General features: G+C 32.9%; 5 protein-coding genes, 2 long non-coding RNA genes, 1 other non-coding gene and 1 pseudogene across 12 annotated transcripts; 1 reads left to right on the top strand and 8 right to left on the bottom strand.

Moving 5' to 3' along the window:
- The first annotated feature begins 32,874 nt into the window (after window positions 1-32,874).
- LOC112020840 (uncharacterized) lies at window positions 32,875-35,431 on the top strand. Its single transcript, XR_002883810.2, has 3 exons — window positions 32,875-33,117; window positions 34,372-34,538; window positions 34,965-35,431. It is a non-coding gene; the product is annotated as an uncharacterized LOC112020840 (long non-coding RNA).
- Window positions 35,432-44,579: 9,148 nt separating this feature from the next.
- Window positions 44,580-46,514, bottom strand: LOC112020692 (probable jasmonic acid carboxyl methyltransferase 1; annotated as a pseudogene).
- LOC112003645 (putative disease resistance protein RGA3) lies at window positions 45,710-52,206 on the bottom strand. 3 transcript variants are annotated; one of them, XR_010624094.1, is made up of 3 exons: window positions 48,501-52,202; window positions 46,392-46,521; window positions 45,733-45,821 (listed from the first exon to the last, which is right to left on the bottom strand). XR_010624094.1 is itself a non-coding variant. In XM_065761192.1 (2 exons), exons 1-2 carry the CDS (start codon window positions 52,025-52,027, stop codon window positions 49,296-49,298), a joined length of 2,598 nt encoding a protein of 865 aa, XP_065617264.1. In that variant the 5' UTR covers window positions 52,028-52,206; the 3' UTR covers window positions 49,181-49,295. The 3 variants fall into 3 exon arrangements, 1 of the variants encoding a protein (XP_065617264.1); XR_010624093.1 differs by lacking the exon at window positions 46,392-46,521 and having other exon boundaries at window positions 45,710-45,821; XM_065761192.1 differs by lacking the exons at window positions 45,733-45,821; window positions 46,392-46,521 and having other exon boundaries at window positions 49,181-49,326; window positions 49,461-52,206.
- A 1,691-nt stretch (window positions 52,207-53,897) lies between these two features.
- LOC112003646 (HVA22-like protein k) lies at window positions 53,898-58,900 on the bottom strand. Its single transcript, XM_024035853.2, has 8 exons — window positions 58,651-58,900; window positions 57,893-57,951; window positions 57,346-57,443; window positions 56,797-56,848; window positions 55,133-55,196; window positions 54,912-55,007; window positions 54,626-54,698; window positions 53,898-54,320 (listed from the first exon to the last, which is right to left on the bottom strand). The coding sequence occupies exons 1-8, from the start codon at window positions 58,666-58,668 to the stop codon at window positions 54,205-54,207; spliced, it is 576 nt and encodes a 191-aa protein (XP_023891621.1). The 5' UTR covers window positions 58,669-58,900; the 3' UTR covers window positions 53,898-54,204.
- Window positions 58,901-63,876: 4,976 nt separating this feature from the next.
- Window positions 63,877-68,868, bottom strand: LOC112020713 (HVA22-like protein k). Its single transcript, XM_065761179.1, has 8 exons — window positions 68,633-68,868; window positions 67,905-67,963; window positions 67,357-67,454; window positions 66,781-66,832; window positions 65,207-65,270; window positions 64,986-65,081; window positions 64,700-64,772; window positions 63,877-64,393 (listed from the first exon to the last, which is right to left on the bottom strand). Exons 1-8 carry the CDS (start codon window positions 68,648-68,650, stop codon window positions 64,278-64,280), a joined length of 576 nt encoding a protein of 191 aa, XP_065617251.1. The 5' UTR covers window positions 68,651-68,868; the 3' UTR covers window positions 63,877-64,277.
- On the bottom strand, window positions 66,253-66,774 carry LOC136062301 (uncharacterized). The gene is made up of 2 exons (XR_010624083.1): window positions 66,501-66,774; window positions 66,253-66,401 (listed from the first exon to the last, which is right to left on the bottom strand). It is a non-coding gene; the product is annotated as an uncharacterized LOC136062301 (long non-coding RNA).
- Window positions 68,869-70,787: 1,919 nt separating the features above from the next.
- On the bottom strand, window positions 70,788-74,062 carry LOC112020780 (uncharacterized). 2 transcript variants are annotated; one of them, XR_010624081.1, is made up of 5 exons: window positions 73,822-74,062; window positions 72,981-73,194; window positions 71,847-71,891; window positions 71,417-71,628; window positions 70,788-71,289 (listed from the first exon to the last, which is right to left on the bottom strand). It is a non-coding gene; the product is annotated as an uncharacterized LOC112020780 (transcript). The 2 variants fall into 2 exon arrangements; XR_010624082.1 differs by lacking the exon at window positions 71,847-71,891.
- Window positions 74,063-74,074: 12 nt separating this feature from the next.
- On the bottom strand, window positions 74,075-76,176 carry LOC136061033 (putative pentatricopeptide repeat-containing protein At3g18840). The gene has a single exon (XM_065761177.1). The coding sequence runs from the start codon at window positions 76,136-76,138 to the stop codon at window positions 74,105-74,107; it is 2,034 nt and encodes a 677-aa protein (XP_065617249.1). The 5' UTR covers window positions 76,139-76,176; the 3' UTR covers window positions 74,075-74,104.
- A 4,572-nt stretch (window positions 76,177-80,748) lies between these two features.
- On the bottom strand, window positions 80,749-85,471 carry LOC112020797 (pseudouridine kinase). Of its 2 annotated transcripts, none has more exons than XM_024053356.2 (9): window positions 85,307-85,471; window positions 85,034-85,159; window positions 84,442-84,544; window positions 83,623-83,670; window positions 82,753-82,850; window positions 82,538-82,652; window positions 82,336-82,418; window positions 81,398-81,950; window positions 80,749-80,970 (listed from the first exon to the last, which is right to left on the bottom strand). In XM_024053356.2, the coding sequence occupies exons 1-9, from the start codon at window positions 85,391-85,393 to the stop codon at window positions 80,912-80,914; spliced, it is 1,272 nt and encodes a 423-aa protein (XP_023909124.2). In that variant the 5' UTR covers window positions 85,394-85,471; the 3' UTR covers window positions 80,749-80,911. The 2 variants fall into 2 exon arrangements, with proteins under 2 accessions (XP_023909124.2, XP_065617250.1); XM_065761178.1 differs by having other exon boundaries at window positions 85,039-85,159; window positions 85,307-85,412.
- Between the last annotated feature and the right edge of the window lie 26,974 nt (window positions 85,472-112,445).

Raw genomic sequence — 112,445 nt, 5'->3', positions numbered from 1 at the left:
ATACCAATCCTGGAGTTGCTCATCATTTTCATATGAATAATAACTCCAATGCTAGAATTGCATCTAAAAAGTTTTGGATGCAAAAGGCTTAATCTAATTGAGTCTTTCTGACATAGTCCTCGTGCTTCATCTCTCTACTTTTTGTGACCATTTTTCTTTGCAGTTTTTTTTTTTTTTTTTTTTTGGTGTTTTTAGGATTTGTNTTTATTAGCTAATCATGAATACCTTAGTGTATATCATATGATTTTGTGCTTGAGAAAGTGTAGCACATGCATAAAAAGAACATAAGATGTTGCCTCGGATTAATGCTAAAATTGGTGTGTACATTATTGAGCTATAATCAATTCACAATGAAATAAAATTGGTATGTACATTATGAGGCAAAACAAGAAACTTACATGATTGCAAGCTTGTTTTCTAGGAGATGTGAGAGTTATATGATGCAACTCTTTAGGTGATAGTCTCTTTCAAACTTATGTGATGAATTTTGTAGAAATTATGATTGATCACTATTTACTTATCACCTCACATGTATTTCATGCTATTGCTAGTTGCACATACTACACAAGTCATTCCTTGTTAAACTTAGTATATGATATTGTGTGTGATCTTGTTGTAGCCATCCAAGATTAAGAATTCCTTGATTTTAATGCAAAATGTGTTTAATATTTGAGTTTTTGAGACAAATTGGTTGAAAAACTGTTTTTTGGGAGATCTAGGTTGAGTACAAGTGTTTTTGAAAAACTTTTCATTTCATACTCATGCATTTCATTCATAAAACTATGTGCTTTAAGGAGTTTCTACATTAAAATATTCTATTTTTCAAAAATTTGGTTTTTCTAGATTTTTGATCGATCAAATCTGATTCTCGACCGATCGAAAATGCGATAAAAATTTAGGTTTGAATCTGCCTAGCTAAATTGATGCTGGATCGATCGATTCAATCTGAGCCTATTTTGTCGTTTTCTTCCTAAATTTTCTCAAGTGTTTTTTGTCTTCAAGTGCAAGTAAGACCTTTTTACCCGTTCTTTTTCATTTTATTCACAATTTTCATGCATTTTAGTTGAAATTTTTGAACTCATAATTTTTGGGGTTTTTGAATTTTGGGTTGTTTTCTTTCACATTTGATCATTGGGTTTTTGTCTCTAGATGATATTAACATGATTCCCATGCATTAATTTGATTGATTTTGTGATTTGGAAAAAATTTGAAATTATAGGGCTTGAAACTTGGTGAAATAGGGGATTTTGTTCAATTCGACTTTAATTGGTAAAATTGACTTGTGAACTTGATTGATTAATTCATTATATGATGTTTTCTAATTAGTATGATGATTAATTGCTCAATTTGGTTTAATTTTTGAAATTAAATTTTTCAAAATTTGGGGTTTTTGTTCTAAAACTCTATGTTCAAGTCAATTGTTGGTTTATAAAGTATAATTGAACAAATTTCAATGCATTAGAGCATGCATCATATGTGAATTCATTACATGCATCATATATATTGTTATTTATTGAGATTTTTGTGCTCTAACCCTTTCTATGTAGTCTGCCTTGGTTTTTTTTTTTTTTTTTTTTTTGTGTTTTCTTTCTTTGGTTTTTGTTTTTGTCTTTCCTTTCCAACCCTTAACATCATGGTTAGGAAGACTAGAGCTAACAAGAAAACATCCACACCCTCTACCCTGGCTTTTAAGAGTGATAGGTTTAGGTTTGAGAAAAATCAAGAGACCTATGAGAAGCTTAACATATTTAGGTCTGTTTGGGCTGAGTGTAAGGTCATTCTAGATGAGCTTAATGGGGAGATTAGGAGGAATTTTGAATGTAGGGGTTGGTTATCTCTTATGGACATTGAGCACCCTCCTCCGGCTGCATTGATAAAAGAGTTCTATTTAAACCTCTCTGTCCACTCTGATGATTCCAACACTCACTATGTGATGAGTTGGATAAGGGGTGAAGAGTATGTCATTACTCCCTTTATAGTGGCCTCTGCTCTTGGTGTACCTTTGGTATGATAGCCTGTGTATCCTTATTCTGATGCCCCACCTCTCGATGACATTATGTCTTATCTCACTGGTACTTCCATTAGTTAGGGTACTAATCCTCGTATCTCCTCCCATGAGCTTACTAAGCTCAATTACTTGTTTTTCCAAATTTCTTGTCATTCAATTTGGCTTATCTCTTACTTACACACCATTCCTATTGAGAGATGTGCATTTTTGTATGCCCTTGTGACTGATGCTCCTAGGTGTTTTCCTTCTCTTTTCATTCGTTCTTTAGTTGAGGTTCATAGGAGTAGTTCTAAGTCACATGGTCTTTTCTTTCCGGTGTTTATTGATAGGATTTTGTTACATTTAGGATTAGAGAATTTTCCTGCATCTGAGTCTGTCCATATCATCGCTCCCATAGGTGCCACCTTCCTTAGGCAAAAAGCAGCTCAGATGAAAGCTAGCTCTAAACACCCTAGAGTAGTCTTCCACAGGTGTTGCATCTCAGCCTCCTTCTTCAAGCGACCCCACTGCTAAGGAGTTTGTTGATCCTTTACCTTCTTCTTCGAGTGATTCATCCATTCGGAGTATGTTGAATATTGTCATGACCGTTCAGGTGGCGCATGGACAGCTTTTGGTGGATGTGCTCACGGAGCTTTAGGCTTTGCGTACTGATTTGGCGAGTGCTCAACGGTCTTCTCTACCACCTCCTTTTGATGATGAGTCCTGATTGCCCTTTGGCAATTCGTCACAAAAGGGGGGAGTATATATTGATGGAGATAGGGGGAGTTTTGTTAGATTGTATCTAGGAGTTTCATGATGTATATTTTTTGGCTCATGATGTATTTGTTTCTTGTTTCACATGTGATACATTGGTTATTGATTTATATTATGAGGTTATTCATGGTATATGTCTTTTATTTTATGTTTTGTGAAATTAAGAATTTTCTTTTGTTTTACTTGTATTTTTCACACATGCGTTTATGTGTTTGTTGAGTGTTTTAGGAATATACAGATTTATTCAGTCGTGCTACTGTTTATACTGGCAATTGATAGATAGTAGTTAGATTGAATTGTTTTGGGGTATTTTAATTTTTAATGGGTTGTTTTGTAACTTTGAGCATTTCAGTTTTGTAATGTGTTTTGTCACGAATTGCCAAAGGGGGAGTTTGTTAAGTTCTAAGACTTTAGGAACTAAATGTATTAGAACTTCAAATTGTAATGTGTTGGCAAACCATTATCAAAACTTAGAGTCTAGATTTAGGCTGCTTAAAGTGTGTTTATGTGTAAAGTTGGCATCGAGTGATTGCAGAATTTACTGGACTAAAACTGCAAGACTCGATTGATTGAAAATTAGACTCGATCAATCGAACCTAGTGCAGATTGTTTTTTTCTTTTTTGCAAAATTTCCAACTCAGCCCAAGCCTGTATGACATGTAAGGTTTTATGTTTTGCTTCAAGTATAAAAGGAAAAACCCTAGCCACATTTCAGAGGTTGTTGATATGCTATGTGTGTGAATCTTTTATGAGATCTAGAGATGTTTACCTTCATATACACTTAGGGTTATCGAGATCAAGATTGATGTCAAGAACTTGGTGATCTTTTCGGTTGTTGTTTCAAGAGTTTAAAGAAAAACACAAGTAGGAGAACTTGCAGTTGTTGTGGATCAAAGAAAGAAGTAGTCCATGGACTCGGAGCTGTCACATAGTCGTTGTAGTAAGTTTTCTACTCGAGGTAGCAATAGGATGTTAGTGGTTTAAGTTTTATTGTACAAACTTCAATTCTTTCATAGTGGATCTGTTTTACCTTAAGGATAGCTAGGTTAAATCATTCTCTGATTTTTCACCGGTTTGGTTTTCCTAGGTTATCATATTGTGTGTTCTTTCTATTTTCGCACTATTTACATAATACAATTTAAATGTGTTTAACCTAGATCTTATTAATGAACTTGTTAATTAACTTGGCTTAATATTAGGTTAAACAACTTATGTTGAAGGGGCCTAAAAACGTACAAAAATAACTACCATTTAAAGACCAAACTTGGAGACGTTGGAAGACTTAACTTTTTTTAGGTGTCGTTATTAGCAATTGGATTAAATTAATGTAATAATTTGAAAATAAAAAAATTTTAGTTAGAGCAGTTGCTCTTTTTTTTTTTTTTTCTTTTAATTGTTACTTTTGTTGCGCGTTTTGGTAGAAATGCGTACAATGAATGACGTGACTACTGCCATATTCTTAAAAAGACCAAAGAAATAGTTGAAAGTTGAACCTTAAAGAGAAAGTACTCAACGAATTTCGCAAGAAGTTTCAAATCTGTGTGGGGTTCTGTAATTGCTGTGTTATAAAGTGAAAGCGAAGGTAACAAAACTACCCATTTTCTAGCTCAATATGCTAGAAACCTGTCAAAGTTTAGTTCTTGGATTGAGAAAACTTCATGTATCATTGGCCCTGTTTGGTAGAGAATCTTAAATATATATTTTCAGTTTTTAAACAACATTACATGCATTTTTACACACTTTTTCACCTACACGTATTTTAAATTACTACAAATAATCCCTACCAAACAGGCCCTTACTCCTCTACCAAACAGGCCCTTACTAGTCTCAAGATATAATGTTTTTATTCTCATATGAATAAAATGAACTACTTTTCATAATAATAAAAAAGAATACAATGGGCATGTAAAAGAGAGTAAAAGAATGATCCCAATGCATGTGTGGATAGTAATTGTCCACACTGCAAGCTGTAGCACCGCCAGGATTACAAAACAAAAAGGCATATATGCAAGAGAGAAATGTCCGGAATTGGAGAGAAATTTCTAGAAAGAGAGAGGGGCAATGCTTGATTTTTAACAAAACCCACTGACCCAACACTGGTATTTATGAATCTGTATAAATGGTTTTTTTGTTTTTATTTTTGAAAGGCTAAAAACTTTGCTTCTTGTGAAATGTTTTTGGACTATTGTTTGTTGTTTTGAACTTTGAATTAATCAAATATCCCAAAATCAAAGTTCGTTCAAGTTGGCTTTGTTGATGGCATTCTTGGCTTTTGCCATGGTCTCTAATATACTCTCTCTCTCTCTTATACAGTTTAAAATTATTGTTTTTGCAAATGTACAAACAAGAAATGATGAGCTTGTTATGTTTGGCAAAACAAGCTTTGAGTGATGTGCTTGCAAGTTTGTTATTTACAGTTAGAAAACGTGTAAATGGGTCCGAGACTGAAGACTCCATGATGCATATATAGGCAACTATTTGTGTCTTTTGTAATCATTGCTTTATTCATTTCTATGTTGGTTCTCTTCACTCTTCACTTTTTACTTCGAAATGAATTTTACTTCATTCTCCTACTCTTTGACGACAATATTCATTTCCTTTGAGAACATTTTTACTTTTTAGAAGACTTGTTGTGAGTCCAAGACATCAAGAACTTAATTAATGTTTTAGTTTAAACTTTGGCCCTCTTCAATAAGTAGCCCATCTTGCATTTGCTCTCTCTATAAAACCGGACAAGCCTCATACACTCCTCACTCTGCACATGACATAAGAAAGGGGTCTTAACCCTTCAAAGTAGTTGCCTTTATAACCCATTAACCCTTTCCTATTTAAGCCAAGCTTAGCCAAGCCACTTGCTATATAGTGTTTTCCATCAAATTGAGCCAACTTGTAAGTTTTCATGCATTATCTTTCTTTCAAGTTTGTTTGATCTTGAGTATTGTATTGGTTTGGATTTCTGAAATTGTGAAGTGTGTGTTTTGTTCATGTATGATTTAACCTTAAAAAAAAAAGATCATTTATCTAGTTTCTGTGAGTTGGAATATGAGTGTATCTTAACATATATTTTGTTTAGGGAAGTGTTTGTTACACACACTATGTGGAACAAGTATTGGCCTTTAATTTATATTTTTGTGACCCTCGTTTCCTTAAAACGTTTCAGCAATATGCTAGCTTCAAAGAGTATTCAAAGAGCAAGACAGCGAGCCAAAAGGAAGAGATGGAGAAAATATACTAGTTCTGCCTTTCTTTTGAGAATGGGAGATTTTGGGAAAATAAAACATCAGAGATAGGTGATCGGATTAGGATTCACCCAAAGATATCCCTAGACCTTGCGGTTTGTGAAGCAGAGATATATATATATATATATATATATATATATTTTTTTAATAATAGATTAAATATTTTTACTCTAAATTATTGAGTCTTAAAACTTTGAGTTGTTTCGTGTTAATTAATCTCTCAAATTTGAGATTTTCATTTTTAGTTCATCAAATTTGATTTCCTCATTAAAATGATCATTTTGTTTAGCCTTTGTGAAGAGAAAGTGACCCTTATCAGCCAGATGACTTACAAAGATAGATGAAGGGCAATCATGAAATACAACTTAATTGGCTCAACTTAAAAGAATCTATGACATAGCCAAAAAAAATGTCAAGTTAGCAGAGTAACATAAAAATTGTATTCAATTTAAAACCTCCAGTTATATCTGTGGGGGCATTTTTTGCTTCAAGGCCAAGGGCTAGACCGGTTGGAGCCTTAGGCATTTTTTGCTTGTCCCACACTGGAAAGATTACCTCCCTCTTTCTACCTTATAAGGGATGAGCCAATGGAGTAAGAGTACCACTAGTTGGCCGGTCCAGCCCTTGGCCTTGAAGCAAAAAATGCCCTCACAATATCAAAATGCAATTATATAAAGAATCAAATTCGACAGTGTACCAAAAATCTCTAGACAACTAGATCAACCTTTGAAAAAGTACTTTGAGCTTTAGATCTCCGCTATTATCCACTTTAAACTTGAAGAGACGCAAGAGGAATATTTTTGTATCAAACATTTTGATTAATGCATTGCATCCACATCTTTCAGTCTTCTTCACTACCATAATAACTATAGATGGTTCATTAACAAAGTATCATGCTCGTACATTAACTTATGTGATAGTAACTATGCAAATTCTATCATCTATGAGTTGTAGCATGAAAGAGAGCAAAGAAGGAAAAAAAAAAAACTTAGATCATTATTTCTTAAACTAGGAAATAGCACTAAAAGTCTAAAACATTTTAATGGACTCCACATGGGACTCATTCGATGGCACAGGTGATATGACACACCAAATAAAAGAGACGGCCTTAAACTTTGCATAGTGCATGTGAAAGCCGAATTAGAAAAAAAAAATTTACATTTTGATTCTTAAAATTTAGAGTTTTCATTTTAGTTTACAAAGTTTGATTCTCTTTTGAAAATTGTCATTAATTTTATGTCCTTGACTAATCTCGCCTTTAAAAGAAAGAAGAAAAAAGAAGAAAAAAAATGATGTCATTTTGTTGGCACCTATGATCTAACAACTAGATCAATCACTATAAATCAATGACAAATGAAATTACCATCTTAAAATACAACTTAATTGCTTCCCCCTTAAAGAATCTATGAAATGTTAAAATTTTCAGTTTTGCCAAGTGGCATAAGAATTGTATTCAATATAAAATTTTCAAATTAGATAAAAATGCAATTAAAGACATCAAATTCGACAGTGTTACCTAAAATTTCTACTCTATTAGATCAACCTTTGAAGCTTTGGATCTCTACTACTAACCCATTGAAAGAGACCCAAGAGGAAAATTTCTGTATTAAACATCTTCATGCATGCATTATATCAACATCTTTTGTCTTCACTCACACACATTTTCCATAGGTGGTAGCAACTTTTGACGGTACATGAACAAAGTAATCATGCTCGTCCTTTTTTGAGGTTGAGGACACGGGGATTAGGGGTGGCATTTCGTGTTTGCATGTCGGGTTCGTATCGTGTCAAGTCATGAGTATTCGACTACATAGGTCAACACTAACCCGACATGTTTATTAAACGGGTCAAGATTCCTCAACCCTAACACGACCCATTTATTGAACGGGTCAGTTATGTCGACCTGTTTATCAGATTTTATCAAAATGAAAAGAAAAAAAATTATGAAAAAACAAACAAATGAATATTTTTAATATAAAATTCAGAATTAACGAGTAGTTACATTACAAATAATCATTCAAAACTAAAGCATATCTCAATATCACAAATAATCAATCACAATATATCAAAGAAAATAAATCATAATAACTAATAAGTTTATATACCTAGAGTTTGAAGGGCATATTAGTAAAATGTCATTTAATTAAACGGGTTAGACGGGTCAAATGGGTTCTATGTGTTCAACCTTAACCTAACCTGATTATTAAACGGGTCAACCATGTCAACCCGAATATGACAAGAACCCATTAAGTCTCAACCCATAACATGCTAATTTCGTGTCGTGTCGTGTTAGGTTCACAGGTCATGTCAAATTTTGTCACCTCTAACGAGGATGCTGTGTATCTTATGATCGTACATGAATAATTGTACTTCTTTTTATATGGAGTGCTAGTACATGAATAATTGTACTTCTTTTTATTTATATATTCGTATTTTATGATTGTCTTTATAGTATTTTCACTATTCTTGACACAAATATTTATATCTATATCAACTTTTTGAAATGCTGTTTTAGAATTTTTTGAAATTGGGAATCAAACATTTTCTGAAATTGGGATATTGACAAGTTTTGGAATTCAGATATTGAACACAATTAAATTTTTGAAAGTACAAAATGTATCTAAAACACCCTTGAACGTTTAGACCCCAAAATATAAAATATCAATTCAAGTTTATAATCAAACAATTAATGTGTGGAACATGAACATAAGCCAAACATAGAATTGATAACTAATCTATGCCAAATATAAATACATCCACAGAAGTAAATATAAGGCAAAGATAAAGGGAAGGAAGATGCAAATACACGGATAACACACGATGTGTTATCGAAGAGGAAACCGAAGTCCTCGGCGTAAAACCTCTCCGCCGCCCTCCAAGCGGTCAAATAATCCACTAAAGAATGTAGTTGAGATACATGAACAGCAGAAGACCTTCCAAGTCTAATCTACCTAAGTACCTAAGCCTTCCAAGCTTCTTGCTCCAACGAGGTTACGCCGAACCTATTTCTTCTTTAACTTCCCGGATTCCGCTACTAGACCATAGCATCAACCAATGTATATTGGTTCCTTCCAAACTGCTTTCCTTAGTACTAAATGAACCTTCTCACAGACGTAGGTGTGGTGAGATAAGGATTTGGTCAATGACCTCTCAAGGGTATGACAATAGAGAGGAAGAGAGTAGAGGAATTTGTAGAGTCTCTACTCTCTTCCTCTCCATTGTCATACCCTTGAGAGGTCATTGACCAAATCCTTATCTCACCACACCTACGTCTGTGAGAAGGTTCATTTAGTACTAAGGAAAGCAGTTTGGAAGGAACCAATATACATTGGTTGATGCTATGGTTAAGGTAAAGATTGGGGATGAGACAATCTTGTTTTTCTCTATGGTTTCTCTCACAAAAATTCTCTCTGGAAGCTCTCTCCAATTAGTAGGTATAAGGGTTTATATATAGTGGTATGTGTTTGGAATACGAAGAGTCAGTTTTTACCAAACAGGGCTGATTGGCGGCTTGACCTCGCGACTTGTCCAAGTTGCGAGTTCAAGTCGCGACGTAACGGCCTGGTCAGCTTGGGACTTTTGTCCTGTAATGCGACAGCTGGCATGACCCTTCAGCTTCCCTGTATGCTTCTCATGTGCCTGCATTTGGCAGCTTGCCAATCGCGAGTTAGCTGTGAGTCCCAGCTGCGAACCCCTACTTTCTTGCACATACTTGAGCTTTTTTTCACCTCTTCTCACACATTACCCTTACATTAATCCCACCTAAATACAGGGTTACTAAGTGCTAAATTACAAGCAAATTAGCACGGAATAAAGCCAACAAGATGGTTGATAAATTTCAACCTTACAATCTCCCCCTTTGGCTATTCCATGACAAAACCCTAAAACAAACTCTAGACTTAACGCATGAGTTGGGAACAGTTGGAAAACTCACTCACACCTAACTCTAGAATCTGTGGAGCTTTAGAACCATAAGAACAAGTAACTCCTGAAACATAACAACACAATAAGTTCATTGTATGCAGAAAACTTGTAAAGCAAATGGAACAAGCACAATACGATCAAGCACAATGGAATAAAGCAATAAACCATGGCAAGACCAAAATATGCAATCACTATAACCAAGTGATCACAATGCTCATTCACACTTGGAATGAACATCTAGACATTCAAGATGATAAACACAAGGCAAATCACTTGAATGACCAACACTTAACCAATGCACACTACATGAAGTATTTGCATCTAGGAAAAATCTTACACGGGTACAAGAGTGACGGTAATTAAAAAGGAATGCATAGCATTAGGTTAGAAGTACTGATTTAACAAAGCACAAAGGCTGCATATAGCATGTCACAAACCACAAAGGCCTACAAGTGTGCATAAAACCAAACCCTTAAAGCTTACATAAGCAACATGGGTACACAACAGAACACAAAACAGAACATATGCTGAATAAACTGACTAACATTAACAATATCTAAATAAACCAAGTATAAAACACATTCAAGAGTTATGAGTTTAAACCAAAACAAGACTAAGACCTATAATAACAATAGTTAATCAACAAACTATCAAAACTACAGAAAAAAAAAAAAAAAACTTTTAAGAGATAAAGAAATCTCCCCCTCAAAACAAGCATTCCCCCTCAAGAGTTGCCCCAAAAATTCTCCCCCTTTTTTTGATCGGAATAGCCAAAGGATCACTGCTCTTGGTTAGTGTGAATGCTGTCAAACTTGGCTGAGAGTACATCCAGCTAATCCTACATTCCTGTCATCTTTTCAGTATGCTAATTTTGAACTTCTCTGAGTTCATCAAGCCTTTCCAAGATGATCTGAAATGCATCAGGAGGTGCAGCTGATGAAGTAGAGGCCCTGCTTCTCTTGACTCTTTTACTTGGTGTGGAAGATGGTCCTGTAGCCTCTGCTTCAGTCTCCATTGGATCACCTTCTTCTTGAACACCCTCCTCTTCTTCACCTGGAAGACAACTTTGTATCCTTGTGAGAGTAAATTTGTTAATTGCTGATAGAGGAGGCAAAGGACTGATATCTTGAGGAATTAGAACACCCTTTTCTCTGAAAATCCTGATGAGAAGACTAGGAAAAATCAGCTTGGGTCTTGAGGTAGATCTAGTCTCATCCACTATAGTATCAAAGATATGAGAGCTGATGTCAATAAAGGTTTTCTCCTTAAGTTTCATGAGAAAGATAGCTCTGGCATTTGTCAGTGTAGTCATCTTCCTTGTAGGGTACAGATTGTACATCATTATGGTGGTCAGGCACCTCATATCTTTAGGAAAATCGGAAGTGTTGAGACATCTCTTTTCTATAACCCCACAAATTCTTTTTTGGACAGTTTCTAGAGAAAGCATTCTGTCCTTGTAGTTAGTGAATTCATAATCTTCCAATCCTTCATGCCCTAGAACCTTATCAATATCATGAGCATCTAAGGTAAATTCCTTTCTTCTTACCCAACAACTCAGCTCCTCCTCCCTTATCACAGCATTTGCATAGAATTCTCTGATTAGAGGGTCACACACAAGTGGAAGGTCACTCAGCAGTTTTTCCTAACCTCTACCCTCAAAACACTCTGGAATGAAAGTGTCCTTCAACTCCTTGAAATCAACAAATATTTCCTGAATGATGGTTCCTTTTGAAAAAGAATCCCTATATCTTTCAAAGTGTTGAATGGACCTAAATAGGTTAGTGTCCATTTTCATTCTTTTGTCAGATTTCTTAGTAGTGGTCTTTTTCTTTATAGGTGATGCAGCCATCTGTAAACAAGCAAAAAATGCCACAACAAGACAAAACACAATGTGGAAATTCACACATATTAGCAACAAGGTAGTTACAAAGAGAGTAACAGAGTGACCATACAGAACACAGAATCAGCACAGTTGATAATCAAAGTATGGATATATCAAAACAAACGGTTTAAACAGCAAAAGAGCAATCAAGAGCAAAAAAAATGACATTGTAAATCTCATTCAGATAGATATGAGTCTATGTCAATGAGCCATGACATAATAGGTATGAAGAGTGCAAGAAAGAAACTAAAAACAGCATCACAAACAAGATTAGGTATTTTAAAATAAGGACAATGCCAACCTCAAACACTACACACTCAAATATCCTAAAAATTTTAATACCACATTCAGAGATAAATATAGAAACCCCAAAGCCATATGTCCAAAAGAAAATCTAACAAATATCAATGTTCAGACCAAATATTGGCAACTTGATGAACACACATAACACTGAAACACCTTTGCAACAAAAAGAAATACCCTCACATAATCAAACTTAACATTTCAGGCAAACCCATGTTTGAACAAAATATATCACAGAATCATAGATGTAGCATTCAAAACAAAAACCTAAAAGGCAAAACAGTAAGGATGAAGTAAGGGAAAGAAAACTCATACCTTTTTCTTGGTGTTTGATGAGGACATGATGCAAAGATGAGAGCTTTTTCAAAGAAACACGGAGTGTTTGAAAGAGTGATTTGAGAAAGACAATGAACAGTCACAAATTTTCGAGGGAAAAACTGAAAAACAATTTCAAAAACTGCCTTTAAAACGCAAAACACGCGTTTTTCACGACTAGGTCAAGTTGCCAGTAAGTCGCCGGGTTAAGTCGCAAAACACTATGAAACATGATTTTTGAAAAATCTTCTAAGTGTTTTTCGTGACTGGAAGGTCTACCTGTGAGATAGTTGCCAGGGGAGCCGCGAAAATCTCTGTGTACCCCTCACGACTGTACCTTCCACCCGCGAACAATTCGCCACACTGAGCCGCGAAAACCACAAAACTCAAATTTTTGAAAAATCTTCTAAGTCTTTTTCGCTACTGCAGCCTTGACTTGCCAGTGACCCGCGAAAACTCTCGGAGTGAGCTTCGCAATTGGAGCATGCAACTGGACCTACCCGCGACTGAGTCGCCAAAACAGGGCAACACTGTTTTTGAAAATTTTGACAGTTTTTGTAAAAACAAAATACTTTCCAAAAACAAACTAAAACACTCAAAAATATTTTTGTGTTTGATCAATAAAGATTGAGCTTGTGAAAACACATTTAATCAAATACAATCACACAAATGAATATAACATTCATTGAATATAGACTTGTGTGTTGTGTGTGGATATCAAAAATGAGATAGTCCTTAGTCTAATGTGAAGCTTCAATGATCAATTCAATCAAGGCATACACAATTAGTACTAGATAATGTGACCTATCTCAATTATAGAAATATGCATATATGATCTCCCACAAGAACTTGATAACAATTCTTTGAAACTTTTCATTTGACTCCATATTCAACATTACATTTGCACTTTTTGAGTAAAGAAAATCTCATTGTGAGATAGATGCCTGAAATTTTTGATATTTCAATTGATGAGTAAGCCTTTGGCTTTTTTTTTTTTTGGGCATCAAACATTTTATGTTGGTCGCTTTCCCTTTTTCCTAGTTGAATACTAGTATGTGCGACAGGCTTTTGCAGCTCTATATCTCTTTTCATTTGGAGATTTACATTTAGAGAGCTCTTATAAGCATAAAAATAAAAAGTGGGAAGATATATAGGCATGAGTCTATGCATGTCTCAAGATCAACAAAACCATTCACTAATCATTCATGACAAGGTTGAACATCTATTTACAACAATCACATAGATTTCAGAATTTCTTCCACAATGATATGAGTGCATGAGAGACAAGCTAAGCTCGTTAAATGCACAAAGCCATTAGTACAAAGGTACAAGACAAAATATGCTTTGAGACAAAATTCAACAAAGCCGATCAAACTATTTGAATTTTCTACTTTTTATGTGTTTTTGGATGTTTGACACAAAAGCAGTAAAAGATTGATCAAAAACATAACAAAAAAAAAAATGTAAAAACATTTGAATCAAAGACAAACACATGCACAAAATAACAACCTAAATACTAGCAAGAAGCACACAACCAAGCAAATTCGCAAACATGGGAAGAATTGATGCATGGACATGTTGTAATGCTTATGCATGAGTATCCTTTGTCACCCACATGTCACGTGCATTTGGGGTGATATCCTTGACGGATCGGGTACGAAAGTTGGGACTGTCAAACCTTCATATGAAGCTTTCCAGGCAATTGGTGAAGGCACCGATCATCTTCATTACGTCCATCATTCCTGGATCACAGTTTTGACTTCTTGGTTGCTTACCACCCCAAGACCTGTTGTCGTTTGTTCTTCCTCGTGACCGAAGAGCACTTGCATTGTTCACTACTCTCAGCTTGTGACAATTGGATCTTGTATGTCCTTGTACTCCACAATAGTGACAGAGATAGTTCATTCTAGGACCCTGCTGAGATCTTGGAAGTGATCTTCCTCTAACTCCATATCTGGAGTTTGAGCGACTGTGGGACTTATTGAACACCCGTTGATCATCCACATTGTTCATCTTCTCAGCTTTAATTTTCTCAGGTATAGACTTATTACAAGCTTCACTTCTTTGACAGCCATGACTGATGTAATACTCCCTCCGGTGTAACCCAACCTGGACTTATCTGAGGAAGGTTTTTGAGATGAAATAATATCTTCTAACTTCTAGGTGGAGACTTTCTCTATCTTGGCATAAGCTTGCACCACCTCTTACTCAAGATATCTTACTTTGGTATTAGCTTCCGACAGCTCACCATTTAGTGTCTCAATTTCACATTTCGCCTCCTTGTATCGTGCCAGAAGACTTTTGTAATCTTCCTTAGCCCTCTTCATCTTCTTAATGGCTGCATTAGCCACCTTAGCATATTCACCGGTCTTCTCAAGGAGTGAGTTGTAAGTCTCTTGCAATCCCACTGCTTTCTCAGCTTCCTCATCTTTAGACTCCTCACCTATTCCAATAGACTCCAAATCAAAATGTTCTCCAAGCTCCTTCACAAGTGAACCTAAATCATCCGAGGGTTCTACTTGTGCAATAGTCATGAACGTGGAGTAATTTCCTTCTCCGTCACAGCTATTTCAGAGTCAGAATTTGATGAATTAGTATCACTTAAGGTAGTGGTATAGACCTTTCCTTTTGCCTTCAAATAATTAGGACATTCCTTTTTGAAGTGTCCATGTCCATTACACTCGAAGCACACAATGTCCGCAAGGAATTGAGAATCCTTCCCTTCACTTTTCTTAAAGTCTTTCCTATTACCTCTTGAGGATGGAAACTTCCCTCTGTTGAATGGTTTCCCACTATTCTTCATCTTCAGAAATTTTCAGAAGTATTTCACAAGATATGATACTTCTTTCTCCACTCCATCTTCTTCAGAAGGATTATCCATTCTTTTGGTGATGGTTTTAAGAGCAAGTGATTTACTCGTCTTGTGGGAAGGCAGTCCAAGCTCATATGTTTGAAGTGACCCAATGAGCTCTTGGATCTTAATTTAATCCAGGTCCTTGCTTTCCTCTATAGCTGTAACTTTTGCTCGAAAGCTCTTCGGTAAGGATCTCAAAATTTTTCTCATCACCTTAGTATCTTCAATCTTTTCACCAAGATTAAGCTTCGCAATCACAATTTCATTGAGTTTCCCATAAAACGAATCAAAGGGCTCATCATCTCCCATCTTAAGCTCTTCAAATTTGGTGGAAAGCATTTGGAGCTTTATGTCCTTCACCTTCTTATTCCCCTCATAAGTTGTCTCCAAAATCTTCCAAGCTTCCTTGGCCATTATTATGTGAGATATCCTGTGGAATTCATCTGGAGACACACTACAGAAAATAGCATTTAAAGCTTTATTATTAGCATTGGCTGCCGCAAGAGCTGCCTTATCCCAGGTGGATTTTTCAACCTCCGGCCTGGTCCAACCTATTTCAATTGGATCCCACACGGTGTCATCAATAGAGCATAGGAATGCCCTCATTCTAACTTTCCAGAAGGCATAATTGTTACCATCAAAAAATGGTGGAACATTTAAAGATTGAGACCTATCCATCTCAAAATGGTCAAGGATCACACTCAGGTATTTAAACAATAACAAGTGTACCTGCTCTGATACCAATTGAAAGTTCAAAATGTGTCTAAAACACCCTTGAACGTTTAGATCCCAAAATATAAAATATCAATTCAAGCTTATAATCAAACAGTTAATGTGCGGAACATGAATATAAGCCAAACACAGAATTGATAACTAATCTATGCCAAATATAAACACATCTACAGCAGTAAATATAAGGCAAAGGTAAAGGGAAGGAAGATGCAAACACACGGACAACACACGATGTGTTATCGAAAAGGAAACCGAAGTCCTCGGCGTAAAATCTCTCCGCCGCCCTCCAAGCGGTCAAATAATCCACTAAAGAATGTAGTTGGGATACATGAACAGCAGAAGACTCTCCAAGCCTAATCTACACAAGTACCTAAGCCCTCCAAGCTTCTCGCTCCAACGAGGTTACGCCGAACCTATTTCTTCTTTAGCTTCCCGAATTTCGCTACTAGACCATAGCATCAACCAATGTATATTGGTTCCTTCCAAACTGCTTTCCTTAGTACCAAATGAACATTCTCACAGACGTAGGTGTGGTGAGATAAGGATTTGGTCAATGACCTCTCAAGAGTATGACAATGGAAAGGAAGAGACTAGAGGAATTTGTAGAGTCTCTAAGGTAAAGATTGGGGATGAGGCAATTTTGTTTTTCTCTAGGGTTTCTCTCACAAATTCTCTCTAGAAGCTTTCTTAAATTAGTGGGTATAAGGGTCTATATATAGTGGTGTGTGTTTAAAATACGAAGAGTCAATTTTCGCCAAACAGGACTGATTGGCGGCTTGACCTCGCGGCTTGTCCAAGTCACGAGTTCAAGTCGCGACGTAACGGCCTGGCCAGCCTGAGACTTTTGTCCTGTAGTGCGATAACTGGCACGACCCTTTAGCTTCCCTGTATACTTCTCACGTGCCTGCATTTGGCAGCTTGCCAGTCGCGAGTCAGCCGCGAGTCCTAGCCGCGAACCCCTGCTTTCTTGCACATACTTGAGCTTTTCTTCACCTCTTCTCACATACTACCCTTACATTAATCCCACTTAAATACAAGGTTACTAAGTGCTAAATTACAAGCAAATTAGCACGGAATAAAGCCAACAAGATGGTTGATAAATTTCAACCTTACAATTTTTAACTACATAATTAATTATTTTTGCGACATTATGCGATTATTTATTAACTATGAAATAGATTTTTTTTGTTCTTATTGTGCAATAATTTAGTTACACTTTTAGTTCATTATGTAATTTGTTTTTTTTTTTTTTTTTTGAGAAACAATTTCATTTTGTAATTAAATATTCAACTAAACTAAAAGATGAAACTCACCCATGTTCTAACTGAAGCCAAGGCTATGGAGGAAGGAATGCAGTTTGCTTGGGAGATGGGTATTAGAACTACAATTTTTGAAGGTCATTCATAGGTGCTTTTTTCCTGCTTGCTTGGTTCGACCAGTCCCCTATCAAGCATCTCTTACATTATCTCAAGGGCTTTGTTACATGCTCAGAGGTTTAGAGATTGCAAATTTTCTTTTGTTCCACGGGATAGTAACAAAGCTACACATGGTCTAGCTCAATATACTAGAAACTTGTCAGAGTTTAGTTCTTGGATAGAGGAAACTCCATGTATCATTGAGCACTTTAGTGTCTCAAGATGTAATGTTTTTATTCTTGTCTGAATAAAATAAACTTCTTTTCATAATAATAATAATAATAAAGAATACAATGGGCATGTAAAAGAGAGTAAAAGAACGATCCCAATACATGTGTAGATAGTAAATTGCCCACTCTGCAAGCTACAATACTGCCAAGATTACAAAACAAAAACAAAGATATTTGCACTTTGAAATACTTGCAAGCTACTAAACCCCTTTTAACATTATATCAAGGGTAAATTTGTAAATTACACCTTAAAATTTGAGTATGTTTAAATTTTACAAGCTGAAGTTACAGATTTAGAGTTTTTACACCTTGAAGTTTGGGGTTGATAGGCTAAGAATATATTGATCCCTTATGATGAATTAACCAATTAATTAGCTAAGTTAATTAATTAATTCAATTTGCATGCAATAAGCGTGGTAGCACAAACAAATTACCAACTAAGTTAATATGCAGCGGAAAATAAATTAACACAGTGATTTGTTTACGAATGGGAAAAACCTACACGACAAAAACTCCACCGGGTGATTTTAAGGTCACCATTCCCGAGAATTCACTATTATCACAATAAGCGATTACAAGTAAAGGAATCCCAGTATCTTATATCAACCTATAGTTGAACATTTACCCCAATAACTAATTGGACTTATTCTGTAGTGACAATCTCTCATTTCAATGCACGGCTCCCAGTACATGACTAACTAATTCAATGCGCGGATCCCAGTACTCAGCTTACACACCAACTTAAGAAGGATGTTGGCTACAAAGTTCTTCAGTTCATCCACATGATGAAGATCACGAAGCTCTTTGGTTACAAAACCTTACGATATACAAACACAGTAGCTTCTTGAAGAGAAAGATGAATTAGGGCATATGTCTCCGGTTCACAAAATGCTTGTGAAAAACTTTTGCATTGAGTTGCATCAGCTGTGTTGGCTCTTAAAATAATCCTTATATATGTTTAGGATTGTGAGAAAAGAAAGCCCAAATATTTATACACGGATTGAATGAAAATCAGAACTGAAAATCTAATTCTCTTAAATCTCGATAGATACCCTATCTATCGAGCAGCCGTTGAGCATCGAGCTTAAACAGCCTTTTAAACCTCAATAGATACTAGCTGTCGAGTTTTAAAATCCAGTACTTCTTCACTTAATCTTTGGACAGACTTGCATGGCTTTAACACTTGAACTTGAAATCTTGTTCCTTGAAGTATTAAACACATCTTAGATTTACCCAATTACAAGTAAAGTGCATTTTATCAAAGGATTAGCCTATTCTATAATGACATATGTACCTAACATAATTCACATATGTCCTAATAGGGGTATATGGATTTTACACCCTGATGTTTTAAAATTTGTATTTAACCCCTAAATTTTCAAGGTATTTAGATTTTATACGTACAAATTTTGAAACTTTAGAGTCTAAAATTCAAATAGCCCCAAACTTTATGGTCTAAAATCCACAAATTCCTAAAATTTAGGAGGTAAAATTCAAATTTTGAAACATTAGGATATAAAATCTAAACGATATCAAACTTTAAGATGTAAAATCTAAAATTTGAAATTTTAGGATATAAAATCCAAGCACAGTATAATTTGCAACTTACTCTATTAATTTAATTATAATACAAAATTACACCAAAACGGCCAAACCCACTGACCCACTCATGACTCACCCACATTGCAGACTCTCTTACTCGAAAAGTACTTACTGGTATACAGATTTACAAAGTAAAATACAGTCAGAAAGCAATATCAAATATGCGAGAAGCAGATCAGACGAGCACTATGCTGAGGAGGCGTCATTGCACGATGATCATCATCGAGTTGGCAGCGGTGGCTCTCTTTCTTGACTCTTCAACATTGGTATTTTATGGATTTTGCATTTTTGAAATTAATTAAACATGAATATCTGTATAAATGGGTTTTTTTTTTTTCCAAGGCTAAAAAACTGGGCTTCCTGTGAAATGTTGTTGAATATTGTTTTGTTGTTTTGAACTTTGAATTAATCAAATATATCCCAAAATCAAAGTTCATTCAAGTTGGCTTTGTTGATGGCATTCTTTGCTTTTGCATATGTTCTCTAATATACTCTGTTTCTCTCTTAAATACATTTTAAATTATTGTTTTTAATTTTTCAGTGAACCCAATTCCTATTTGTGAATTTTGGGTGAAAAGACATTGTGAACTTTGGGTTAAACATTAGAGTATTCTTCACCCACCCAAATTTTCCTTTTTCTGTTACAATCCAAACCCTTTTCTCCCTATAGAGGATAAAGACCAGTGAACCACTTGATAGCAAATGTACAAACAAGAAATTATGAGCTTGTTATGTATGGCAAAACTGTTGGGTGCAAATTTTTAATTATATGGCATAGTTAGGAGGAGAATTTAGTATTTTAATTTTGTAGAGCAGTTATGGATATGCTAAAAATGAACTTAGAATTCTAGGAAATATTTGTATTGATAGAAGAATAGAGTATTACTGCATAACTCTTTATTTTTTATTTTTTAGACATTCCTTAGCTTTCATTACACATAACATCTATTTATACATGTATTAAGTCAGCTAGAGTAGTACACAACTGTTGGAAAAAAAAAAAAAAAACTGATTTTGCATCTCATACAAAACTCACAGCGGAAGCAACACGAGAATCTACTTCATTCATGATAGATAACATGTAACCTTGAATTCTAAAATAAAGAAAAGAAAGTGTACCTTGGTGCAATAAAATTCAAAAACAAAACTTTAGAATACCTTCAATCTTCATCCCAATTCCACATGGTGCCCAAGATGAGTGGTCTCTCAATCAATTTTTATGTACGTTAATTTTCCTTTTTGAAAAAGTGTATTTCCAAGATTTTGTAGAGAAAAACTATTTTCTCTTCCTTTTAATCATACATACAATCTAACTACCTTGACAGTTATTTTATTTAATAACTCTTATTAAATAAATAACTGATTATCTAATTGGGTTAGCCTTTTGGGCCAACCCAATTAGGCTTAAGTGTGTGACTTGAGATGGGACTAAAGGGAGTAATAAGACTCCAGTCAACTCTTGACAAGTTCAAAGTTATCATTAATTATATAACAAGTAACACTATGGAAATATAATTGCACTTTAGGCCTTATTAATAGATTATATCCCAAAGTGAACAAAGTCATAATAAATTGTCACTTTGTAAACCCTTCAAAGTAGTTGCCTTAACCCCATTAAGCCTTTCCTCTTTAAGCCAAGCTTAGCCAATAAGCCACCTGCTATATAGTGTTTTCCATCAGATTGAGCCAACTTGTAAGTTTTCATGCATTATCTTTCTTTCAAGTTTGTTTGATCTTGAGTACTATATTGGTTTGAATTTCTGAAATTGTGAAGTGTCTATTTTGTTCATGTATGATTTAACCTTAAAAAAATAAAGACTATTTATCCAGTTTTTGTGAGTTGGAATATGAGTGTATCTTGACATGTTTTTAGTTTAGGGAAGTGTTTACTGCACACACTGTGTGGAACAAGCATTAGCCTTTAATTTATATTTCAGTGACCCTTGTTTCTTTAAAATGTTTCAGCAATATGCTAGCTCCACCAAGTGAGTGTCCATGCACTTGGCAAACAGATCTAAGCCACCTTCAAAGAGCAAGACAGCGAGCAAGGAAGAGAAGGAGAAAATATCTAGTGTTGCCATTCTTTTGAGAATGGGAGATTTTGGGAAAATAAATACTAAGAGTCTGTTTGAGATCCTCTTATTTTGCTGAAATTGAAAATTTTTTGTTGAAAATATTATAGATAAAGCTAAAAGTTAGCTGAAATAGTACAGTGAAACTCATGAATAGTACTAAAAAGTGTAGTGGGGCCACGAATAATAGTAAAAATAAACTGAATAGTAAAATAAGCTAACTTTTTAATTGGTAGCCAAACACACACTAAATAAGTTGGTAAGATTGTTTTTTTCCTGCTAATGTAATAAGTATCAATTAGATAGTTTTCCAAAGTTCTGTTTGTTTGGCTGGAAAACCTTCTATATAGATAGTTTTTCACATTTTCCAGTGTTTAGTAGCACAAAAATAAAATTGGTCAACGTAAAACTATCTTTAATCAATGTGGAAAACCCTAATAAAAATAAGCCATATTTTCTATAGGATGTTTTCCAATTTTTTTTTTTGGTTGGAAAACAATCTCTCTCTCATGAATCACATCTTCTATAAATATTATCTTTTCCTAGCCTCTATAGCCATGGGAAACGGATATATTTTTGGTGCCTACTCTCTCTCACAATAAGATTATGTGAATCAAATTAATGCAAGACACTCTTGTTCATTGCTAAAGCTCAGATTTAGACAATTAACAGTGTTGTAGTAGTTTAAGCCAGTTTCAACCAAGAACTAGTAATCAATGGTAGAATCTAGGACATTTCAATTGAATTTTATGTTGGTTTTAAGGACTTAAATTATCTTGCAATTTTTCATTGCCTATTCGTAAGTTGTTTATCAATTATATCATTAGGTTTCCTCCCCCTGGCCCTGCGGCCTGTTTTGCCTATAAAACTTTTTTGCGTTATCTGATATCACACCTTGTATATTCAAGTTGCAAGAAGTATTGGTGTTCTTGTCATCTTGGATGTTAGGGGAATAGATGCATTGTTCCGACAAGAATTATTAAATTTTGTTGATATTTTAAGCCCAAATGAAGGTAAACTTGGTCGTTTAACAGGAATGGCAACTAAAAGCTTTGAACAGATTACTCAAGCAAGGTCATTCATGTTGAAAAATGACAAGCTCCATAGACAAAGGCTGTTGAACTTCTTTGACAACTATTTAAGCCAATTTTGATTATGTAGGTGCATTTTTGTTAGAATTCGAGCGATTCTATTTGGACAATTTGGCATTTTGGTATTTATCAAACTATTTTTTACTAGATTATTGTGTAGGTTAAACTATTTACCCTATATGGCATTTTGAACTATTGAAATGGAGCTGATGGTTATTTTGAATAATTAGAAGAATGAATATTTTGAATTATGGGCTTATGAAGCTATATGTGTGAGAACTATTTAGGTCATATATATATATATATATATATATATTGGGTTGGGTTTAAGTTACACCTGGTGTAACCCTAAGCAATATTACACCAATCAATATTTTTTAATTGGATGTGAATTTTGACAAATTGACCGTTGGCTTACATTATCTTTGTATATTCTCCATGTTTACAAAATTTCAAGGTGATCAAAGATCAATAGTCATGTCATCTATCAATTGTATAAATTCAAGTTTTTGTTGTCTAAAATAATACACAAAAGATGAGTTTATGGAATGAATGGTAAATAATATCCGATTTGTATGAAAATTGGCATGCATGTTTTGAACATGTAATCCAATGGTAGAATTTTCAAAATATAATTTCATTAACAAGTTATTGGGTGGTGTAACATTGTTTAGAGTTACATCATGTGTAGTTACACTTGGTGTAACTTTAAGCAATTTTATACCACCCAATATTTTTGAATTGGATGCGAATTTTGACAAATCCACCTTTAGATTACATTATATTCATATATTCTTCATACTTGCAAAATTTTAAAGTGATCAAAGATCAATAGCCATGTCATCAATACTAGGACTAGGAGTAGTAGAATTGCTGATTGGATGCAGGTATTCTATCACTACTGTGTCTTAACCAAATTTGGCTCTTACCATATGAGAAGCCAAAGGCAAACCACACTAGATGCTATATTTTTTCCACGTTGTCTCATCAACCACCCTAGACCATTGAATAGAATGAACATGTGAAAATGACACTAGGCTTGAACAAAAATTCTAAATCCCTTTAAGCAGTAACTAAGCTCTAAAGAAGTTCAAAACTATGAACTCCCACAGCTAAAGAGAACAAATCTCATTGAAAGTAGAGTTTTCCTCACTATCTGGACAACAACATTGGATCCAAGTCGGCAAAGAAGCAATCCCAAGCCAACTAGTGCCGGCTCAATGGGTGAGCTAAATAGGCAAGTGCCTAAGGCCCCCAATTAAAAAGGGCCCCTAGAGATATTCCTGTATCAATGGAAGTAATAATTAATCCCTAAATATTCACCCATAAATAAAAAGTAATTGTCTTTTATCAAAGAAAACCAGTTAAAGAAAAATGTTTTCATTGGATGGGTCAATAATTTAATCTGTCACACATAAATGTTAAAAGAACTCATTAATCTTACACTACAAAAAAAATTTATACTCAAATTTTATTTAGAGATGTCAAATATATAACTTTATTTAAATTTTCAATCATAATTTTTTAGTATATGGTTACTTCATTCAATAAATAATGTTTATTTTAGTTGTATAGTCATTGAGTAATGCGATGAGTTTGTTTTAATTTGTAATTTTTTCTCTAAAAAAATAGATTTTAAATGAAAAAAAAAAAACAAAAGTTAAATAAATATTCTATTAATATTCAAAGTATAAGAATATACCTCACTTAAAGTAGTCATTTTAGGCCTCATAATACCTTGAGCTGGCCCTGAAGCCAACCTGCATCAATCAAGGTTGAATAACCCACTTAGCCTATAGCAATGCAATATAGCAAGAAGAAACAATACTAGGAAGACAAGGTTCAATAAATAGTGTTTATTTTAGTTGTATAGTCATTGAGTAATGCGATAAGTTTGTTTTAATTTGTAATTTTTTTTTTCTAAAAAAATAGATTTTAAATGAAAAAAAAAAAGTTAAATAAATATTTTATTCATATTCGAAGTATATGAATAGACCTCACTTAAAGTAGTCGCTTTAGGCCTCACAATACCTTGAGTCGGCCCTGAAGCCAACCTGCATCAATCAAGGTTAAATAACCCACTTAGCCTATAGCAGTGACAATATAGCAAGAAGAAACAATAGTAGGAAGACAAAACTAGTTATAATAATGATTCAAAGATGAGAATAACACTTTTCTTTATCTAACCAATTTTTTTTTCTATTAATTAAAACTCCTGAGACAAATGACAATTTATGATATATAGTATTAAAAAAAAAAAAAAGTAGATATTGAGTTCATATCTTGTCTCCATTCCATCTCATTTTATTTATTTATTTTATAAATATGATAAGATTTAATATCTATGATGCCCTCAATAATGATTACTATTTATCATACAAAGACCCCAATAAGTTTTTTTTTTTTTTTTTTTAATTTTTAATATAAGTCATTGATTACTATTCATCGTACTATACCGATAAATTTATTTATTTTTAATGTAAGCCAATTAGCTTAAGTGATGAAGTCCCTACTTTACCTCCCATATATTGAAATTCCATGCGTTAGGCCGAGGACAATTTACAAAGCTCATTACCATCAAACCATGCGCCATCAGATTATAATTTTTTTTTCTTGAAATTAAACTAATAATGTGCCATCAAATTTTGATTTCTGTGTGATTTTGATTTTTGCTGTTGTTGTGGTGGTGTGGGTGGTGGTGTTTTGGTGGTTTTCCTATTGTGTGGTGGTGGGTTTTGTGTGGGTGGTGGTGGAAAATAGCATTTTCAGAATGTTACCAAACAAATGAAAATATTTTCTAGAACAATGTTCATAATGCAACCAAACACTTGAAAATATTTTCCTTTCCCGAAAATAGCATTTCCGAAAAATAAATATTTTCCGAAAAATATTTTACGGGAACCAAACACAGCCTAAGCCAAACTAGATGGTACTAAATTACTAATAAAGACGAAGTTAGAGAGAGAGATTGAGATAAACAGGTTGTGAGAGAGTGAAATATTGGAGGTGTTTGGATATGAGGGAAGTCTTTGGGCTTTGTGGTTTTGTCTCTCAGTAGAACAAAATTTCAAATTCCAAGTATTTGTTGTTAGTGTATTGCTATGGTGGCCTTCTTGTGATAGGCCCGTTATCTCAATTAGAGAAGGAAAAAAAAAAAAAAAAAACTCCGCTGCCAGGATTTGAACCCGGATTCTTAATTACCAAAGAATTGCCAATGTGCTACAGCGGACCCCATGATATAATCTCATATATTTTTATTCTCATATGCTTATTAAACAAAACTAATTATTACTCATAAATTAGGGAATTAGTTTAGCTCAATGTCAATTAAAGGTTCTTTTAGAACATTATCATGATTCAACTCACCACCATGATAATAATTAACCTAAACATGTCTCCAATCTTACTCTTATTCAAAACCCTATCCTAACATTTTCTACTTCCAAGAATTTTTTGCTCGAGAGTATCATGATTCAAACCTATCCTGTATGATACATAAAATTATTTATTTAAAATATTGATTAGAAAAAGAATGTTACAATCAGAATTTGAATTGATTTCAACAGTAGGGGTGGATGTTCGTTGTTGGAATGTCAGTATGTCACTTGATTTCGTGTTTCCTGTGACAAGACATTGATGGCGTAAAGTATATCTTCATTTTGGTTGACTTGAGGATTGAGGAGATGTTATGAGAATCAGCTCAGTCCATGGATACTTGTAAGGAGGAATAATAGACACTGGACAGACCATAGAGGATTTCTAGCGGGGGATTCTCCAATACCTAAGTCAGAAATGGGCTACTAGTTTATCAATAGGAGGATAGGGTTTTTTTTTTATTTTTATTTTTTATTTTTTAATGTGTAGTCTTACCTTTCTCTTTTCCATTTCAAAATGATCATTATGTGAGATTTTCATTTTAGTTCATCAAATTTGATTTTCTTTTCAAATTTTAGCTGTTAAGAGAAAGGGACAAAAAAAAAAAAAAAAACGATGCCTTCTTTTAGCACTTGACAGCAAAATCAATCACAAAACGACTATCTTAAAATACAACTTAATTGTCTCATTCTAAAAGAATCTATGACATGTGAAGGTGAGCTGTGAGTTCTCTCTCTCACAAGAGAGAAACTCATTGTCTCCCTTATTTCATCTGAATTTTTGGAAATATAGAGAATCTCTCCTTGGCTTCGCTATGAGCTCTGCTCTAGCATGAGCCTCTTCCTATCTTGTCAAAGGGTTGTCCTACCCAACTTGTGGGTATTTCTAGGCCCTTTGTGGAGGTTTATGCAATCCTTTGCGTGGATCTTAAGCCAGCCTTGTGGGGGGGTTTTGTCCAGATCTTGGACCGGTCTGGATTCAAGCTCCTTACAACAAAATGTTTGGAAATAAAATTTCTGTTGTTAATCTCAACAAAAATAAATAAATAAATCTATAACAGGATTCCTTGTTAGCCTAAAAAACATTTCAAGTTGGTAAAGTAGCATAAAAAATGTATTCAATTTAAAATCTCCAATTATATCAAAATGCAATTAAAGCAATCAAATTGGACAATGGTGTACCACTTGAAACTTGAAGACACCCAAGAGGAATATTTTTGTTTCAGACATTTTGATGAATGCTTTGTGTAGACATCTTTCAGTCTTCACTAACACCCATTTACCAAATTTGACGTGATAATTACTTATGATGGTACATTAACAAAGTATCATGCTCGTATACATTAATTTATGTGATAGTAAATATGCAAATTCTATCATCTATGAGCTGTAGCATGAAAAAGAGAAGGAAAAAAACGACTTAGAAATACAAATTTCCCATCATGGATATCATTATTACCGGTTAAATCATTATTTCCCAAACTACAAAATGGCACTAACACACTTGGATGGACTCCACATGGGACTCATTCAATGGCATATGTGATATGACCCACCAAAAGAGATACCCTTAAAGAGGGAATCTTTGATTGAACAAATATTATGGGCTGCAGAGCAGTATCCTTCACTCACTCAATTCCTCTTTGTGAACTTAGGGTTAAACTAAACATCAGAGTATTCTTCACCCCCCAAATTCCTCTTTTCTAAGTTAATCCAAAACCTTTTCTCTCTGTAGGGGATAAAGACCAGTGAGCCACTTAATAGCAAATGTACAAACATGAAATAATGCGCTTGTAATGTATGGCACAAACAAGCTTGAGTGATGTGCTTGCTAATTTGTTATTACAGTCAGAAAACGTGTAAATGGGTCCAAGACTCCAAATATGCATATACAGGCAACTATTTCTGTCTTTTGTAATTGTTTTTCTATTCATTCCCTTGTTGGTTCTCTTCACTTTTCACTTCGAAATGAGTTGTACTTCATTTTCCTTTTTGACAATAATATTCATTTCTTTTGGGAAATTTTTTATATTTTAGAAGACCTGTTGTGAGTCTAAGACATCAAGAAATTAATGTTTAGTTTATACTTTTGCTCTCTTCAATAAGTGGATCGTCTTGCATTGCTCCCTCTATAAAACCAGACAGCCCCTACACTTCCCACTCCACACATGACATGAGAAAGGGGTCTTAACTCTTCAACGTAGTTGCCTTTAACCCTGTTTTCACTATACCCTTTAAGCCACTATAGAGCTTACACTCTGTCAGCCACACACTTTCCCCTGAACTTCTCAAAGGCCAGGCCAAGCCACCAACTATAGTGTTTTCCATCAAATTGTACCTTGTCAGTCTCTTAAGTTTATTTATTTATTTTTCGTTGAAAATCTCTAAAGTTTATTTATTGAGCACTATCAAGTGAGCGCCAATAATCTTGTAATTCAACTAACAATTTTTTATCTTTTCAGTGGATATATATAAGGTTCAAATCCTTACTTCCCATTGTAATTATCAAATTATAAAAAGAAAAAAGTTTTAAGTAGGTGTTATTGGTTGCTGAAATTTAAATTACGAGTGTTGTTGTTCCATCTATCAACTTTATTTACATCAAATTACAATATTCCAAGTAGCAATTATGTGGATTAGAGGTCAATTGTCCCGTTAAAGAGTTAAGAGTCTCAAAGACTCAGGCGACTCATTCTAATCCTCAGGAAATAGTGACTTTTCTATCATCTACGAGCTGTAGTGCAAAGTGACATAATAGGTCTTATAAATGCAAATTTCCTATAATGGATATTATTTTGACCTATAAAATTATTATTTCCCAAACTAGGAAATGGCACCTTGGAATTTGAATTGACGCCACACAGGACTCATAATATAGCATATGTGATAGATGATCGGATTAGGACCCACCCAAAGATACCCCTAGACCTTGCAGGTTGTCAAGTAAAGACTTTTTCTTTTTAATACTAGATTATAAATTTTTACTCTAAATTATTGAGTTTTAAAATTTTGAGTTGTTTCATGTTAATTAGTCTCTCAAATTTGAGATTTTCATTTTAGTTCATCAAATTTGATTTCCTCTTTAAAATGATCATTTTGTTTAGCCTTTGTAAAGAGAAAGGTAACACTTATCAGCCAGATGACTTACAAAGATAGATGAAAGGGCAATCATGAAATACAACTTAATTGGCTCAACTTAAAAGAATCTATGATATAGCCAAAAAAAATGTCAAGTACGCAAAGTAAAATAAAAATTGTATTCAATTTAAAAACTCCAATTATATCAAAATGCAATTATATAAAGAATCAAATTCAACAATGGTGCACCAAAAATTTCTAGACTACTAGATCAACCTTTGGAAAAGTACTTTAAGCTTGAAGAGACCCAAGAGGAATATTTTTGTATCAAACATTTTGATGAATGCTTATGCTTTGCATCCACATCTTTGATCTTTCAGTCTTCACTACCATAATAACTTTTGATGGTACATTAACAAAGTATCATGCTCGTACATTAACTTATGTGATAGTAACCATGCAAATTCTATCATCTATGAGCTGTAATATGAAAGAGACTAGAGAGAGAGAGAGAAAAAAAAAAAAAAAAACTTAGAAATACAAATTTCCCATATCATGAATATTATTATTGCAGGTTAAATCATTATTTCCCAAACTAGGAAATGGCACTAAAAGTCTAAAACACTTTAATAGACTCCACATGGGACTCATTTGATGGCATAGGTGATATGACACGCCAAATAAAATATATAGCCCTAAACTTTGCATGGTGTGAAAACCGAATTAAAAAAAAAAAAATTATTACATTTTGATTCTTAAAATTTAGAGTTAGTTTCATTTTATTCTCTTAAATTTGAAAATTTTCATTTTAGTTTACAAAGTTTGATTCTCTTTCCAAAATTGTCATTATGTCTATGCCCTTACTAATTTCGCCATTAAGAGAAAAGAGAGAAAACAAGGAAAGAAAATAATGTCGTTTTGTTGTCACCTATGACCTAACAACTAGATCAATCACAATGAATCAATGACAAATAAAATGACCATCTTTAAATAGAACTTAATCGCTTCCCCCTTTAAAGAATCTATGAAATGGTTCCCTATTAGGGTAAAAATTTCAGTTTTGCAAAGTAGCGTAAGAATTGTATTCAATTTAAAATTTCCAAATTAGATAAAAATGCAATTAAAGAAATCAAATTCGACAGTGGTGTACCAAAAATTTCTACTCTATAAGAGGTTGAAGCTTTGGATCTCTACTAATAACAAATTGAAAGAGACCCAAGAGGAAAATTTTTGTATTAAACATCTTCATGCATGCATTAGTTACATCAACATCTTTTGTCTTCACTAACTCACATTTTCCATAGGTGGTATAACTTTTGACGGTACATGAACAAAGTAATCATGCTCGTCCTATTTTGAGGACATGGGGATGCTGTGATCATCTTGACAAGGTATATCGAGTGCTAGTGCATGAATAATTAAACTTCTTTCTATAATTCTATTTATATATTGACAAGGTATCACATGATCATAGTATTTTCACTATTCTTGACACAAATATTTATATCTATATCAACTTTTTGAAATGTTGTTTGAGAATTTTTCGAAATTGGGAATCAAATATTTTTTGAAATTGGGATATTGACAAATTTTGGAATTCAGATATTGAACACAATTAAATTTTTAACTACATAATTATTTTGTGTGCAATTATTTATTAACTATGAAATATAAAAAAAAAAAAAAAAAACTTAGAAATACAAATTTCCCATATCATGAATATTATTATTGCAGGTTAAATCATTATTTCCCAAACTAGGAAATGGCACTAAAAGTCTAAAACACTTTAATAGACTCCACATGGGACTCATTTGATGGCATAGGTGATATGACACGCCAAATAAAATATATAGCCCTAAACTTTGCATGGTGTGAAAACCGAATTAAAAAAAAAAAAATTATTACATTTTGATTCTTAAAATTTAGAGTTAGTTTCATTTTATTCTCTTAAATTTGAAAATTTTCATTTTAGTTTACAAAGTTTGATTCTCTTTCCAAAATTGTCATTATGTCTATGCCCTTACTAATTTCGCCATTAAGAGAAAAGAGAGAAAACAAGGAAAGAAAATAATGTCGTTTTGTTGGCACCTATGACCTAACAACTAGATCAATCACAATGAATCAATGACAAATAAAATGACCATCTTTAAATAGAACTTAATCGCTTCCCCCTTTAAAGAATCTATGAAATGGTTCCCTATTAGGGTAAAAATTTCAGTTTTGCAAAGTAGCATAAGAATTGTATTCAATTTAAAATTTCCAAATTAGATAAAAATGCAATTAAAGAAATCAAATTCGACAGTGGTGTACCAAAAATTTCTACTCTATAAGAGGTTGAAGCTTTGGATCTGTACTAATAACAAATTGAAAGAGACCCAAGAGGAAAATTTTTGTATTAAACATCTTCATGCATGTATTAGTTACATCAACATCTTTTGTCTTCACTAACACACATTTTCCATAGGTGGTATAACTTTTGACGGTACATGAACAAAGTGATCATGCTCGTCCTATTTTGAGGACATGGGGATGCTGTGATCATCTTGACAAGGTATATCGAGTGCTAGTGCATGAATAATTAAACTTCTTTCTATAATTCTATTTATATATTGACAAGGTATCACATGATCATAGTATTTTCACTATTCTTGACACAAATATTTATATCTATATCAACTTTTTGAAATGTTGTTTGAGAATTTTTCGAAATTGGGAATCAAATATTTTTTGAAATTGGGATATTGACAAATTTTGGAATTCAGATATTGAACACAATTAAATTTTTAACTACATAATTATTTTGTGTGCAATTATTTATTAACTATGAAATATATTTATTTGTTCTTATTATGCAATAATTTACATTACACTTTTTGTTCATTATGTAATTTTTTTTTTTAAGAAACAATTTTATTTTGTAATTAAATATTCAACTAAACTAAAAGATGAAACTCACCCATGTTCTAACTGAAGCCAAGGCTATGGAGGAAGGAATGCAGTTTGCTTGGGAGATGGGTATTAGAACTACGATTTTTGAAGGTGATTCATAGGTGGTTTTTCACTACCTGCTTGGTTCGACCACTCCTCTATCAAGCATCTCTAACATTATCTCAGGGTTTTTGTTACATGCTTAGAGGTTTAGTGATTGCAAATTTTCTTTTGTTCCATGGGATGGTAACAAAGCTGCACATGGTCTAGCTCAATATGCTTGTCAGAGTTTAGTTCTTGATGCTAGAAACCTATTAGAGTTTAGTCCTTGATACTAAAAACCTATTACAGTCTAGTTCTTGGATAGAAGAAACTCTATGTATCATTGAGCACTTAGTGTTTCAAGATGTAATGTTTTTATCCTTATCTGAATAAAATGAACTACTTTTCATTAAAAAAAAAGATACAATAGGCATGTAAAAGAGAAAAAAAAAATGATCCCAATGCATGTGTGGATAGTAATTGTCCACACTGCAAGCTACAGTACCGCCAAGATTAAAAACAAAGACATTTGCACTTTGAAATACTTGCAAGCTACTAAACCCCGTTTAACATTATATGAAGGGTAAATTTGTAAAATATACCCTAAAGTTTGAGTATGTTTAGATTTTACAAGTTAAAGTTTCAAAATTTGAATTTTATCTCTTGAAGTTTGAGGGGTTTGGATTTTACACTGATATTTTAAAATTTGAATTTAATCTCTAAAGTTTCTAAGTGTTTAGATTTTACACGCATAAATTCTGAAATTTTACGGTGTAAAATTTAAATAGCCCCAAATTTTATGGATTGAAATTCACAAACTTCTAAAATTTAGGGTGTAAAATCTAAATTTTGAAATATTAGGATGTAAAATCTAAGGGAGTAAAATCTAACTTTTAAAATTTTAAGATGTAAAATCCAAACACTTTAAACGTTAAAATATAATTTGCAATTTACTATTAGTTATAATTCAAAATTACACCTAAACGGCTAAACCCACTGACCCAATGCACACAGACTACACAGTCACATACCTACTCACGACTCACCCACATTACCAATTTACCAGACCCGAACTTGAAAGTACTAACTTTACCAATATCACAAAATACAGATTACAGAGTAAAATACAGTCAGAAAGCAATATCAAATACGCGAGAAGTAGATCGGACGACTATGCTGAGGAGGCTTCACTGCACGATGATCATCGGAAAGTTGGCAGCAGTGGCGTGGCGTCCTGTACACACTCAAACTCTCTCTCTTGACTCTTCAACACTGGTATTCATGAATATCTGTATAAATGGTTTTTTTTTTTTTGAAAGGCTAAAAACTGTGCTTCTTGTGAAATGTTTTTAGACTATTGTTTGTTGTTTTGAACTTTGAATTAATCAGATATCCCAGAATCAAAGTTCGTTCAATTTGGCTTTGTTGATGGCATTCTTGGCTTTTGCATATGGTCTAATATACTCTGTCTTTCTCTTATACATGTTAAAATTATTGTTTTTGCATCTACATAAGCACTTGTTTTTAATTTTTGAGTGAACCCAATTCCTATTTGTGAATTTTGGGTGAAAAGACATTATGAACTTTGGGTTAAACATCAGAGTATTCTTCACCCACCCAAATTTTCCTATTTCTGTTATAATCCAAACCCTTTTCTCCCTATAGAGGATAAAGACCGGTGAACCACTTGATAGCAAATGTACAAACAAGAAATGATGAACTTGTTATGTATGGCAAAACAAGCTTTGCGTGATGTGCTTGCTAATTTGTTATTTACAGTCAGAATACGTGTAAATGGGTCCGAGACTGAAGACTCCATGATGCATGTATGGGAAACTATTTGCGTCTTTTGTAATCATTGCTTTATTCATTTCTATTTTGGTTCTCTTCACTCTTCACTTTTTACTTCGAAATGAATTTTACTTCATTCTCCTACTCTTTGTGAGGATAATATTCATTTCCTTTGAGAACATTTTTTACTTTTTAGAAGACTTGTTGCGAGTCCAAGACATCAAGAACTTAATTAATGTTTTAGTGTAAAATTTGGCCCTCTTCAATAAGTGGCCCATCTTGCATTTGCTCCCTCTATAAAACCGGACAAGCCTCATACACTCCTCACTCCACACATGACATGAAGAAGGGGTCTTAACTCTTCAAAGTTGTTGCCTTAACCCCATTAGCCCTTTCCTATTTAAGCCAAGCTTAGCCAAGCCAAGCCACCTGCTATACAGTGTTTTCCATCAAATTGAGCCAACTTGTAAGTTTTCATGCATTATCTTTCTTTCAAGTTTGTTTGTTCTTGAGTATTATATTGGTTTGGATTTCTGAAATTGTGAAGTGTGTGTTTTGTTCATGTATGATTTATCCTTTTTAAAAAAAGGATCATTTATCTAGTTTCTGTGAGTTGGAATATCTGTGTATCTTAACATACTTTTTGTTTAGGGAAGTGTTTATTGCACACACTATGTGGAACAAGTATTGGCCTTTAATCTATATTTTAGTGACCCTTGTTTCTTTAAAACATTTCAGCAATATGCTAGCTCCACCAAGGGAGTGTCCATGCACTTGGCAAACAGGTCTGAGCCACCTTCAAAGAGCAAGACAGCGAGCCAAAAGGAAGAGATGGAGAAAATATACTAGTGCTGCCTTTCTTTTGAGAATGGGAGATTTTGGGAAAATAAATAATAAATAAGTTGGTAAGTTTTTTTAGCTTTTTTGGCTTTTTTCCCCTGCTAATGTGACAAGTATCAATTAAATAAAATTTAGGACAAGTTTCACTTTAAACCTATAGTTTAGGGGTGGACTTTTTTTTTTTATAAACAGGGGTAAACTTTTGAAAAATAACAAAATAAACTTGTTGAAGTTAACATTGGTATAACGTTGTATTGAAAAACATCTAATCTTTTAGTTTTTATATCAATTTGATCCATTAATGTGTATTCCTGTAGAATTGCTGTTTATGGTTTTTTATAATATTGCAAACTGCTATCACATTGTTTGTCATTGTTACATGTATATGGTTCATGATTATATATAATATAAGCAATATTTTGCTTAAAATACTTTTGCTAGCAGCTGTAGAAAAGTATTCTCTAAAACTTGTGTGGGTGTAATTTGTTTAGGCCGTCTAGAAGTCTTGATGCACAAGAACTGTGTTCAAGAATTCACACAAAGTCGGCCATTCAGCTGCCAATGCATAAATCTATAAATGAGGGTTCGGAGGATCGAACCTGACTGAATGGAGTGGAGTGCCTTACATCTCTCCAAATACTTTTTCAAAATGTAAAACAGCATTACAAAACGATGCTGAACATGCAGAAAGAGCAGAGAAAGTAATATCAGTCAAGGTGGTGCCAGAAATAGGAAAATCCTGTGATTTCAGATTCGACAACCTCAGAGCTATGTATGTGGCAGAGGCAAAGAAGAAGAGTGAGAGTTTGAAAAGGAGCAAATAAATATTGTATATTGTTCTGAAGAAGTAAGAAGAAGAGTGAGAGTTTGAAAAGGAGGAAATAAATATTGTATATTGTTCTGAAGATCGAGGATTAAAATAGGAAATTTCTTAAAAGTGATTCGTTAAATTTGTTTACGTTTACAGTTTCATGACTTCTGTGTTTCAAAATGTTGAAAAGTTAAGAGCATCTTTGTTTCTTAACTTAAATCACTTTGCTATCAGGAAAACTACTTCTGGTTGACTAGGACTAGTAGAATTGCTGATTGGATTCAGGTATTCTATCACTACTGTGTCTTACCTAAATTTGCCTCTAACCATATGAGAAGCCAAAGGCAAACCCCACTAGCTGCTATATTTTTTCCACATTGTCTCATCAACCACCCCAGACCATTGAACAGAATGAACAAGTAAAAAAGACACTAGGCTTGAACAAAAATTATGATTCCCTTTAAGCAGTAACTAAGCTCGAAAGAAGTTCAAAACTGTGAACTCCCACAGCTAAAGAGAACAAATCTCATTGACAGTAGAGTTTACCTCACTGTCTGGACAACGACATTGGATCCAAGTCGGCAAAGAAGCAATCCCAAGCCAACCTGCATCAATCAAGGTTGAGTAACCCACTTAGCCTATAGCAGTGACAATATAGCAAGGAGAAACAATACTAGAAAGACCAAGCTTGTTAGAATAATAATGGTTCGATGATGAAAATAACATTTTTTCTTTTCTAACCAAATTTTTTTTTTCCTATTTATTAAAACTTTTGAGACAAATGACAATTTATGATATATAGTATAAAAAAAAAGTAGATATTGAATTCACATTTTTTGTCGACTCTAACACATTTTATCTATTTATTTTATAGATACAATAGGATTTGGCATCTATAACACCCCTTAATGATAAAGATTACTAGTTATCATACAAAGACACCAATAGTTTTTTTTTTTTTTTTAATATTTTTTTAAATTTTATTTTAATGTAAGTGATTGATTACTATTCATCTTACTACACCTATAAATTTATTTATTTTTAATGTAAGCCAATTTGTTCAAGTAAATGAAGTCCCTACTCTACTTCCCAAAAGATACTGAAATTCCATGTGTTAGGCCAAGGACAATTTATCAAAGCTCATTATACCATCAAACCATGTGCCATCAGATTATACTTTTTTTTTTTTTTTTTTTCCTTGAAATTAAACTTTTGCCCCTAAGTCGAACTAGATGGTACTAATAAAGATGAAGTTAAAGAGAGAAAGATTGAGATTTGCAAGAGAGTGAAATATAGGGGGGGTGTTTGGTTATGAAGGAAGTCTTTGGGCTTTGCGTTTCTGTCACTGAGCAGAACAGAAATTCAAATTCCGAGTATCTGTCATATATTTATATTCTTATATGTTTATTAAATAAAACTAATTTTTACTCATAAACTAGGGAATTAACTCAGCTCAATGCCAATGAAAGGTTGTTTTAGAACGTTATCATTGATTCAACTCACCACAAGGATAATAATAGGCTACTAGTTTATCACAGGAGGATAGTTTTGTTTTTTTTGTGTGAGTGTGTGAATATGTGTAATCGTACCTTTCTCTTTTCCTTTTCAAAATGATCATTCTATCTAGCTATTAACAGAAAAGGGGAAAAAATTATGCATTCTTTTGGAACTTAACAGCTAAATCAATCAAAAAGATAGATAAAATGGCCTTCTTGAAATACAACTTAATTGTCTTCCCTTAAAAGAATCTATGATGTGAGATGGTGAGTTGCGAGCTCTCTCTCTCTCTCTCTCTCTCTCTCTCTCTCTCACAAGAGAGAAACCCGCTGTCTCCCCCTTTTCATTGAAATTTTGCAAATAGAGAGAATCTCTCCTTGGCTTTGCTATAAGCACTGCTCCAGCATGAGCATTTCTCTGTCCTATCAAAGGGTTGTCCTACCCCTCTTGTCTGTATTTCTTCACCCTTTGTGGCAGTTTTTACCGTCCCTTGTGTGGATCTTAAGCTAGCCTTGTGGGGTTTTGTCTCTCTCATTGGTGGCAGTCCAGATCTTCCTAGGAACGGTTTGGATCTAAGCTCCTTACACCAAGATGTTTGGATCTAAAGATTGGAGTTTTAGCACTGGATGGATTCCTCCTCATGGCCACCGAGCTTTGTTCTCTTCCAACATATACTGTTATTGTATTTTCTTTCCTAGTATTTTGATTTTAGCAATAAAATTTCTATCGTTTATCTATAAAAAGAGAAAAGATAAATCTATGACATGATTCCTTGTTGGCCTTAAAAAATGTCAAGTTTGCAAAGTAGCATAAAATTTGTATTCAATTTAAAATCTCCAATTATATCAAAATGCTATTAAGGCAATCAAATTCGACAATGGTGTACCAAAAATTGGCACACCACTAGATCAACCTTTGAAAAAGTACTTAAGCTTTACATATCCAATATTAACCATTTTTTTTTTTTTTTTGGAGAAAGTACTATTAACGACCTGAAACTTGAAGATACCTGAGAGTAGGACGGACTCAGGTGGGGCCCAGGCCCCCTTGGGTCCATTTTTTTTTAAGTAATTATATATTTAATTTTTATAGTTGAGCCCTCTTCCAAAATCTTAGACTCTTCTTATTCTCAATAAGCCTAGCTAGTCTCACTCAATCATTTGCTCCTTCTTTGACACAGTCATGTCTTCGGATTAGGGCCAAGACTCAATATATAATTTCAGGCCCTTATCCCTAAAATGTCTTATTGAAGAAGCTAAACCTAAATTTTTTTGCACATACAATAAACTGGTATAAATAACAGTTGGTTGTAGCAAGCTGTTAAAAATAAAATTCAATATTTTATTAAGACTATATATCTTCCTTCAATTAAAAAACTCAAATTCTCTCTCTTCATTTATTATTTTAATAAGTTGTTTATATTATTTTAAATGAAGTGATAAAAAAAATAACATTTGATATCGGGCATATTAAGTGAGATAGTAAAATAAATAAAATAGTTTTTTGATGTGCTAAAAGCTAAAATTTTTAGTATCACCACTGTGAATGTTTTAACTTCAACAAATAAACAAAAATCCTAGCCAGCCTAATATTAAAAAAAAAAATATTGGTTTTATCTTTGTTGGTAAATGATTGCATCTTAATGTATTTAGAAACAACAATTTTATATATTTATAATTTTTTGATACTATATGGATGCTTATTTAGAGTTTTTTTTTTCTTTATACTTTGGCCCTTGCTAGCTTAAAATCTTGAATTCGTCACTGATCAAAGGAATATTTTTATATCAAACACTTTGATGAATGCGTTGCATAGACATCTTTCAGTCTTCACGAACACACATTTACCATATTTTACGTGAAAATAACTTAATTTAAATGGTACATTAACAAAGTATCATGCTCGTACATTAACTTATGTGATATTTCTCAAAAAAAAAAAAAATTATGAGATAGTAACTATGCAATTTCTATTATATATGAGCTGGAGCATAAAAAGGAGCAGCCAAAAAAAAAAAAAAAACAATTTAGAAATACAAATTTCCCATTATGGATTTCATTATTTTTTTTTTGGATAAGATGGATATCATTATTACGGGTTAAATAATTATTTCCCAAACTAGAAGATGGTACTAAAACGCTTGAATGGACCGCACTTTTTTTTTTTTTTTTTATATTACTGAATGGACTGCACATAGGACTCATCAATGGCACATGTGATATGACCCACCGAAAGAGATAGCCTTAAAGAGGGAATCTTTCTTCTCTGTTTTTTTTTTTGGTGTGGAGAATTAAAGAGGGAATCTTTGATTGAGCAAACATTTTGGGCTGCAGAGTAGCATCCTTCCCTCACTCAATTCCTCTTTGTGAACTCAGGGTTAAACTAAACATCAGAGTATTCTTAACCCACCTAAATTCTTTTTTTTGGAGTTAATCCAAGGCCTTTTCTCTCTAGGCTAAAGACCAATGAACCACTTAATAACAAATGTACTAACAAGAAATATTGCACTTGTTAGATCTATAAATTTAGCAATTTGGCACTACAAAAAAAATATTTTATCTATTTTACTTTTACATTTTACAAAACATCTAACATCAATGGTTTTATTTTAGCTTTCAATACAATAAAACAATATAAACAATACAATAAAATAATATATCCACTACAATAAAATAATATATTATCTACAATAAACAACAATCACAGCCACTGCCACCTCTGCCATCATAAAAAAAAAAATTTATTTTTTTCTCACCAATATTAGATAGTAATAACCTACCACTTAAAATTTATTGCAAAAATATTGTGGTAACATTTCTTAATTTTAATTTATTATTATTCTTTATTTTATCTTTCCTTTTATCTTATCTGGTTTCATCCACATGGCACATACACGTTTCTTTTTTTTTCTTTTTTCCTCTTTTTTTCTCCTCCACACACGTATACTCCTCTTAACTCTCCTCCATGAGAAAATTCATTATGTTTCGAAAACATGCATCCTCTTCCTTACAAGAGGTTGGATGATGCATGTTTTTGAAACATGTAATACTCACTCCTCCTCCCCACACATATACTTTCTTATCTTCACTCTATCTTCACTTGTATTTTTGTTTTTCTACTTCAGCTCTCTCTCTCTCTCTCTCTCTCTCTCTCTCTCTCACAGAGATCGGCGGGTTAGATTTGCTAGGTTTTTTCTCACACACATGGGTTTTTTTTTTCTTTGTTTCTTTCTCTTTCTTTCTTTCTTTCTATGTCTCTCTCTTACTCTTAGATGGGTAAGATTTGGTCTTTTTTTTTTTTTTTAATCGTTTTGATTTGATTAGTTTTAAGATTGTGATTTGAGTTTGTATTTTGATTGTGATTGAGTTTACATAGAGATATTTGAGAGAGAAAAGATTTGGAATGGATGAGTGGAGGAGGAAAGAAAAAAAAATGAAAGAGAGAAGAGAGATCGGCAAGGATGGCGTTGGGCAAGCTAGATCGGCGAGTGAGGCAAGGTGGAGGAAGAGAAAAATTTTAGTGCTGGACACGAAGTGTGGAGAAGTGAAGAGTGAGGAGAGAGGAGCAACGGGCAAAAATGAGAAAGGAGGAGAAAAAAAAAATCAAACTAGTGTGAATGCAATAAAAAATAATATATATATATATATACCTTTGAGCTATAATGCACATTCACTGTGCACGCTGAGAAGCCAAAATTTTTAGTTTTGGCTCCACGAATGCAGCCTTAGTTTTGTAATTGGTGGTTCTAAAAACAGTAATATGACTTTTTTGAAGCACCAATACTAATGCTATTATGTATGGCAAAACAAGCTTGAGTGAAGTGCTTGCTAATTTGTTTTTACAGTCAGAAAAACATGTAAATGGGTCCAAGATGCATATATAGGCAACTGTGGGGTCATGGGCCCAGATCATACGATTGGGTTTTAGGCTTTGGTTGAGAGCATGGGGTTTTGGCCGAGAGTATGAGTAGTCCGAGTTCGAGGAGGAATATCTCCTTGGATAAGCTAAATGTAGATCAGATGTATATCCTAATGATCAAAGTGACCTTCCAGGAAGCTCTAGTGATAGGGACATGCGCCATAAATGTACAAGAAAGAAGGGAACCCAAAAATATTTAAGGGAAAGCTGCTAGCATCACATTGAATGCATTGCAGCTACTTTTCTGATCGCATTTATATGAAGAAGACCTCTAAACAGTGTTGCCTTGGTTAACGCAACTCACAGAAAGCCAAAAAGGGTATCTAATGGAACAAGTACTTAAATAAGGGCTCAGATGATCAACAAGTGTAAGATCAAATCGTCTAGAAGGAGCTATATAATGTAAGAGACTTTCCATGAGAATGGGGAAAGGAAAAATAGAGAAGAGGCACTGTAGCAATCTAAATTGCACTTGTACTTTGTTTAAACAATTTATATGAAAACTTACCTTCTCGGACAGTGAGTTCATCTCCTCGGATAGTGAGTTCATTCAGCTCTATGTTTCTTGTTCTTACTTAATCATCTTCTACATCCATACTAGCCGCAGTCAAATTCATTAGTGTCTAGTTCTTTAACCCACTATCTACAAATTTATTGTACTGGGCTCATTGGACCAACATCCTATGCATCTTGGGTTTGGGTTACAAAACGTGTCCTTACAATTGACACCATCTGTGGGAAGAACTTGTGTATTAGTGAGTGCAATGGTCGACTATGATAGGATCCACCAGGCAGAACCTGCAGGTTCTCTATGACAAGATGATTTTCTTAACCTTGAGTGTGAAAAAGATCATGAGCATGAACAGGATCGAGAGGGTAGTGGTGCTGAGATTGTATATCCCGACCTCTACAAGGGGCAGAAGCCCCGGGAGGGGGGGGGATTCAAACTTCATCTGTCATCATTTAAATATTGACCTATCCATCACTTCCAAAAAGCAATCACCTCGGCACCCATCTAAGGTACATGCAGATCCTATCAGAGATGAGGTGATGAAACTCAAGCAAGTAGGGGCTATCAAGGAAGTGCTTAAACAGAGCCTTAGTCATGCTTGAAGTCCTTAGACCATATGCTAAGCGGAAATTAATACTATGACATCTTTACAGGTGCTTAAACAGAACCTTAGTTATGCTTGAAGTCCTCAGACCAGATGCTAAGGGAAAATTAACACTATAACATCTTTACAAGTGCTTAAACAGAACATTAGTCATGCCTGAAGTTCTTGGACCAGATGCTAAATGGAAATTAACACTATGACATCTTTACAAGTGCTTAAACAGAACCTTAGTCATGCTTGAATTCTTCGGAGCAGATGCTAAGGGGAAATTATTACCATGACATCTTTACAAGTGTTTAAACAGAATCTTAGTCATGCTTGAAGTCCTCGAACCAGATGTTAAGGGGAAATTAACACTATGACATCTTTACTAGTGCTTAAATAAAACCTTAGGCATGCCTAGGACCAAATGCTAAGGAGAAATTAACACTATGACATCTTTTTCAAAGTATTTAAACAGAACCTTAGTCATGCCTAAAGTCCTTGGACCAGATGCTAAGGGGAAATTAACACTATGACATCTTTACTAGTGCTTAAACAGAACCTTAGTTATGCCTGAAGTCCTTAGACCAGATGCTAAGGAGAAATTAACACTATGACATTTTTACAAGTGCTAGGATCAAGATCGTCTAGAGGGAGCTATATAATGTAAGAGACCCTCCATGAGAATGGGGGGAGGAAAAATAGAGAAGAGGCATTATTGCAATCTAAATTGCACTTGTACACTATTTAAACAATTTATATGAAAACTTACCTCCTCAGACAATGAGTTCATCTCCTCGGACAATGAATTCATTGAGCTCTATGTTCTTTGTTCTTACTTTATCATCTTCTACATCTATACTAACCGTTGTCATATTCATTAGTGCCTAGTTCTTTAATTCACTCTCTACATATTTATTTTATTGGGCTCACTGGGCCAACATCTCATGCATCAAGGTTTAGGCTACAAAACGTGTCCCTACAGCAACAATTTTTTATTGTTGTTTTATTCACTCCTTTGTTGGTTCTCTTCACTTTTCACTTCGAAATGAGTTTTACTTCATTCTCCTTCTCTTTTTGACGATAATATTCATTTTTTTTGGGAACATTTTAGTTTTTTTAGAAGACTTGTAGCGAGTCCAAGACATCAAGAACTAAATTTATGTTTTGGTTTATATTTTGGCCCTCTAGCATAAGTGGCTCATCTTGCACTACTCTCTTTATAAAACTGGACAGCCCCTACACTCCTCACTCCATACATGATATGAGAAGGGGGTCTTAACTCTTCACCGTAGGGACTGCCTGGTTTTATAGAGGGAGTAGCAAGATGAGCCACTTATGCTAGGTCCACTAAGGGAGTGTCCATGCACTTGGCAAACAGCACTGAGCCACCTTCAAAGAGCAAGACAGAGAGACAAAAGGAAGAGATGGAGAAAATATACTAATGCTGCCTTTCTTTTGAGAATGGGAGATTTTGGGAAAATAATTAAATAAAATATCTGGTAAGCTTTTTAGCCTCTTTTCCCACTAAAGTGATAAGAATCAATTAAATAAAATTTAGGGTAAATTTCACTTTAAACTCTGAAGTTAAATTAGTATAACATTGTTAATTACCAAGGGACGGGTTTGGTCTTGATTTCTTTCTACTTTCTTTATTTGTTTGAATCTAGATCTAATGCAATAGCCACATCATGTGAAATCGTATAAAAGTTTATATGCAATTTTTAAAAAAACATTTTACCCTATCAACTTTTTGCATGTGCAAAATAGCCCTAGCTTCTGATCGTTTATTTGACCAACTGTTGAATTTTGAGGCAGGGGATGCATTTGCTGGTGGATTTTTTATCTCAGTTAGTTCAAGAGCTGGCAGTTATGCTTCCAACACTATAATTCAAACAGATGGTTGCGATCATCAAGATAAACCAGAGTTCAATTATGTTGTTAGGCCCAATGGCCCTTTGAATTAGCCAGAATAAATAGTTTATAGATTATTATCAATGTATATGATAAGTAAACAATCTTTGGGGAGAGAAAACAACTGTATTTTAAGTCTTAAAATATTTTGGTTGCTAAATAAGGTAGTTGCTACTACATTACCACTACAAAGAGAATAGCCTGAAGAAGAAAAAAAAGACACCTAGCTTGAACAGAAATTCAGAATTCTTGTGAGCTCCCACAGCTAAAGAGAACAAAAATCATTGAAAGTAGAGTTTACCTTGCTGTCTGGACAATGTCGACATTGGGTTCAAATGGGCAAAGAAGCAATCCCAAGCCAACCTGCATCAATACTCAGCCTATAGCAGTGACAATACAGCAAGACAACACTAGGATGACAGAGCTCGTTAGAATAATGGTTCGATGATTAGAATGACATTTTTTCTGCTAACTAAAGCTTTTTGGGACAAATGACAATTTTTGACGGTATAGAAAAAACTTATGTTGAGTTCACTTATTATCTCCACTCCACCTTTCTTCCTTTATTTGTTTTATAAATACGTTAAGATTTGATATCTATGACGCCAGCTTCAATGACGATTACTATTTATCAGACTAAGGCCCCAATATTTCAATTTTCAAAAGCCAATAAACATTTCTAACCTCTAATGACACAGATGTTCAGATTTTCTGACTTCAATTCAACATATATTGGAGTTGACAAAAATAGAGAATTTGCTTAACTGGTTTACAAAATTCTCATGAAATGTGACGAAAATCTCAAACTTACAAGCTGAAACATGCAGGGTAAGGTGTTTAAAGTTCTTAATAATAGGGAAAATAGTGCGAAAAAGAATATTGCTCCTCTATTATTGCATATGTAAGAAGAAAAATGAAAAATACTAAAACAATTATATTCAGATAATTTGATTTCCCCTGAATTTAATTATATCAGCTTGCAAAACCTGATTGTTTGAATGGACTCATTGAACTACTTGAAATATGATGTAGGATTTAATCCCCACTTTTTGACAGTATAACATTCTTCTGGGAAGAGTTTAGAAATATTCATCCCTTAGTCATGGAAATAATCATATTTGTGTACTTCCCATCCTCAACCTCCAAGTACTCTTCTATATTCTTGGAAAATATTTCAAACAAATCATCCTTGATCTCACCTCCAAAATAACATGCCAGAATGAATTCCACAACTACCCTGATGCTCATTGCCTCGCACTAGACTCTAGTGGGTTTGTCATACCTAAAGCTTTTGTTACTGTCATCCCTGTTACAATCCCGGTCCACTTCAAACGTTTCAAATTCATGAAAGTTAAAGGAACCATTCTGTTTGAATCACATCCCTAACTTCTTCTGCAGTAGGGGCATAATACAGCAGATTGAACCTGTCCAATTTTGCCTCTTCTATATTTCCCTGGATTAACATTATTTACCATGAGAAACACAAAGTGATAACCATAAAACTTAAAAAAAATTACAAAGTTATATTTTTCATTAGACAGACTTGTGTTTTCTTGCTCCATTAGCAAGAAAATAGCATGACCGTTCATTGATATTAATGCACAATTAAGTGAAAAAGGCCGTCTTAATATTTTTACTTTTGAAAAATTTTTGGACCAAATATCACAGTGACAATGTTGCATAGAGATTAGAGACACAATATGCATATATGGTTGGAATAATCACACACATCAGGCCATCTTGAGCCTTGAGGGGCAGGATGATAGAACAAGGATAAATGATACATACCACGTGTTTCTGCAGAGGGAAAGAGGAGGCAAAGTGGGTTCTGTATCTCTTGGACCATGTCATTTAATGTGATTCCTAGTAACTCCCAGATGGTGCAACTATGGTTGCCAGAAGAATCAGCTTTCCTGTCACTGCCAATGATAGTTAGGACCATATGACCACCAGAGACCATCTCTTGAGAACACAATCTCAGAAATAATGTGAAGTCCCTCTCAAAAAGATTTATGTATGCCTGTAAGCACACTGTGGGGGCTTGTCTTTGCTATGTGAATATTCCCCTTGTTTAATGGAATCCCTGACTCATCCGCAAGCCCTTCAGGGACCTGTAAATATAACATTCACCATTGTCACATGTAATATGAAGTAGATAAGATTAAGATTAAAGATTTTTTGAAAATTTGAGTAATGCAATATGAAATAGATTAGACTAGGATTACCAAAGGAAAAATAACCAAGGCTTTTAATGACACTTAACATGAACTTTGCCTGAATGATGACAAAAGATATTTTGTCCAACATAATATCTTAGAGCCAAAAAAACCTCCAAAAAAAAGGAAAAAAGAAGAAGAAGAAAAGAACCATGTTGGATTGAATGTCAGTTATGGGAATTTATTCTCTATGTTTGGTTTTTGATTTGATAGATCATTGTAATTTGCGGGCTTGATTGTATGGCCCCCAACTGTACTCTTTTTTTGTCTCAATAAAATTCATTATTTACCAATAAGAAAAGAAGGATGAAGGTGAAATTAAATCATTGACCTGGGAATGCCATTGAAGACTGTAAGAAGAATGAACAAAATGAAGAAAAATAGTTAGGCAAGAGCCTCCTGTAGAAAGTCCTAGGCATTCCTGCAATGAAACAAGGTCCAAACTGACATTGTCTCCCCACACACCTTCTGACTAGTGCTTAAGCCCTGTCTCCTCCATTCATGCTAAGAGACTTGAATTAACGAGCTGCTGGCATGGCTAGTTTCTCCCACTCATCCATTCATGCAAAGAATCTGATCTACGTCCATGTCCAGCCTGTGTTAATACACCTTTCAATTTATATTCTTTAATCTGAACTATGAAATTGGTTCATTTCAAATGGAGAGGATTCTAATACTTTGATTCATATAAATTTTTAATATGAACTATGAAATTGATTCATTTTAAATGGAGATAGGATCCTAATACTTGAGAATACTCTAGTTTGGGAGTGGAGTTAAACAAGCTTGATCATTCTTCTTGTAATGATGATGAAACCGGCAAAGCAAGCCTAGCTCCCTCGTTTGGTTAATCATCAAACACAATAATTTCCTGCCTCCAATTATGGTGGCATCAAAATCCAACTTTGTAACTTGCTGTTCAATGGATCCCATCTCCTTATGTCTTTATCTCTTTGTAAAGAGTTTCATTCTTAAATTCAAGTGTATTATTCCAAGAAAATTGAAGCATTTGACTTTTAAAAATTGAGTTTTCATTGATTTTACATTGAGAATCTAGAATAAACTATTAATTTGGCGAAATATTCAAACACCATATCCATCACACTTGCAAAATAACTAATATTTTGAAAATACATACAAGTATTGCAGCTTTTTATTTTATTTTATTGGGTGAGTACAATTATTTAAGAGTTTATTATAATATGTTATTAGACATTTTGCCTTAATTAAGATAAACATGTTATTGCACTTAATAATAAGGGGTGTTTAGTTATCTTTTTTTAAGAAAAATAAAATAAATAAATAGATGAGTTTGAAATAAATTTGAATTCATTAAATCTATGTGGATTAAATTTGAGATTAAATTGCAAAAATTTAATAGAATTTGGAATGAGTTGAGATCTATATTTTTAAATAAATTCATATATAAAATAGGGACTCTCAACCCAAACATGTCTTTTCCTATTATTAAGTGTATCGAAATGAACCGAATGGACCTAAATGGACCAAACAAAAAAAAAAAAAAGAGTTTAAAAAGGAAGAGAGAAAATATTATATATTGTACTGAAACAGTATCTGTATTAGTATGTGGTCTTTTGCTCTTGCTCTGTTGTTTCTGCAATTCATTGAACTGATTTTTTTTTTTTTTTTTCCTTTTTGTTTTTGTTCGTTTTGCTGTTTGGTTTTTGGGAAAGATTGATAACTAAAATAGGAAATTTCATAAAGGTAATTGGTCGGCTCAATTCTTCACTTGATTAATGCTTTGTTTTAATTTGTTTACGTTTACAGTTTCATGATCTCTGTGTTTTAAAATGTTGAAAGTTAGTGCGTCTTTGTTTCTTAACTTAACCGCTTTGCTATCATAAAAACTAATGGTTGACTTGGACTATTATAGAATTGCTATATGAGAAGCCAAAAGCAAACCCCAGTAGCTGCTATATTTTTTCCACAAATTTTAATCAACCGTCCCATTAGTTGTCAAATTGTAAATTGTATTGTGGATTAATTTTTTTTATTTTTTTGTATTGTATCATAAGATATACAAATTACTAATAATTATTTTTTTTTTAAAATATACATATATAAAAGATAAATTAACTACAAATTCAAAATATATTCAACTGATAACTAATTTAATTATCATTTATGTAAAAATATATAGCACATGTTCACACCATACACATTCAAATTTAGTAAACTCAAAAGTGATAATCTATTTTAATTTTCTATGTATAATTAAATAAAATATAAAATGTCAATGTTATCATTATTATGTTCATCATCTTGCAAATTTATTTTTCTTTCAACACAATTTCTTCATGATCATCAACATTTACTACCTCTCCCTGTTTCTATATTTTAATATTTCTTTTCTTTATATTTTTTATTGGCATTCTGTGTGTCAAGGCAACACTACGTGCTTGGTAGACTAGACCATTAGCCACTAGGTCATGCATTGTACGTATAAATTTGTTTAATAAAAGCATACACCGCAAGAAATTATGATCCGTCAGAGCAATGAATTAGTATTTTATACGACAAAATACATTTTAAAAAAAAGGGGCGAAAAGTTACCTCATGAATTAATTTGGACAATGATTTCCCCGCATGACATTTGCCAATCCTATCGCTGTGAAATGGTTCTGTATGTGCTCTCAAACCTTACCAATTTAGCAAAACTTCAGTTTTCGAAGCATCCCCCATGAATCCCTTGATTGTATGTGAAATGGTCCAGGATAGATTTGAATGTTGGGAATGTGAGCAATTTTATGCCAATCCTCGCCACTATGTTTCTTGCACCGCCTCTCTAAATTTGGACAACCTTCAATTAGCAGACTCTTGAGTGCAGTAAGTTTCTGCAACCCCTCTGGTACAGACGTTAGATTAGGACAGAAAGAAATTCTCAAATGTGAAAGTGAGGTGAGGGATCCCATTAGTTTTGGCAGAGAAGATAATCCGCTACAACAGGAAAATTCCAAAGAACGCAGAGCAGTTAGATGTTGAATACTGTCTGGTAGTGATATTAGCTCAGGACATCCCCAAATACTTAAGTCTTCAAGTGTAGTTAAATATTGAATTCCCTCCAATGAAGTGCAGAATTTCACACAATTGCCTATATGCAAGGTCCGAAGTGAAGATAAGCCCAACAAAACGTTATTAGGAAAGAACATAAGACTTTCACAGCCCTGTATAAATAGGTATTCCAAAGAACGTAGGTTTTGGACTCCAAGAAGAGTTTCGAGATCGTGGCAAGAATCAAGATTCAGACTTTTCAATGCTGAAAGATTTTCCAACCCAATTCTTAGTGACTTGTGATTGCGTAGTCCTTGTATTTCTAAGGATGTAAGCATTTTATGATTTTGCAACAGATTATCTGGAAGAACTGTTGAACCCTGGAATCCTTCAAAAAACCGAAAGGAAGAAACTGAAGTGAGATTCATTACTGACCTAATTAACATTGCATTGTTTACTCCCATCATAGCCAAACTTGTAATCGAAGGAATAAAAGGCAATTCAACTAACTTTGGGCAGTACCTGATTTCTAATGTGCTTAAGCGGGGGAAAATTTCTCTTCCACGCACTGTTCTCCACTCCTCCAAATTAGCCATCCGCCATAACTCCATTCTCTCCAATGATGGGAATGAAATTACACTGTCCCCATAGAACTCATCGCCAAGATACTTCACAGCAGCCATGCCACTTATAAAAAGATCCTTAAGGAAGGATAGTTTCCCTAGAGGTGGAAGATGTTCACATCTTTCACAATATTGTAGTGAAATTTCAACCAGATTTTGAAGAAGTAAATCTTCCATCCATGTTGGAAACTTTGAACCACCGTATTGTTCTATGCACAACTTTTTCAGATTTGAATGAGGTTGGAGACCGTCAAGAACATCTTCTACATGTGCCGGTATATTGCTCCCCTCTTCTCTTCGCCAAACCAAACTCACTGAGTGAAGATTTTCTTTCCCAATCAAATTGGCATTTTTTGCATCCATTAAATTTGTTACATTATTAAGCTCCTTTAAGCACAACGCACCCCGAAGATTAAGCCCTTTCAGCTCATTTATTTGATAACCATAATCCTTGCCAACAATGAATAAGCTCAATGAATGGAGACAAGTTAGTTGTCCCATTTCTTTGGGCATATGAGTTAGGGAAGAACAGCCAGTGAGGCCTAGATATATAAGATTTTTCATGCGCTTCATACCATTGGGCAACTCTAAAAGATTACAACAGTAATCTAGTTTCAGCACTTCTAGGTTCAAAAGGCAAGTTGTTGATTCAGGTAAAATTTTGATTTCAGACCAAGACATGTCGAGATACCTCAAATGTTTTAAATTGATGATGGACCTTGGTACTCCCTCAACACCCCATCTAAAATCCAATACCCGCAGATACTTTTGCTTCAATATCAAGGGAAGAAGAGAATTATAATGATTGAAAGAATTAAATGATGTTAGAAAGCATGAGCGTAGAGATTGAACTTTGTATATGTCCTTAGTCACTTCTGAGCTCGTGGTAAAAGACAAGTGACGGATCCTTTTTGAAACTTTAGCCTCTTTACCTGATTCCACCGTAGAGCATTCAAGCATCATAATAAATTGAGCAAGGTCATGCATAAGATCATGCATTTTACATGTTATATTGCCGAGAACATCCTCCTTGACATCTTGAAAGAATGATCTCCAAACTAATTCATTGAAGATATCATGGCCAACATCATGCAAATTTAATAGTCCTTTGGAGGGAATAAAACCATTAGCCAACCACAATTGTATCAAAGTGTCCATCTCAAGCTTGTGATCTTTGGGGAATACACAACAATAAGCAAAGCATTGCTTTAGATGTGGGGGTAAATGGTGATAACTCAACCTTAAGGCAGGCAAGATGGCATTTTCACCTTCTAGTAAATCCCATATCTCACTTTCTTTCACAAATAACCACTCACTCTTCTTATTTTTTAAGCTCATGAGGCTTCCAAGAGCCTTTATTGCTAGAGGTATCCCTCCACATTTCTTCACTATTTCCTTGCCAATTGATTCCAATTCTGAGTTCTCCTCTACCCTTCCCATCCCAAATGCACGTCCTTTGAATAAGGTCCAAGAATCAACCTCTGACAAACATCTCATGTGGTGTATTGGAAGAGTGGCCATCATAAGTGCAACTTTTTCAATCCGAGTTGTCACTATAACCATACTCCCTTTCGCCCCACACCTCAGTGCAGCTTTTAGGCCATCCCATTTGTCATGGTACTCATTCCAGACATCATCCAAAACAAGTAAAAATCTCCTCCCACGCAATTTGTCTTGTAGGCGTTGCTGTTGTGAATCCAACTCTGAAAGACTACATGCATTTCCATCAATGGACTCTATGATCGCTCCCACCAACCTTCTTATATGGAAATCATCTGATACACAAACCCAAATTCTCATCTCAAAATGCCTCTCCACCCGTACATCATTGTAGACTAACTGTGCAAGTGTTGTTTTTCCCAGGCCCCCCATACCCCATACAGCATAAATGGCAAGATTATCTTGATTAGACACATCATTGAGCAACACTTCAATTATCTTTTCTTTCTCTTCCCTTCTTCCATAAATCTCACTTTCATTCACAAGTGAGCTAGTTTGTCGTCTTTCTATATCAAGAACTTCCATACTTATAACTCCCTCTCTCAAATGAAACTTTGATCTCTCCATGGAAATGGCTTCCAATCTGTCCCTCACATTTTTCAATTTATGTGCCATCTTCATGCGAAATATAAGTCTATTTCGAACAGAAAAGAAGCTACTTACTTGGCTTTTTGCACCTTTCTCTCTCTCCACCTTTCGTCTTAGAGCTTCAGTTGCAAACTCATCTAGAACATCATCCGCATCATAAGCTCCATCTTTGAGCTTTTGCAGCCAATTCCAGATAGCCTCACTCCTCCACTGCTTCTCCTCTGCATCTTGGAGAACCGCCTGGATGGTGGAGAGCGTGCTCTCAAGTTTTTCGAGCTCAGTACTTAGTCCCCAAGCAACTCCGAATTCTTGAAGTGCTCTAGCATTCAAATTACGCACCATGGAGCTCATCAGGGCAGAAAGAAGTACGTCTGCCATAGCCTCTCTCTCTCTCTCTCTCTCTCTCACTCTCTCTGTGTGGCAACAAATTGTGCTGGGAATGCAGGATTGCTCAAGAGAAGTGAATTGCCAAAAGGGAAATGCTTAGATTATCAGCTTGATGGTGCTTCAAGGCCTAAATGTGTGTTTTTCCAATAAACTTTTGATTGTGTAGTTACTGTGCAAGTCTTTGAACCTTTGGCTCCACACGGCGTGGACTTGACTTAGTTATAACCTGATGGGGTTTTCATCTTCACCTCCTAGATTCTTAGCCAATAAGCAAGCTTTGTTTACTGGTTCATCTGGCTCCACACGTTATTGACTCGACTACAAATTAGCAGAGCGTCTACTAATTATCAAATCGTTTGTTAACTGAGACTAACTGAGACTTTTTCTTGAGAGGAATGCTTTTGGGTCCCCAAAGTCTAAATAGAATTATCGTAATTGGGAAAAGTCCGTTATACACTGTCGGTAATAAACATTCCCATCTTAGTTTATGTTTATTAATTATTTGTTCCGTGTTAAGGAAGAGAGATATTGTTGAGATTATTGACAACTTGGTCCTCACAATCTAAGAGAGTATGGAAATTGGAAGAACTTAACAAATTGCATTAAACTCTTATATAATTAAAATTTTAGAATATTTTAAATCATTTTTTTAGTAAATAAATTAAAGATTACACATTAGAGTATAATAATAATAATTTAAAAAAAAAACATAAAATTTGTACAAATCAATTAATTTCAATTAAATTTAAATAATAGATGTCATTTTATATAATATAATAGAAATATAATTATAACAATGAAAAAGTTTAGGTACAAAATTAGTTATAAAATAAGGCTACAGTCTTAGTCAATATCTTTTTATTGAAGATGAATTTTGACAAATCCACCATTGGATTACATCTTCATCTTATATCCTCCATAGTTGCAAAATTTCTAAAAAATTAAAAATCAATAACTATGTCATCAATAAATTTTTTAAATTTCAAATTTTTATAGTTTAAAATTATACATAAAATATAATCATATAGATCATATAGTAAATAATATCCGATTATCACAAAATTTGACATATATATTAAGAGTATAAAGAATATGCAATTTCACGGTTAAATTTTCAAAATATGTAGTAATGTTAATGATATTGAGTAAGGTTATAGCCTTACACTACAACCAATTTTGTAACTAAAATTTGTTCTTATAATAATACTCAATGAAAAAGTTTTCTTTTGTTTATAGATGACAAAGTAGAGCATGTCTCAAACTTTCAAACCATAATAGTCATAGCATTACCGCGAAAGAGAAATTTTTTTAAATAATTAATTACTCAAGTAGTTGGTAAAAATACGTAAACAAGTAGATTGTGTTTTGATATAAACTCAAATTCCAACTTTCAAAAGAACTTAATATTAACCAAACTGACAAGATATTTGTAGATTAGTGTTATTGCCTAGTCTCTCATATGAGGCCAACCAAGGTTTAAAGAGTAATGTGATAAACAATATTTTTCATTACATTTCATAACTGCTGAGTTGGTAGATTATTATTAATTCTCATATGGGCCCAAAATAGATGTCACTTTATTACCCACCATTTCTCATTCCTTAACTGTTTGTACTTTCGACTATAATTTTGGAGGATCTATCTTGTTACTCTCTTAATAAAATTTCTCATTCAGAAAAGGGGGAAAAAAATTTGCACCCACATCCCCCTCAAATCTCCCTCTCCACAGACACACAAGCTTAAGTAATAAACAAAACAAAAATTCATAAGTGCATTTTTAGAAATTAATAACTTTGGCATAAGTAACAACTTCAATTACTGAATAAAGATTGGACTATAGTTTCTAAAATGAATACTCCCATTAACGAAAAAAATACCGCAAAGGCCATTGATAAAACTGAAAATAATTTATGGATAAGGTTTCCTTTTAACAACACCATGTAAAACCAAGAAATATGTTGAGGTGGAGGAAAAAAAGGTACGCATATCTTGATCCCGAACTCTTGTAGCACGCACAAACTTGTAAGGGTATATAGTTCATAGAAGCACAATACTTGAGGCCTATATAGCTCATCGGAAAATAGAAAATGCTAATTCTTTAATCCATGTAACAAATAGATTTATGGGAGAGTTTGGGGAATCAATGTTTATTAGGAAAAATAAAAACATCAATCCTCCTTATCAGACTCTAGCTCCTCAATTCGTCTCGGTGGGCCTTCAATCGCTGCATTTGGATTTGGTTGCTTTTGCATTGGGTGCATCGTGCCCCTGACAAACTGGTATGCTGATATTGGGGGGAGCAGTGAATAAGTTTGACACGTTTATAGACATCAAACATATAGGAAATTTGACAGTGAAATTGATAACGAGTATCATATGCTGGCGATTAAAATATATATCATAATGATAATAAATTGATATGTGGAGAAAAAAGCAAAATTATATCAAGACATATGACCACCTAATGTGTGCTACTAACATGATACTAAATACATATTTGCAACGATACTGAAAAGTTCATTCAACTAACAATTTATGTTCAGTGTTGATTCTAGTAGCAAGGGCCAAGTAGTGGGTCGATATCCATACCTGATGTCAAAATCTCCAAAGAAATTGTCTTTGCAAACTGGATTTTTGCTTGGTGTGTGCTGACAAATTTACTCTGCAAGTCCAGAAATATGAGACACCTCTTGATGTTAGCATAGACATTATTTAATTTAGACACTATATCAGAATGGCATATGGGGTGGTATAAATCATGATAACTAAGTTACCAATTTACCATTACTTTAAACAAGGGGCACAATAAACCAGTCTCAACAATTACAACAATCCACTTCCAACGTTAATAACGTTGAATGGTATGAATTCTTACCAATTGACTGTATATAAAATCCACAATTTGATCAAGTATAGCTTGGTGCTTAAGTAGGAATGGACGAAGATGGCTCATATACAAATCTTTTGCTCCCTGTTCAAAACAAATCAGATGGTATAGCAGTTATTTAAGCTTGCCTAAACTTACATCAGCAGATGAAAGTTCTAGCAGGTAGAAACCATCCACAAAGTGTAAAATTAAGTTTTAGTCTATCTTACATTGGCAGATGGAAGCTGTAGCCAAACAAGAAATGCAAACTTCACATGGTAGTAGAGTGGAAACCTGATGAAACGAGGAGGATACTTAGATTACATTATGTAACAGGAAAAGGAAAAAGGCAATATTTTGGTTGAATTTCTTCTTACGGGACAAGAGCAATCATACTATCATTCAAATACAATTGCATAATCAAGAAACATGAAAGCAAATACAAGACCAACTTTGCATGTCCATCTACAGGGTTTGAAAAAGACAGAATGCAGCACATTATTTGTGACAAAAGGAGCAAGGATAAATTTTCAATATTGGCATGATTTTAGGCGCCACAAATTATTCCAGTTTCTGCTATAAAAAGCAGGGTGATTTCCACAAAGCCATCTATCATAAACTAGGGGCATAGTTTTCAACAGGGGCATATTATGTTCCTGTTTTCTCTTTTCGTTTATGGTCAATACAAAACAAGCCATATGAAAAAGCCAAGTGAAATTACTGAAAATATCCTGTTTTCTGTTTCCATTTATGGTGTGATACAAAAAAAGTCACATGAAAAAGCATTTGGTTGGGCAGAGGAAAATGGATTTTGTGACAAACTGACAACAAGGTGGAAAAGGAACCAAAAAGTGGAAACTATAAAAAGTTTGAACTCTTTCCAGAAAGTGGAAAGAAGCATGAAAACATGAGAATGTTCACTGAGCAAGCACCCTCTATGATATCAATACAATGATTTTTTTTCTTCTTAATTTAATTAATGATATCTCCACAATTATATTTACTAAGTTAAAACGGGGATTTTCATAGCTTTGCAAAACCTATCCAATGAACAGCATCCATATTCAACAATTCAGTTGCACAAAAGTATGACTTCAAAGAGAGTATTACTTTACTTCAGCCATTCTGTTGCACAAGAGTATTACTTAATTTCAAATTTTCTATAAAAAGAACCTTCCAAATCAAGGTCTGAACCTTATCTCTTTTTGCAGTCGTTGTTTACATTGTGTGCTTTATAAAAGAAGCTAAATCTTCACAAGGCAGCCCAAGACTATTATTTTGCTTTCTACTTTGGATTCTTAAATTTTAAAAGAAAGCCAATGTAAAATAGCTTTGTTTGTTGATATTTAAAACATCAGGAAGTAAAACAAAACTTGAGCTTTTCATGATTTCCCTACTCATTTTCTTTCCTTTAACAACTGAATTTCTCTGAAGAAAGGGTTTTTTTTCCTTTGGTGACCAACACTTCTGCCCTTTTAGCATCATCTCCCATGCTAGCCTATTACATTTTCCTATGCCAATAAATTTTCCATATCATTACAAACAAGATTTAAAAAATATATAAAAAAAAAATTGTTTAGAGCACAAGTATCTCACAAAGCAAACAATAAACACCTGATGTCAGAAGATGCAAGAGGAGAATTTCACGCAACAAAAGGGTAACAAACTTTCTAAGACTTTAATCAAAGAGAAAATTTAGGAAGAATGCAATCAGTCAAATGAGAGTATGGTTATCTTATCTGCATTTTAACATATTATACAGATGAGTCAGTGCTAATTTTTTTCCCTTGTCAATACCCGAACACAAAATTATTTATTTGACTAAAGAATATCACCGGATCAAAACTTATTTAAGAAGTAAAACAAACAAAAAACAACATGGTTAAAACAGTACCAAGAGAGAAGTTTATCTGCAAACACCTCTGCAAGACTAAAAGATCCATAAGCTGCAAACAATCACAAAATGTTAATAAGAAGTAAACCAAGGAACCAAGGAATTAAGTTCATGTACTTCCACAGTCAAAAGCCTCAGTAACCACAACAATTATGAGGTTCACAATTTGCCCAACCTCACACACATGCCTCTTTTACATAGTTAGCTGTTCCTTTGGCCTTGTTCATTCAATTTCACAAGTGGTCCTTAATCATTGAATATGGAATATGAAGGTATTTTATACAATGAAAACTTTTACTTTTTACAAATTGTTTACCACAAGCAGATTTCCTAGTTCGGTTTTCTTAATTTTTTGTAAGGGCATAAAATCTTAAAACCAAATCATAGTTATCAAATTTATCTGGATATATTTTCAGTTTATTAATTGGAACTCACTGCAACTTAGTTGTATCAAAATCATTTAACATAGAATGCCATAAAGATTTAATGATGGTGTACAGTGATGCATGGAACAGATTACAATAAAATATCAGGAAGAATGTTACTGACCTGCCCAATAGAGAAGCCACCGTTGTTGCTCATCTTGATCTTTCTCCTCTATAGCTTTAAATGTTTTGTAAACAGGTAAAGCAATCCCAATAGAACAACTACACAAACCACATGATCATCCATAACCAAGTACTGAATTATATTATATGTTAATTTTAATGAACAAGGTAATAATTTTATAGGTTTTACATCCAAAAACTGTGTCTTAATCAAAGTTACTGATAGGATTTTAAAGATAACAAAGTGAACAGATATTGTTGGATTGCCACTACCCATGCCTCTTTCCAAAAAATTAAGCCAAATCCACTAGCTGCTATATGTTATCCACAATTTCTCATCAACCATCAGGTATATAAAACCTCATTAACTTGAAAGGCACCAGCTCTACTACTATTACCACTACAAAAAGAATGAGAAAGGAAAAAAAGACAAGTGGCTTGAACAAAATTTCTGGATCCCTTTTAGCAGTCACTAAGCTAGAAAGTCATATACAAAATGGTGAGTTCCCCAGCTAAAAGAGAACAAAAATCATGAAAGTAGAGCTTACCTCGCTGTCCGGACAATGATATTGGATCCAAGTGGGCAAAGAAGCAATCCCAAGCCAACCTGCATCAATCAAGGTTGAATATACCCACTCAGCCTATAGCAAGAAGAAATACTACTAGGCAGACAATATGGCAATAAGAAACAATACTAGAAAGACAAAACTAGTTAGAATAATGAGTGATTAAATTCACATTTTCCCATTAACTAAAACTTTGGTGCTAAGTAGCAATTTCTGGTCTTGAATTCACACCCGTCTCTCTTCTACCATTTTTTTTTAAATAAAAATGATAATTTTGAAACTTATTGCGTCGTTCTAATGATTACTTTTTATCATGAGGGTACTCCATCCTCATGATAAAATCATTATGAGGGTACTCCATCCTGTTTACTCTAGAAGAAACTATAAAGAGTAACGCTACATACATAATATTTTTCAGAACAGTTAAATTGACAAGTAGCTAAAAGCCTTATAACTCAACTGGTCGATAATTTCCCCACCCCCTCATTGTAACTTTTGAATTTTTACTCGTTCTCATCAGACTCATCACTTGTGAATCTTTTTGTGACTCTAGACTTACTGTGCTAAAACATCCATGAGTTTGGTGCCAATGGCAATTTATTTGTATAGCTCATTACCAATTTACCACCAAACCATGGGAAACAGAAAACATTGGAATCGAAAACTTGAAATTAAAATAATGCATTATAAGTCGAACGAGATGATAAACAAAGACGAAGTAAAACAGAGAGATTACTGACCTGGGTTGGCAGAGCCATAATAACTCTGTAACTGAAGCAAGAAAGTGAGCTTGCTCTCTCTCTCTCTCTCTCTCTCTCTGTGAGGCAGAACACGACTTTGTCAAATCGACAAATCCTACGGAATTTAAAGTTCTCTTGAACTCTGAAGTGTGAAGTGTGTTTTGATTATTCGTTAGTTTGTTTGTTGCAAAGTAGGTTTCTTCGTGTGTGAGTGTGTGATAGTGACAACGGGGCTTTCCTTAAAAGTTAAAAAGCCCGTAGGTACGTATATATGATACATAGGATATTATAGGATTGGCCTAAATTATATTATTAAAAAACAGAGAAACAAGGAAAAAGAGAATCTTCCGCTACCGGGATTTGAACACGGATTCTTTTACTTTAGAATTGCCAATGTGCTACAGCGGGTTTGTCCAAATATTTCTTATTTTAAATTATCTTATCTTTTTCTTTTAGACTATAGAAAAGTTTTTTTTTTTTTTTTTTTTACCATGATAATAACTCAAACAAATCTACAAACCCAAGACCTACCTTTTTGAAATACTTATACTCTTATTCATAACCCTATTTCGACATTTTATTATGTATACATAAGAAGAAGTTTATAATCAAAAGTTAGATTTGATTTCATAAAAAGCAAAAGTATTCTTTAACATTTCTTTTTAAACTTGACAGATTGATCAAGTTGAGTGTATTCGGGTTTGATCCATCAAGTTCAAGCCGAAAAAGAAGGCAGGTTGGGGGGGGGGCAACCTAAAACGGATTGCTAATTTTATGAGTATATGACACATTTATTTTTCACACAAAAAAATTTGTAAATGAGAAATTAAATTTTTTTAATTTCAATATAAATAAGAGAACAAAGGAACATAACACTATAAAAATATTGGATAATACATAACTCCCTTAGATATATCATGGTACAAAATTTCAAGTGTACTTATGGGCCACACGTTAAATTCCATATAACAAGTTGTAGCATGTGAAATAGAAAATAATGTTAAATCATGTATGAAAATTGAAAACAACTAAATATATAGAATCTTAAGAATAAATTACTAAATGTTAGGTGAAAAAAAAGGTATATAATAAGAAGAATATATAATAAAGGCAGACAAAGCTAATCAATATTCTTTTGTGTAAAACTCATTTCCCTCTCTCTTGTATGTGAGCATTTCTAAAAAATAAAAAATAAAAAATTCTTCTCAAAAAACAATATTAATCAGTATTAATTATAAATATAACAAACTTGTTAATCAATATCAAACTTTCACCCAATTGTTGTAATTATCATCCTTCAAGCTTTGCTGTTCAGTCTTCACATAAGTTATGAATTTTGCTTACAATATGTTAAATATTTTGGGGTAATAATGGGCCACTTATAATGGGTTCTCTATTCTCATAAGAAGAACATGCGATTGATGGCAAACAGACCAAGGTACCGTAACTTTAATATGAGAACTCGGCTTCATATTAGTTTATTGAGATAGCAAGTAATTTAACACCTTTTATAAATAAAACTAAATTTGACATTTTTTTTTTTGTTAAATAAAAAATGAAAACATGAGATGCTTACAAATGGTTCATTCTCCATTCGTTTTATTTTTAAGAAATAGTTCAAACTCTTTCTTCCCTAAATCCCAAACACTTTATACATAGGTAGATACCAATTCAACTATAACGTCTTTGGCATTCTCCATTTGTCTTGAATGATTTAAAGAGAAAAATAATATAAATAAATCCATAATTTATATTAGGAAAAAAAAAATACAAGGCTTTAATAACATAAGAAAAATGTACTTTTTATCAAGAATCTACCAACATTACACTAAGAATTGACATAATTGTTAATGAAGTTGCTCCTCTTTTTACACAAACATCTCCTCACAATGCATCACTGAAGTTGACCAAAGTGGATTGAATAGATTGAATCAAGAATATACCAACATTATGTTGAGAATTGACCTAATTGTCAATGAAGCAACTCCTCATTCTACCCAAACTTCTCCTACAATGTCATATTTTAGATAATCACTATCTCTCTTAGCAATATTAGACCTCGGTTATTGAACAATGAATTTTAGTAATGAATTTGCCTTGAAAACTATTAATTTTAAATTTTGTTAGAGAAAGAAAGGAAGAGTAAAATTTTTGAAAGATTGAAAATTTTTACGTTTCTAATCTACCACAAAAATAGTAAAACGTATTAATAAAATGTTGAACATTTATAGACATAATATATTCTATTCTAGGGGTCTTCTTCCATTTGGGGCCTTAGACCATTGCCTAAATGGCCTTATGGTTGAGCCACCCTTGAAGAATCCTTAGGCTTGACAGTGGAGAAGATGGCCACTTCATGAATTGTTTTGGGATTAACTTAAATATACAGGTTCTGTGCTTGAATTTGAGTTAGGGTTAGGAGATGGAAAGCTGATCTTGTACTCCACCAAGGTTTACATCAGGTGGAAATTTCACTTTTCAATTCTTGTGCTACGAGATCATCGTTGTGCAAAATTGTAACATTGGACATCTTTCCTTACATGATTTTGCTAGCAATAATTCACGTCAACTTGATCTACATAATAAAAGTTTGTTTAGGCTTCTACCCTTCACTTTTCTCTCTAAAACCTCCCATTCTTGCCTCCTGTTTATTCATGAAAAAAAAAATTAGTGTAGGGAAAAAGAAATTCCATTGAGCCCGGATTCTTTCGATAATAGAATTGCCAATGTGCTACAGCAGATTTGATGTCAGTTTTGTCATAATTTTATACCTTATTGAAACTTTCCCAGCAAGCTGGGGATTTTCCCTTTTGTCAATGAAAGAGTTTCTTAGAAGACTACTATGATTGAATTCAACAGGATAATATTCCAACAAATCTACTAATCAGAGACCAACCCATTGAAACACTTCACTCATTCATAACTCCATCCCGAAATTTTCTACTTCCAAGGATCCTTTGCTCAATAGTAGCATGATTCGAGCCTATCCAAAATACATTAAAAAAATTATTACAAATATTTATCGCAAAAAAAGTTTCTAATTATAAATTCTCTGCAAGAAAGCAAAACTATTCTCTAAAATTTCATTTAGACATGACAAATTGGTTGAGTTGGAAGTGTTTGGGTTTGATCAATCAAGTACAATATATAACAAAAAAATAAATTTAAAAAAAAAAAAAAAAAGTTAATCTAAAATGGATAACTCATACCAAATCTTTGATTGTATGCAAGGATATTGGGAGGTGATTGAACACGTGAGCATGAGCTGGAATGTTGCTGTAACAGATTTTCCTTTATTTTAGGGAGTTAGTTTTTTGATAGTTTTGCTAACTGCCTTAGCCTCTGTATATAAGTATAGAATCAGAACTTGTATGTATTAAGTGGTATTCACATTTCATTCTTTCAATCAATAAGATCTTCAGTTTCTATTTAGATTGAGAGCACAAAACTTGAAATGGCTCCACACGTTATTGACTCTCGACTACCAAAGCAGAGCATCTACTAATTTTCAAATCGTTCGTAAATTGAGACTTTTTTTTCTTTTTGTTTTGGGGTCTCCAAAGTTTAAATAGAATTGTAATTATCATTGCTGGGAAAAGTCTGTTACACATACTGTATGTAATAAACATCCCCGTCTTAGTTTATGTTTGTTAATTATTTGCTCCGTGTTAAGGAAGAGAGATATTGTTGAGGTTATTAACAACTTGATCCTCACAATCTAAGACAGTATGGAAATTGGAAGAAGTTAACAAATTGCATTAAACTCTTATATAATTAAAATTTTAGAATATTTAAATCATTTTTTAGTAAATAAATTAAAGATTACATATTAGAGTATAATAATAATTTTAGAAAGAGAAAACATTAGGTCCGGGCGTGGCGTAAAACCAGTGTTTTACGCCACGCCAATGAGAGCTCGACACGTCAAAAATGAAATTAAAACCCACTCCAAACAGCCAAAGCTCACGCTATTCACAAAACAGAACAGAGAAAAGCAAACCCACTCCAAAAGCTCTGCTTCCTTCATCACGCCGAACCTCCACCACCGCACAGCCTGATCGCCGAAGCAGAACGAAGAAAGAAGACTAAGTTCACACTTAAAACCCCTCTCCAAACAGACTCCAAACAGAACGAAGAAAGAAACCCATCCCTCAGAAAAAAGCTCCTCACGGCTCCGGTTTGTTTCCAAGCTCCGGCGAACTCTTCCTGTTCGAAATCGTTCTGCTCCGGCGATCTGTGTGGCGGTGTTGGAGGTTCGGCGTGTGAAGGAAGAGAGGAAGCAGAGAAAATGGCCTGAACCGGCGAGCGTGTGAGCCGGTTGTGGAGGTTCGGCGTGAAGGCTTTTTGTGAGCGTGAAGGAGATTGAAGGAAGCTGTGTGCGTGGGAGCCTTTTTTCTTTTTCTTTTTTTGCTGTGTGGAGGTTCTGCGTGAAGGCTTTTGTGTTTTTTTTTTTTTTTTTTTTTTGACGTGACGAGCTCTCATTGGTGTGGCGTAAAACACTGGTTTTACGCCACGCCCGGAACTAATGTTTTCTCTAAAACATAAAATTTGTACAAATCAATCCATTTCAATTAAATTAAATAATAGATGTCATTTTTATATGATATAATAGAAATATAATTATAACAATACTAAATGAAAAAATTTTCTTTTGTTTATAGATGACAAAGTAGAGCATGTCTCAAACTTTCAAACCATAATAGTCATAGCATAACCGCGTAAGAGAAAAATTTTTTAAATAATTAATTACTCAAATAGTTGGTAAAAATACATAAACAAGTAGATTGTGTTTTGATATAAACTCAAATTCCAACTAATATTAACCAAACTGACAAGATACCTGTAGATTAGCATTATTGCCTAGTCTCTCATAGGAGGACCAAGGTTTAAAGAGTAATGTGATAAACGATATTTTTCACTACATTTCATAACTCCTGAGTTGGTAGATTATTATTAATTCTCATATGGGCCAAAATAAATGTCACTTTGTTACCCACCATTTTTCATTCCTTAACTGTTTGGACTTTTGACTATAATTTTGGAGGATCTATCCTGTCTCTTTGTTCAAGTAAAAGGTGAGTGATCCCCTCTTATGTTACTCTCTTAATAAAATTTCTCATTCAGAAAAGGAATAAAAAAATTTGCACCCCCATCAACCCCCCCCCCCCCCCAAAAAAATCTCCCTCTCCACAGACACACAAGCTTAAATAATAAACAAAACAAAAATTCATAAGTGCATTTTTAGAAATTAATAACTTTGGCATAAGTAACAACTTCAATTACTGAATACAGATTGGACTATAGTTTCTAAAATGAATACTCCCATTAACGAAAAAAATACTGCAAAGGCCATTGATATAACTGAAAATAATTTATGGATAAGGTTTCTTTTTAACTTAAAACCAAGAAATATGTTGAGGTGGAGGAAAAAAAGGTACACATATCTTGATCCCAAACTCTTGTAGCACGCACAAACTTGTAAGGGTATATAGTTCGTAGAAGCACCATACTTGAGGCCTATATAGCTCATCGGAATTTAGAAAATGCTAATTCTTTAATCTATGAAACAAATAGATTTATGGGAGAGTTTGGGGAATCAATGTTTATTAGGGGGGACAAAAAAAACATCAATCCTCCTTATCAGACTCTAGCTCCTCAATCCTTCTCGGTGGGCCTTCAATCGCTGCATTTGGATTTGGTTGCTTTTGCATTGGGTGCATCATGCCCCTGACAAATTGGTATGCTGATATTTGGGGGGAGGAGTGAATAAGTATAACATGTTTATAGACATCAAACGTATAGGAAATTTGACAGTGAAATTGATAACGAGTATCATATGCTGGCGATTAAAATATATATCATAATGATAATAAATTGATATATAGAGAAAAATGCAAAATTATATCAAGACATATGACCACCTAATTTGTACTACTAACATGATACTAAATACATATTTGCAACAATACTGAAAAGTTCATTCAACTAACAATTTATGTTCAGTGTTCATTCTAGTAGCAAGGGCCAAGTATTGGGTCAATATGCATACCTGATGTCAAAATCACCAAAGAAATTGTCTTTGCAAACTGGATTTTTGCTTGGTGTGTGCTGACAAATTTACTCTGCAAGTCCAGAAATATGAGACACCTCTTGATGTTAGCATAGACATTATTTAATTTAGACACTATATCAGAATGGAACATGGGGTGGCATAAATCATGATAGCTTAGTTACCAATTTACCATTACTTTAAACAAGGGGCACAATAAATCAGTCTCAACAATTACAACAATCCACTTCCAACGTTAATAACATTGAATGGTATGAATTCTCACCAATTGACTGTATATAAAATCCACAATTTGATCAAGTATAGCTTGGTGCTTAAGTAGGAATGGACGAAGATGGCTCATATACAAATCTTTTGCTCCCTGTTCAAAACAAATCAGATGGTATAGCAGTTATTTAAGCTTGCCTAAACTTACATCAGCAGATGAAAGTTCTAGCAGGTAGAAACCATCCACAAAGTGTAAAATTAAGTTTTAGTCTATCTTACATTGGCAGATGGAAGCTGTAGCCAAACAAGAAATGCAAACTTCACATGGTAGTAGAGTGGAAACCTAAAGAAACGAGGAGGATACTTAGATTACATTATGTAACAGGAAAAGGAAAAAGGCAATATTTTGGTTTAATTTCTTCTTACGGGACAAGAGCAATCATACTATCATTCAAATACAATTGCATAATCAAGAAACATGAAAGCAAATACAAGAACAACTTTGCATGTCCATCTACAGGGTTCAAAAATAACAGAATGCAGCACATTATTTGTGACAAAAGAAGCAAGGATAAATTTTCAATATTGGCATGATATTAGGTGCCACAAATTATTCCAGTTTCTGCTATAAAAAGCAGGGTGATTTCCACAAAGCCATCTATCATAAACTAGGGGCATAGTTTTCAACAGGGGCATATTATGTTCCTGTTTTCTCTTTTCGTTTATGGTCAATACAAAACAAGCCATATGAAAAAGCCAAGTGAAATTACTGAAAATTTCCTGTTTTCTGTTTCCATTTATGGTGTGATACAAAAAAGGTCACACGAGAAAGCATTTGGTTGGGCAGAGGAAAATGGATTTTGTGACAAACTGACAACAAGGTGGAAAAGAAACCAAAAAGTGGAAACTATAAAAAGTTTGAACTCTTTCCAGAAAGTGGAAAGAAGCATGAAAACATGAGAATGTTCAATGAGCAAGAACCATCTATGATATCAATACAATGATTTTTTTTTCTTCTTAATTTAATTAATGATATCTCCACAATTATATTTACTAAGCTAAAATGGGGATTTTCATAGCTTTGCAAAACCTATCCAATGAACAGCATCCATATTCAACAATTCAGTTGCACAAAAGTATGACATCAAGGTCTGAACCTTATCTCTCTTTGCAGTTGTTGTTTACATTGTGTGCTTTATAAAAGAAGCTGAATCTTCACAAGGCAGCCCAAGACTATTATTTTGATTTGTACTTTGGATTCTTAAATTTTAAAAGAAAGCCGATGTACAATAGCTTTGTTTGTTGATATTTAAAACATCAGGAAGTAAAACAAAACTTGAGCTTTTCATGATTTCCCTTCTCATTTTCTTTCCTTTAACAACTGAATTTCTCTGAAGAAAGGGCTATTTTTCCTTTGGTGACCAACACTTCTGCCCTTTTAGCATCATTTCCCATGCTAGCCTACTACATTTTCCTATGCCAATAAATTCTCCATATCATTACAAGCAAGATTTTAAAAAATATAAAAAAATTGTGTAGAGCACAAATATCTTACAAAGCAAACAATAAACACCTGATGTCAGAAGATGCAAGAGGAGAATTTCATGCAACAAAAGGGTAACAAACTTTCTAAGACTTTAATCAAAGAGAAAATTGAGGAAGAATGCAATCGGTCAAATGAGAGTATGGTTATCTTATCTGCATTTAAACATATTATACAGATGAGTCAGTGCTAATTTTTCTCCCTTGTCAATACCTGAACACAAAATTATTTATTTGACTAAAGAATATCACCAGGTCAAAACTTATTTGAGAAGTAAAACAAACAAAAAACAACATAGTTAAAACAGTACCAAGAGAGAAGTTTATCTGCAAACACCTCTGCAAGACTAAAAGATCCATAAGCTGCAAACAATCAAAAAATGTTAATACGAAGTAAACCAAGGAACCAAGCAATGGAATTAAGTTCATGTACTTCCAGAGTCAAAAGCCTCAGTAACCACAATAATTATGAGGTTCAAAATTTGCCCAACCTCACACACACACACACACACACACACACACATGCCTCTTTTTCATAGTTAGCTGTTCCTTTGGCCTTGTTCATTCAATTTCACAAGTGGTCCTTAATCATTGAATATGGAATATGAAGGTATTTTATACAATGAAAACTTTTAACTTTTACAAATTGTTTACCACAAACAGATTTCCTAGATTGGTTTTCTAAATTTTTTGGAAGGGCATAAAATCTTAAAACCAAATCATAGTGATCAAATTTATCTGGATATATTTTCAGTTTATTAATTGGAACTCACCGCAACTTAGTTGTATTAAAATAATTTAAGATAGAATGCCTTAAAGGTTTAATAATGGTGCACAGTGATGCATGGAATAGATTACAATAAAATGTCAGGAAGAATGTTACTGACCTGCCCAATAGAGAAGCCACCGTTGTTGCTCATCTTGATCTTTCTCCTCTATAGCTTTAAATGTTTTGTAAACAGGTAAAGCAATCCCAATAGAACAACTGCACAAACCACATGATCATCCATAACCAAGTACTGAATTATATTATATGTTAATTTTAATGAACAAGGTAATAATTTTATAGGTTTTACATCCAACAACTGTGTCTTAATCAAAGTTACTAATAGGATTTTAAAGACAACAAGGTGAGCATATATTGTTGGATTGCCACTACCCATGCCTCTTTCCAAAAAATATAAGCCAAATCCACTAGCTGCTATATGTTATCCACAATTTCTCATCAACCATCAGGTATATAAAACCTCATTAACTTGAAAGGCACTAGCTCTACTACTATTACCACTACAAAAAGAATGAAAAAGGAAAAAAAGACAAGTGGCTTGAACAAAATTTCTGGATCCCTTTTAGCAGTCACTAAGCTAGAAAGACATCTACAAAATGGTGAATTCCCCAGCTAAAAGAGAACAAAAATCATGAAAGTAGAGCTTACCTCGCTGTCCGGACAATGATATTGGATCCAAGTGGGCAAAGAAGCAATCCCAAGCCAACCTGCATCAATCAAGGTTGAATATACCCACTCAGCCTATAGCAAGAAGAAATACTACTAGACAGACGATATGGCAATAGGAAACAATACTAGAAAGACAAAACTAGTTAGAATAATGACAAAGTGATTAAATTCACATTTTCCCATTAACTAAAACTTTGGTGCTGAGTAGCAATTTCTGGTCTTGAATTCACACCCGTCTCTCTTCTACCATTTTTTTTTAAAATAAAAATGATAATTTTGAAACTTATTGCGTCGTTCTAATGATTACTTTTTATCAGGAGGGTACTCCATCCTGTCTACTCTAAAGGAAACTATAAAGAGTAACGCTACATACACTATTTTTCAGAACAGTTAAATTGACAAGTAGCTAAAAGCCTTATAACTCAATTGGTCGATAATTTCCCCAACCCCCCATTGTAACTTTTGAATTTTTACTCGTTCTCATCAGAATCATCACTTGTGAATCTTTTTGTGACTCTAGACTTACTGTGCTAAAACATCCATGAGTTTGGTGCCAATGGCAATTTATTTGTATAGCTCATTACCAATTTACCACCAAACCATGGGAAACAGAAAACATTGGAATCGAAAACTTGAAATTAAAACAATGCATTATAAGTCGAACGAGACGATAAACAAAGACGAAGTAAAACAGAGAGATTACTGACCTGGGTTGGCAGAGCCATAATAACTCTGTAACTGAAGCAAGAAAGTGGGGTTGCTCTCTCTCTCTCTCTGAGGCAGAACACGACTTTGTCAAATCGACAAATCCTACGGAATTTAAAGTTCTCTTGAACTCTGAAGTGTGAAGTGTGTTTTGATTATTCGTTAGTTTGTTTGTTGCAAAGTAGGTTTCTTCGTGTGTGAGTGTGTGATAGTGACAACGGGGCTTTCCTTAAAAGTTAAAAAGCCCGTAGGTACGTATATATGATACATAGGATATTATAGGATTGGCCTAAATTATATTATTAAAAAAACAGAGAAACAAGGAAAAAGAGAATCTTCCGCTGCCGGGATTTGAACCCGGATTCTTTTACTTTAGAATTGCCAATGTGCTACAGCGGGTTTGTCAAAATATTTCTTATTTTAAATTATCTTATCTTTTTCTTTTAGACTATAGAAAAGTTTTTTATTTTTTTTATTTTTGCCATGATAATAACTCAAACAAATCTACAAACCCAAGACCTACCTTTTTGAAATACTTATACTCTTATTCATAACCCTATTTCGACATTTTATTATGTATACATAAGAAGAAGTTTATAATCAAAAGTTAGATTTGATTTCATAAAAAGCAAAAGTATTCTTTAACATTTCTTTTTAAACTTGACAGATTGATCAAGTTGAGTGTATTCGGGTTTGATCCATCAAGTTCAAGCCGAAAAAGAAGGCAGGTTGGGGGGGGGGCAACCTATGGGGGGGGGGTGCAACCTAAAACGGATTGCTAATTTTATGAGTATATGACACATATTTATTTTTCACACAAATAAATTTGTAAGTGAGAAATTAAATTTTTTTTTAATTTCAATATAAATAAGAGAACAAAGGAACATAACACTATAAAAATATTGGATAATACATAACTCCCTTAGATATATCATGGTACAAAATTTCAAGTGTACTTATGGGCCACAGGTTAAATTCCATATAACAAGTTGTAGCATGTGAAATAGAAAATAATGTTAAATCATGTATGAAAATTGAAAACAACTAAATATATAGAATCTTAAGAATAAATTACTAAATGTTAGGTGAAAAAAAAAGGTATATAATAAGAAGAATATATAATAAAGGCAGGCAAAGCTGATCAATATTCTTTTGTGTAAAACTCATTTCCCTCTCTCTTGTATGTGAGCGTTTCTAAAAAATAAAAAATAAAAAATTCTTCTCAAAAAAAAATATTAATTAGTATTAATTATAAATATAACAAACTTGTTAATCAATATCAAACTTTCACCCAATTGTTGTAATTATCATCCTTCATGCTTTGCTGTTCAGTCTTCACATAAGTTATGAATTTTGCTTACAATATGTTAAATATTTTGGGGCAATAATAGGCCACTTATAATGGGTTCTCTATTCTCATAAGAAGAACATGCGATTGATGGCAAACAGACCAAGGTACAGTAGCTTTAATATGAGAACTCGGCTTCACATTAGTTTATTGAGATAGCAAGTAATTTAACACCTTTTATAAATTGAACTAAATTTGACATTTTTTTTTTGTTAAATAAAAAATGAAAACATGAGATGCTTACAAATGGTTCATTCTCCATTCGTTTTATTTTTAAGAAATAGTTCGAACTCTTTCCTCCCTAGATCCCAAGCACTTTATACATAGGTAGATACCAATTCAACTATAACGTCTTTGGCGTTCTCCATTTGTCTTGAATGGTTTAAAGAGAAAAATAATATAAATAAATCCATAATTTATATTAGAAAAAAAAAATACAAGGCTTTAATAACATAAGAAAAATGTACTTTTTATCAAGAATCTACCAATATTACACTAAGAATTGACATAATTGTTAATGAAGTTGCTTCTCTTTTTACACAAACATCTCCTCACAATGCATCACTGAAGTTGACCAAAGTGGATTGAATAGATTGAATCAAGAATATACCAACATTATGTTGAGAATTGACCTAATTGTCAATGAAGCAACTCCTCATTCTACCCAAACTTCTCCTACAATGTCATATTTTAGATAATCACTATCTCTCTTGGCAATATTAGACCTCGGTTATTGAACAATGAATTTTAGTAATGAATTTGCCTTGAAAACTATTAATTTTAAATTTTGTTAGAGAAAGAAAGGAAGAGTAAAATTTTTGAAAGATTGAAAATTTTTACATTTCTAATCTACCACAAAAATAGTAAAACGTATTAATAAAATGTTGAACATTTATAGGCATAATATATTCTATTCTAGGGGTCTTCTTCCATTTGGGGCCTTAGACCATTGCCTAAATGGCCTTATGGTTGAGCCACCCTTGAAGAATCCTTAGGCTTGACAGTGGAGAAGATGGCCACTTCATGAATTGTTTTGGGATTAACTTAAATAAACAGGTTCTGTGCTTGAATTTGAGTTAGGGTTAGGAGATGGAAAGCTGATCTTGTACTCCACCAAGGTTTACATCAAGTGGAAATTTCACTTTTCAATTCTTGTGCTACGAGATCATCCTTGTGCAAAATTGTAACATTGGACATCTTTCCTTACATGATTTTGCTAGCAATAATTCACGTCAACTTGATCTACATAATAAAAGTTTGTTTAGGCTTCTACCCTTCACTTTTCTCTCTAAAACCTCCCATTCTTGTCTCCTGTTTATTCATGAAAAAAAAGATTAGTGTAGGGAAAAAGAAATTCCACTGATCCCGGATTCTTTCGATAATAGAATTGCCAATGTGCTACAGCAGATTTGATGTCAGTTTTGTCATAATTTTATACCTTATTGAAACTTCCCCAGCAAGCTGGAGGTTTTCTCTTTTGTCAATGAAAGAGTTTCTTAGAAGACTACCATGATTGAATTCAACAGGATAATATTCCAACAAATCTACTAATCAGAGACCAACCCATTGAAACACTTCACTCATTCATAACTCCATCCCAAAATTTTCTACTTCCAAGGATCCTTTGCTCAATAGTAGCATGATTCGAGCCTATCCAAAATACATTAAAAAAAATATTACAAATATTTATCGCAAAAAAAGTTTCTAATTATAAATTCTCTGCATGAAAGCAAAACTATTCTCTAAAATTTCATTTAGACATGACAAATTGGTTGAGTTGGGAGTGTTTGGGTTTGATCAATCAAGTACAATATATAACAAAAAAATAAATTAAAAAAAAAGGTTAATCTAAAATGGATAACTCATACCAAATCTTTGATGGCTCAGGTCAAAATGGATAACTCATACCAAACCTGGTAATAAATAAGAAATTTGAACAATTTTTTATTATTTCAAAATAAAGAAGAGGACAAAGAAACATAAGTTACATAACACTAAAAAAAATTTAGATAATACATAGATCCTTTTGTTAAAAACTTTAACAATTCACCAGTCTAATAACTTCACCCAAAAAAAAAATTGATGGATATCATGGTCTGAGTTTAATCTACTACAGTATCATTCCATGAGATTTTGAGGTGACTCACGGAGAAGGAATGAAATAGCCTAGTCAAAAATCAGGAAACCACTTCTTGTATAGGGAAAAAAATAATTTGATTTTCTCCCATCCTAATGATATTTTATGAGTTGTTATCATGTCTGCTAGACTAATTTAATGTGAAATGTTAATTCATAGAGTTGCCAATTATTCCTTGCAATTTTTTGTTGTATCTTTTAGGTTTCATCTAGCAAGCAATGCTGATTAACTGACGATCAATCTGTACATATATAGTTACTTAAAATTTTAAAAAAAAAAACCACTCATGATAGCAAACCTCCCATATGTGCTGTTTTAGCAGAACAGAAAATTGCCTCTACAAAGGTTGGTCTTAGGATTCATTACAAATCCTACACATATCTATAGATGCAGCAATGGTTCAGTCCTAGTAAAAAATAGCAAACTAAATCAAATAGATTAAAATCCTAGATGAGCAGAACATTTTATAACACTAGCAATAAAATTATATTTAAGCATTAGTGAAGCCACTGCACAAGGCTATAACAGTTCTTTTAGTCCTTATTAAACGAAGTTATATTGAGTATGAGCAGTTGAGTCACAGAAGAGAACCATCACTAGGATGTCACAAACAAATCTCACTAGCAATGGTGGATTTTTTACTAGTAAAGCAGTGAGATAACTTTGAGTTGACAACTGCACCAATCCCATCCTCCATTCTTTTACATATTGATACTTTGTTGCACAAACTCCAACTCAAGGGTTTAGATTTTCTTTCTAATGCCTTGCCGTATTCTAATTTCCAAATATAATTGTTGCTAAAGTGAAAAAGGGATACAAGAAAATAAAGCCTCCTAAGTAACAAAAATAAATGTGAGGAGTTAACCTGACTCAATGCAGAGAGACACATAAACTAATGCTTGGAACGAATCAATGGGGCCATAGGAGTTTTCTCTGTGCCAAGCCATGCTAATTTGTAACATGCACATCTTGCATTGCATAATTTGCTAGCATTTCACGTCAGCTTGATCTTTACCATAAAGTTCATTTAGGTTTCTACCATTCTTGTTTCTCCTCAAAACCTATGGTATTCTTGTCTCCTGTTTATTCAAGAAAAATAGAACTCTCAACCTGTTAGCTTATCTACTACCATTAACTCAAAATCGAATTTTGTTAGAATATAAGATGATGGTGAACAGAAATTTATGATTTGTAATAAATTACGAGTGAAGAGCAAAAGTGAGAGTTTTGTGCACTAGGTACAACATTTTATTTATCTATTTATTTATTTTTAATAAAATTAACAGCAAGAATTTGGACAACTCAGGGCTCATCAAATATTGTCTTCTCCATGTTATACATTCTGATAGAAGAAGGATAAAAAGATTGCTAAGCATTTTTACAACAATAATATTGACACAACTGTTTTCACAACTTGCTAAGGTGGTAAGTTGTGAATCTTGTGATTGATACACAATAAAAACGTGCTAGCAAGTAGCAATTAGCCAACGTGAAAGTGCTGTTGTATAAATCACAAATTGTAACCTCTACAAGTTATGGAAAAGTTGTCCCCAACATTGCTCTTTAACTAATTTTCTATTAACTACCACATGATTTTCTTGAGCAAAATCATAATCATCGGCATTGGAAGAACATTGCATGACAAGAAAGGAGGAAAAAAATAGAAGCTGACTCTATCATATAAGGTTACTAGGATGGACAGATACCTTTTGAAAATGAATGGTGGTTGGTGGTCCCTTTATCCAGGTTATCCACATCCAAATAAACCATGAATTTCTATGTCCAAAAGCATCCAAAATCAGTCACGTTGTCATGCTGTCATTCAAAGATGACCTCAATGCAATGCACCGGCTATTTCATATAGTTCACCAGTCAAGCAGGCTAAGCATTTGTATATCTCCTTTGCTTTAGAGTGAGATGTATCCCCAGAAGTGAATGTATGAACTCCATTTTTCAGTCACGTTGTCATGCTGTCATTCAAAGATGACCTCAATGCAATGCACCGGCTATTTCATATAGTTCACCAGTCAAGCAGGCTAAGCATTTGTATATCTCCTTTGCTTTAGAGTGAGATGTATCCCCAGAAGTGAATGTATGAACTCCATTTTCGATGTGTACCCAGCTGCAACCAGCAAGCTTTTTGACCTCCTTCCCTCTCATCTTCTTCCTTATTCTTCCCATGTCATGCCAATTGCCCTCTGCACCATAGACATTGGCCAACTGAACATACCGAGCCCCATCATCTCCTATGTTTCTTAGTAGTTTCTCTTCCACCTCTCTTGCAAATATTGTATTCCCATTTATCCTACAAGCATTCAGAAATACCCCCCAGATTGCAGCATCCAGTTCTGTTGGAATCATTTTCATAAAAGCTACCACCTTTCCTAGTTGATTATCCCTCCCATACAGATCAATCATACATGCATAGTGGTCTATTTCAGGCAATACATTAAATTCTTTTCTCATGGAATGGAAAATTTCCTCACCCTGTTGTAGTAATCCAGAGTGACGACAAGCTGACAGAAGTGCGAGAAAGGTGACGGCATCTGGTCTGACACCTCTATCCACCATTTCCTTAAAATGATGGATAGCTTCATCCACATGCCCATGGTGAGCATAACCAGCTATCATTACATTGTAAAGGACTAAATCTCTGTCAATAACTCTTTCAAATATTTTTTCTGCATAAGCAATGCTCCCACATTTTGAGTACATATCAACCAAAGCAGTAATCAGCTTCTCATTTATTTCAATCCCTAATCTCAGTAAGTAAGCATGAATCTGCTTTCCAGTATCCAGGGCAGCCTGTATTGCACAACTGCTGAGCAAACTGAAAAGGATCAAAACATCAGGAACTGTTGCTTCCTCAGCATTAAACTCACAAAAAAGTTCAAACACAGCTTCACACTGCTGTGACCTGACATAACCAGAAAATAAAGCCATCCAGACAACAGAATTCTTCTCTAGTAATGAATCAAAAAGCCTTCGGGCTTCTACCATGCTGCCTTGAGATGCATACCCCACAACCATTGAAGTGATAGCATATGAGTTTCTGCTTCCCATTGCTGCATGAACTGACTCTGCATACTTCATATTCCCACACTTACAATAGACATCAACAATGCCACTGCTAATAAATGGATTCAAGCTCAACCCATTTTTCAAAACCCAAGCATGGACTTCCTTTCCAAGCTTCAAATTTTTCATACCAGAGCACGCACTCAAAACACTAGCAAAAGTATGTTCATTCCATCCAAATCCACTCTCAGCCATACAGAAAAACAACCTTAAGGACGACTCCTCAAAACCATGCTGAGCATAGCCCGAAATTAATGTATTCCAGGATACCATGTCATTTAACTCAGATTCTCTCCAAAAAATATCCGAAGCCATTTCCAATTTTCCTTCCCTACAGCAAGCTGCCACCATTGCATTCTTCAAAACCAAATCAACCACTCCACTACCACACCCACTAAAAACCTGGTATGCTTCTTTAAAACAACCACATTTAGAATACATATCAACGAGAGAGCTAACTGCAACCCCACAAAAATCGCAAGCACTTTTCACCATATATGAATGCAACTGCCTCCCATATGATACCACACTCAACTTGGCAATCAAGTTAAGCATCATGCTAACAGTAAACTCATCAATTCCGATTTCTTCATACACAGAATGCATGTCTTTGAATAACTTAAGCGCATGAGCTTCATACCCTTCAGCGCTTACATACCCAGATAACATTGAATTATAGGTAACCAAGTCTCTGCTGGAAGCTGCATCAAATAACGCTCTTGCTTGTGGCAAGTTTTGGGATTTTACATAAGCCAAGATTATAGCATTCCAAGAGAAGACGTTTCGTTCAGGCATTTCATCGAACAGTTTGTGAGCTTCACGAAGAAGACCGTGTTTAGAGTACAAGTGAATAAGTTGATTGGACGCGAAAATGGTTGGTGTAAAACCAGCTTTTATGGCTTGAATGTGATATATAAGGCCATCTTTCAAGGACCTCATTCGCATACGATCTAAATTCTAATATCGCAGAGACAAAGAAAATTAAAAAAAATATATATATAAAAAAATATTATTTTTTTTTTTTTTTTTTACAGGGCGGGAAACATTTAAAGAGCGTTGATGCCTATTTTGGGAGTTCAATAAATGACTTCATGGAAAAATCCTAATGTTCTTCTCTCTTTCAATCAGCTTTGAACTAACCCCTATCTCTCTCTCTCTCTCGCTCTCTCTCATATTTCATCTTTGCAGTTTGCTCCCGAAGACGTGGCAATCCTGTAATTTACATCATTTCACTTTCTTGCCAATTGTTATGGCAAATGTTCTCCACCACAGTACAGAAGATGGAAATTTTTTTTATGTAAATCAATGACATAACTGGCTTATTATAGAATGTTTTCAATGCCTTTTTAAGGCTAATTTTGTCAAATAGTATAATTTTAGTAAAAATTTAGGAGAAACTCATCCCGTCAAACTTATCTAGATATATAGCACTTTGTCAAACTCGAGTTTCACTTGAAAAATTCAAGTTCCAAGAATTATGGATTTGCGTGGCAATTTGTTACTTAGAACTTGAGTTTCACTTGGAAGTTTAGAACTAGAGTTTGTCGAACTTGAATTTCAAAAAAATGCTATATAACTAAATAAGTTTAATAGGATGTGTTACTAATAAATCTTTCCTAAAATTATGTTATTTGGCTAAAAATGTCGCCTTTTTAGGGTGATTTGTTAGAATCAAAATCAATGTTTCAAAACAATTATTTGTCTTGATTTTAGAATAAGTTAATTGGTGATGTGGAGTAGTTTAAAAGTTGGGAATGGTTGCCTTAGAATTCAAGAAAGCAGTTTTTGCAAGGATGAAAGGTTCTGGTAAGTATCCCAAAAGAACTTTGATTTTCTTTGAGAATGAAAAGAATTTCAATTAGTTAAACCGTTAGAATAAGTCTAGTGTCACAAATTTTTCCACAACTTTGTCTTTGTCACAACTTTGCTCTGTGGAGACTTATGAGTGGTGAAAATAAAACTACGAGTCCATGATTTCACCATTCACGAGTCGCCAAGTAGTAAAGTTGTAGCAAAGTTTGTAGCACTAAACTTCCTCAAATTATTATGGTAAAATAAGAATTAACATGATAAAAATATTGTTGAATATTGAAAAACATTAGCATGACCGACTACTTTAACTTATATTGCCTTCTTATTTGTTCTTACTTTCTCTCCTAAATGATCCTTGGGGAAAGAAAATATTGCTTTTGGATCATGCATCTATTTCATAGTTTTGGCTGGCAGTAAGTTTGGCCTTTGCCACCCATATTACCAACTCAAGGATGGACTTGCAACTATTCTCCTCCTTTTGCTTTTGTTGGTGGTGGATTGGTTCTTACAATGTGTCCCTTCTCCCTATGAAACACTAGTTGGTGGCATCAAACATAAATTCATTAAGTAATTGAAGATTATCGGACTCATTGGCATCAAAGATATCTGAACTTCCTTTTAATTCAAATTGAATATGCTGATTTCTCTATAACAATTTTACAATACCACAAATACACTAGTAATGAGCAGTGAAAAAAGAAAAGTTTGTAATGGGATTGTCTTAATTGTTCAAGGGAAGGGAAAAACCAAAAAACAAATGAAGACACTCATCATCTTATTCATGCATGCTCCATTTGTTTAGATGGAAAATCTTGTATAAAAATAGTTTTTTTTTTTTTTTTTTGGGTTTTTCAATGTTTGTTAGTATCAAAATAAATAAGTTAAAAGAAAATTATATATGGTCAATATAAAAAGTAGAGCTTAATTTTTAGAAATTGTTTTCCACTAAAACTTTTTTGCAAAACAACTCTATTTCCTGGCTAGATAAATAAGAGAAGTTAGGAAATCTTTTCCAAAACATTTAAGATAGCTACCAAATATAGGAAAATGATAGTTTTATAAAACATATTTTTTGGAAAATGACTCATTTTTCTAAAAAAATTTAACTTCCAAACAAACACCACCTGAAACTCTCGATCTAGTATCTAGTGAACAAAGAAGTAGCCTCTCTTAGGGGGGAAATAGAAATAGGAATATAAAGAGAGAAAAGCAGCCAACTCAATTCACCACTCAAGAAATGGTAAAAGAAAAAGATTACGTTTACAGAAAGGCAAAAGAGTTGTACCTATATGCGTTCAGCCTTGAATAACATGGCAAAATCTCAGTTTCCAAAACACCTCTCAAAAATCCCATGGTCATCAAAATAGGTCTGAATGTTTGGGATGTGAGCAATCTTATGCCAATCCACACCGCTACCTTTCTTGCACCGCCTCTTCAGATGTGGACATTCTCAAATTATCAATGTTTTGAGTGCAGTAAGATTTTACAACTCGCTTGGTGTAGACATTAGACTTGAGCAGTACTCAATTGCCAAATATGAAAGCGATGTGAGGCATCCTATTTGAGTTGGCAAAGCAGATAATCTTTCACAATTCCAGATTTGCAGAGTATGGAGATTAGTTAGATGTTGAATACCCTCTAGCAATGAAATTAAGCGTGCACATCCATCAATATGTAACTCCTCAAGTGCAGCTATATATTGAATTCCCTCGGATAAAGAGCAAAAATGTATCACACTTCTCAATCCGTAACTTCCTTAGTGAAGATAAGCCTCCCAAACCAATCATTTGAAAGGACGCAAAATGGTAACAGCAAATTATGTGTAGACTCTGTAAACAAAACAACGTAGATTCTGGATTACATCTGGAAGAGTTTGGAGCTCAGGACAGTAACTTATCTCTAGATATTTCAATGCAGAAAGACTATTCCAACTGATTTGCTAGTGACTCAAGTTTGAATAGATAATATATCCGCATGGACACAAGCATCTTATGATTTTGCAGCAGTTCATCTGGAAGAAGAGTCAATTTATCGAAGTCTTCTATCGCAAGGAAATAAAGTGAAGTGAGATTCTTCACTGAACAAAGTAACTTTTCATTGCTTCTTCTAATTGTGAAACTTGTCACGGAAGGAATAATGGGAAATTCTTCTAGCCTTGAGCATCCTGCGATCAATAATTTTCTTAAGTGGGGAAAACTTTCTTTTCCATTCACTGTTCTCCATTCCTCTAAATTAGTCATGTCACATAACTCCAAGCTCTCCAATGATGGGAACACAATTGCAGTATCCCCATAGAACTCATTGCCAAGATACTTAACATTGATTGGCAGTTAGAACAAGAACCTTGAGGTAAGGTAGCTTCCCAAGAGGTGGAAGATGTTCATAACTTCTACAGTTTTCTAGCGAAATTTCAACCAGATTAGGAAGAAGCAAATCTTTCATCCATGTTGAAAATTTTGAACCACGATGGCAGCTTATGCACAGCTTTTTCAGATTTGAATTAGGTTGCAGACCTTCAAGAAAATTTTCATACCGTGTAGGTCCATTCATGCTATCACTCTGCCAAACCAAACTCACCGAATGAAGATCTTGTTTCCCAATCAAATTTGCATTTTTTGCATCCGTTAAATCTCAAATTTCCCAATCGATTTTTACATATATCTTTAGACATTAAATTGAACCAAAAATAAGGAGTTTCACTTTCCCTAGATGCTCACAAAATCTAATAGTTTTTTACAATTGAAAATTTATTGCCATTGTATATCAAGTTATCAACTTCAAAAACTTTTCCTTTTAAAAAAAAAAAAAAAAAAAAAAGGAAGCAGGCCACATTTAACTAGCTTTATTTTTTGGGATCACTCGAGTAGCTGATCAATACGTTTTTTTTTTTTTGGGGGTGGGGACGAGGGGCAATTTTTTTTTTTTTTTTTGTATCACAATAATCTTGATTCATACGATCTGATATTGTGCTCTATAATTTTTATTGTAATTTGAAAAGGATGAGAAACCTATGAAAATCATTTAACATAATCTCAAGTTTACTTGAAAATTAATATTCATTAAACATAAGCTCCAATCTACACTAAAAAAGAATGTTCTTTTGTTCTCCCATTTTAGTAGAGTCAATATTTCGTTTAACCGATGTGAAACAAGATTCAAATTACCAGACAAAGTAGAAACTAAATCAATGAAGGAGATACTTGTTAGTTATTTCTGCTTTTGGGTGAGGCTGCTTATCATTTTTGTCATCTTAGGCCTAGGTTCTTGAAAAACTGGCATTACAAGGGTTGGACAAAAGGATTGCCATTATATGGAAATTGGCTAAGTGCTGTGGACACTGTACTAGGTACTAAGTACTAACCACTAACATTCAAGCCCTACAAGCATACTTTTAAAGGATTTTCTTATCAGTCCCTTGCCCAGATAAAAATCCATATGGAGCCAATAAGAAGTGAAATCATGATTGAATGGTTTTTTTTATCGACCTTGCTCAATTGGAGATTCTGATGAATTACCTGTCCAGTGCACAAGAATTTTCCACTAGGTTTTTTTCTTTCTGGGCTACCAAGGGGCACCAAGGCAGTATGATGTTAATTCACTTATTGACTCATTTATCATTTTAGATGTTAGTTTTGAAGAGGGTGAGGGATAGAGTGATAAGGTTTATTTGAGTTCAATAATAATTTGTATCATGCCATGTTCCCATGACTATCAACAGAAAATCAAGGACCAATTGAGAGAAATTCACAACAAAAATAGCCTTATGACATTTAAGAACTCAAGATAAGAAAGAGTATTGGCAGGTCTTAGAAGAAAAAAAATGTCATGGTGTTTAAGTTTCTATTAGATCTACAACACGTTGACCAGTTTAGCTTATAATTTCAGACTCCGTATGCTTCTGATGGTTTATAGCATTGATTGATTGAACACAACTTTCGCAGCAGAGTATACTGACCTTGCATCATCTGCACAGAAGAAATTCACATCAATAACTGCTTTCATCCGTATGTCTGCCATGCTTGCATGCTTGTTTATTTATTTTTTGCTTGGCAGATCTTAATCANAGCAAAGCCCCCCCCCCCCCCCCCCCCCCCCCAAGAAAAAAAAAGGACATTCATTTTTTTTCTCATAGCATTTGGAAGGACCATTAACTATAAATTTCAAAATTAATGAGAATTTGGTACAAGAAATGGCAATGATAGCGAACATTAGTTATTTTGTGATGACTCCTACTCCTATTTTGATAATGGACTGGTGCCTCCAAATGCTATGGAATATGATATGGATTCATTTGATTCCAGGAAAGCCCAAAACACTTTATGAGCAGAACTTATCAAGCAAATTTTATAAATCTAGACAAAATATTTGTAAATGGAATATGTGAACACATACCTGCAATTGAGGCCAAACTAAATGCAGTAGGCACATTGGTCTCTGCCTCAACAGCAGCTTTGGCTGCTGCAATTCCAACCGCCACACTCTGCATAAGATTTAAACCTGCGCAAATGGAAGCAAGCATCCCACCAACCAAGCAATCACCAGCCCCTGTGAGCCTAACAACTGATGCAGGAAGTGCTGGAAAATGCACAGCAAAAAGATGAGAATCTTTTTCCGAATCTGTGGCACCACACCAATGTGGAGGACAGCTTGATGTTACAATCTTATAAAACTGTTCGCAGGAGCCATAAGGCTTGAGTCTCTCCAAACCACTATTCATGAAGCTGGGCCCTCCTTTAGAGCATAAAAACACTCCATCTGAACCAAGGGTCACAACAATTATTCTGATACCCTTTTCTAGCAAAAGCCAGATTGCTGGTTTTAGCTTTTGGAACAATGATTCTGTCAAATCTTTATTTCCCCTCTCAATTGGAGGAAACACATTTGCACAAGACAGAGCATTTGCCATGGCAATAAGTTCATCTTCATTAGGTGAAGCAACGGTTACCTGCAGGAAACCTTCAAATTAGTTGGAGACTGAAAAAATGTGAATAAAGAGCATAGGATCAAGTGTGGGTGTAGCATGTGTTCTTATGAGTTTGGTCAATGAGGTCTATCTTAAATGCCATCTCCTTCCCTTGTAAGAGTAAAAAGGAGTAGAGCAAGAGGTAGTGGGTTCAAGACCCACTAGGTGCGTGTGCAACTTAATACTAAAGAAAAAGATTTTTTTTTTCTTTTATCAGTTTCATTAAAAAGAGAAATGGCCACACAAATTTGACCATACTCTAAAAGTTTTGCTAAAATAAGTCCTAACAATGTGCAACACAGAATGAGGTGGCAGAGCATAACTTGGAACATAATAATGACCACTTTTTCAAGTTGACAGAACTTACATACTTGGCAACTGAAGCAACTCTTCTGGATTTTGCAACTGATACAGGCTCAAACCACACTGGGACGCTAGATTTTGCCGCAACTAAGAAATACATAAATATGGATAAGAGAAAAGTGGAGAATCAATAATAATTGGTAGAGTAAAAAATTCAAAATTTTCAGTTAACATATATATTGGAGAGAGAAAGAGTTTAGAAGTACTTTGACAAGAAGCCTCTAGAGCAGGAGGAATTAGGTTTGCATCAACCATCAATATTGGAGCAGAACATATACTGTATTTGAATTGCTGAATCCACTCAGGTGTAAGAAACTTTTCCTGTGTCAGATTATCAAAAAATATATATAAAATCTTGAAGGTACTATTCTTAAACTTGTATACTTGGCAGATTTTCTACAGCCATCATAAATAAACTCACAATAGCTTCCACACTTGCAACAGCAGCCGCCAATTCTCCATTGATATCAAGTATGTTGCATACAACAGGAGTACCTATATCTTGTTGCTTTCGAATCCCTACTCCAAATTAATATTGTGTAAGAATAGACTAGCATGCTTCATAATGAAATTTCACCCCCACATTTAAGAAGGAAAGATGATTAAATTATACCCAATCTTATACATTAATATTTCAATTTGACTCTAGGAAGACACGTAGAAAAGAAAACTTGCAATGTATAAAAGGTTAGTGTTGAATCGGATCTCCTAAAAGTTAATATTTTCTTCTCAAATCCTATAACTTCTACCAAACACAATACCAGCATTTATACTAAAACTCTACATTATCATGTATAATTCAGAAGAAGACAAGCCAGCCTTATTGAGTTTCTTTATCTTCAATTCATTTTTTATGATTTTTTTCTTCATTCATCTTTCTAAGCATTGGTGTCACTCTAAATTTCCCAAATTATTTTGAGTCTTCTAACAGAGCCAACACAACTACGCAAAGTAGTGAAATACTTGTTATAGCAAATCCAGTACGAAAACACAAGGAAAAGATCATGGTGAATACCAAGATGTCCCCTATTGAACTGAAAGTTGTGCACAAAATAAGTGAGACTAGCTTGCTTTAGTGTCAGAAAAAAATCTGTGCTAGAGGGTTGTCTATTCCAACTTACAACAAAATTGATAAGAGTCCCACAGTTTCAGGGACAAGTCACAATGGGTATAAAAAGAACAGGGTTACTGAGTAGATTCAAATATAAAAATAAACCAATCATTTATGCAATCAGAAAAGGCAACATTTTCTGTATATAATAACTAAAGGATGTAAACATGAAAAGAACACCTTCTGTAGATAGCCCCGCAGATTTCCAGTGCTCTAATAACAATTTTCCTAGTTAAAAAACATAACATTGTCAGATACAGAAGAAGCCATATTGGCTGTAGGACAAATGTGATGATGAGAAAAACAAATAAATAGAAGTCTGGTACAATATCAAAGTAAAGAGTCCATGATTAGGCATTTTAATGCATGAAGATGGATATTTATGAACCTAATGTATATTGAATACAATGCACATCTAAATCCAAATGCAGATGGGGTATAAAGAAAAGATCAAGGAAGTTGAATATGGCACATATTCAAAATTTGTATAACCAGATTGGATACTTAAAAATCTAAGCAAACAAATGAATGCTAAATTTCAATGCATGGCATATGTGCTTGCATAGATCAATGGGATAATGATGGAATCCAGAGAATGGACTCATATCAGTGATATCATTATTCAATTCAGCAACAAGCCTATTAGCTGTGCATTTTAATCAATCTATGTATGTGAATAGAATATTGTAGATTCTAACAAATTTACTATTTAGGCTCCTTCTTCTTTCTCTTTTTTTTTAATTGCCGACTTACATTAACAGTTAATGGGTTTTGAACCTACAACTCAACCCTCAACCCATTCTTGTGGGAAGAGGAAGTACCATTTGAGCCAAACCTCATTAAATATTTAATTCTGATTTACTTGAAGACCCATATATGGTTTCTGCAGGCAATCCCAACTGTGAACCAGAAGTTCCAGTTGACATGGAAGCAGCATGCCTCCTGTAAAAGCTACGAAACTATCCAAATAATACAAACAAAAGAGATGCTAAAACTCACCAGCCATATCAAGCCCCACAGCACTAATCATAAAAGGCTTTGCTCCGAGTTTCGACACACATTCAGCAACATTCCTTGCTACACCTCCTAGCACATAACGAACCTGAACAGAAGACTCCATAATGTTAAACTATCGCAATTATATGTATATAAAAGGAACTTCTTTTTCTCTCATTTTAGCAACTTGATGCACATGCATGCTTCCATGCTCTATTAGATATAAATGAATCTACGCCTATCGTTGTATTAGCACTATAACCAACCCCTCATCAATTAAGAACATAAAATGTCAAGCTACAATTCATATCACGAAAACAAAACAAAGTCATTTCTTGGGGTGCAATGATAATTACAAAACTATCAAATAAGTCCTGAAGTTCAAGTTAAAAACAACTACGCTCAAATGGGTTCTTGTTCTACTTCATAACTAAAAGGAAATTACATAATTGAAATACATTTCCTTCAAACCAAAACAAGACCTCCATTATTTTAATTAACTCTGTCATACAATGTTTACAAACTCACCAAAGTTGCAAACTTATTCACACCTTGAATAACCAAATGACTATATATGGAAATAACAAAAGAAAACCTTGCCAGGTGTGGTGGTTCTGGGATTGGCAGGGACTGAAGGAATGGCATGAATGTCCAACACCATACCCCCTATGATCACAGCCTCTGCATCACCATTTTTCACTTTCCCACCATTCAATAAAACCTTACAAAAAACAAACCCCACCAAAAAAACCAATGAGTTAACAAGTAAACAACGTGTGAGTGTGAATATATTGCCCATAAAGTAGATCATTATAAAAAAAAAATAAAAAAAAAAAAAAAAAAAAATTGTGAATGAAATAATCTTTACCTGGTGAAGAAAAAAACTGGGTTCACGAGGCAGTGATAGGAGGTGACGAGAAATAGCCTCCACTCTTCTCTGAACACTGCTCTCCATTTTCGCTTCTCTGTGAGAGTGTTAAAGATTAAGGAATACTCTGTTACGCAGTTCTCATTTGGGTAGGCTGAGACATATCTTGGGCTCAATGGACTACCTCAGATTTAAAGAGTGTACGCCTCATTAATTTTTGGGCTCAGTTAGGACTAAACTGAGCAATAAGAGACAGGTGTTCGTTAGTTGGGTCCATTGGGAAATGGGAAACTAGTGATGGTCTTTGAAATTTGAATCCCAAAATAAAAGCTATGACTAATTCAAGTTACACCCAATTGTGGTTTGAACTCCCACCTCACCCTCTCGCCCTCTCCTACTATAGATCTATATAATAAAAAATAAAAATTTAAAAAGACTAAACTGCAATTCACACTTAAAGTTCAGGAAATTTTTGATTTTGAGTCCTAAAGTTTTAAGTTTTAGACCCACAAATCTATGTCATTTTTTGATTTGAGATGGCAGTTGTGGGGTACAGGAATTTAAATAAGGTATTTGCACCATATGTCATACTCATGGTCGAGAAGGCCATTATTGTGCCGAGGAGGTCACACACTCGGATAGTAAGGCCACGTCAATGGCACATTACCAGAGGAGCTCATACTGTAAAGAAAGAGTTTTAGAGAGGGGGTTAGTCCTGACATGACTGAAGGGATGGTGGCTGCCACCACATTTAATGCATCACACCAAACTTCATGACTGCATTAATGTGAAGAAAACTCCTGAATAGTGCTGCCTTGGCTACCCCAACTCACAAGGGGCTTGGAAAGGTGTCTAATGGGACAAGCACTCAAGTAGTGTCCTGGGCGGTTAACAAATGGAGAGCTAAGATTATCTAAAGGGGGCTATATAATGTAAGAGACCCTCCAACGAGAGGGGATCGGAAATCCTTTAAAGAAATTACTGTAGTAGGAAGAATTGAAATTATACACAAGTTTAAAAGAAATATATCAAAGGGCTACTCTCCTCGAATTTTGCCGAGGAAGATTTTCTTTATATTGAGCTCGTTTTCCTTTACTTTCTTGTGTTTTTGATTCATTATGCGTATTGTTTGATCCATCGAAACCTAGCTTTAAAGCTCACTTTTTACAAATTCATTGTATTGGACTCTTTGAGCTTGAGTCCATTCATCTTTGGGCTTAAGAATAAAAACTAGCCCTTATAGCAGCTAAAGACACTTCATCATGACACATGAACAGAAGATATTAAATTCAAGGGATATGTACCATTAGGCGTATGGAACCAAATTTTGATATTTTAAAATGCAAACTTAAAATTACCTCAAACTTCAAGAGTTTAAATTACAATTTAAGTTTTTTTATTTAAAAAAAAAATAACTAATTCATATTATGAATTTGTATATTTGGATTATTCTCATTGGTCTATCAAATTTAAAAAATAGGTTGAGCCAAAATAGAATCGTTGATTTTGCACTTTGAAGTTGTAATTGTCGGTTGGATGGTCCCTATTTTAGAATTCCGGCCCATAAACTTTCAAAACAAAATACAGACTTATGTTTGGGCCCCAACCAGCCCACTGATCAAACTAGGACAATCTGAGCCCATCAAAACTTTAAGAAGCTAACAACTCATAGCCTGATAGTCATCCTCCCTCCCAAAAAAAAAAAAAAAAAAAAAGAAGCAAGGAAATGGAGCTAAAAGTTTTCACATTGTATTGTAGATATCTCATCTTCATAAGTCATAAAAAATGTGGAGGTTGATGACTATTCAATTTGCTTCCTATGTGTCAAGTATATAATAATAATAATGTTTGATCCCAAGAAAGGAAAAAAAGTTTGAGACATGAGTACTGCTGTGACTGAAATTTTAGTGATATTCATTCTATCATAACCTGCAGTTGGAACAGCCCTGTTGATATTTAAGATTTTTAAAACTTAAATAAAAATAAATAAATAAATACACTTTTAGGCAAGTGGGAATGTGCTTTCACACTTTGTCTTCATTTAAATCACGTCGATTATGGGGAAAACTATAAGATATTTTTGACGGGTCAATACCCTACAGAAAACATTTATTTATTCATTTTTTCAACTATTTTGGTTCTCCATAAAGTAATGAATCTGCGATATGATGCTGCACGTTTTGATTTAATGTAGAACTAACACTTATCCTTGAGCACAATCTTCAATGAAAATAACGCTGCCCAAGGATTTTCCATTAATGTGGGAATAATTTTCAATGAAGTAATAAGGTCGCAATGCTAATGCCAACGCATGCGTTGCAAAAGTTGAATTCCTACCACTTTTTTTTTTCCCTTCATTCCTATTCCAAGTCCTACCACCTTTTTGCAATTTTAGCATAATACTTTTAACGAGGAAATTAACAAAATAATACTAATCAATGCCACTTAAAAAAAAAAAAAAAAAAAAAAAAAAAAAACTCCGCTCAAAAGCAGTTGCAGATTTTTTCCAGTCCAACATGGCAACATAGGCAAAGTTTCCTCCAACATTCGATTCTCTCAAGTCTTAACATGGTGCTATTTTTTTTGTTTTTCTAAATTTGATAATCCGATAGTTAGAGGCGGAGATTTGAATTCGAAATATTTCCGTTAGAAATGTTAAGAGTTATTAACCAATTAAGTTATAAGATTTTGAGTCTTGTTATCAAGTACCCTTATGGAATTTCTTAATAAATCATTTTAAGAAAATTTTAATACCACTTTTATGAAAAATATAAAGAAGTATAAAAAAATCTAGTTTTTATTTTTTATTTTTTCATAAAATTCTTTTAAAATTATTTCTTAAATTAATGTCTTTGAGTTCTTAGCCCAATATATGAATGGACTTAGACCCCAAAAAGCCCAAAATAATGAATTTGTAGAAAATGAGTTAGAAAACTGGGTTTTAGTTAATCAAACAATAAGTTAGGTAGGCTTGATGACAAAAAAGTAAGAATAAACAAGTTTAAACTGAAGAAAAAAGGTCCTCGGCAATGTCCAGAGAGACTGTTTCTTATAATGTTTTTAAATATGGTTACAAGTCTGATTATAGATTGCTACAGTGTTTCTTTCTTGATTTTCCGATCTCCTTCCCTCCAGGGGTCTCTTACATTATATATCTCCCTCTTCATGATTTTAACCCTCTATTTGTTGATCATCCAAGCCACTACTCGAGTACTTGTCCCATTAAACACATTCTCTAACTCTCTTTGAGTTGGGATAGCCAAGACAGTACTGTTTAGGAGTCTTCTCCACATAAATGCAGCTAGAAAGTTAGCTGCAGAACATTTAATGCGGTGGCAGTAACTTTTCCTTAGATATTTCTGAGCTTCCATCTCTCTTATGCGTTCACAATATGCATCCCTGTCAGCAAAACATCTAGGGAGGTCACCTTGAATGATAGGACATGTATTTGATCTGTGCTTTACTCACCCGAGGAGGTGAGCCTCCTCAAACTAATTCTCTCATTCTCTCTGTTTGCATCTCACTCATGGGACTCTGAACTTGACATTCTTACTACCGTTTATTGGTCTTTAAACCAGTCAACCTCTTCAAATAAAGCCCAATGCCCAATATACAATTTTGGGCCTCGGACCCTAGTCCTTACAATAAATATTGAAAAAATTGTATATTCCTTTTAAGATGAAAATAAACTCAACCACACAAGCCCATCTTGTGATTTTAATCATGGCCAAAAATATGTTAGCTTCCCTCAAAAAATAATGGCTTAGTTATATATTTTCGTGAGAATAATGATGATTACGGTGGTGGCTATAATAGTGTGATGATAAATTGATAATAATTACTCCTTATAAAGTTGACAAGCAATACAAGGAAATGTCCAAATGGCCGGCTGGCAATTTGCATGTTTTGGGTACCAAAAAGTGAAGCACGAGGATAGCTATTTTGATTTTTCTATGGCTGGACCAAGCGTACGTGGTGAACATTGATAAGGATTTGAGGATTTGTCCTCGTTTACTATTCTGGGTTTTTCCAAAAGGTATGGTTGATTGTTAACCTTTTCAGTTAGCCATTCGTTAGGTCTGTGTAAATCCAATTTCTAATGAGTGATAAAAACCATCGTAATAATTAAGAAGTAAATTGGTTTAGGCATAGATTCTTGGCCTTAGTACATGTCTATATGATTCATGATTGTATTGTATGGGCTATGCAATAATGGAGAAACCTTGATTAGAAAACCTTCGAGAAGCGTTTAATTTGCTATGATGTGTATTTAATTAGATACACTTTACAATGATGTGACATTAAGACTTTTGGTTTATTTGATTTTTTTTCTAACATTATTATAATCTAAAATTACAAAATATATCATATCACTTTAATCTTATCACATTCCTAAACAACGTAAGATTACAATAATGTAATATTACGGTGTAATGTAATATCACGGCGAATCAAATGCCTCCGGACAAGTTTGTACAATAAGAAGTGACATATATCTAAGTTCTAGAGAAAAAAAAAAGTTAAACATCTAATTATATTATCATAATCTGCCTAATTAAGACTTTGATCAAAGTTTGATATACTTATTTGATTTCAATTAGAGCATTCTCATAAAGAGTTCTAAAATTTTTAGCATCTAGCATCTAAAAACTTAACTTTATAACATTTAACACATCACTTTACAATACCCCTAACATCAAAACATTTCATTTAGATATTCTTTCTTTATAATTTTTTATTCATCTCTCTCTCTCTCTCTCTCTCTCTCTCTAAAAATTAAAAAATTATAACATTTTGCTATAGTGTGCTCAAAAAAATGAGAGCTTATTGTAACAAAATGTCAAATTTTTTAACGTATAAACTTTTTGATAGAGTAAATTTTTATAGTTATAAATACTAAAAATCACATTTTAGTATTTATAACACCCTTGACGAGAATGCTCATATAAGTAGTTGGATATGAAAGATGTCAAAATGAGACAAGCTAGCAAAAAGAGACGATTCCTTTAAGTGAGAATAATGAGTAACTAAAAGATTTTCAAAAAGCTTCCAAGCATTAAAAATGACCAAATTCACAGGAGAGAGTGACAGGTTCTGAATTTTCATTTTTTTGGGCCGAAGACAGAGTGACAGTGTTTGAAACTTTGAAAGCAAAATGCTCCACGCATTACTAAACATGGCTATCCATTCTTCAAACAAAATTGAGCCTTACATTCTAACCTTTTTTTTTTCTTTTTGGATAGATGAGCCTTACAATTCCACCTGATAGGGCCTGGATTCCACGAATTTTCTGTGCATGATTCCTGCTATTTAATGTGCCACAAGAGGCCGAGCAAGTCATTATCGTACTTTGTAGTCAAAAATCTGTCATCACTCATCACTTGTATTGTAACTTGGGTTTAGCAAAAACTGTATTGTAACTTGGTGTGTATTCAATATTGGTCCCCTACAGCGAGAGAGTCCAACTCTTAGTTTCTATAATATAAGTAATAACTACCACAAACAATAGAAAGGATGAGAATGACTACTGAAATGTCCTCAACTAGCATGGAATTTGGCAATTTGTGGGGTCAGAGATCGAATTCAATTATAACACTCATTTAATGGAGGACAAATGTGCGGTGGTGTGATTTCATCAAGCAGTCTATAAGAGCGGTTTCTCAATTCAATAATGGAGTTTGAATTCTTTTCAAAAGAAAATTGTCTGGAATACTTATGTTCAAGTTTTTGAGCGACTTATTATGCGCCCATTCAATAATTCTGAGATACGTCAAACATCTAATTGTACTTTCAATTTTACAACTTATTAATTTATGTGATTGTGAGTGATGAACACTTTTTATTCACACTTAATTATATGAATCAGTTACTTTTCATGAACCACTCGCAATCGCACAAGACTATAAATTGTGAAATTAAGTATAAAATTAGGTGTGTCCATATGCGGACGAAACAACATTATTGTTATAGGTATGTAGGTCATAAATACAATGAAATTAGCAAGAGAGCTTTATTTATCCTTTTTTTTTTTTTTTTTTTTTGAGAAACAAACACATACACAGAGCATGTTGAATTTTGTGAGTATATATGAAGTGTCTGTTTAAGAATAACTTATTTAGTTGAAACTGAATTTTTTTTGCTAAAAGTAATATAGATAAAGCTAAAAAGTAGCTAAATAATACAGTGAAATTTATAAATAGTATCAAAAAATGCAATGGGATCTATAAGTAGTAACAAAAATAAGTTAAATAGTAAAAAAAAAAAAAAAAAAAACTGTTTTAAGCCATGCCAAACGCACACGTGTTATAATCTCCAAGTTTAGTTATTAAGCCCCTCCACCAAGAGAAGTTAACAGTAGACACCACTATGAAAGTTTAGGAAAGAATCAATTTAACTTTTTGAGTTAAGAGAATCTTCCTAATTTAGTTATTAACATCATACTAAAGAATTATCCTTTTTTTTTTTTTTTCAGAAGGCCGTGATTCATGAAGTCATGATAAACAATGTGAGTTTAACAAATTGAGTAAAAGTTTTTTTTTTTTTTTTTAAATGGGAAATTGAGTAAAAGTTTTGATTTAACTAGAAGTTGTAATGATTATAAATTTTTTTTAAAAAAAAAAAAGGTAGTTGTAACTAGGTGCTGCATATGAAATTCATTGCGACATTTTGCACATGAAATAATTTATTAATCGACTGCTGCAGTCTAGCTTGACTATATTCAAATTCTCAACAAAAAAAAAAAAAAAAAAAGAATTTACTCAACATTTTTTTAATGTAATAAGTTCTAATTCCACATTTAGTTGAGCTAACACTAATTGAAAAACATTTTGCGCTCTATATGGTTTATCATTTTTCTGTAAACAAATGAACTATATATAGAATAATATTAGATCCTTGTTATTAAAAACCTGTGGAGCTTAGACCAATGAGATTCCCATCCTATCAGTCATAGTCTAAGAGATTAACATAACATTTGGTAGGAAGGATTTTAGGAAAGATGAAAGGAAAAAATTTGAATGATGGACTAGAAGTTTTTCACAATTTTGGTATTAGAAAAACTAGGATGGAAGAAAGGAGTGAAATGGAATGCTTTTCCACTCGGCACCACCAAATTTTATCCTCTCCAAATGGAAGACGAAATTGAAAGGAAATAGAACTAGAGGAAGAAAAAATTATATGATATTATCAATTAGCCACCATTTGTCATTCATTAATTAATATATAATACCCTTTCTTTCCTCTATCTCCACCAAACAAGAAAATTAGGTACATATTTTTCGTGTCACTTTTTTATCTTTTAAATTTTTTTTTTAATAATTCAATGTTCACAATAATAGATAAAGAAATATTTAAATTTTGAATATCTTCATTGGAAACGTTAAGAGATGTCAGTTGAGCTGTAAGATTCTTGGCTTTTTTTCGTCCATTAAACACGTATGGTTCAAAAGTGAATTTATATATCTTCCTTTATGACTTTATCATGCAGCTTCTATGTTTTCTCTACTTAGACCTTACCATCATAATTTGCAATAAGATGTCCCATACTTTTAGTTGTAGGGGCAATTGGATGTGAAAACTCGATTTTGGAATCTGGTAACAAATTAATTATTGTATTAAACTTAACATATGTTTTTATGCAATGTTACATCCAAGAACAACAATTCAAAAAACATATTCTTTTGCACAAAACAAATACATGAATATATAAAAGAAAATTAATTTAGCAAAAAAAAAAGATATAAAGAAGGGTTAGTTGCAAGCCTGTAATATGCAATTAATTGAGCGTATTCTTATTTTGTTAATTCAATAATTGAAGGAAATAAGATTTGATTTTAAACCCTAAATGTTTCCATTGAAAGCCTCCCAAAAGTATTGACTAAGAGTCTGTTTGGATTCCGCTTATTTTGTTGAAAACAGTAAACTGAAAATATTGTAGCAAAATAATTTTTAAATGTGTGAATAATACTATGAGACCCAGTTTTAAAGTTTTTTTTTTAATAAAGTACTTGCGGGTTCCATGCACCCGTGAATAGTGCACAAGACCTATTGGAAAAGCATAATCCCACATTTGAAAACATGAAACACTCTTCTCAAAAAAAAAAAAAAAGTGAAAGACAGATGCAAGTGCTTTTAAGTTTTAAGCACTATCCAAATGGTTATTAAGATACAAAACTCTGCATAACTATTTCATTTTAATCAACTGAAATGTAGTTCTCCTTCCACTTCCAGTACCAAATTCTCATTTAATTATCATCATCATTATTATGAGTAATATTACAGTCACAAACTATTTTACAATATTTTTACAAAATGTTGATATATCCAACATCTTATTGGTTTTCATCTAGGTCCACCATTAATATTACTTTTTTATTTATCAATAATCACTCATCACATCAGCAATTTGTAAAAAAATTTATAAAATAGTCGGTATCTCTAGCATTATTCAATTATTATTAGTATTATTTTATTGTCATTATTGTTGAACTCTTTAATTAAGTGGATAGATTAGACACAACTAACTTAATAATTTAATGATAAATTCCCCTTTCAAAAGGAAAAAAACTAATGACGGAAGAAATTAGAAATCATTTTATATTTAGGCACTTAAAATCGTTTTTCCACAATTCTAATCATTATTCCTCATAGAACAATTTATTACACTCTAAAACCAAAAATATATATTATCCATAGACACTACTTGTTCCTCCACAGTGCATGGCTATCACAAGCTTTTCTTCTCCCAGACCTATCAAAACTCTTGGGAGTTTTTTTGGATAAACTAAACTTAATGGAGTTAAAAGCCAATCAAAATTTCTTACACCTAGAAAAACCAAGTTACCCAATCATATGCAAAAGGTTTATTAATTGTCTAATTCACAATTATTAAAGTTTTTTTTTCTTTCTCTTTTCACTGTGGGCAATTATTAGACTTTGGTGGGTGTATATAATTGTTTGCAGCTTTTCATTTCTACAAACTTCAAAAAAACTTCAAAAAGCTTGACAAAACAGTCACACATTGTGAAGGCAAAGGAAAATGTTACCAGTGTCTCACAATTAGTGGGCCACTTAGTAACATATACCAATTGTGAGACGCAGGTAACATATCGCCGTTGTAGGGTATAACTTAAAAGTTTTCACATTGTATTGTAGATATCTCATCTTCATAATTCATAAAAAATGTGGAGGTTGATGACTATTCAATTTGCTTCCTATGTGTCAAGTATATAATAATAATAATGTTTGATCCCAAGAAAGGAAAAAAAGTTTGAGACATGAGTACTGCTGTGACTGAAATTTTAGTGATATTCATTCTATCATAACCTGCAGTTGGAACAGCCCTGTTGATATTTAAGATTTTTAAAACTTAAATAAAAATAAATAAATAAATACACTTTTAGGCAAGTGGGAATGTGCTTTCACACTTTGTCTTCATTTATGTCACGTCGATTATGGGGAAACTATAAGATATTTTTGACGGGTCAATACTCTACAGAAAACATTTATTTATTCATTTTTTCAACTATTTTGGTTCTCCATAAAGTAATGAATCTGCGATATGATGCTGCACGTTTTGATTTAATGTAGAACTAACACTTATCCTTGAGCACAATCTTCAATGAAAATAACGCTGCCAAGGATTTTCCATTAATGTGGAATAATTTTCAATGAAGTAATAAGGTCGGCAATGCTAATGCCAACGCATGCGTTGCAAAAGTTGAATTCCTACCACTTTTTTTTCCCTTCATTCCTATTGCAAGTCCTACCACCTTTTTGCAATTTTAGCATAATACTTTTAACGAGGAAATTAACAAAATAATACTAATCAATGCCACTTTTAAAGAAAAAAAAAAAAAAAAAAAACTCCGCTCAAAAGCAGTTGCAGATTTTTTTCCAGTCCAACATGGCAACATAGGCAAAGTTTCCTCCAACATTCGATTCTCTCGAGTATTAACATGGTGCTATTTTTTTTTTGTTTTTCTAAATTTGATAATCCAATAGTTAGTGGCGGAAATTTGAATTCGAAATATTTCCGTTAGAAATGTTAAGAGTTATTAACCAATTAAGTTATAAGATTTTGAGTCTTGTTATCAAGTACCCTTATGGCATTTCTTAATAAATCATTTTAAGAAAATTTTAATACCACTTTTATGAAAAATATAAAGAAGTATCAAAAAATCTAGTTTTTATTTTTTATTTTTTTCATAAAATTCTTTTAAAATTATTTTTTAAATTAATGTCTTTGAGTTCTTAGCCGAATATATGAATGGACTTAGACCCCAAAAAGCCCAAAACAATAAATTTGTAGAGAATGGGTTAGAAAACTGGGTTTTAGTTAATCAAACAATAAGTTAGGTAGGCTTGATGACAAAAAAGTAAGAATAAACAAGTTTAAACTGAAGAAAAAAGGTCTTCAGCAATGTCCAGAGAGACTATTTCTTATAATGTTTTTAAATATGGTTACAAGTCTGATTATAGATTGCTACAGTGTTTCTTTCTTGATTTTCCGATCTCCTTCCCTCCAAGGGTCTCTTACATTATATATCTCCCTCTTCATGATTTTAACCCTCTATTTGTTGATCATCCAAGCCACTACTTGAGTACTTATCCCATTAAACACCTTCTCTAACTCTCTGTGAGTTGGGATAGCCAAGACAACACTGTTTAGGAGCCTTTTCCACATAAATGCGGCCAGAAAGTTAGCTGCAGAATATTTAATGCGGTGGCAGTAACTTTTCCTTAGATATTTCTGAGCTTCCATCCCTCTTATGCGTTCACAATACGCATCCCTGTCAGCAAAACATCTAAGGAGGTCACCTTGAATGATAAGACATATATTTGATCTATACTTTGCTCACCCGAGGAGGTGAGCTTCCTCAAACTAATTCTCTCATTCTCTCTGTTTACATCTCACTCATGGGACTCTGAACTTGACATTCTTACTACCGTTTATTGGCCTTTAAACCAGTCAACCTCTTCAAATAAAGCCCAATGCCCAATATACAATTTTGGGCCTCGGACCCTAGTCCTTACAATAAATATTGAAAAAGTTGTATATTCCTTTTAAGATGAAAATAAACTCAACCACACAAGCCCATCTTGTGATTTTAATCATGGCCAAAAATATGTTAGCTTCCCTCAAAAAATAATGGCTTAGTTATATATTTTCGTGAGAATAATGATGATTACGGTGGTGGCTATAATAGTGTGATGATAAATTGATAATAATTACTGCTTATAAAGTTGACAAGCAATACAAGGAAATGTCAAAATGGCCGGCTGGCAATTTGCATGTTTTGGGTACCAAAAAGTGAAGCACGAGGATAGCTATTTTGATTTTTCTATGGCTGGACCAAGCGTACGTGGTGAACATTGATAAGGATTTTAGGATTTGTCCTTGTTTACTATTCTGGGTTTTTCCAAAAGGTATGGTTGATTGTTAACCTTTTCAGTTAGCCATTTGTTAGGTCCGTGTAAATCCAATTTCTAATGAGTGATAAAAACCATCGTAATAATTAAGAAGTAAATTGGTTTAGGCATAGATTCTTGGCCTTAGTACATGTCTATATGATTCATGATTGTATTGTATGGGCTATGCAATAATGGAGAAACCTTGATTAGAAAACCTTCGAGAAGCGTTTAATTTGCTATGATGTGTCTTTAATTAGATACACGTTACAATGATGTGACATTAAGGTTTTTGGTTTATTTGATTTTTTTTCTAACATTATCATAATCTAAAATTACAAAATATATCATATCACTTTAATCTTATCACATTCCTAAACAACCTAAGATTACAATAATGTAATATTACGATGTAATGTAATATCACGGCGAATCAAATGCCCCCGGACAAGTTTGTACAATAAGAAGTGACATATATCTAAGTTCTAGAGAAAAAAAAAGTTAAACATCTAATTATATTATCATAATCTGCCTAATTAAGACTTTGATCAAAGTTTGATATACTAATTTGATTTCAATTAGAGCATTCTCATAAAGAGTTCTAAAATTTTTAGCATCTAGCATCTAAAAACTTAACTTTATAACATTTAACATATCACTTTACAATACCCCTAATATCAAAACTTCTATTTTTTTTTACCATTTCATTTAAATATTCTTTCTTTATAATTTTTTATTCATCTCTCTCTCTCTCTCACAGTAGAAAAAAAATTAAAAAATTATAACGTTTTGCTATAGTGCGCTCAAAAAAATGAGAGCTCATTGTAACAAGATGTCAAATTTTTTAACATATAAACTTTTTGATAGAGTAAATTTTTATAGTTATAAATACTAAAAATCACATTTTAGTATTTATAACACCCTTGACGAGAATGATCATATAAGTAGTTGGATATGAAAGATGTCAAAATGAGACAAGCTAGCAAAAAGAGACGATTCCTTTAAGTGAGAATAATGAGTAACTAAAAGATTTTCAAAAAGCTTCCAAGCATTAAAAATGACCAAATTCACAGGAGAGAGTGACAGGTTCTGAATTTTCATTTTTTTGGGCCGAAGACAGAGTGACAGTGTTTGAAACTTTGAAAGCAAAATGCTCCACGCATTACTAAACATGGCTATCCATTCTTCAAACAAAATTGAGCCTTACATTCTAACCTTTTTTTTAATTACATGTATTGTAACTTGGGTTTAGCAAAAACTGTATTGTAACTTGGTGTGTATTCAATATTGGTCCCCTATGGGATACAGCGAGAGAGTCCAACTCTTAGTTTCTATAATATAAGTAATAACTACCACAAACAATAGAAAGGATGAGAATGACTACTGAAATGTCCTCAACTAGCATGGAATTTGGCAATTTGTGGGGTCAGAGATCGAATTCAATTATAACACTCACTTAATGGAGGACAAATGTGCGGTGGTGTGATCTCATCTAGCAGTCTATAAGAGCGGTTTCTCAATTCAATTATGGAGTTTGAATTCTTTTCAAAAGAAAATTGCCTGGAATACTTATGCTCAAATTTCTAAGCGACCATTCAATAATTCTGAGAGATACGTTACACATCTAATCGTACTTTCAATTTCACAACTTATTAATTTATGTGATTGTGAGTGGTGAACACTTTCTGTTCACACTTAATTATATGAATCAGTTACTTTTCATGAACCACTCGCAATCGCACAAGACTATAAATTGTGAAATTAAGTATACAATTAAGTGTGTCTATATGTCGACGAAACAACATTATTGTTATAGGTATATAGGTCATAAATACAATGAAATTAGCAAGAGAGTTTTGTTTATTTTTTATTTTTATTTTTTTTGGGAAATGCTAACGAGTGCTCTTAGGGCTCTGGTTAATCATCCATTTGAAGAAAGTTTTTATGAGAAATGAAAAAAAAATTAATATTTTGACAATTTTTTTCATTTATCATAAAAGTGGTATCAAAAATTTTCTAAAATCGATTAAAATTTTTTTTTTTTTTTTTTCAGAAGGCCGTGACTCATGAAATCATGATAAACTATGTGAGTTTAACGAATTGAGTGAAAGTATTTTTTTTTATGGGAAATTGAGTAAAAGTTTTTATTTAACTAGAAGTTGTAATGATTATAAATTAAAAAAAAAAAAATTAGTTGTAACTAGGTGCTGCATATGAAATTCATTGCGACATTTGCACATGAAATAATTTATTAATCGACTGCTGTAGTCTAGCTTGACTATATTCAAATTCTTAACAACAACCAAAAAAAAAAAAAGGAATTTACTCAACATTTTTTTAATGTAATAAGTTCTAATTCAACATTTAGTTGAGCTAACACTAATTGAAAATCATTTTGCGCTCTATATGGTTTATCATTTTTCTGTAATCAAATGAACTATATATAGAATAATATTAGATCCTTATTATTAAAAACCTGTGGAGCTTAGACCAATGAGATTCCCATCCTATCATAGTCTAAGAGATTAACAAAACGTTTGGTAGGAAGGATTTTAGGAAAGATGAAAGGAAAAAATTTGAATGATGGACTAGAAGTTTTTCACAATTTTGGTATTAGAAAAACTAGGATGGAAGAAAGGAGTGGAATGGAATGCTTTTCCACTCGGCACCACCAAATTTTATCCTCTCCAAATGGAAGACGAAATTGAAAGGAAATAGAACTAGAGGAAGAAAAAATTATATGATATTATCAATTAGCCACCATTTGTCATTCATTAATTAATATATAATACCCTTCCTTTCCTCTATCTCCACCAAACAAGAAAATTAGGTACATTTTTTTCGTGTCACTTTTTTATCTTTTAAATTTTTTTTTTTTAATAATTCAATGTTCACAATAATAGATAAAGAAATATTTAAATTTTGAATATCTTCATTGGAAACGTTAACAGATGTCAGTTGAGCTGTAAGATTCTTGGCTTTTTTTCGTCCATTAAACACGTATGGTTCAAAAGTGAATTTATATATCTTCCTTTATGACTTTATCATGCAGCTTCTATGTTTTCTCTACTTAGACCTTACCATCATAATTTGCAATAAGATGTCCCATACTTAGTTGTAGGGGCAATTGGATGTGAAAACTCGATTTTGGAATCTGGTAACAAATTAATTATTGTATTAAACTTAACATATGTTTTTATGCAATGTTACATCCAAGAACAACTATTCAAAAAACATATTCTTTTGCACAAAACAAATACATGAATATATAAAAGAAAATTAATTTAGCAAAAAAAAAAAGATATAAAGAAGGGTTAGTTGCAAACCTGTAATATGCAATTAATTGAGCGTATTATTATTTTGTTAATTCAATAATTGAAGGAAATAAGATTTGATTTTAAACCCTAAATGTTTCCATTGAAAGCCTCCAAAAAGTATTGACTAAGAGTCTGTTTAGATTCCGCTTATTTTGTTGAAAACAGTAAACTGAAAATATTGTAGCAAAATAATTTTTAAATGTGTGAATAATACTATAAGTCCCAGTTTTAAAGTTTTTTTTAAATAAAGTACTTGCGGGTCCCATGCACCTATGAATAGTGCACAAGACCCATTGAAAAAGCATAATCCCACATTTGAAAACGTGAAACGCTCTTCTAAAAAAAAAAAAAAAATGTGAAAGACAGATGCAAGTGCTTTTAAGCACTATCCAAATGGTTACTAAGATACAAAACTCTGCATAACTATTTCATTTTAGGCGAAAAGCACATTTTAGTCCCTACATTTTCAGGCGATTCTTATTTTAGTCCCTACATTTTATTTTTACCGCTTTTGGTCCCTATTCTAAAAAACGCAATCTATTTTAGTCCTTCCCGTCGTGCCCTAACAGCAAAATCCTAAGTGGCAGACGGAGTGCATCGCTGGCACACTAAATGCTGACGTTAGCATTAAAATAATAGTATAATATATTATTTAGCATTTTAAAAATGCCACGTCATTTTTTAAAAACAAAAAATAATTTATGAATTTTAACTAAATGAAAAAAAAAGAAAAAACAGAAATAAAAACCAAAAATAATATAAATTGAGATCTAGCTTTATTTTGAGGAAGAACATACAAGAACATAAACCTACCCATTATTTTGTTTGCAACCAAACACAATATCAGCTGAAAACCTTTATTATCAAAATTTTTTTTTTTTATACGGGAAAATAAGTAAATAAACCCAGTCAGTGTTTATCAAAATTTTAGTAAACCCATTGTTCTTTCCCTGACATCAGAAACCCAAAAAATAATAAAAAAAAAAAAAAAAAAAAAAAAAAAAAAAAAAAAACTGAAGTCGTTCTTCTTGTTCTTCTAGACCCAGAAAACTCATAGTTTCAATACCATGGAGAACAATAACCACCTTCCTGACAACCATACCGGCATTTCGCCGGTGCCGAAAGCCGGAAGCCGAGTCTCTGGATCGGGTTTCCAAGCTGACGAAATCGCTTCGGGAACTGAAACCGGAAGAGGAGAAATCGGAGTCTCGTGCTCTCTGATCAATCGCATCGAGGGATTCAACAGCGAGCGATGTCGCATTTTGAAGAGGAGTTCGGTTTCTTCTCGAGGAATCGAAAACCGCCGAGTCCGAATCCAAATCCGCCGAACCAGAGGCTTTCCCCGGATACTCCGACGACGTTGTTTCCGGACTGAGCAAAATATCGAAGCAAATGATCTCAGGCGGCTACGAATCCGATGGTTGCTGTCTTGTTTGATCGTTGATTTCATGTTTTTGTTTTTTTGGAGAGAACGTGGAGTTGTTTGTTTTATGGGTTGTTGTGTGTGTTGTTATGTTAGAAAATTCTGGGTCTAGGAAGAACACGAAGAACAATTTCAGTTTTTTTTTTTTTTTTTTTTTTTTTTTTTTTTTTTTTTTTTTTTTTTTTTTTTTTTCTGGGTTTCTGATGTCAGGGAAAGAACAATGGGTTACTAAATTTTTGATAAGCACTGACTGGGTTTATTTACTTATTTTCCTGTATCAAAAAAAATATTTTTGATAATAAAGGTTTTCAGCTGATATTGTGTTTGGTTGCAAACAAAACAATGAGTAGGTTTATGTTCTTTTATGTTCTTACTCAAAATAAAGTTAGATCTCAATTTATATTATTTTTGGTTTTTATTTCTGTTTTTTTTTTTTTTTCATTTAGTTAAAATTCATAATTTTTTTTTTGTTTTTAAAAAATGACATGACATTTTTAAAATGCTAAATAATATACTATATTATTATTTTAATGCTGACGTCAGCATTTAGTGTGCCAACAATGCACTCCGTCTGCCACCTAAGATTTTGCCGTTAGGGCACTGACGGTAAGGACTAAAATAGATAGCGTTTTTCAGAATAAGGACTAAAAACGGTAAAAATAAAATATAAGGACTAAAATGGAATCGCTTGAAAATGTAGGGACTAAAATGTGCTTTTCGCCTTCATTTTAATTAACTGAAATGTAGTTCTCCTTCCACTTCCAGTACCGAATTCTCATTTAATTATCATCATCATTATTATGAGTAATATTACAGTCACAAACTATTTTACAATATTTTTACAAAATGCTGATATATCCAACCTCTTATTGGTTTTCATCTAGGTTCACCATTAATATTACTTTTTTATTTATCAATAATCACTCATCACATTAGCAATTTGTAAAAAAATTTATAAAATAATCGGTATCTCTAGCATTATTCAATTATTATTAGTATTATTTTATTGTCATTATTGTTGAACTCTTTAATTAAGTGGATAGATTAGACACAACTAACTTAATAATTTAATGATAAATTCCCCTTTCAAAAGGAAAAAAACTAATGACGGAAGAAATTAGAAATCATTTTATATTTAGGCACTTAAAATCGTTTTTCCACAATTCTAATCATTATTCCTCATAGAACAATTTATTACACTCTAAAACCAAAAATATATATTATCCATAGACACTACTTGTTCCTCCACAGTGTTAAAAAAAAAAAAAAAAAAAGAATTTACTCAACATTTTTTAATGTAATAAGTTCTAATTCCACATTTAGTTGAGCTAACACTAATTGAAAAACATTTTGCGCTCTATATGGTTTATCATTTTTCTGTAACAAATGAACTATATATAGAATAATATTAGATCCTTGTTATTAAAAACCTGTGGAGCTTAGACCAATGAGATTCCCATCCTATCAGTCATAGTCTAAGAGATTAACATAACATTTGGTAGGAAGGATTTTAGGAAAGATGAAAGGAAAAAATTTGAATGATGGACTAGAAGTTTTTCACAATTTTGGTATTAGAAAAACTAGGATGGAAGAAAGGAGTGAAATGGAATGCTTTTCCACTCGGCACCACCAAATTTTATCCTCTCCAAATGGAAGACGAAATTGAAAGGAAATAGAACTAGAGGAAGAAAAAATTATATGATATTATCAATTAGCCACCATTTGTCATTCATTAATTAATATATAATACCCTTTCTTTCCTCTATCTCCACCAAACAAGAAAATTAGGTACATATTTTTCGTGTCACTTTTTTATCTTTTAAATTTTTTTTTAATAATTCAATGTTCACAATAATAGATAAAGAAATATTTAAATTTTGAATATCTTCATTGGAAACGTTAAGAGATGTCAGTTGAGCTGTAAGATTCTTGGCTTTTTTTCGTCCATTAAACACGTATGGTTCAAAAGTGAATTTATATATCTTCCTTTATGACTTTATCATGCAGCTTCTATGTTTTCTCTACTTAGACCTTACCATCATAATTTGCAATAAGATGTCCATACTTTTAGTTGTAGGGGCAATTGGATGTGAAAACTCGATTTTGGAATCTGGTAACAAATTAATTATTGTATTAAACTTAACATATGTTTTTATGCAATGTTACATCCAAGAACAACAATTCAAAAAACATATTCTTTTGCACAAAACAAATACATGAATATATAAAAGAAAATTAATTTAGCAAAAAAAAAGATATAAAGAAGGTTAGTTGCAAGCCTGTAATATGCAATTAATTGAGCGTATTCTTATTTTGTTAATTCAATAATTGAAGGAAATAAGATTTGATTTTAAACCCTAAATGTTTCCATTGAAAGCCTCCCAAAAGTATTGACTAAGAGTCTGTTTGGATTCCGCTTATTTTGTTGAAAACAGTAAACTGAAAATATTGTAGCAAAATAATTTTTAAATGTGTGAATAATACTATGAGACCCAGTTTTAAAGTTTTTTTTTTAATAAAGTACTTGCGGGTTCCATGCACCCGTGAATAGTGCACAAGACCTATTGGAAAAGCATAATCCCACATTTGAAAACATGAAACACTCTTCTCCAAAAAAAAAAAAAAAGTGAAAGACAGATGCAAGTGCTTTTAAGTTTTAAGCACTATCCAAATGGTTATTAAGATACAAAACTCTGCATAACTATTTCATTTTAATCAACTGAAATGTAGTTCTCCTTCCACTTCCAGTACCAAATTCTCATTTAATTATCATCATCATTATTATGAGTAATATTACAGTCACAAACTATTTTACAATATTTTTACAAAATGTTGATATATCCAACATCTTATTGGTTTTCATCTAGGTCCACCATTAATATTACTTTTTTATTTATCAATAATCACTCATCACATCAGCAATTTGTAAAAAAATTTATAAAATAGTCGGTATCTCTAGCATTATTCAATTATTATTAGTATTATTTTATTGTCATTATTGTTGAACTCTTTAATTAAGTGGATAGATTAGACACAACTAACTTAATAATTTAATGATAAATTCCCCTTTCAAAAGGAAAAAAACTAATGACGGAAGAAATTAGAAATCATTTTATATTTAGGCACTTAAAATCGTTTTTCCACAATTCTAATCATTATTCCTCATAGAACAATTTATTACACTCTAAAACCAAAAATATATATTATCCATAGACACTACTTGTTCCTCCACAGTGCATGGCTATCACAAGCTTTTCTTCTCCCAGACCTATCAAAACTCTTGGGAGTTTTTTTGGATAAACTAAACTTAATGGAGTTAAAAGCCAATCAAAATTTCTTACACCTAGAAAAACCAAGTTACCCCAATCATATGCAAAAGGTTTATTAATTGTCTAATTCACAATTATTAAAGTTTTTTTTTCTTTCTCTTTTCACTGTGGGCAATTATTAGACTTTGGTGGGTGTATATAATTGTTTGCAGCTTTTCATTTCTACAAACTTCAAAAAAAACTTCAAAAAGCTTGACAAAACAGTCACACATTGTGAAGGCAAAGGAAAAATGTTACCAGTGTCTCACAATTAGTGGGTCCCACTTAGTAACATATACCAATTGTGAGACGCAGGTAACATATCGCCGTTGTAGGGTATAACTTCTCGAAGGCACAGTGCAAAATTCAAAGGCACGTGATATGGACTTAGAAATTTGAGATGCTCTTTGAAAGCTAGATTTCGTTCTCTATTAAATCATGTGGACCCATGTTTGGAAACAAGGCTTTGTTATTCCAACTTTTCCTATCAGCCAATGAGAGACTGTAGCTGCAGTCGAAGCATTACTTTCCAATGTTTTTGGATTGTCCTTAATTTTCAGTTCTTTTAAATTATAAAAAAAGGGTTTAATTGTCCCGTATTTTAAAATAATCTTCATAAATTGAAATGTTTTATTTTAGTCTTTATACTATTAAGTTTATGTAAAAAGAGTCCCTACAATTTACGGTTGATTAATTGTCTTAACTCTAAATTGACACAAAATAAGCAAATAAAATATCTGAATGATCACTGATTCATTATATTTCCTCCTATCAAAATCCTTGAGATTTCAATAAAAAATCTCAACCAAAAAACAAAGCAAGGATTAGCCATTGAAACATTTTTTTACACAAATTTAAAATATAAAGACTACACAATGAAGTATTTTACATGACGAGGACCATTTTGAAATATAGAGTAAAAATTGAGGATTAAATGTATAATTAAACTTAAAAGATAAGATTTAAAAAGATGTACTTAAAAAAAAAAAGGGTGTGGTTTCAAAATGGTATATCGAACAGACACAAAATAGCCCTAGACAATGGAGAAACAATTTTGAATGGTGGGTGTAATGTACCTACTTCTCACAAAACTCATAAACAAGATGCATCCTTATATGATTAGAGGTGTGGTATACCAAATATTCGAAATAATTTATTGATAAAAATATAATTTAGATACTATTTCGTGGTTATTGTATTATATATTTTTTAATTAAATTTAATGAACCACATTATTGATCTTTGGATAAGATAACGTAATTTTTGTTACATTGGTCAAAGCAACAAAGCGATTTGAATTGAATTTAAGCTAGTTGCATGTAAGTTCTGCTCCACTAATAAAAGGAGTGGCTGTTTTGCAAGTTGCAACCTTAAAGTGGGTAGTGTGGAGAACAGCTGCCATAATTGAGATATTTTTTATTTTTTTTTATTTTTTTAAAAACGAGATATTTTGTTTTATTTATAATTGTTTATAACTATTTATGTAGATTGCTACCTTAGATGAGAATTTCCAAGAGAATCTAAAAGTTATAATTATACTTTTGGTAAGCATGCATTGTCAAATGCTTTCGGATCTCACTTTAACTTCCATTGCCAAAGTTTGGATCCCAGTGTCTTAACATATTCGAAGAACAAAAAAAGTTTCTTTAATCTATATGATTGGTTAACATTGGGGATTATGACTAGAGAAAGTTACTTTTTTGTTTGGGAGAAAAGATTAGACTTCATTATACTAAAAAAATCTAAAAAGTACGATTATATGGTACGCTTTGTGGCCTCTACCACTGAAATCTTATGGATGGACTTCAAACACCGAGTAAAAATATCATAAAAACTAAACTACGTAACTCTTGTATGCTCTTTTTAATGCTCTTTTAATGTCTTTAATTTCTCCCTACGGTCATCATTAATCTTCGTTATATTTATTTTATAATACTCAATATCCACCAAACAAGAGCGGACCAATGAGATGGTTTAGGGGTTGAAGGAGAGAGGAGGGCTTCGGGTGGTGGTAGGAGATTCCAACTGAACTATAAAAATAAATAAATAAATAAATAAGACGAGAAAATGCTTTTTTATTTTCCTTCAACTGTTTTCCATCCTCCTCTACCAAATCCATAAGAATTTATTGTTATAATATCTTTAGAAATCATTAAAGTGTAAGAATTATGAGGTTAAATAATTAAATTATCATTTTTTAATAACTTAAATTTTTGGAACAATCATAATTTAACATTATATATTTTAGACTATTCAAATATTTGCTAAGCAAAGGGTATCTTTGTATTGGTTCAAGTTGATACTTTATGAAGTATAAATGGTACAAAAGTCCTCGTTGAATAATCAAAAGTTTCACGAAATGGCTGCGAATTAAACCCTTAAATAATATAAACATACAGTCGGTGGATAATTATGGCTTAATTTAAGTATAACTGTATAAGGGTCTCATTCTAAAGAATAAGGAATGGCAGCAAATTTACGTACCTTTGGTGATAGTAAAAACATAAAATATAAGATTATGAAAATTTTCAAGGATGTCTTTCAACTTCAATGATTTTTATTAAATATTGTTAAAACCTCGTGGTTAATTAGGCCGCCTATGATTTGTATCAAATTCATTTTATTGACCTATGTATTAAAAAGTTATATTTTATACCACTGATTCTATTAAAAAAAAAAAAAAGATTGCAATTTTGTTTTTAAGTCTAGATATTTCTAAGAAAATGATGAAAATATGCGATTTTTTAAACTACTTTAGTCTAGCAGAATGAGACAATTACCATTTCTTAAGCCATTGAAGGCAGGGACGGCGCCATCTTTAGGGTATGTTTGGTTGAGGTGAAAACAGAAAAGATGGAAAATAGGAAAAAGAAAATAAGATGGAAAATGAGATTTTTCACTGTTTGGTTGAGAGGAGGAGGGAGAGAGAAAAGTGGTGGGGCCCACAAGTTTTCTCTCCTCCTCCTTCAAAATACAATCTTTCCAAATTAGAAAGAAAAGTGGAGTGAAAAGTAGAAAAAATATTTGGACAAAACTGCCCTCACTTCTTTTTAACATTTCTGGCTTTTTTTTTTCTTTTGACTTTCCTTTGTAATGTTGACTTTTTGTTTTTTTTTTTCTTTGGTTTTGTCATGTGGTGGGTTCTTCTTCTTTTCCCTCTTTTTTTTTTTTTTTTTCTTAAATTTTTTTTTATTATTTTTAGTTCTTCTTCTTTTCCCTCTTTTTTTTTTTTTCTTAAATTTTTTTTTTATTATTTTTTTAAGAAAACTCTTTTGGATGATTTCTTATACTATTTTTTGAAATGTCTACTTTCATCTATACACAATTTTTTTAAAAAGTAAAATGTATTACTTTTTGTTTTATTTAAGAGAGACATGATGGTAAATTTATACAAAATTATTTTTAACCAAATCAAAAAGGTTTTCCATCCCTCCATTTTTCCACCCTCTCAACTAAACACAAATGAGGAAAACTAAAAACTTTTCTATCCTCCCACTTTTCCATCTTCCCTTTATTTTCTATTCTCTTACTTTTCCATCCTCCCAACCAAACAGACCCTAATTCAGGGGTTCAAATCAACCTCTTGAGATGACCAATTTTTTTTTTTAATATAATATGTTTTTAAAATTTTATTTTATTTTATTTTGAGTGACTTTTGACTTCTTAAAATATAATTTTGAACACCCTGACTCTAATTTTTTTTTTAAGCTCAACTAATATAAGCTTGAAGATGACCCTATTAACAATCTATTTTTGCAAATAAAGTTATAATTAATTTGAGAAATACTATGTTAACAATATTTTTACAATACTTTCATAAAATATTTTAAGTTGCAGATTGTTACTGGCTATTACTATTGGGTAAAAACATAATTTTTGTAATGATTTCAAATTAGAATTGATAACAACTTAGCACCTAGGATTTATTGTCAAAATGTTGCGGACATTAAAATTCTCAAGTAATTTATACTATTGACCAAATATGTGACTAGTGTGGCTAAATTTAAATGTGCTTTTAATTTGTTATTTCTTGAGTGGGTACTGGGGGTGTGGGTCAATCAGTTAGTGGGTAACAAATGTTAACACTAAAAGAAAATTAAACAATTAGATAGATAATGATTCTTGAAAAAAAAAAAAAAAAGACTAGGGGTGTGGGATGGGAGATTGATTGGGTGAAGATAAAATCAAATGTTAACAAAAAAAAAAATGTTAATTCAATTACAAAGACCAATACTTATCAAAGTGAAGTTGATTTGTTAAATTAAATAATTGTAAAAGAGTATAGACATAAACTAATAAGTGAAAACATTCTAAACTTTAATAATTAAAATTCACTTAACAACAATACTAAACATGTTTATTGTATTTAGAAACAATAGATGATTTCCAATATCTAATCTTAGAAGCAATAATTAGTATATTCATTATTTTAAGAAACAATATGCCTAAAGAATTTATAGTTTATCTTTTATTTTCTTGCTAGTACTATATACAAATTTGAATAAGAAAACCACATAGACCACAAGATTTATCTACCCTACCCAAGATACAAAAATAATTGTAAAAGAGTATAGACATAAACTAATAAGTGAAAACATTCTAAACTTTAATAATTAAAATTCACTTAACAACAATACTAAACATGTTTATTGTATTTAGAAACAATAGATGATTTCCAATATCTAATCTTAGAAGCAATAATTAGTATATTCATTATTTTAAGAAACAATATGCCTAAAGAATTTATAGTTTATCTTTTATTTTCTTGCTAGTACTATATACAAATTTGAATAAGAAAACCACATAGACCACAAGATTTATCTACCCTACCCAAGATACATCTTCTTATTGACCCCTCTAGAAAAAATATTCTAGAGCCACTAATGATTGAAGGTGACATTATATGTCACTTTTCCATGACAACCAAAATGATGTTTGCCTTCCATACCTTCCAATAATTTGGAATAGAAATGGTAAGAATTCATTTTAATTCTCATATTCGAATTACCTCAGTATATAAATGGAACTTCCTCTTTTACCTTATGCTTTAAGGTTATATCTTGTGTAAATTAGTAATTCAAGATGGATAGGAATAGGACCATATTTTACATATATGGGTTGATTTCAAATTATATTTGATGTAATTTTTTCCAATATTCATTATTTAATAATATTTTATTGAATTGTCATTTGGACAAACCTATTGTTGGATTTCACACCTTTTTTTTCATATTCTCTCAAGAAAATCAAATATTATATAAAAAGAAAAAACACAATCAAATATTAGAACTTATGAAAAATGATCAATGTCCTAATTTCTAATATTTCAAAAATGTACAAAACATAAATTTCTAGATTATATATATAGTAGTACCTAACCCGTGCCCGTGCGATTAAGTGACACTTTTCAAACCGCGGGTAGACAAAGTGATTTTCGCCCCAACCACAGGTGGGTTATGTGTAATTACCCCTTAATTTTAAGTTAACTTGACCATCTCTAATCCTTTGACCCGATGAACGAATAGATTGTAAGGTGTTGGATTTTTCAAATATAAATGGAATATGTTTGTTAAAAAAATTTTAAAATTTAATACATAGGAGTATTAGTAAGAGTTTGGTATGTAAGAGCATCTCCAGTAGTCTCTTCAAATTTTGTTCTGTTTGGAGAGTGAACAATTCATTTTATCTTTTGTCTACTTACTTTTTCAAATACATTTTCCAATAGATTCTCTATCATTTTCTCTGTCTCATTTGAATATTATTTCTTATTTCATTCATTATTCTTTTTTTATCATCATTTATTCTTCCTATATTCATTCCCAACAATTATATTTTTCAATGAAAAATATTATATCCACAATATTTTTCGCAATAATTTCACAAGAATCACATCAAAATCTAATGTGGAAAGTTGTTACTAGTTCTAATTTGAATCCATCACTGAAATTATTTTTTTACTCACCAATATTAGCTAATAACAATCTATTACTTAAAATTTATTGTGAAAATATTGTAGTAGTATTTCTTAATTGCCATATCTTATTTTTTATATTATTTTTTCAAACTTAATTACATCCATACGTTTCTTTTTTTTTTCTCCACCACACACCTATCCCACTCCCATCTCTATCTACCTTTTTTCTTTTTCTTTTTCTAGTTCATTCCTGATCTCACTTTCACTTTCTCCATCTCTCTTTCTTTCTCTAGCTCTCTTCTTTTTCTTTTTTTTTTACTTCTTTTTTTTTTTTTTTCCTTTTTTATTATTATTATTATTATTATTTTATTTCTACTTGATTCTAGAACACTCTCTAGAGTGAAAAGAAACAAAGAAATTAAGAACAAGTAATTGCTTGCTCCACCGTTGATCAAAGGACACAGGCAAGCGTTGTCTCTTTTTTGCTCCACCGTGGGTTGCTTGCTTGCTCCATCGTGGGTCAGATGGCTTCTGTCTTTTTTTTTTTTTTTTATTTGATTAATTTTAAGATTGTGTTTTTGAGTTTGTATTTTGATTATGCTTGAGTTTAGAGATGTTTAACAGAAATGATTGTTGTGTTTGTAGCCGTTGTGAATGTTTGATTGAGATTGAGTTTAGAGATGTTTGAGAGAAAAGATCAAGAATAGTTCTGCTGTTACCGTTGTGATTATTGAGTGAAAATTAAATATTTTAGTCGATTCTGATTATTGAGACTGAATTAATTCTTTTGCTCATGAACATGTCTCTCTCTTTTTTCTTTTTTCTTTTTTTTTTTTCTTTTTTTTTTTTTCTGATTTCATTTGGTTTATGAGAAAAATTATTTTCGTGTTTGGAATGTATTTTGCATTTTGTAGCCATTGAGATAAAGAAGAGAGAAAGAGAGTGAGGAAGAAAGAGAAAGGGAGGAAAGAGAAAAAAGTAATTTTTTATTCAACCGGGTAATATTTTAAGGGGGGATATCAATTAGAGGAGTTACAGTACGTAATTGCTACAATGCTTTCCATGCCTGGAGAACTACCGTAGCAAATCAAAAAAAAAATTTGGAGATGGAGAGGCTGTTGAAGAGGTTTTTTTTTTTTGTGTTTGCTCCCCATAGTTGGCTTTAGAGAGCCTATTAGAAATGCTCTAAGATAGTTAGAAGGTTTCTATTTGAAAATATCTTTTGTCATTCCAAAATTCTGACACGTCATTCTCAAATAGATAGTAAATGAAATCCAATAAACAAATTTTAGATTCATGTTAACACGTTTTCTCACAAAGAAAATGTATAATATAGCAGTTTGATAACTCAAGATTTTAGTCTAGCTAAAACTTATAAAATTGTATAATATTCTAACTCAATCGATTGCAGTCATATATATTAGCTTTGGCCTTTGAGCAGGTTACCCAAGGTAATTAACATAGATAATTTAATGCCTAAACTATTAGTATACTTATTTTTCATTTTCCATTTATATTTAAAAATCCCATACACTTCACAAAGTAAATTTCAACCGCTAAATCTGCCCATGGTAGGCAAAGTTAGTTAAAGGCTTGATTTCTCTCCAATTATATCCTTTAACTTTATTCTATATGTATTCCGGTACAAAGTTTCCCTACAAACATGAAATTGGTTTGATATTGAAAAGGACTTACATATATGCACTTTTTATTTTTAATGATCACCAATGTGCAACAACAAAATGATCTATATATGACGTGTTTCCAG

The sequence above is a fragment of the Quercus suber genome, unplaced genomic scaffold, assembly GCF_002906115.3.
Source record: "Quercus suber isolate HL8 unplaced genomic scaffold, Cork oak 2.0 scaffold_400, whole genome shotgun sequence".
NCBI classification, from domain to species: Eukaryota; Viridiplantae; Streptophyta; class Magnoliopsida; order Fagales; family Fagaceae; genus Quercus; species Quercus suber.
The sequence above is the reverse complement of the archived record's forward strand: the minus strand, read 5'-3'. Positions and strand labels throughout refer to the sequence as shown.

Bases quoted from the DNA above. Each gene is read 5' to 3' on its own strand.
- LOC112003645 (XM_065761192.1), bottom strand. From the start codon at position 52,027: ATGGCAGACGTACTTCTTTCTGCCCTGATGAGCTCCATGGTGCGTAAT. The intron at 49,327-49,460 runs GTACTGCCCAAA...GGTTTTTTGAAG, and splicing joins TTAAGCACATTAGAAATCAG to GATTCCAGGGTTCAACAGTT.
- LOC112003646 (XM_024035853.2), bottom strand. The intron at 56,849-57,345 runs GTCAGTAACATT...GATTGTTTGCAG, and splicing joins GTGGCTTCTCTATTGGGCAG to CTTATGGATCTTTTAGTCTT. The intron at 55,197-56,796 runs GTACTGTTTTAA...TCGTTTCATCAG, and splicing joins GCAGATAAACTTCTCTCTTG to GTTTCCACTCTACTACCATG.
- LOC112020713 (XM_065761179.1), bottom strand. The intron at 65,082-65,206 runs GTAAGATAGACT...TGTTTTGAACAG, and splicing joins TACAGCTTCCATCTGCCAAT to GGAGCAAAAGATTTGTATAT. The intron at 64,773-64,985 runs GTGAGAATTCAT...CTGGACTTGCAG, and splicing joins ATTTTATATACAGTCAATTG to AGTAAATTTGTCAGCACACA.
- LOC136061033 (XM_065761177.1), bottom strand. From the start codon at position 76,138: ATGCGAATGAGGTCCTTGAAAGATGGCCTTATATATCACATTCAAGCC.
- LOC112020797 (XM_024053356.2), bottom strand. From the start codon at position 85,393: ATGGAGAGCAGTGTTCAGAGAAGAGTGGAGGCTATTTCTCGTCACCTC. The intron at 82,851-83,622 runs GTGTTCTTTTCA...AATTTGGAGTAG, and splicing joins TGCGGGGCTATCTACAGAAG to GGATTCGAAAGCAACAAGAT. The intron at 82,653-82,752 runs GTGAGTTTATTT...AATCTGACACAG, and splicing joins TTGCAAGTGTGGAAGCTATT to GAAAAGTTTCTTACACCTGA.